Consider the following 126,190-nt stretch of genomic DNA (forward strand, 5'->3'; position numbering starts at 1 on the left):
TATCAACTATACTATTTATAGATTTTAAGGGCTTAAGGGGTAAAATGCATTTCATTGCATTTCACTGTACTGTACTTTAAAATGCACATGACAATTAACTTGAAACTTGAAACTTGGAAACGTTTACTCCATTGTTAGTGAAATATAGGCCAAAAATAACATCCAGTTATAACTGATCAAAAAACGTGTAGTGTCTCCCCTTAAAGTAACAATTTTATTTTTGTATTTTTTCAAATCAAGAAAATTGTGAAATTGAATTTTTGAATTTCTCTATTTTATATGATGGACATCCTGGAGTGTTTGTGGCTGCTGATGTTTAATCAAATGTTACTAAATGTGTTCCTGTGACCTTGGTCAGATTGATGATGTATACAGTAAAAGCCAATCCCACGAAAAAAATGTACAGCACACTCACTCCTGTAATCATAAAGTCCTCATTTAGTCACCTTGGAAAGTGTTTACTCCATTGATAATGAAGGATAGACCAAAAATAACATCCAGTTATAATTGATCAAAAAACTTAGTTTGTGTGCGTCATTTTCCAGTAATAGCAACAGTAATAGCTATAAAAGCAGTGAGTGCAGCCAGCAGCGTGCTGTGCAGTGATTAGAGCAGAGAGGAGTTTGGTTCAGCCTCCTGCAGACGGCTGCACCAATCACCTCCATCGGACTCCCAGAGACTGAGTGTCACTAGGAGCTCCTCTCGCTCTCTCTCTCACACTCCTCTCTCACACATCACAACTTTAAGCAGAGGCGATAAGGACGCAGCACCCAAAAACATGGAGAAATCTAAAAACTTTCGCATTGACGCGCTTTTAGCAGTCGATACACCCAAAGTGCAGACCTCTCCTCTGGCTCTGGTGACTTCCATGTCCTCCTCCATCTCCAACCAGTCGTCGTCTGGAGGCTCGGAGCTGACCGGTGCAGAGTCTTTACGCACGGAGACACCGTCTCCACCGAGGATCTCCAGCTGCGGGTTGATTCCTAAACCTGGTTTCCTGAACAGTCCGCACAGCATGCTTGGATTACATCCGCAGAGCACCGCAGGGATCCCCGCACAGGCTCTCTACGGACACCCCATGTACACCTACTCTGCCCTGGCAGGCCAACACCCAGCCCTGTCCTACTCCTCCTATCCACACAGCTCCCATCACCACCACCACACTGATCCCATCAAACTGACAGCCAGCACCTTCCAGCTGGACCACTGGCTGAGGGTCTCCACAGCTGGGATGATGCTGCCCAAAATGTCAGACTTTAACTGTAAGTAGATGTTTTTATTATGTTTTTTTTACTCCAAATAAATCATATAATAATAAGAAATTCATCTTTGGTTATGTATGGTGACCCAGGCTGATCCAAAAAGTCTGCTTTATGTGTTTTATTTTGCTAATAAATATTATTAATAAATATCTCTAATAAATATCTCTAAATAATAAATAAACCTGATATACGCACTGTCACTGACCTAGTACTTTTTAAATCTAAACTCAAGACTTTTTCATTTAGATTGGCTTTTAATACCTAGTAGCCTGGTGACATTTTTCCTGTGCTTTTTATGCACCTTTTTATGATATGTTATGTTTTTATTCCTGTTATTTCTTGATGTAAATGTAAAGCACTTTGGGTACCTTTTGGTTATTGTAAAGGGCTATACAAATACATTTTGATTGATTGATTGACTGTAAGTAGCTGTTTTTATTCGGGCATTTTTCTGCTCTTTTTTTTTTTTTTACTCCAAATAAATCATATAATAATAAGAAATTCATCTTTGTATGGTGACCCAGGCTGATCTAGAAATGTGTGATCCAAAAAGTCTGCTTTATGTGTTTTATTTTGCCAATAAATATTATTATTTATTTAAATTTTTTTCTTTTAACTTATACTTTTATATTCTGTTCTTCGTTTTTATCTTATGCACTTTGTGCTCTTTTATCTTGCTTTTATATACACTGTTGAGAATTTCCCAGTAAAATAACAGTAAAGAACTGGCAGCAGGGTTGCCTTTATGTTACTGTAAAATTAACATTATTATACTGTCGCTGAAATTTACAGCTTTGTACTGTTAATGAAAAATACAGTTTGAACTGTTTTTTTTTATTAATTTCACAGTATTTTACAGTTGATTTACTGTTTAAAGATACATTATATACCTGTTTTTCACCTTTCTTTTAATTTGTTTTAGTGCACTATTTAGGTTTTTACATACATTTTAATAAACATTATTTTTTTGCCTACATGAATAGACATAGGAAGGTTACAGACATAGGAATAGTCACACTAAATACAATTAAAGGCACTTGTTAGGAAAAAGGCTATAATAGACTTGTTGACACTTTTCCCAAAATGTCTGTCTATAGCTGGCTACAAGCACAGAATGCAAACCAGAACAACATGTGAGTGAAGAACAGAGCTGATTTTACAATCATGTACAATGTACAAGCCTCACATGTGCAGATCAGGTCCCAGAATTAAAAAAAATACTGCATGAAACTGTTACTGATGATACTTTAGACAGTTGATCAGCAGTAAAGTGATGTTTTTTAAGAATGCATTATAGTTCAGTTAAAAAACGGCCTATGAGCGTAATTTAACAGGTATTTATTTTGTATTAACAGTAAAGCACTGTTTTTAGCAATAACAGGTTAATACTGTTGAAATCCTGCTGTAAATTAACAGCAATTGTTTACAGTGTAGCTGTTTTTATTCAGGCATTTTTCTGCTCTTTTATTTACTCCAAATAAATCATATAATAATAAGAAATTAATCTTTGGTTATGTATGGTGACCCAGGCGGATCTAGAAATGTGTGATCCAAAAAGTCTGCTTTTTGTGTTTTATTTTGCCAATAAATATTATTAATAAATATCTCTAATGTTGGCCTACATGATGCTGCTTCCTGTTACTGTGCTAAAGACTCAGAGAGGCGTGGAATTCTTATTTTCTCTTTTTTTTTTTTTTTATGGCACACATATTTCATATTATATTACATATTCTCATCGTCTGAATGAAGAGGCTGTCATGGAGTGATGGTTTTTCTAAGAGGAACTAAAATGGACAGATAATGGACAGTGGGAAAGTAGCAGAGGAGTGTGAAACCCACAGTCGACATGCTATTTGCTCACCAGATACTGCCTTTTTTGTTTCTGCTCATTTTAACAGATTTGTTCAAAATGGAGAGGCAAATAGCTTCTCTATGGACATATTCATAAGTGGATGACCTTGTTGCTTTAAGCAGGGAGCACAGAGATGTAGAAAATGTATATTTTATTACACCATAACAACAGTGGGCTGTCAAGTTCCCTTTACAACATTAAAGTCTTTGATTGCTTTATTATCAGTCATAAGCAGGCTGTTTGTTTTGAACATAAAATCTATAAATTTAGATATATTTTATGTCAGGAGTTAATGAAAAAAAGAAAAGTGCATTTTTTAATGTTTTTATTTTAAATTCTTGCAGCTCAGGCTCAGTCTAACTTGCTTGGCAAGTGCAGAAGACCAAGAACTGCATTCACAAGTCAGCAGCTGCTGGAGCTGGAGCATCAATTCAAGCTGAATAAGTACCTGTCACGACCGAAGCGCTTTGAAGTGGCAACGTCCCTCATGCTGACAGAAACTCAGGTAATATTTCTCATACCGATGACTGGGTTTTACTACTTAATTACCCTGTTTGAAGCTTTGAAAAATTTGAAAAAAATGACAGTTTGCTTGTTTACATTTTCTGTAAATAACTGAGAAACTATGATGAAATCTCTTTCATCTTGATCCCGATTCTCACTGTTTTAGAATTTGTCCAGAAGTAGTTTTCAAAATTCTCCAGTTGTTTAAACTTTTAAAAAAAATCTTGCATGGGCAAAAATGACAATTAAGTCATCCCATTTATATTTTATTTTCATTTGATTCATGGGATTTAAAACAAACAATACTAGATTAAATTACATTTGAGGAATGTTTTCAGTGTAGGATAATTGCAACACTGCAGAGGTCAATGTCAGGTGCACTGGTGACCTTTACGCAAAAAAAAAAAACATGAGTACAAAAATAAATATATATAAATAAATAGATAAATAAAATAAATAAAATAAATAAAATAAATAAAATAAATAAAATAATTTTTTAGGGGTCTAGGACAGTACAACCTATCATCTAGGGCACTTACATGCATAAAACAAGCACAGGATGAAATATTCCTGGTCAAATGGACATTTACGCAATCTTTACGCATATATCATGCACAGGTAGAGCCTCCTTCTTTTTTTCTGTTTAAACCACTTAACAACGTTTACTTTACTATACTTTTTCACAATTATTTTGCTTGAAAAACTTGCATGGGCAAATGGCAATTAAGTCATCCCATTTATATATTTTATTTTCATTTGATTCAAGGGATTTTAAAACAAATAATACAAGATTAAATCACTTTTTAAAACAGGAATGTTTTCAGTGTAGGATAATTCCAACACCACAGAGTGCTCTGGTGACCTTTACGCAATCTTTACGCAATCTTATATTACGCACAGGTATAGCCTCCTTTTTTCTGTTTAAATCACTTAACAACTTTTACTTTACTTTTTGTTTTGCTCAAAGTCTTTTTATTGGTATTCTGTACAAAATCCAATAAATAATTGTATAAACAAATTTCCCCATCCCTATAACAATATTACTGCACCATTAAATAAGCAGAGTTAATTTCATAAACAATTACATTTATACATATAAATGAATTAAATCCGATAGCAACATAAATTAAACATATACCAAACAAAAACAAAAAATAAAAAATAAAAAAATAAAAGAATTAAAAAAAAGGAAAGGACAAAAAACCCCAGAAAAATAAGTAAATTAAAAATAATAATATAAAAAAAGGGATAAGGAATTTTTTCAGTGTAGGATAATGGCAACACCTTAGAGGTCAATATCAGGTGCACTGGTGACCTTTACGCAATCTTTACGCATATATTACGCACAGGTATAGCCTCCTTCTTTGTTCTGTTTAAAACCAATTAAAAACTTTTACTTTACTTTTTAACAATTATTTAAAAAAATAAAATATATTTATAAATGATATTTATTATTTCTCCTCTCAGGTTAAAATCTGGTTCCAGAACAGACGCATGAAGTGGAAGAGGAGTAAGAAGGCCAAAGAGCAGGCCGCCCAGGAGGCCGAGAAGCAGAAAGGCAACAAGGGCAACCAGGAGAAATCTGACGAGCAGTCGGACTATAAGAGCAAGACAGACTCTAAAAACGGCAGAATAAGAGACTTTAGAGACAGTGACGACGACGAGGGAGAAAATTTCCTGTACAACTCGTCAGACTGCTCCTCGGACGACGAGAGGAATCAAACCAGTGACATCAGTCCGCAGCCCTGAAGCTGCAAGGAGGGTGAAGGTGGAGATCTCCATTTGTAATGACTATTTGGGGGGATTTTCTCCATAAAAAAATGTGGTTGCATGTAACCCAATCACCTCCATGGAATTAATGAGCATTTGTTTGTCATGAAAAGAATAAAATTTAGGTCAAGAATTGATGATCTTGGTTGGTAAACAAGCAATAAAGCAGGAAATGTTATTATAGGAGCAGCATTCAGCACTCTGTAAACTGTGACATGTTGCATGGTTTATATGTGAAAAGCTGTAAACTGGCTCAGGACTTTGCAATATTTCTCCTGCTATGATGGTTAGTTTGTCAACATTTCAATCATAATTCAAACTACAGTAAATAATCCGCTGTGTTATTTTGACCATATTTTGTTCTTCGTGGTATTCCCTATACTGTGTCATATCACGCTGAATAAAAAACCTTATGTTTATTTTTCTATACTGTATTTATAAAACATCCCAGTGCATGGTAAATTATTGTTTAGCGTCTATCTTGCTGCAAACAATGTGAAATAAAAATGTTTTAATATAAAAACCTAAAAAAAAAAAAAAGTTGGCATTTGTAATTTTTTTTTTTTTAAATTCATTTTTATTTGGAGACAAGAGTATTTTCTTTTTTTAATGTAATTTTCTAATAATTAAAAATATAGTCCTTTTTTTCCCTCGCAGTGTCTCAGCGCGGATGGATCAGATGCGAACAGAGACGCTCGTGTTTTGCTCCTCGCTCTGACAGCTCGGGTCATGGGAATTACTGTTAATAGAGCTGTCGGATGTGTGCAAACGTGCAGTGAGAGCAAACAGTCAGACGGAGGAAACATTTCACACCACACTAGCAATGGGCTCGCATTAATAAACCCTTTTAAACAGCTTGTTGAGCGACAACCTGGCTGCTCAGGGACTATTTTCAGGGCTGAAATCATTTGAAGCTTATTTAGCCTACAGAAAAATATATTTTTTGTTGTTTTTAATTTATAAATTAAATAATATTCTCCTAATTTTTTATTAGCTCCATAGCCTACATGTTCTGTCAACACTTATTTTGTTAAGTTTTTGCATTCTTGTTGATTTTAAACCAGAAATAATGCAACAATGATGGATTATAAACACATACTGTATGTAAATTGTGTTATGTGCTCAAGAAAAATAAGAGTGCACTTCCTCAAATGCAGACAAAACATCACATCAGTCTACTTTTCCTACCTACACAAAACAACAAAACAAAATGTATTTAGGGTGTGTTATTAACTAATATGTTGAATATGATATTCTTTCAGTCTAGACTTTAATTTTAATATCTTTTGATTACAAATGTGACTGAACCGGTTTAATAACTCATCTGTGCATGGTTTACACCATGCATCATTGGTACAGAAGTCCACAATATGTTATTGTTCCCTTTATTCCCGCCGTCATTAGCGTTAAACTATATAGCAGGTTGACTGATTATGTGCCATTTGTAACAGGATTACTGAGCGATCCGTTGGTTATCTTCAGCTGTTTGCTTTAGCTTTAGCAGACTAAAATCAAAGTTCAGCTGAGGGTCAAACCCAAACAGAGTACACCAGGTAAAGCTGGTGGCAACTGGCTGGCTCACGGCTGCAGACAATGGCCAGTGTATGGACTGCACAGTGGGTCTATTGATCCCACTATCTCCACCTTTAACTGACACATTCTTAAGTTTTTCTCTCAGCGGTCTCCATCATTTCTAAATAAAAACACCGCTGCTACTCAAAGGTGTTTTTGTCATCATCTTAAATGTTACATGTATTAAAACAACTTTCCAAACATGAGGCTACAGTGTGCTGTTTTAGTGAAGGACATTTCCTTTGGTTGACCTTGGTGGCCCATTTCTGACCTCCCGCCGCGCTCCAGCCTCAGATTGATTACGGCCGCGCCGATGGAGCTAATTAATAGGAGCAAGTATCAAATGTAACAGAACGACTCTGCTATGCTAACCACGCTGGTGTCAGCGAGCGAACGGAAGAGGATAGACTGGAGGCTCCCCGGGTCATTTCATCAGGGTGTGCAAACACAAGAATGAACGACACCGCCGTCTATTCTCACTGCTCTTGTTTGTGTCACACTCACTGCAAGCCAAGTGGAAATATCAACAGAAATACAAATATCCACTAATCAGCTGTGTTTAAGGCTGAGAAAGACTTTATTATGATGTGCTTTATTTTGTGTAAGAGTGTAAATAGACTCAGTAAAGCCCAGAAGAATGGTTCCATGGTTCCAGGTGTACGAACCTCGACAATATTAACTCTTGCTGTACACTGCCTCCATGAGGGCGGTCGCAGAAAAAGAACAGAAGCAGAAGAAGTAATGAGAGCGGTTGTAAGAGAAAACTGTGCCTTTCTCTCTATAAAGGAATCAAAGCTTTCGGCAAAATGTCTGTGATTTATTGAGGCTTTTATGACTGATGTTTAACAAACTGTTACACTCCAAATATACAAGCAAGTGAAATATATAAAATCTCCAAGGTATTGCTACCAAATTGTCATGAAGCAAAATATGCACTGTGTTAAAATAATAGAGCTAATACTGGTGTGTCTGTGGCATCAGTATCTTCCAGATTTAAAAATCTCCATGGTAACAATTATGTACAAGGACTCCCCAAAGCAAAGGCATTAATTTAATATCACAATCATATTTATTCTTCTTTGAAGAAAACTGCAGGTTTGGGTTCTTTGTGTTAATTCCTACTTACAGGCGTTCTCCTGTTCCACAGTTCTGTTATGTACGTCTGTTTCTGGTGTGTGTGTTCGTGTTTTACAGTTTGATTTTGGCCTCTTTGGCCTCCATGGCTCTAGTGGCGACCTGGGCGCGCTCCGACAGCAGCGCTGCTTGCTCAGCTGGTCCCTGTGACTGGGCATTCTTCAGCAGGAAGTGACTGATGAAGAGCTTCAAGCCCTCCCGCAGCATTCCTAGTTTGGGAATGCCTGAAATCCTGGTGGATGGGAGACAATGACGGACATTGATGTCAGACGTTCACAGAGGAGTTTGCTTTACAAGATGTGGACTAGTAGAGGTTAACACTGCTGAACAGGTGAAATAGGCTTTCTAGCCACGCTAGTGAATGGCAATTTTGGCCATGAGGTCAGATACTGTCAGATACTTTGGTTTATAACCAAATACCTGCAAAACTAATGACATTCCCACTAGGGGTGTAGTGATCCATCAAGCTGGATCGATGTATCGATTCAATGATCAAAGATCCAACATCATTGATGCAAAGTGAAGACATCGATAGATATCATCATCTTTAAGATATGCCTTTATTTTGAAATCCCAATGGCACGTCTGTGTCACCATTTCCGTCCGAGTGCACCTCCTTCCAACAGAGCCCAGTAATAAAATGGAAAAATCATATTTTAGTTGCTTTTGTGAGGTGATATAAATGTAAATTATTGCGTTAAATGGGCATATGATATTGTCTCATATCGATCGCAAGTCCCTGCATTGAATCAAAACCGTATCGTGGTAGATTTTGTGATATCAGAAAATATTGTATCGTTGTATAAAGAACTGTCATAATATCGTATCGTAACCAGTCTCAGCTGAACTTGTTTAACTGTGTTTATTACTAATTACCAAATGTTAGCATGCTAAAAAAGCAAAACTAAGGTTAACATAATACTTGCGAAACATCATCATGTTAGCATGAAGCTCAAATCACTGCTGTGCCTCGGTATGGCATGGCTGTGGACTTATAGTTTTCTTTTTCAGTGCGTCTTATTTTGCATTAATTTAAATTAGGACTGCGATTTTGAAAAAATATTTAATTGCGATTATTTTGACTGACATTTCAATTGCGATATGATTTGCAATATTAGACTGAATGATAATTTTGTATTATTTAATTGTATTAAAATGATTATGGTGTGATTTTTGCAGGCAGGGATCTGTACCAAACAAACATGTTTTCTTAAGTCTGTAGAATATGACATGTAGACCAGGACATCTCTGCAGCACGACAATATTTAATTTAAAATGGTATTTTAACACACATTTCACCTTTAACAAATATTGGGATTTCCTCCTCATCCTGCGATTTGAAGATGTACATGTTTAAAATCTGCAAACCTCTAAGAAGTAAGTGTATGTATGCACAGTGAATCTCACCTTCCAAATATGCTGGCTAGCTCCTCAGGCTCAACGTCTTTTAGCAGCTTGGTGAGCACCTGACGCAAGAAGCGCACCGTGGGCTTATCTAGTTCCCCAAACTCTATTACCTGAACAGAAAAAACACAGAGGTGACCGTGATGAATATGTTAATTTGCAACCTTAAATATATAAAAACCTGCACACGACATGTCGCTTACTTTGAGTATGGAGAGCGAGAGGCATTTCCCCTGAAGGAAGCGGGTAACCAGCTGAACCAGGTTGTTAAAGGTGCTGCTGGGAAGGTTGGACAGCTCCCTGAACTTGTCCCATAGGCTGAACTGGAAAGTCATCTTGGAGAATACAGGACATCAAATTGAAAGATTGTATAACTGCGCTGAATGATACACTGATGATTCCCAGAAACAGTGGTGGAAACTATAAACAACAGCACAGGTAATCCTCTCATCCAGATGCAGTTTACATGTGAAAAGCAAACATTCCCACCAGCGCTGGTCAGAGCTCTTTGATGAGGACAATGGTCATCAGTCTCTGATACGGGACCGCGGACTACCTGGCAGCAAAGTAGGAAGTGTGGTCTCGCCCCCATTGTTTGTAGTCACAGTTTGAGTCAAATAATATCAGGAGGTGAGAGGTGTGAGAGGCTCCCACACAGCAGAGGTGAACTACAGGCCACATGACGCAGGTCACACACAGTTTAAGAGACTGGGTGGTCGCTCACATCCAGCAGCTAATGCAACCGTTAATGCAACTCTTTATATTTTCATTTATCATGATGAAACGTACAGCAAACTGGCCTCTCCAACTTTAAAACCACAATCCTTGATTGCAGTACAGTATCATTTCCACCCAATGATCTATTTTATAATAAGGACCACGCACAGAGCGTACTATGACTTTGGTACCTTCATCATTCACTGAATGTTCAACATTCATATAAGCAATGAGAGATTTACTTCCTTTAATCTGATTATTATAATTACTTGATCTGAGCATTGACATAATGTGAAGAGGGGGGGAAAGGCATTATTAATATTATCAATTAGTCAATTTTAAGTAATTTTTCAAGCAAAAAGGCCAAACATTCCCCTGGTTCAAGCTGCTAAAAGTGGGAGGACTGGCTGCTTTTTTTGTCTTATGTGATAGTAAACAAAAATATCTCAATTTAATATCACCACATTGTGCTTTAGGAAATTGTATTTTTCATAATTTTCTGACTTTTATAGACTAAACGATTAATTAACCAAGAAAATAAACAGCATATTAATATATAATTTTAAAAGATATTTGCAATGGTGCAGCTTTTATATAGATAAAATAATTTGGTACTAATCCTGCAAATTAGTTAGGAAGAAGTAATGAGATACTCTTTTAATATACCCCTTTTTTTCTATTTACTGCTCTCGAGATAATTTCATGTGTTTACGTATCAAACAATTGTCTGGGAGAAAGACTGTTAATTGTAATTACTAATCTGATTGTAGTTGTGGTGGTAGCACATTAAGCTTTTGTGGAACTATTGATGATGTTGTGGTTGATAAGAGATGGAGATTTAAAGTATGGTCTGTTTATTTGAAAGGTTCTGTGTATGCGAGAGTAGTTTTATTTTTTATTCTCAGTCGTGGTGGTGTGGGTTTTATCAGCTACAGTACCTGGAAGCGGCGATCGTGGGAGCAGAATTTCTCTCCCAGTACGGCGTAATAGGCATTGAAGGTTTTCTCCTGCAGACAGCAATCCATCAGAACGTGAACAATCTCCCTCTCCTGCTTGTCCTTCAGGCCCATCCTTCACACACAGCAAATAAAAGGCTTTAAAATACAGCTACTTTAACATGTCATATATTTCCTTTCTTAACATAGAGACACACTGTAGAGGTGAGTGATAACAAACCTGAGCAGTTTCTCAAATGCATCCAGGAAATCTTCGCTGGTCATTATCACACAGAAGATGTTTCTTCTGACCTCTGTGTTCATCCTCTGTTTCCTCGCCAGCTCTAACACTTTGGCACTAAACTGAAACAAATAAAAATGACAACAGTAAAGTGAAAAACAAATCACATCAAAGTGCTGACATTACTGAATAATACAGACTAGACCTGGGTATTGTTTTCAATGCAAGTGTTGATATGACGTTTACACCGTTTACATCAAAAGATGTCTGGCACCCATGCTGATCTGTACTGGGATGATTACTGTACACACAGTGCTCTACCTGTCCTTCAGCAGTACTCTGTTTTGAGGTCGTGTTCCCTTGTTCGCCGATCATGGGCGCTCCGCTCCACGAGGAGCCGACGATCCACCAGCGGCCCACTTGCTCTGCTGCCAGGAGGTTGTCCAGAGAGACCCTCAGCTTCATGTCACTGCCTGCTGCACGCCGCTGGATCTGAGCGCCACATTTAACCAGAGTTAGCCATAAGTGCACTCAGGAGGCAAACACCAGTTGTACCATATTAAAGATGGACAAATTAGCAATCCTGAAGTTGGCAATTGTTAAAACAGCTATACTGATGGTCATGATGAAAGCATCAGCAACACTCTGGACTTTGGGTCTGTAAAGGTGGTACTCTGGGGCCACCTGATGGTACAAGTGGAAACTACATCTTGAAAGAATACAATAACATGTTCAGAATAATACTAGTGCCTATAAGCTACATAATAACAATCTAAATTTGTGTCACTAATTAGGGAAATAAGGATATTTCAAACTCAATATGGTCATGTTGTGAAAATCACCCACCAGAGTCCTCTGCAGCTTCTTCAGTTTCTCCACAGGCTCAGGATCATAGCCTGGGATCTTCCTCATGTCATTGTTCTTCAAAGCCAGCATGATTTCCAGCATGAAACGCACCTGAGAACACGTGTGCACATAAACTAATGTTAGATAAGCTTCCAAAATTGGAAACATAATTGGGAAATCTATTACAATTACCAGACATTTCCATGCCTAGTAAATGAGTAGTTCTGTTTGCCCTACCCTGGTCTGATCCTGAAACTTCGACCCTGCGTCGCTGGCCTTGCGTTGGCCTTCAGAGATGAGCTCCTTGAGAGCCAGAGCATCGTCCTTCCTCAGTGCGAAGCCGACATTCCTCAGCACTAACAAAACCAGTTCAATGTCCTTCTCTGTGAAGGCTCCAACAAAACGTTTTAGGATGTCGAAGATGAGACCAGAATGCACCACTTGGAAGTTGTAGAGGTGCCCGACGATGGAGACCAGGTTGTCGCACTCCTTGCTTTCAGTCGGGTTCTTGTACGCCTCGTCAAACTTGCGCACGACCGTCTCCAGAAAATGGGCTCCCACCTGAAAAATGATCAAAAGGCAATATTACAAACTTGTGATTCATGTTATAAATGGATTTACGCATGTTAATATCTGTGGACGATGACATAATAACACCTCAAAATATAAATAATGGTAGCTTATTGCATTGTAAAACACACAATACACAAAAGTCAATGGTGAACCTAATGGATGTTCCAGGATCTTGATGTTCTTTGATCCCTCAAACTGTGTCGAAAGCCAACTCTTGGCTGCGGCAAATTTTACTGATGATCCTGTTTTAGGGTCATTTACAGGATGGAAAGTCGATACAACTGAGAGATAACAATCCTTTTACACTTTAAGCAAAGGAAGCCAAGGTGTTAGATATCACTTTCCAATTCATTAAAAGAGCATTAGCTTACAGTGGAGATGTGCTAAAGCAACTAATCCCTTTGAAAAAAGAAGCCTCTAATGAATAATCCACGAGTTGATGTCAGTTCTCAGGTCAGTGGTCACTGTTTCTCACACACAGGCTGGTAAAAACCAAAAACTACCCGACTCATGGTGTCACTCTTATCAGTGGATGAGACAGTGAACTGAAGGAAATGTTTCCAGAAAGTAAAACCTGTTTGATTAAGATCCATCCAAGAAAGAATTACAGGGGGTTTAATGTTTACCTCCAACCCGACGGCGTGATGGAGGACGCTGACAAGCAGGACGTGCTCCATCAGTAGTCTGTCAGCCATCAGGGACGGGGTGACGCAGGCTGCTAGGAGCAACTCGGTTAGGGTGTCATTCATGTCCTTCCTGCTGCAGCTCATGTACAACTCCTCCAGCTGACCGCTGATGGACGCCATGTTGGGCTCACTCAGCCTGAAGAAGTTAGAAAAAGGATAAATTTTCACCTTTAAAAGAATTCCACTAGCAGTTTGGAGCAAACTCATGACCCAGCTCAGATCCAGCTTTCTTTTAGAAGAAATATTTGAAGGGTACATTCTGCTCTTCTCAAATGTGAGGAACTGTTTCTTTTATCTGTCTTAACTCACTGTAAAATGAATATCTTTGGGTTTTTGGACTGTTCCTCAGACAAAACTTGCAATTTTAAAACGTCACCAGAGGTTAATAAAACCAGATGACGAAAATGATCGACATCCCCATATTCTGCTTGTGTAGGTCCTGATTCTACTAACATGCCTCATTTCTCACTGCAAATCAATTAGGGCTGCAACTATCGGTTATTTTCATTGTCGATTAATCTGTTGATTATTTTCTTGATTAATTGATTAGTTGTTTGGTCTATAAAATGTCAGAAAATGGTGAAAAATGTTGATCAGTGTTTCCCAAAGCCCAAGATGACGTCCTCAAATGTCTTGTTTTGTCAACAACTCAAAGATACTCAGTTTACTGTCATAGAGGAGTAAAGAAACCAGAAAATATTCACATTTAAGAAGCTGGAATCAGAGAATTTAGACTTTTTTTCTCTTTAAAAATTACTCAAACTGATGAATCGATTATCAAAAATGTTGATGATTAATTTAATAGTTGACAACTAATCGATTAATCGTTGAAAATCAACTGTGGATATAACAAAACAGGACCCAGCTGAGCGTCCGGTGGCAATGGCAACTGTTTCACACTCTTGGCTACTAGTGCTAGGTATCTTTAAGAGGAAGGGAGAATTGCAGAATTTATATGATCAGAAGGGCCTGACAGGGCACTCTAAAACCTAGAAAAAACAAACTATTTTTGGTTCATACAGTATATGTCCCAAAGTGCATGATGCATCATGCATCATGCATCTTTTATAGAAAGAAAGGGGGAAAGATTTTGATATTGACTCTGACAAACTGCATTTTCTTTGGCATCTACTACAGTGAATATACTCATGAAATCAAGGTAATGACACAGAAAATGCTTTTTAAAAATTGCATAGGATTGTTGAAGCAAAGCTACGTAACTTCAGCTGAAAAAAGTGACAAATGTGTAATTGTGAATGCTAAAATGTAATGTAAACGTAGCACAAGTAGTGACATTTATAAGCTGGCAACCTGACTAAGTAACATAATTTACACATCAATATCTAATGTTGGCTAACATTAGTTAACATCAGGGTGAAGCAACAAAACCCCTGAGTGTATTAAATTGAGCAATGGTGTGTTTTATTTCTCAAGAATACAACTTTTGATTTATAAAAAGGAGAATGTGTTATTTCTGTGCTGTGGTAAGACGGTTACCTGTTCACCAGGCCTTTCACATTCCTCTTCAGCTTTTCGAGCTCAGCTTTGCGTTTATCATCTCCGGCACCTCGCAAGTGAGGTGGCACGTACTTGCCTGCTGCAGGGGTGACCTGGACATTGGAAGATGCAACATACAATTAGATAAATTATGCAGCATAGAAGATGTCAATGACGATATTAAACAAATATTTCTGAACTCACAGTTTCTGATGTCTTTGTGTCAGGAGGAGTGTCTGCTTCTTCCTCTTTTTCCTCTTCATTTTCATCGTCTATGTCGGCTGCATCACTCTCATCCGGCTCTTCCTCCATTTCCTCCTCCTCAACCATTTCACCATCATCATCATCATCCTCATCATCACCATCATCATCCTCACCCTCATCGTCAAGTGAACCCATATCTTCATCACTGCCCTCACTCACCATCTCATCTCCAGGTTCTTCTTTCTCATCTCCAGGTTCTTCTTTCTCATCAAGCTTTTCAAAGTTATCCTTGGCCATGTCCATATCATCATCATCATCATACATCCCCACAGCCGATGAGCCAGAGTCCAGCATACCAAGGATGTAGTCAAGTCCATCAGCCACAAAAGACTGAGGGAGAGTTTTCTTGTTTTTCCTCCTGTTTAACCCCAAGCACTTCTCTAGTTTCTTTATTTCTCTGTCCTCTTCTTCATTTGCCTCCAGAAGAGCCTTTTTCCTGGATTCTTGGAGCTTGTTGGTTTTCTTGCCTGTCTTGGAGGATGCTGGTGTTTTAGAGCTGTCTGATTTCTCTGCAGGATCACTACTGGACTTTGCTTTTGACACTTCTTTCTTTGCTTTCTTCTTCTTTATCTTCTTGGGCTGTTCATCAGCTGGTATTGCAGAGTTTTCACCATCATCAAGAGGTAAACTGAGGGGCTTTTTACCCTCATAATAACTTTTCATATTGGCTTTTTTAGTTTTTCTCTTCTCTTTGCGAAGCTCTTTTCTGCTTTTCTTTTTCACAAATCTCAAGCCATGGTCATTCTCCCCTTCTTCAGGGCCACTTTTGCTTTTAATAAACTCATCTACTGCCACCAGGTACTTCTGTAACACAACATTTCCCTTCTTCTTTTTGCTGTTCTGCTTCCCTTTCTCCTTCATCTCGACAAATGAAACCTTAACTACAACCGGATAACGTTACACTGCTTTCACAATGTAGCTATCAGCTTAGCTAACAAGAGGGTTTAAAACAACCAAGCACAGGGTGAAAACTACTGTCTGTTTTAGAAACATATAAATACCTCAAACAGCACATGTGTCTCTTCCTTCTTCTTATTCCTCTTTGGTGTTTACTGGCGGTTGGCAAACCATCTTAGAGGTGCATTACCGCCACCTACTGGACTGGAGGGTAGAACAGGAGATTGTGCAGGAACAAAATAAAAATTAAAAAATAAAAAGTTTGACTGGAGTGAGGAACAGGAGATTGTGCAAAAAAAAAAAAAAAAAGATAAAATTGAAAAAAACAAATATGACTGGAGTGAGGAACAGGAGATTGTGCAGAAACAACATAAAAAAAATAAAATAAAAAATAAAAATTTGACTAAAGTGAGGAACAGGAGATTGTGCAAAAACAAAAATAAAAAGATAAAATTAAAAAAAAAAAAAAAAAGATAAAATTTAAAAAAAAAATTTGACTGGAGTGTGAAACAGAAGATAGTGCAGAAACAAAATAAAAAAAAAAATTAAAAAAAAAAAAAAATTAAATTAAATAAAAAAAAAAAATATGACTGGAGTGAGGAACAGGAGATTGTGCAAAAAAAAAAAAGATAAAATAAAAAAAAAAAAAAAAAAAACATAAAATTGAAAAAAAAAAAAAAAAAATATGACTGGAGTGAGGAACAGGAGATTGTGCAGAAACAAAATAAAAAAAAAAGAAATTAAAATAAAAAAAAAATTTAAATTAAATAAAAATTAAAAATTAAACCGGAGTGAGGAACAGAAGATAGTGCAGAAACAAAAAAAAAAAAAAAAAAGATAAAATTATAAAAAAAAAATCAAAATTTGACTGGAGTGAGGAACAGGAGATTGTGCAAAAAAAAAAATAAAAAAATAAAATTAAAAATAAAAATTTGACTAAAGTGAGGAACAGGAGATTGTGCAAAAACAAAAATAAAAAGATAAAATTAAAAAAAAAAAAAAAAAAAAGATAAAATTATAAAAAAAAAATCAAAATTTGACTGGAGTGAGGAACAGGAGATTGTGCAAAAAAAAAATAAAAAAATAAAATAAAAAATAAAAATTTGACTAAAGTGAGGAACAGGAGATTGTGCAGAAACAAAATAAAAAAAAAAATTAAAATAAAAAAAAAAATTAAATTAAATAAAAAAAAAAAAATATGACTGGAGTGAGGAACAGGAGATTGTGCAGAAACAAAATAAAAAAAAAAAGAAATTAAAATAAAAAAAAAATTTAAATTAAATAAAAATTAAAAATTAAACCGGAGTGAGGAACAGAAGATAGTGCAGAAACAAAAAAAAAAAAAAAAAAGATAAAATTATAAAAAAAAAAATCAAAATTTGACTGGAGTGAGGAACAGGAGATTGTGCAAAAAAAAAAAAAAAAAAAAAAAAAATAAAAAATAAAAATTTGACTAAAGTGAGGAACAGGAGATTGTGCAAAAACAAAAATAAAAAGATAAAATTAAAAAAAAAAAAAAAAAGATAAAATTTAAAAAAAAATATGACTGGAGTGAGGAACAGAAGATTGTGCAAAAAAAAAAAAGATAAAATTAAAAAAAAAAAAAGATAAAATTGAAAAAAAAAAAAAAAAAAATATGACTGGAGTGAGGAACAGGAGATTGTGCAGAAACAAAATAAAAAAAATAAAATAAAAAATAAAAAATAAAAATTTGACTAAAGTGAGGAACAGGAGATTGTGCAGAAACAAAATAAAAAAAATAAAATAAAAATTTGACCAGAGTGAGGAACAGGAGATTGTGCAAAAAAAGAGATAAAATTAAAAAAAAAAAAAAAAAAAAATCAAAATTTGACTAAAGTGAGGAACAGGAGATTGTGCAAAAAATAAATAAAAAATAATAATAATAATAAAATAATAAAAAAAAAAAATTCCTGTCGACCATGCCAAAAAATAAAGTCACAATATTAGTCAATTCTCTCATATAAATCAGTCATATTTCATTTTATGTTTTTATTGTTTTAACTTTTAAAAAAATCTTCTTGAAACTAAATGTTTTTAATGTTTTTTGCTGTTACTCTGTATACTGTCATTTTGAAATAAAAAAATAAAAAAATAAAATAAATGTGGATACATTGTTTATAATGCCTGTGTTGAACACGTGACCATTGACTTCCGGCTACGCACTGTCTCCTGTTGATGACGTGCTTTATTTTGGGGCGTGTTTTCGTTCAGCACGGAGCGCTTTTTGCTTCCATGTAAACTGTCTTGTTAACCAGTCAGGGACAATATATCTGCAGAGGAGAAGAAGCAGAAGACGCTGGAGTTGTTGCTTATTGGTGCTGCAGTTGTAACCATCTAGCATGTAGTGAAATCTGTATCTTTTTCTGTATTTGCAATATGAAGAATGGAAGAAGACGATGTGACTATCAGAGAGCAGAATTTCCACAGTCAAGTCCGAGAGTACATCGTGAGTAACCTAGTTGATGCTAGCAGGCTAACAACGTCCTCTACTGCACAGAGGATACTGGTAGCTTCACCTGTCAGTGTATATATGATATACTGAGCCTGATCACAACACTTCATTCTGTGATGCACCCTACATGTCTTATTTTATGCCCACTTAAATCTGATCTTGTTGAAAAACAATGTGTGAATTCGCCAATTAAAGTGAGCTTATGTTAGCTGCTGTTAGTTGATTACAGTGTTATAACTTTGTTTTGATTGATATTGACATTAAATATGGCTGTGGTTCATTATAGGAAGATCTTTGATTTGGGACATGGACACAATGTCCCTGTCCTTTACTAATTCAATAGGACTGGGACACTTTGCTAATTAAATGTACCTGAATTAGAGAGATTTATCTTTTGTATTCCTTATTATTATTAACAGCAGTGTAATATTAATGGTTTTCACATGTGTGAAGGAAAGATGATCTGTTTATGTTCTGTGCAGATCTAATTTAAGATCAAACAACAGTTTTGTGTGAAGAATTGAACAAAATGTCCCTGTCCTTTACTAATTCAATTAGGACTGGGACACCTCATTAATTAAATGTACCTGAATTAGAGAGATCTTTATGTTTTTTGTATTTCTTATTTATATTATAATATTACAGTGTGATATTAATGATCAAGTCAAGTCAAATTTATTTCTATAGCACATTTAAAACAACATGACCAGAGTAATATGAATGGTTATCTTTTCACATGTGTAAGGAAAGATGATCTGTTTATGATCTGTGCAGATCTAATTTAAGATCACATTAATAACAACAGTTTTGTGTGAAGAATTGAACCAAAAATCAAAGATGATGTGATCACAGTTATGGTTCAGGTACTATACCATTAGCCATAGATAGCAGGTTTAAGCATCTCTTGTTGTATCTCTTGTTATGATGATTTAAGGTTTATGCTGTTTGGTAAAATATCCTTAATTTCTGATGCTGGTTGGATGATTGTAAACAACTCAAGTTTGTGTTTCAGGAAGGGTTTTTGTGGCAGATATTATTTTACAGAGCTTGGGACAGGAGACAGTTTGCAGTGTAATATTATATGTAAGAAATAGGGCTGACCCGAATGCTTCGAAGCTTTGACCGTTGCCATGGTAATCGACCTCCAAAGTAGTATTCAAATGCTTAATTTATTGCTTTTTTTTAATATATATATGTATACATATATATATACATATATAAAAGTATGTAATAATAAAGTATAAATCTCAAAATAGCCCATGAAATAAGGAATAATTCCACAACATTATTCATTAATCATATTCAACATGAATTATTATTAGTTATTCTCAGACGGATATCGCTGTTTTTTATGTGTAGAGGGTGCATGTGCTGTCCCGAAGCTTCGAATATTTCTCACCGGAGCCCAAAACAATGGTATTCAGGACAGCCCTAGCAAGAAGTTATGTCCTTGTCTGACATGCTGCAACTTTAAGGCGGGCCACCTGCAAGTGCATGTGACAAATAGATAACACAGCTAATAATAAACTATTGTCGTGCCTTGAAAATAGCTGATAATCTTCCTTTACAATGAACCACATTGTTTTTTTTTAGAGTGTCTCGAGGTCTAGCCATAACTTCAGAAAAAAACAAAAACAACTTAAGCAAGAAAGTTCAAGAGGGGACAGTTTATCTGGAGTAGGTCTTCTAGATTATTCCTGACAGACACTTTTGAAATATAGAAACTATCAAATGTCTCACCAGCAGACAAGCTCAACATCTCAGCTTTACCTGGCACATTTTGTCCTCAGCATCTCTTTACATCTGACTCTCAGTATCCCATAACAACATTCTTAACGTAGGATGCCTTTTGCATGATGCACTGTATCATTTAACCTTAATGTCTGTGGTGAGTCAGCTTATGGATTGATTTCTGCAGGCGCAAAATGATATTTATTATTGTGCGTGCTTGTTTTGCAGTCAGGGTTACTCTGGGTAAAGTTATAGTTGGTCAACATGACTCAGTGACAAGACGGTATGCTCTTACTAGACCTCAAGTGTGGGAAAATGTTTCTTCCGTAATGGGATCGTACTGTAAAGAATTATTGAAGAATGCATGGAAAACCGTGTTACTGTGAGAAATCAGGTTAACAAAGGATAATGTGTGACTAGTTTGAGGTTGGATCAGTAATTACATTTTCCACTACCTCCACCAAACAAGGATGTAACATCATTATCAGGCTTTCACATGAGATGCACTGTGTTTTTACTGTCCTTGACATCCCTGAATAAATACTTTTCTGGTAGAAAGTATTATTACCATTAGGATACAATATAACGGTACTTCCAACAGACTCATGTTACACTTCTTTTCCACGTCCTCTTCCATTACTAAGGCACACACCTTTCATAAACCCAGGCAGCTAATGACATACACGGCCTGGTATTTGGGTTTCTTCAGCAGAAATCTGTTAATCAGATTACCTATAATGCCTTAAACTGCCTTAATGTTTCATGTTGACACATCTGAAATTAGATTACTGCTGAAAGAGTCCAATAATGACATTTAGTGCAGTGCGAAACGTACTGATCGGTTCATCTACTTGCAGGAATTGCAGGATCCTCCCACAGAACAAAATGTAATTTCTGTCCCTCACCTCCAGCTTGAGTTCATATACCATAAAGGTGTGAAATACTGTTCCTAAATTGGTCGGGGATGCTTGCAAACTGCTTTCAAGAAGCCGGATTTGTTATGACCTGCTTCCTTTCCATTGCTTAAAGTGTATTTGTTTAGGGAAAACAGAGTGATAACTTTGCCAGTGGCAGTGGCGTTGACCGGTCTGCTTGCTACTTGTCGTTATCTGTTTCCAAACTGTTGTATCGAGTCTAAGCCAGTTTATCAGCTCCGTGCACCTGATTCTGTGTTAATCTGGGGTTTCCCCTTGTAGTGGACATGGTTTTACTTGAGCCACTGTCACCACAGAGTGGCTCAAGCTTGTATATATCAGTTGAAGGGAACTGCAGGTGATGAGAAAACAGTTTTTGCTACAGCAGCTGTCATATAACACCATATACCTCCCAGGTTGACTGAGGATGTTTGGCATCTCTTTTCATGTCGGTTTGTCTGTCTGAAATGTGCACGGTCTGGCTGAGTCATCTCATAATCCCAGCTCGGCCGTGATGAGTCGTCCAATGTTGACAGGGGTGCAAAGTGCTGAAGGCGGAGCTTCTAACATTAGTTGCGTCCCGGTCACTGTCACAGTAGAAGGGGGGAATGTGGAACGGGATCCCTCTGTAAGACCATCCAGCTTGTTTTGAGGCCGCGGTTACCTAATAAATTCCATGCATTGGTAATTTCTGGACCACTTAGCATGTAGTGTTGGCCGAAAACAATGATGCATTGCTCGCTGTTCTTTGTAATCAAATAATTGGGTCACGTTGAGCTATACTGCTTAGTAGGGAATGATTTGTGTAATAATGGGGCATGCATTTCCTTATTTTCCATATTTTGCACACTTCAACAGGCCTTAACCAAATGTGAACTTATTTTTGCACAGCAAACATGCATATTTACATACTGCACAAATATGTAGTGATCAAGTATTATTAGAACATGGAAGGAAATAGACAGATTCAGGTGAGCAAGTCTGTATGCAAAGTATTCTGAGCTGTGCGCTACTGCCTGGACTACACATTCAGGATATCCTCATATGAGACTAGATATCGTCTTAGATTTATGCTTATGCCATATCGTGATATGGTAAAAGTGTTTTTTCGTGGTTTTAAAGGCTGCATTACAGTGAAGTGAACTTCGTCATTATATCTACATTACTAATGATTATTTATCAAAAATCTTATTGTGTAAATATTTTGTGGAAGCACCAATAGTCAACCCTACAATATCGTCACAATATCGACATCGAAGGTATTTGGTAAAAAATATTATATTTGATTTTCTCTATATCGCCCTAACTCCATAAACAATCCACTATTACAATTAAAACTATTATGCTGTTGTTATACTATTGATGCCTCTAGTTGTTGCACTGCCCCCCTTGCTGCTGTAACACTGCAAATGTCCAAAGTGGGACTAATAAATGATTCTTATTAGAGCTGAAACGATTCGTCAATCGAATTGAATTTTTTTTTTTTTAAATCACCAGTTTCTCCTTCTCAAATATGAATATTTTCTGTTTATTTTAAGTCCCCCTTTGATAGTAAACTGTATATTTTTACAAAAACTTTTACAAAATAAAATACCATGGGTTCTGGAAACTTGTGTTGGGGAGTTTTAGCTAACTGTTGACCAGATGATTTATAGTTTAATCTACAAAATAATCAGTAGATCAATTGATAATAAAAAAATAAGCGTTAGTTGCTGCCCTAGAAACTACACATTGTTTAAAAGCAACTTGTTAGGATGTTAGTAATATAGTAGAAAATGCATTACATGGAATGGGTCATGGGTAAAAACTGGTGCGTTGATATTCTCACATGATCAACTGTCTCATCCGGTTATTATCACGTCATGTCTGCTCTGTACATGTAGAGCAGTATTTTATAACTCCACTGAAGTCTTGCAGCCTTTAATATACAATTTTATATATTATCGGGATTATAAAATGTTCAGCGAAGCCTAACAATACCATAGTGTAGTAAGGGACACACAGTAACAGGAGGAGCTGGAACAGGAGGAGCTGGGTGTACTGTCGATAACTACTTGCTAATGATTGTGAGTGCTGATTCATCTACTGTAAATCCTTGACTAAGATTCTTATGTTGTCGTTTCAGATTTGCTTCCTCCTGTTTGCAGTCCTCTACATCGTGTCCTACTGCATCATAACCAGATACAAGAGGAAGAGTGGTGAGTGTTTCTGTAAAATATGAACTCTCGCTCCGTGAGAAGAGAAATCAGCACGATTTCATCGGCATCCTTAACACTTGCACGGCAGAAATGCATCCATGGTGGACCCATTTTCACAGCAAACACACTATAAAGGAGTGGGCATGTCAGTCTGGTTATGCTGTGTTTGCCTTCAGACAGAGCCCTTCATTGTATTTTGACTGAAAGGAAGTCATGGCCAAGGAGGCTTTAGGTGTATGCGTCAGACACCACACCCATGCCCTTAGAGTAATCTGTCACAGTCAGCTCTGTATCAGACTGAACCGTATCCGCCCCACATTACTTTTAGGGCTGTGGCAAAATGAATACAATTTGTCACATTATCACCTTTGTGACAGGACAGCTTAGTGACATAACCTGTTTCATATTCAAACAATGAAGACTCAAGGGATCGTTAACAGAAGGACATGTTGTCCGACACATTTGAGCTTCAGCAGACAGAAATAAAAATCTGGCCTAGTTCTAAAGGAGAAAACAGCGATGAAAACAAGCAGGCCCGGGCAGACATTATGAACCCATTTTCCCAGGACAAATTTAGTATGTCCAGGTCACCGAGGCTTCCCTTGTCTCATTTTGAAAGTAGACCACTTTGCACCAGAAATCCCTTCTGGAGTTTTGTACAGTAGAAATCTAGGCTGCTCGTCTCCTCACACCTTCTGGTTTGGAAGTCTAATCTTTTCACTGACGGTAAAAAAGAATTGTGAAATATAACAAGACATTACATGCACTACTTTACTATCTACTGTCTTACATATTTTGATGATTATGAGGTCAGCACCTCATATAACTGTGAAATTAACAGTGAACTGAACATTACATTCATTTACATTGTTTTTTAAAACTTAAACTTCATTTCAGTCGTCGCATACATACATACAGGTACATGCATGACATTCGACTTCTGAATTTAACCCATGCACCCCTGCATTAGGAGCAGTGGGCTGCTGTAAAGCGCCCTGGGAGCAACTTGGGGTTCAGTTTCTTGCAGACAGCAGGAACCGGGGATCGAACCGCCAACCCTGTGGTTAAAGGAAAACCCGCTCTTACCCACTAAGCTACAGCCGGACACTTTCTGAAACAATTACAGATGCATTGAGAGAAATAGTCCGTGTTAAAATTCCCTTAAAGCGAGGGTCGTTAATGTTGAGAAACTAGCAAGAGTACACTAGATTTAAAAATTATTCAACTGAAAAACCCAGCACAGCGTTGACAACTCTTCTCTGATGAAGGTAGCTTGCAGCACTAGCTCCAAAAGTCGCTAAATCTAGTGAGAAAGTCGCCAAATCGGCAACACTGACAGCCCGACCCTTCAGGCCTCTCTCCAAAGCCACTCACTCAAAATGATCATAATGAAACGTAAATAATCAACAATTCAGTTGTTAGTACTCACAGATGTCAAGCTAGCAGCTTGTGGAAGACTCTGGTGATGTGAAATTAGTGAGCGGGTAGAGTGCACGCAGGTAGGCAGGTAGGCAGGTAGGCAGGTAGACGGGCAGATAGCCTGAAATGTCTGATATTTAACTCCGCTTCAGCAGATACATCAGTACGTCCTAAATAAAAAATGTAGCCAATGCTGTATACTTCTAAGTACTTTTTGAAGTAAGATGTGATGTATGAAATGTGCAGCTTGAACAGTTCAAAAGGTCACACTGTTACCACCCTGTGACTGAAGTGGTTTGGTTTCCTTTACAGATGACCATGAGGACGAAGATGCGGTCGTCAATAGAATATCGTGAGTAAAGCTTCTTCTTTTTAGAACAATCGTGTATTTTAGAAATTGTGGCAACTAGCTTAAGAGTAACTAGTTATTTATTTAGCAAATTGGGAATTAGTAATTAAGCTTCTTTTTTTTTTTTTTTATTAAAAACGGACACAAGTAAGCAATTATAAGGAAGGAGTTGGTCAAATGTGATCATATACACTGAAAATATTTTGAATGCAATGTTACTAATTAGAGCTGAAATGATTAATCGATTACTAGATCGACAGAAAATTAATCTGCAGCTGTTTTTCTAATGGATTCATCTTTTGAATCATGTTTTTGTGAGGTGAATATCTTTGGGGTTTTGAGTGTTTGTTGGACAAAAAAAAAACACATTTGAAGACGTCATCATGGGCTTTAGGAAGTTTTGACAGGCATTTTTCACTATTTTCTCACATTTCTTAAACCAAAACAATTAATTGATTAATCTAGAAAATAATCTGCATATTAATCAATAATGGAAATAATCATTAGGTGCAGCTCTATCACTAATAACTAATAAGCAATACATTAATTTACTGACTACCACTAACACTGTGAATGTCTTGCAGTCATTAGCTAGAACTGTGGTGGCAAGTATCGCATATCACTCAGTTTAGAGTTGCAGCACACGTCACACTCGAGGATGCCTGTCGCACCCACACACATCCTGCATGTTTAGTTCCAGCTAAGCAAAATGGTACCTACGGGTCCAGCTAAATAATGGAAAACATTATATAGTGGTATGCTGAAGGGGGGGGGACTGAGGACCACTGAACAGATGGTCACTCCCCTGGGCCCAATCTGGAGACCTACAGTTTCTCAATCTCTAGAAATTACAGGCTGCAGAAACATAGCCAGTCCATGTCTTTTGTCTGAGGACTGGTGCAGGGGTGGATTAAACTGAGGAGTAGAAAGATAATTGAAAGTATAGATTGACAATGAGCATGCTGGCAGTTCTATCCAGTGCTGTTTCAGTGGCCGCTGTCACTAAAGAAGTTATTTCTCACTTGCTTTTCCTCATTAATTCTTGTCGCACTGTAAACCAATCCTCCAAACTACTAAAGTCATTTCTTGTAACATATAATCTGATATGAAAAAGAAAAAAAATGTTATAATCTTGTTGTGATTCTGCATGTGTTAGTTTTGATCTCCACTAGTCCTAACACTTGTGTGTGTCTGTCTGTGCGTTTGATTTCATTTGCAGATTATACTTGTGCACCTTCACCCTGGCAGTGTCAGGTGGTGCCGTCTTCCTACTGCCTTTCTCAATCATTAGTAACGAGATCCTCCTCTCCTTCCCCAAAAACTATTACATTCAGTGGCTCAATGGCTCCCTCATTCACGGTCAGTACGTCTCACATCACGTCTTTTTATTCAATTAAATTAACCAGTTTTCTCTCCCTTTCTCGCTCCTTTGTCTATTGATTAAAAAATGTTTCTGCTCGTCAACAAAAATAAATATCTTCTAACATATTTGGAATAACATTGATCAGAATCAGAATTTACATTAACGTCAGAATCAATAGATGTGTTGATTAACATGCTGTGCAAATTGCAATGGACTAGTACCCACATACAGTACATCATACAACATCTGAATTAGACAGCTATATAATGTGATTACATTAAACTTACATGGTACGGTGGTGTCCAAAACTCTTCAATTCACTATCAATAACTATTAGATTTAATCTTCTAATTAAATGTTACATTTAATTCAAAACACTTTTTCAAACAGTTTAAAAAGTTGTAAATCCTCGGTAAAGGCTTGATTGAAATTGAAATATATAGGAATTATATGACAAAGTCTTTTTAAGTAGTAGTATAAGTAACATATGTGCTCCAAATACAATATGATTTTTTTTTGTCTTTAACAACGACAGCAACACTCAAATCAGTAATAGCTTCTTGTAATCCATTTTCAGTTTGTGCCATAACACAACTTTAAACATATTAGATGGGAGTAACTCCAAAAAATAATAAAGGCATTGTTGCAGTTTCAAGCTTTCAGTTTACTTGAAAACGAATTAATTAAAAGAATATATTAATATATATTAATATATAGTTTATGTCCCTATAAATGCTGACAGACTTTTCTAACTTGTTGGAAGTTTTGTAATCATGTTAAAGGAATATTATTTGACTATATGCTTGTTAATCTTAATGTGTATAAATATGTAACCACCAGCAGCAACTGCTAATAGTTGGAGAAAGCCAGTTTATTTTCCTTGATTTAAAACCAAACCATGTGAGACTTAAAAGTGTTTTCTGTTTGATTCTGCCATATCCCCGCACATAAGATCAATTTACATCTTTATGTCACAGTAAGTCATGCAGAGTCAGTGTTGGGTGCTGCTACAGCCACCAGGGGGCATTAGAGTCCACGACTTAGACAGGACACAAAGACACTTGCCAGATAAAACCTGTGTTGGCACCTCGCCTCACAACTACTACATAATAATATTCAAGGGGAAAGCTCTCAAAACTCTGGGGGAACTTGTTTGTGGAACATTAACAATTAAACATTAAAAATAGGACTGACTATTGATGTATAATATATCATTTTTGCATCTGTGTTCACTTTGATTAGGTCTGTGGAACCTGGTGTCACTGTTCTCCAACCTTTGCCTCTTTGTCCTGATGCCCTTTGCCTATTTCTTCTTGGAGTCTGAGGGATTTGCGGGATCTAAAAAGGTATATATGGCCTTAAATGTTTGTCATATAATTTCTATGCATCATTTTAGTTTTAGTTTATTTTATTTATGTGTCACACAAGGTTACCAACCATCGTCAAAAAAACATTAAAAAGTGGAAATGAGTGACACTTTGCTGGGGTTTTCAAAGTATGGAAAAAGCTTTAAAAATCCTGAGAGTAATTCTCAAATGTTTTTGTGATACTGAAGTAATTTATCTGCATTTCTTTTTAAACTAAGGCTGAGAAAAATCAGAAACTTTGAATTGGAAAATGTCTTTTATGTTTATGTATTTGTATGCTTTGCTATCAATGCGAGAGTCTCTCTCTTAACAGCCAAAGCGGCAGCAGCAGCAGCAGGTGCCTTGTCCTTGCCCTCTCCCTGACTCACGCCACTGACTGTAACTGCCACCGCAGAAAGTTCATTAACCATGAAAGTCTGAATCTGGACTTCGCCCAGCGCCACATCCTGACAAACCCTTCCAATAAGGCCATAGGCTGCAAACGCTTCAACACTGCTGCATCGGCCCCACTGATTTAAAGCCTGATTCCTTGTCACCCCCTCCCCAGCCCCCTAAAATAAAACTTCAAAAGGACAGGCTAATAATCGAGTTGTAAGGCTCAGCGAACTTCCTCGTTTAATTGATTACCCCCAAAAAAAGAGGCTGGGGGCTCGTGTTCCAAAAGTCCATAAAGTCGCAGCAACATGACAGCACAATAGAGCCTCGCAAAATGGAGGGGGAAAGATTTACTTTTAATACACCTCTATCCTGTGTCACAGTTTGAGACCTCTCTGGTTTATGTCCCTCCTGGCAAAAGCACATAAAAATTAGTCTGTACTGTAGTGTATAGCCAGTTCTTTTCTTCCTCGGCCCACTAATTTGTTTCGGTTGGATTTCTTCAGTAGAGAGGGCAGGCCCTGATGTGTAGGAAGCAGGACGCGGGCCTCTTTCTCCTTTTTGTTCTTTTTCATTTCTGTTTCTTGCTACTGATGTTCCATAAATATGCTTAGAGGAAGCACTGTTCAATGTTGAGCTGCACTTCCAGGTATATATTGTGTGTGTGTGTGCGCTGTGGAAGGGGTGGAGGTGGAGGCGACACTCCTGTTTCACCTAAAAAAAAAAAAAAACTGCCTGCAGAGTCAATCACGCGGCCGACAGCAAGAGGAATGTAAAACACAGATCCGAGTTTTTATAATGTGATATTATCCCTTTCCCCAATAACAGCATTAGACCACATTGTCATAAGGTTTTATGTGGCGTTTTAACCTCCCGGGCTATAACGTTATGGCACTGCGAGGTCCTTTTGACTGCGGAAATGAAGTGAATGATGAATTTCACTACTAACGTTGTAAGTCAGCCTTTTCATGTGGCTGTGTTTACTTTTGACGATGTACTAAAAGACGCCACCAGAATAAAGATGGAAATGTGGATGTTTTTTCTTAATGTTAACTGTTCAGCTCTTTAGAGGCTCTGTCACCTGAGTGATTAATAGTTTAACAAATTGTCCAAATTGTGGATGAATCGGAGCGACTTAGGGTCTTGATGTCAGATGTTGATGATCTGGCTTTATTTGCTGCTGTAAAATGTCTCCCGCTTTACTGCTGGGTTCTCAAATCTTTGCAGAAGAGCTGCGTCGCTGAGGCCACTAAAGGTCGTTGTGTAGTTCAGGTTTTTTTTGCTTCTATAGCCTCTATAGCGTGGTGTATTTCTGTATGTTGCATATAAAGTACTTTTGTTTGGCTGTTTTGAGTGCACTGGGAAAGATCAAAATGTCCTCTTTTGAGGCTTTATAAAGCATTTCTGTCACTTCTAGTTGTCGCCGCACCACCAGTAGATGGCATTATAATGATGAGAGCCGTCCCTGTCATCCTTATTGAGATGATCAGCGTGTTCTGACAAAGACTGTGAAGACATCAGCGCCCGCCTTTGTTCAGACTTCTATTTATATCAAGCGACTTAAGTTGGCTTAATAAATCTACATGGCGTGTATGATATCTTGAAGCTATATTTACTCAAAAACTATTAGATCAAGGTGTATGTATATATATATATATATATATATATATATAAAAAAGTTTTGACAATGACAACTTCCTGCTCTATTTCTAGTGTAGTCTAATCTTATTTTCTTATGCTCAGATGTTTATTATCTCCAGCTAAAGAGTATGCATTCAATGCCACAGCCTGAGTTACAAACAATTATTTAGTATGATGAAAAGTATGCACAATTACCAGTAGATTTTAATATTTTTTTCTAGTGTTGTGGAAAGTATGCTTTGCAGTGAATAGTCTTTTGGTCTTACCCACAGTATTGAAATGTGTTTGATCCTGAAACGAGTTGGAACGAGTCTGACCCCCTGACTGACCCAGCAAAGGGCCAACAGGTTTCATCTGGTAGTTAAAGAAACTCCTCATCAATCTCATCCTAAGCCCTAACCCGCCAATGATGAGAAGTGTGTTTATTGTGGAGGGAGAGGAGGGGAAGGAGGTGGTGGGGGGGGGGGAGAGAAAACGTCTCGCCGAGCAAGCCCGCGTGGTGTTACTAAGATACTCGTCTTTGTTGGAGCTCCACAATGGGGGCCTGGATATTTATTTCAAATCTCCTGCACATGCAGACATTTTTCCCAGGCCTTCTTTCGGGCAGGGCCAGCCGGAGAATATAAAGTGGTGTTTACATACCTTCCTTTAAGGTCACAATGTCTCCCTAAAGCTGCCTGTTACAATGTTCGTTACCATGGCAACATATTAGTTCGAGCTGGGAATTTAAAAAAAGAACAAGCCGTTTGCTCAGGATTTCTTCCCCCCTTTCCTCTCGTGACTCAGTTTTTCTAACCTAAGTGACAAGTTCTGAAGCTCTTTTAGCAGTTTTTTTCCTGATTTTAAAGCGGGATATCCTCTATCATACACGCAGACTGAATTACTACAACTCATTTACATAACTTTAAGTAGTATTATGTTGATAGGCTACTTGGTTTTAACCTTTTGCTTGCGGGAAAAGCCAGGATACAGTCATTTATTCTTTGAAGACTTATCAGTCTGACACCTTTTGTGTAATCAGAACAAGCTGTCGTCACTGTAGGATGTCAAATAAAACTCAGCAAACATCAGAAAGCTGCTTCCTTCATTTAATTTCTGACTCATCTGGTGAATCCGTCATGAAACCAGCAGGGAAACGGGAGTTTTAATTCACATCCCAAAAACCACTACTGAACTTTCACACTGAACAACAACGTTTTCTCTTTTTTTTTTTCGAAATGCGCCTCCCCCCCTCCTCGGTTTGAACGATACGATGTGATGCCGATCATTTTCCATGCTCTCGTGTCATTGGTGCTTTATTAAGAAGTCTTATTAAGAGTCTTTAGAAGTTGATTGTGCAGCTTTACAGGGGAGTGTCCCTCTCCTCTGCTTTCTGTCTCTGACACGGTCACTGCGCTGTGGCCGACCGGTTGAAGGATACACTAATAAGGTCCCTGGGCATCTGGCATGTCTTTAGCAAAGAGGGCAGTCCTTTTTGCTGGGGAGCAAAACAAGGACCCTGCCCCCTCCCTCACTTATTACACTCTTGGCCCTTGTTCCACACGCCCCTGACAGTGAGCAGAAGGATGGTCTGCGGGATGATCTCTGCCACCGCCTGCTGACCTGCTAAGGATTGATGGCGGCGACTCGGAAGCTCCTGCACCACCTAACTCTCTTTGTCTGATTTCTTTCTGTCTCTTCCCCCCCCCTCTAACATCCAACACAGCCCTGCACCTTCCCAAGTATCATCTCTCTCTTCCACTTGTCCACCATTGCACAGTGGCGTTCAACTTCCAGAGGTGAACCCTCTGTTGGATTCATCGGTCGAAGCACTACATCAAAGACAGTGGCAGATTATGCTTTCTGCAGCACAAGCTAGGCGAGAAAGCTTGTGAACTGTTTCCAGGCCCCTCTGCGGCTTTGTGTAATTGGGTGGATTTGGAGGTTGATTTACTTTGCTGGGTCGTCTGCGTGTGCGTATGTGGATTCATGCATGTTTTGTTTGGTTGTTGCATATGAAGCGGTTACTTTTTCTCTCTGGCCACTACACGCGTTTCTTGGAAGTCTCTCCAGTCTTGTTGGAGCATAGCTGCAGTTAAGCAGCCCCTCACTCGATGTCGGTGTGAGGATCAGGGGATGCTGAATATTTCAGAGCTGCTATATTTAGAGGTAGTTACACATTTAGAATGGCAAGAATAGAAACTTTCAGCGGGCGCTCTGGATGCCAAGGCACAGGTCCTTTTCTTTTTTCCCTCCCTTCCCTCACCAGTTGACAGTTTTATCTTTGATCAGTGATGATAGCTTAGTTGCATTTTCCTATTTTTATCCCACACGTTTGCCCTTCCTTATCTATGTGGTGAGGAACAAAGGACTTATTTTCCCTTGCAAGAATAGGTAAGGATAGACATAACATCCAGTGTGCAATGTCATGCATGTGCATGGATCAATGAAACCAATCTGGGCTCACAGTTCAGCGTCCCCTTCCTTCCTGCACAGTCCAATCACGTCTGACACAGTGGATTGTTCTTCCAGCAAGGCAGCAGCCAGGGATGATAGTAAGGGAGGTGACAAGCATTGCCTTTGCCCTAAATGATCTGAATGGGTAATGATTTGAGTCTTATAAATGATTGAGAGGCCTATCTAAAGGGAATACACCTTCAGCATGGCATGGGCAGCTTGTTAAGGTGGACTGGTGCGCTTGAGAGGACGCGCGTCCTGCCTGCGGCTTCTGCTCGTCCTGATGCATCCTTAAGAGAGCGCGTGTGGGACGTGGCTGAAGTCCCTGAAAGCATTCCTCTCTCACCTCTCTTACCTCCGGGGAATGAGATGTGCTCAGACGTTGACTCCTCTCCTCCACCAGTCTCCCTCTGTTGTCCTCCCTCTTTATTTCTCTCTATCGCTCTCCATCTCTTCCTTTCTCCCTCCTCCTTTTTTTTTTTTTTTTTTTATTCGGCAGCGTTGAGTGTTTTCCTCACTGCCCAGTTGATCTGTGAGATGCTCGATTGAAGCATCCATCTAGTGAACACAGAGTGGGCAAAAGAGCATGAGGCAGTCAGCAGGATTTAATGTCCAAGTCAGATTTGTGGCTATATTTTAATGCATTGATCTGTATGGAGTATGATTATTGGTGTATAGCATTAAACAAAATATACATATATAGTTCCCTTAAGATATGTTATCACTGTGACATATCTATTAATGATGTATATTTGTTCACAACACATTGCTAAGATTTTTTAGGTTTGTTTCGTGCTGACTTAAGACTCTATAAGGCCCCACTAACGTTACCTGTCGAGTGGCTGCAGTGTCCACCTTGGCCACACTGGGGCACTCCAGACCCTGCCCACTTTCCTCCCTGTTGTGCTAGAAAATTCTACTCTAACTCACTGAGGCTTTTCCACAATATCACGTAAAAGGAGGCGAGTGATTGCTCAGTAATAGCTAAAGGATGCTACGGGGGGATTTTCACCACTGACAATGAATGGAGTCTGAGAATAAGCTTAAATCCCTATATCACTATTCAAAATATGGACTGAATGAGTCAGTGATAATGTGTAGACATTAAAGGGGACCTCTTATGCTTTTGTGCTTTTTCCCCTTTCCTTTAGTGTGTTAAATAGTTATTTTGTGCATGTAAAAGGTTTGCAAAGTTTAAAAAGCCCAAAGTACACGCCAAAGGGAGAAACACTGCTCCTGAACTGCCTGAAACACCTCGCTTGAAGTCCCGCCTTTTCTTCCGTAGCGTGGTGATGTCATCAAGTAACACATTTGCATAACTGCTAGTTTGGCACGCCCGCAAGCAAAGTTAGTTAGAGCAGAGCCGGAGTGGAGTCCAAAAGAGTTTGGTTTGGTTGACCAATCACAACAGAGTGGGCCAGCTGACCAATCAGAGCAGACTGGGCTTTTCGGTAGGGGCAGGAGCTCAAACAGAGCGTTTCAGACAAAGGGTGAAAAGAGGTGCTGCAGCACAGCCGGTTTGAGAAAATAGAGCGTTTTTTTAACACATTTGAATATTAACTATTAAACTCTTCATCCAACGGCCGCTATTCTGTCTTTCAGAGATTGTAGCGGGCTCAGTCTTAAAGCTAGAGTGAAGATACTGATATCATATGAAACAAAAACAAACAAAGAAACAAGGAACCAATCATCTGTCATGTTAGCTTGTCGGGAAGAACGCTAAATTTTGGCGAGGAAAAACTGTCTAGGCCATTTGCAAAGGGGTCAAGATATCTGAATGAAAACTGAGACGAACAGAGTGAAAACTGTATCTTATTAGATAAAACAAATGATAACAAACTGGATACTTTGCAGTTGAAAAGAGAGAATAAATAGCAATATATCTTATCGCAATACTCAGCATATCGCAAAATGTTTAAAATCGCAGTAAGATCATATCGTGACTGAAGTATTGTGATAATATTATATTGTGGGGCTTCTGGTGATTCCCAACCCGAGTAAACATTTTCTGGAAAAAGAGCATAAAATATTCCCTTTAAATTTACTATATATGTCTGTGACCCTTGAATGCTCATATGCTGTCTGTGAGAAAGGTGCTTGTTAAAGAGATAAGAGCTCAAGAGTGGATTAGAAGGGACTATATTTTAGGTTGCATTAGAGACAAGACGGCTATTAAACAGTGACCCAAATTGTAATGAAAATGCTGAAGGACAGGTGGTTCTGATGGCAATCATGAACTGTGTTGGGAAACTAAAAAAAAACTAAGCCTTGTCTGATTTAATCTGCAGAATTGAAACCATTTCCATTCCATAAAGCGACTTGATTAACGGGGGAACTTTCAAAGAGAGACCCCCTTCATCTACCTGTTGGCAAATACTGAACAGCAACCGCACGGCCATTATGTTAGCTGGTAACAAATTGCTCATGTGTGCCCAATTTAAGCAGCGCTCCAGAAGCAGGGAGCCCTTGTTATCCCGCGCCTGGTAGCCTACCTGACATATGTATGGGAACGCCTATCTATCTTACAGTGCTAGACAGCTCGGCTCTCCAGCAGGGGGGGAAATGGAAACTGTGTGAACAGGTAGAGGAGGACTTTATTAACCACTCAGCAGTTTGTGACCCGGAAAACCCAAATTACCCCAAAACCCTCTCGTCTGCGCGGCCCGGGACACGACCGCGGTGCTAAGAGAGCTCCTAATCGGCCCCAGATGGGAGGCCTGCTCTTGATCGCAGACAGTAGCTGACCCAGCCAGGCTTCATGCTCCTTACAGCACCCCCCCACCCCTCCTCCAACCCCACCCCCTGTCCCCTTACTCTTTTTAATTTCACCTCCACCACCACCAGCCCCTGTTAGACCCACTTTATAGACCCCAATATGTGTATAACAGAGCTGTTTTACACAGGAATCCGTGGGAGCGTTTATGTCATGTTTGTGTGCTGTGAATGGAGATGATGGTGTTTAATATGAACGAGGCAGGATGGAGGGAGGAGGGAGACGTCTCGTAAAATTAAACTTGTTTTGTGTTTAAAAAATTGATATGAAATGCAGGTAATACCACCTCCCAGCTGATTAATGTGTTTTTTTTATGTTTATTATGATACTGATTCTAATCGTAGCCATATCTAATTCTATTAAAAAAAAATTCTCTGTGCACTTTTTCTGTCAGGGCATTAGGGCGCGTATTCTAGAGACCTTTGTGATGCTCTTCCTGCTGGCTTTGCTCATCCTGGGCATCGTGTGGGTAGCGTCAGCGCTCATTGACAATGATGCAGCCAGTATGGAGTCACTCTACGGTACGTTTTTAAAGGTTTCTGTGTCCTTTGTGCTTGTAAATCTCTTGTATTTGTAAGGTATAGTTCAACAATTTGGGAAATTATCCCTTCTGGCAGAACGTATTTCCCCAAAATGTTCTATATTGTTTTATTAAATGAATGTATTTTCTTCTGTAGATCTTTGGGAATTTTACCTACCATACCTCTACTCCTGTATATCTCTGATGGGAGGACTGCTTTTACTCAGTAAGCCATTTCATTTCTTCTTATACACACTGCTACGTATCATTGTTGATGTGTTGTTGAGCTACCATTAATGTAATATTGCTGAATGATTTCACCTTACTGTGGTTAAACACTAACGCTGTTTTCTGTCTCACGTGTAGTGTGCACTCCTGTGGGATTGTCCAGGATGTTCACCATCATGGGCCAGTTACTAGTGAAGCCAACAGTAAGTAATCAATATTTGTGGTTTGAACAGTAGAAATTTAAAACTAGCCATTTTCTCTGAAAGACTACAGAGTTGAACTTGAAGCCACCGTTTGTCACAGTCGGCCATTTACATGCGCGACAGAGGACTACAAATACATCACCAACTCATCCTCCCATCTGCCATCTCTCCAGTCCCACTTTGGGCCTAATTATAACCCATTTCATCTCTTCCTCCTCTGCTCCCTCCCTTCAGATCCTGGAGGACCTGGATGAGCAGATTTACTGCATCCATTTGCAGGAGGAAGCCCTTCAGAGGAGATTAAACGGTATGTCTGTGGGAGACGTGTTGGCACATTATAGGGGAGGGGAGGGGTTGACTGCCCTATTGGGTGTGATGGAGCGCGCCACACTGGAATCAATTAGCATTGAAAATTCAGCCACACACACTCACAACACACAGACACTGGCGAAAAATCAACACACACACTCGACAGCGGCCTTTCCCCACCGCTGTCTTACTCTCATAACTTTCTGCTAAAGGGCAGAGCAGCCACATGGCACGGACCATATTTTATGTTTAGGAAGTTTTTAAGGATCCATTTAAGACACACGTGAAATGATTGCCTCATTTAATGTCAGGCCTAGAATGGTTGCCCGGGTAATAGGATGGAAATTAAATGTTTTACAAGAACTTTTTGGCTAGGTCTTGTGGACATTAAAGAGACTTTTCAGTTCCTTCTGAAAAGAGACTAGGAGCCGTGTGCTTTTCACTGGACTCCGACACAAAGGGAAAGTTTAAGGATGGTGTAGATTATTTTTTTAGCCTGCATTTCCTTTTCACGTCAAGTCCTCTGTGTTCCCAAATTCCTTGTTTGACGTTGAATAATCTCAAAAAGCAGGAAGTATTTGGGCCAAATTCCAGAACCTACTTTAATATTAACTCAAGCACGCAACCAAGTGTACAGATGCGAGTAAATGAAGAGGATGAGCGTCCTTTCAAACCAGGGAGGTAAGGGAGATCGCTCCCTGATAGCGCCTTGTTTTCGAATGCCACACCGGCCACCTCCTTAGACTGCCACCAATGCGTAGGGTTCCTTTGGGTTCGTTCCGCGCTGCCCTGCTTTGAACTAACTGATAGAATAATTGTAATCTGTTCCTTATCATCTCCGACACTGTTTGATCTTTACAAGTCTCTGTGAGGCAAAAAAATAACTGTGGTCAACATCTTTATGTGCGCACCGAGGCCAAGCTGCAGTACAGTTTTGTCTTTAAAAAAAGCGTGAATTAGAGGCAATGGAGGATGTTGACGTGAATTTTTTTTTATGCACATACCGTGTGTACATGCTCAACGTTCCTGCTCACCCATTGGTGAAACTGAAGGCTAGAGTGGTGTCCCTTTGATCTGCCGAGTAGACGGCAGTTCAGGAACAGTGCACAGGACACACTCCAGAGGCGAGCAATGTTGTCTTCTTGCTTCACCTGTCTGCTCTGCATCCAGCTCCTCGAACAGATTATCCTCTCTGACCCAGTTGGTGTTTGCAGATGTGGACTGTTGAGCCACATCAGTTGATTCATCTATGTTTATTTACACGTCTGGGCCTTTTGTTGTCTTCTCTCTACATGCAATTGTCCATTTTTAATGACACTGTTGATATTTAAAGTCTTACAGATCAGAAGGTTGTGGCTTAAATTGTCTGATTGGACATGTGTGTCTGTTTTTCTTGTCATGGTTAGGATGAATCTAATATGTATAATGTTTAGAGACATGCCACTAGAACTATCAGATAAACTGCTAACAGTTACGAGAAACCAATTTTAAAATTTTATTACACAATGTTGCACCCATTCTTTGCTGCTTTGAAATATATTGAGGCTTAAAGGAACAGCGTGTAGCCTTTAGGGCGATCTATAGATCATATTAATAAGTATGTAACTTAATTTAATAAGTATAAGTATGTTTTCTTTAGTGTATAATAACCTGATAATAAGAATTGTTGTGTTTTCGTTACCTTAGAATAAGCCGTTTATATCTATGGAGCGGGTCCTCTTCACAGAGATGGCTGCCATGTTTCTACAGTAGCCCAGAAAGGGCAAACCAAAGTTAGAGTTAACCCCCGTCACTCCTCTCAGTCGCCGGGAGAACAAGACGCGGGTTGCGTCCGAAATTCCATACTAACATGCTATTCAGTACGCTAAAACAGTATATATGACTGACTCTACGGTGGCATAAATATTCCACAATGCAATGAGGTAGTGACGACAACGTCCATAACAAACGCTGAAGGACAGCTCTGTAAAGTCAATAACGCTTCAATTTAAATGTCAGTATAAGATTTCACTTTGCTAGACTCAATATAGGTTTTAAATTAGTTCAGACTTCTCACAAATCATCGTTTGGTCACATGAGGTTGGCATGGGTTACCATGGTTATAGATCTTCAACGGGCAAGGAGGCTCTCAGGAAGTGACGATGTAAATTACTGCTCAGTGCATCCGAAAAGATGCATACTACTGTTTATTCACACACAAAAGTATGTTGAACGATAGTACAGATATTGAGTATGTAGGGCAGAGTGTGAGATTTCGGACGCAGCCACGGTTTTGAGGAGCTGCAGCATTTATTTCCGCACATTCACTTGATATTCTCAAAGCTAAACTAACTCTGTCTTCTGCTCCATTAGCTCACTTTTTTGCTCACACACATTCGCCGCCGCTCTCTCTCTCTTGCTTCACCACTACATGTAACTTACCGCGTACACATAAACTCAATATACACTGGCTCTGCTATTCTCTAAACTACCTATGCTACTCTTACTACTGGCTCCAGATGGGGCCATTCGCGTAGTTCTCCTACACTCTTTGCACACGGGAGAGGTTTTAGTGGGTTGCAATCTGCAACCTCACCACTAGATGTCGCCAGATCCTACACACTGCAACTGCCAAGTTTACAAAAGTTATAGATATCCCAGACAAAAGAGGTAATTTTTGAAGTTGCGATACAAGCAAAAATGCTTTACTTAAAGGGAAACACAAAGTGGTGCTTATGTTTGACGGAATAGTGCGCACAACTGGTCTTGTCTTCTTAATATGAATCTAAAAGCATCTTCAAGATGAGTCTTCCCTGCTGAAAGAACTTTGCCTCAAAGAATTCAGGTTGTAGATCCAACCTAATGTCTGCAAATTGTATCCAATTAGATAACCACTGTGTTTCTGATTTAAATGGGTTATTAGCTTAGAAGATACTGTAAAAGTGCAATCTAATAACCAGAGTACACAGACATACTGCAGTACACTCACTGTGGCATACACACACTTGTCCACGCTGCCCTCTCAAGACCCTGATCTGCTGATAGCAGAGCAACAGAGCGCCTGTCCAGATGCTATGCGGCACAATGACCTTGCCGGTGCCTCTGTTGTCTCAGCATGGTGTTTAGCATATGTGTGGATGACGTAATTTTTCGACTGTGGTGAAGGTTGGAGAGGATACGTTGAATTACTCCGGGCCTTCCTGGCTGCCAGAAGCCTCACTCAGCATCTCTGCCTCGCTGTAACTCAGTCTCTGACTTGATGTTGCCAGCAGCAGGAGAAGAAGGATATATTTAACTCCAGTTTAGGGTGATGTCATTGAAGATACTGCAGTTGAAATTCTCACCATTTTCCTCTACGGCCCTAACCAAGTAATGATATTGTTCTTTGTCTTTAGTGCTGTTTTTCATGGCTATTAAGATCTTACTGTTCATTTGATCAATGATTTATCAGTCCCGGGTGACGGGGAAGGCCATGTTTGGATATGTTATGCACAAAGGTGATATATTAGTTCACTTACGGCTGAGCAGATTTGGCTACCCCGAGGCAGAGTGTTCAGTTCGTCTCTGGAGAAAAAGAGCTGTTGAACTGTCCGTGACATTTCCTGTTGTGTTGTGACTGCATTTGCTCGGAGGGTTCAAACTTTCCCCGCTTAGATCCTGGGACAGGTATCTGCGAGGGCACAGACAACACTGTTAACTCTCTCTCTCCCCGTCTATCTCACGTCTTTTGCCTACTTAAAACCCATCCAGACAGGGCGTGTCATAATAACAGAGGGAAGAAAAAGGGTTTGATCAAAGTGATTGGTCCTTCACTCCTGTAACAAAGATGAAAGATGGTATTTTTATTGCACGCTAGTAACGGTGTAACACTGAACTAATTGGTCTTGATCTGCCAATCACCCCAGGGGGATGCAAATGGATACTCTTCCAGTTTGGCTCCTAGGGGCCTCTACGTTAGTGCGTCGAGCTGGAAGGAAAACAGAGTCAAATAGATAAATTAGCCTTAAATGAGCCGGCCTTGTGGTTTTCCTGGAGAATCCCTTGCTGTCTTCTCCAGCCCACTCAACCAGTTGTGGCATGTGCTAGACAGCTCCTGACACAAGAGATTATTTTTACTTGTTTGAGATCACATTGTTGTGTTCCGAGCATGATTACTTGTTTTGATGGGATTTCTTAATAAAGATAAGTTAAATACCGTATGCCGAAGCATGACAAATACATTTAGACGTTGACATCCATAATTAGGACATCATTTTCTTTTTTTTTTTTTATTTGATGTTTTTGGTGCATGAGAAATGCCTAACAATACTGTTTAACACCTGAATCAAGAGTTTCTTGAGTTGTCTGGCAGATACTGTATCACGCAAAAAAGTGGTGCTTTAGTATGTTACCTGTTGAAACAACATTAGAGCTCAAACATTAGTCGATTGACAAAAGATAATCAACTATTTTTTAATTGTTTTAATTTGTTTAATCAAGCAAAAAGACAAAGTTTCCAGGGATGGGCATTTCAAGCAAAAATACTAATCGATAATCCCTGGGAACTATTCGATCATTCTTCGAAGATCGCCCCCACACACACCTGCGCCAACGGAAAAGAGACGAACTGAACATGCCACACGTTTAACTGGCGCCTGGCACTAATGTAACTGCCAGGCAAGCAAGACTTTCAGAACTTGTGATGGGCATTTTCAACATTTTTTGGACATTTCTTAGACTTAATGATTAATCCATTAATTGAAAACATTAGCTGCAGATTTATGGATAATGAAAATTATTGTTAGCTGTAGGCTTAGACAGCATCTGATTATGCAACACATTTAATTAATTTCATTGGTTTCTGTTTCCGCAGGATCATCCTCACACACTTATACTCGAGGAAGCTTTACTCACCAGCTCAACAAAGAACTGGACAACATTAGAAATCAGAGGAATAAATTGGGTAAGTATTTGTATTATGTGACAGCGAGGTTGATATATTTTGTCTTTAGACCTTGAATTGCCATGGAAATATATGCCAAGAAGTTAGCTTTTTACATATTGCTGACAGGCAGCCGCTTTCTCCCCGTCTGCCTTAATTTCTTAATTTGGATTTGGACCAGAACTGCCTGATAATTTTCCATCCATTTTAGGATATTATAAATGAGGCCTGAGGCTTTTGGGGAGCAGGGTGGGGGGGAGGAGAGCACAAAGGCACTTAGGATATTGGACAAGATGCAAACTTTATATTGTAGCAAGCCTTTTAGTGATGTCATTAATTTAGAAGGATGGTGCATATAAAGTGCACTTGGCAAACTTCTCGGGCAGGCAGGGTGGGTGCACTTTGAGAATAAGGAGGACTAACAAGGTTGGAAATAGAGAAAGAAAGTCAATATGGCAAGGACTAGAGGGCAGTCGAATACACATTGTTGGGTACTGTGGATGTCCATAATAGAAGATATAGTGCATGTGGTCTACAAGCTGTCAGCGGTGTCTACAAACATGACTGATGAGCTGTTGAAATAAGAGGAAGATGGAAGATATAAACTTGAAATGTTTCATCTGGCTCGGGAAGAATGAGGCACAGTAGTTGCCCACCGCACACACACAAAATATAAATCACAGAATTCATTTTGTTGCATTTCTTTTTATCCAGGATTTATTATTCTTTCCACTAATTAAGGCAATGATGAGTGGGACTAATTAAAGAGGAAGAGCATCATTTTTGAAGATTATGAAATATATATTACCTAGAGGGGGGTGGTTGCGATGAGAGGTGAGATTGTGTTTAACCAGATCAAGCTGTACAAACCCTGTAAATAAAGCCAGAGGGCTTGTGGTTTCACTATTTGTCTTTGATGAATATATTAATTAACCAGCGGTGGAAAGTGGTTTGTATCTCTGAATCTTGTAATTAAGAGTTGGTTGTACATCTATTTCTTAAGACTAATAACTTCACATTTTGGCTCCCTCTCATTTCCCCTCAGAGAGAAGAAAGAAAGCATCAGGTTGGGAGAAGAACTTGTTGTATCCCATAGTGATGCTGATCCTGCTCGCAGGAACGGTGAGTGCCGGGACTGACCTATCATTAAGCCCAAACTGTTTGCTCATGGCGTATACAGCCTGGCTGGTGGCCACTGGGACTAACACCCTGTACCTCAAACCCCATCCTCTTAACAGCTCTGAGTCTGGGTGTGGAAACTACTTTTGTTTAATAGCTGTTTAAGACAATGCTGAATAGCCACCTGCAACAGCTGTGATTTGCATTAGATTATAGTGTGGGAATACTGTTTATGCCGGCTGATATTGTTAGATGAGGCCATGTGAGAGACATGGCACGTGCATCAAACAAACCCTCACATTGTTCAGGTTTTGAGAAGCTTAATGTTGGAGCAGTTTACAATCACAAGATGGTTATTATGCATGGATCAGCAAGTCCGCTACAATTCAATTAGATCATGATGCTGGATACTTTGAGGGATTTGATTTTTATAATTATACCATGTGTAAACAAATCTTTATCTTCCTCTCTGTCCGCAGACAATCTCAGTTCTTATGGTGGCATTTAATATCCTCTACCTTCTAGTGGATGAGACTGCCATGCCCAAGGGATCCACGGTAAGCCTTCTGTCTAACCTAAGTACGTTTCTACTCCTCACACACACACACACACACACGCCCAGAATGTAAACTGCAGAAGAGCTCGCCTATCAGACCTGCCATGTTCCTGGCGGAGACATAAATCAAATTCCGGATATGCTCAGATGCTTGTTGGAAGAAAAGACCCGACCAGATGTTAATCAGGCTTGAACCTTGTGCCTCTGGTTTTGTTTTGGAAGCTCATTGAAAGTCATTTCACAGCGGTGTGCAGATTTCAATGAGCTCGCTACGTGTCTCAAGTCCGCAGTGGGTGAATAAGCTGCTTTTCCTCCCTCCTGCAAAGGCAGACAGGGCCAGGTGAAGGGCTCTTACTGTGAGGCAGACTAAGTGTGGAATGGCTCTTAGAGATTCTCATCTCCGCCTAACATGCAATGTGTTTTAAGCTCTCCTTATCTCATCTCATCTGCAGTGACAGAGCGGCGTGCGTGCGTGTGCTTGTTACGTGTGTGCGTTTGTGGTTGCATTCTTGTCTGAGAGGGGGCAACATAATGTATCCTATTTCCCCCTCATTTCATTTCGCGTCTCGCGGGCAACTGACAGAGCTGCCCTCGACATTCCAATTATTTTATTGAGCAGGGATGTTTTCTTTGGCATGACGCGTCGCAGAAAATCCCCCAAATTACACTTGTCATGCAGCTTGAAGCTGTCCTCCCTGACAGTGTGGCCCCACTAAATGGTTTATGCGTTTGTGGAGCTGGATGGTTGCCACACCTCTGATGATCTCACAGCACTACGAGGAGTGATGGGTGGGGGGGAGTCTCGTCCTCCAAAACAATCGATACTGATATGATATCCATCTATCCAACCCGTTAACCCTACCCTCCCAGCTCTCGAACTCTCTGCCCCTCTAGCACAGAAATTCCCTCGCAGTTACCCGCACGCTGTCTGGAGGGAGATAAGGACAGGGGAGAGAAAGTGATATAAAGAATGGAGAGAGCGGCTGGTTTGAGGTCTGGAGGAGCAAAGAGACTGTGGGAAAGTCAAATGAGGCCCCGATGCGCTGATTGTTGTGGGGGGAGAGCACAATGGAAGTGCCCTGTCAATGTTTGTCTTCCCTTCCTACTAAGCATCCCGCCATAGTCCTTAGCATACTGAGCAGTGCCCCAATTGCCTTTACAGAGCAGAGGATGGAGGTGGAGAAGTATGATGAGGAGCTAGGAGAGAAGAAGAGAAGGAGCAGGTGGATGGAGTTGAGGAGCAGAGATGCTGTAGAAGCAACAAGGGAGAGGAGGAAGAGAACTGGAGCTGCCTCTGTCAAAGGACACTGTGTTTTACAGCTTGATGAACAAGCACTAAGAGGGACCAATAAAATAGTTATTGCAGGCCCTCCTCTTTGGTAGCCACAACACTTGACACTGTATTTTGTAAAATGGACAATTAGCTGCAACTGGACTGCAATTTTCACCTCACTAAAGTTGCCCCTCTCTAAACACACACAAACACACATAATAGGACCTTCAGACTTCCTCTGACGAGCTTACCTTAGCTATGGCCTTTCAACTTTTGTGAATGAAAGTGAGAAATATCCATTCTCGCCACCATAAACAACATCAATTAATTTAAAAATCTATAGCCACGATGCTGTTAGGTTAGCACCCAGCAGAGCTAGAGGGAAGGGTTCAATACCATCTTGGCTGATATAGCTCATCATCATCACTTAATATTCAAAATGACAGGAAACTGATGTAAGGAACAATTTGACAAGATGGTCTTACCGTGAGAGTACCTCTGGGACTACTGTTGTATCACTCTGGAAATAAATGTCCATAGCTCCACAGTTAAAACATTCAAGAAACGATTTTGAAATTTTTATGCCTAGATGAAGTGGAATTAAATATGCGAAACTACTATGGCCAGAATAATAGATAGCACAATATAGCGTTAATTACTTCAATGATTAAAGATAGAGCCACCGTGTGGGTGGTATCGGAGCAAAACTTCTGATTCAGACATCCAGAAGGAAATGTATAAATGAATAGATCAATGTGTCTATAACAATATTACCAACCTCTACTATTAGAGCAACAGAAAATATAACATGCATTAATAAAACTAAACAGTTCTTTCTTCTGTATTTTCTATAATCAGCTTTTTCTCCAGGGCGTAAAGGCAACCCAGTACAGCGCAGGCGCGTGCTTCAGTGAACTCAAGTCTTACAATCCTTACAGTATCTTGCTTATTTAACGTAATGTCTGCAGCCTGTAGATAATGATAAATCAAATCCATTACACAAGCTCATGGGGCAGGTACCACACAACAACTTTTGTGGTCACCAACAAAGTATTCTTGAGCAAAACTGTCAGCAAGTCAGACACAACATAATTTCCATTCAAACACAGACCCAGACAATGCTGTACCAGAACCAATGACACTATCAACATGCCAAAGAGGTGGGCAGATGTGTTACTACCACAATATACCACAGTATCTAGGCCTATGCATAGACTACCCAATAATCTAAATCTGTCAGGGTGTTTTCTTACTTTGAAAAAAGTCTAATAGAAAATAAGTCTACATTCCACATTGTAGAATTTGTTGTTGTTGCCACAATCTAATTCAGAAAATCTGAAGGTAAGAAAGTAAAGTGTATTAAACTAACTCAATAGCTAGCTACTTACATTAATCTATAGCGTCTCCATTGCAATGATGGGAGTGAGGCACGCAGACAAGACGTTCAAGGTTAAGAAATGGTATGGTCCACTTTAGGGGTGTCTGAAATCGTATTACAAGATTGTTTCAGGCATGAATACGGGAAATATATTGTAATATTTAATAACAGGTAAGAAGGATATATACTGTTGTTTTTACCTCTTTCAGGGGGGTCCAAGTCTTAATTAGGGGAGTCAGACCCCCATAATATTATAGTTCAACAAATAGTTCATAACAGACATTGACGGACAGCTCTGTGGCGTCGATAACGCTTCAATTTAAGTGTAAGTATAAGATTTGCCTTTGTTCGGCGTAATATATATATTAAATTAGTTCAGACCTTTATGATTCTCACAAAGCGTCGTTTGGTCACATGAGGTTGGCACGGGTTGGCACGGGTTACCATGGTTACGCGTTTCCAGCCGGTAAGGAGGAGGAAGTGACGTGGTAATTACAGTTCAGTGCGTCCGAAAAGATGCATACTACTGTTTAATCAAACAAAAGTATGCTGATTGATAGTATACATACTGAGTATGTAGTGATTTCAGACACAGTCAAAGCTTTCAATATACTATAGGTGTAAATACTCACAAGTGGTGGGATCAAATAATGGCAGTCTCTTGGTTAAAGCCGTAGCACCAAACTGAAAAAACAAAACAATAGAAAGTAAGGGTTAAAGGTGTTGATCACAAGGAGACTTCAGTTTAGAACAGATGCATTTGCTGTAGATACATCCGAGCCCTTTCAGAACCTGTACCTGAAGTTAATGGCACCTCTATATATTATATCTACTGTGTTTTATGACTGCTTCTTTCTCCTACTCATTAGATGTGTGATAGCCGGGGGAATTATCTGGTGAGCAAGTGGATAAGGGTCAGGAGGGGTAGGGAGTGAGAGAGAGTTATGATTATGTGAAAGGTAGAAGAGAAGTATTAGGATTTCTCTTGGCTACCTTTCTCTATTTGAATATATTGAAAAAAATGGTACCATTACTTCGAGGACCCACCTAAGGTCAAACGGTCAGGACGTGAGGCATAGTTGTGTGTGTTAATATAACACTGACAACCTCGCCAGTGTGCAGGTATTGCGAGGTGTTAATCTTACAAGCAACTAATGCAATGTGTCTGCTGAAAGAGCCACGGCAGGCAACGCAGACAAATCTACCAGTCCCCCCCACACACACACACACCCTCCGCCGTCGAGCCCTCCCTCTCTTTGACACACACAAACACACACTCCATCACCCTTCCTGCTACTGGAATGAAAAGAGTTGAAAGGAGGCGCACTGTGAAAGCTAGCTGTCCTAAAGCGCGCGCATATTACACGCATATTGTGAGTGCACACACACACACACACACACACACACACACACACACACACACACACACACACACACACACACACACACACACACACACACACACACACACAATCTTAATGCATGCCCACCCTCCCTCCATTAATAAATTACATCAGATGCTGTCTGCTAATTCCCCACGTAAGAGAGAAAGAGCACTGCACCATGGCTCTGCAGTAAGCTCGGGGATGACAGTTGCATAAAAAGGCATGAAACGACCTGCCAGGCTTTCCTTTTTTCTTCAGGCTCTTTTACAAAACAAATCAAGATAAGGACACTCAAGGTGGGTAAAGAAGAAATGAAGTGCAATAAAAAAAAACATAAATAAGAAACTAAAAACAAAATCTAGGACTGTGCAACTGTAGTATGTATTAGTATTGCAAGAACAGTAAATACTGTACATTGATGTCATGCATTGGTATGGCAAGGGGCTGTATTTGAATGCATTACTATACAAATAAACTGTACATTGAATATATCCAGCTATGCACACATGACACAAAGACAGGATAAAGCATAGAATAGGAGTATTGTCGACTATATAGGTATTGTTAATACTGTACAGTTGTTATCATATATACTTCATATGATTATCTACAAGATCTGAATATGCAACATACAGTTTTAGGCAGTTTTTAAACAACTTAAATCTGCAAATAAGTGTTTTCTTTAAATGTCTTACTTGTGGACTTAATGTATAGTACTGTAGGTGCCCCATAAAACACACTGACCCCGGTGCCAAGTTCGACAAAAGCAAATATTTATCATTTGACAACACAGATGCTTGGTATGTGCAGCGTATGTAGATGTATGTCTTGCTCCTGCTCCAGTTTCAAAAGGCCTTAGGGCTTTAGAGGTTGGAGGGGGATGGCGTGGGTGGGGGGGCACGTCTAGTGTTTGCCGAAGTATTTGTTTTGTTGTTTTTATGTTTTTGGCGTGCTTTCAGCCTGTACACTCTTCTTACCGTAAGCAATGTGCCGTTTTTGTTTGAACACCTGTTCACATATTGTATGATCGACAGTGATTTGAAGAGAGCCTCTTTCATCTTGTTCCATTCATTACTTAGCCAATTTGATTCTGTCTTTCTCAAGTGGGGAAATTCTTCATGCACCGCGTACTTACTTTGCAGGATTTCTGTAATTGCGTGTGTGTGCAACTGCCTGCAGTGCTGTCGTTTCCCATTTTCTTTTTCTTTTTTGATTCATGATATATTTATTTAAGGTCATTGAATAACCCAGTTTTTCTGTCTTCATCTTCCAGGACCGAGGCATTGGGAACACCTCTCTGTCCACATTTGGCGTGGCTCAGGCGGTGCTGGAGATCATCCTCATGTTGTATCCTTTCAGTGACCCCCCCTCTTTGTCTGTGGCCAAAGTAGCATGCTCCACGGCCAAGAGCAACATTGTCAAGCCAGCTTTGTTTACCCAGGACATAGTTCAGCCGGACACCTTCCGGAAGACACGTTGTGCTGTTTTGTCACCTTTTATCGTAGCTGAAAAGGTGCAGACTTGGGATACTTAAAAAGACGACTCAATGAAGCTGCTTTGCTACCAGCAGATGAGTGTTTTTGGTCCTTGATTGATTCGCTCAACAGCTACTTGATGGTGTCCTCTGTCGTTGGCTTCTACAGCCTGCGAGTCTTTGAGGGACTCACTCCCAGGAACGATGACACAACCATGACAACGGTAAAGATGGGATGGGAGGATGGGGGGTGGGGTGAAGTGGGGGCAAGGGTGCTGAGATAGCTCCTGATGTGTTTGGGACCCCCTGTGTTTCATCTATTTCCTCTTTTCTCTCCCGCCTTCCTCTCACTCTGAACTCCTACTGCTCACTAATGTTTTCCTCAGGGCCCCCTCAATGGCTTTAGTTGATCTGTCCAATATTTGTTTGTGGGTTGCGCAAACACTGGCAAAGTGCAAGCCCCTTTCTTGTACATCAGAGGGAGAGTGGGGTTTTTGGGGTTGGGAAGGGGGGGGTGGAGGATGCGTGCTCTGTTCGGCCCATAGTGGCACCTATTCACTTGGTAATGAGTTTGGGAGTGGTGAGGCTTGTTAACTAGCCATGACGCTCCAGTGAAAGGGCTTGAATGGACAACAGAGAGAACCTGGTAATGAGCATCTTCAGAGGTACTAATTGTACAATATGTGGAACCAATTTAACATCAAGTGGTGTGTGCATATGTGTGGGCACGTCATAGCTGAAACTGTTGGTGCAATGGGTGCTTTTTCCTCACACGGCTCATAGGGGTGCAAGAAAATATCGAAGATATCAAGTATCGCAATAATATGTTTTGTGATACTGTATCGTTTCTCAAAAACACTATGTATTTTTAATTAATAGTTGACGTGCAAAAATTAACTCGGTCAATACTTTATTTCTTTTGAATCGTAACCCCTGTATCATGATACGTATCATATCGTCAGATTCTTGACAACACTCAGCCCTAGTCTCATAACTGTACGTTATATGCTCGAGAGATCTGAAGTTTGATTATCTGTTGATTTGTAGATCATTGGTTGCTGTGTGTCCATCTTGGTTCTGAGTTCAGCCCTGCCAGTGATGTCCAGAACTCTAGGTGAGTACAGCTGTGTGTGTGTGTGTGTGTGTGTGTGTTTGCCTGCCTGTCTTAGAGTGTGTGTGGGCATGCTAATTTCACAATTCACACAAAGCTTGTGTGTACAGATTAAATGTTTAAAGCAACATTTTGCTACCTTTGGACCGAGTCAGGCTAGCTGTTTCCCTCTGTTTCAAGTCATTATGCTAAACTAAGTTAACCGACACCTAGCTGTAGCTTCATATTTAACGGAAAGGCACGAAAGTATATCTATAGAAGTCTATAGATAACTATTGAAGTAGAACAGGAGTAGAATGGACATTCCCATTCAAATCAACGTAGCAGAATGGTCAGAGCGGCAGACATTTTTATGCATACCGTTGCCATAGTGACTGTTGTAGCAAGCTGACTTCCTTATAAACTAAACGGAATTGTGGCAAGTCGCGGACTCACTGGGGTGAGGGTTTTGCAGTAACGACTAAAACGAGCAGTGGTGTGGTAACGTTACGAAGCATAGAGAACCAGATGAGTCTATCGGTCTAACGGTCCCTCCTCCTCACTCCCTGGAGAGGGACAAGCTACCTCACTATCCAGCCATCAGTCTCTGGGAGCTTCGTCTGCTCTCTTACTGGTGAGCTGCGACAACACTTTACGGCCTCACTGACGTGTATTCTGTTGTCACCATAACAACAACAATCGGCATTTTCTTTCGCCCTCGGCAAACAGTTCAATGACCCATCTACTCCTATTCTATTTCTATGGTGATATCAATCTTCTCATCAAGCTCTTGGCAAGAAAGAGAATAAGCAAACCGGTATTTCCCAAAATATCAAACTATTTCTTTAAGAAAAATGTAGGTTGAACTGAATCGTCAGAGATGTCACAACAACCTCGCCACTAACAACCAGAGTAAAAGCCCCTCTCCCACCATAGTTTTCAAATGCTGCCACCATTAAGGTTAGCAAGTTGAATTCTCCTATAGTTTCCCATAGTGACAAGAAAGGAGTGCAGGGTGAAGGGGTAAAAATGACAGGAGTAGCACCATCACAATGGCACTAATAAACATGCAGAGTGCAGAGCACAGCTGTTCAAATAGCACTACTCTGTGTGTGTGTTTGTGTGTATTGGAGTGTGTGTGAGAGAGACCAACAGAGTGGGAAAATGGGACGGAGCGAGCATACAGTGACTCATTGGGAGCTTTACAAAATATCAACAGGTTCTGCTTTGTGACGCTGAATAGATTAAAAGGAATAAATGCATGAGACGGAGTTGAAGAGAAAAGGCCTCCCAGCTAAAGAAAGACGGGGAGAGTTGAGTGTGACGAAGTGAGATGTTAAGAGACAAGAAAGGGTTTTGTGTCTTGATGTGAGGTGTTTTTTTGTGTGTGTGTGTCAGTGTGGGAAATATGCACTGTATAAGAGAAAGGGGAACTGTACCGCAACACAAAAAGTATGCTAAAGTCTGTTTTAATAATGTAGTGACAAAGTGTGTTAACTCCCAATGCATCACCGATTTCCACACGGATAATGGTTGTTTGGAAAACTCCAAATGGAAAAGCTGTCTATTTGTTTTTAAGTTGAATGGTTGAACTTTAACACATAGTTTAGGTCCGTGTGTGATTTAAATTCGTGGAACTAATTAATGATGACTTAATCTCATCTGTAGTGTAGGTTTGAAGTGCAGAAAAGGGGGAACATTTTCATTTAAAGCAGATGTAATAGATTTTTTTGTAATAACAATGTATTAAATGTCACTGAAAAACAATGACTACGTTTACAAAAAGCACACTACCTGTGCAGTAAAACAGAAGAGAATCAGCAGGCTGTGTTGATATTTTAACAATCGTCTGACCGATGTTTATTGATGGTCACCACAGACGGAATCAAATGTGTGTCTTTTCCAAGAACAAATCTTTGTTTTTAGGCAGCCATTATATAAAAAATATATAATATTTTTTCCTTTTATTACATTAGATACAGTAAAGTGCTGACAGGAAATGATTGTAGAGAAAAAGGAACCGCATGTTGCTCCTTTTTGGGAGCAATTGGTCATAGATATGAGCCTTTTATGTTGTGATTTCTAGATATGTTAATAGCAAGAAACAGGCGTGACACAAATGCTAGTAGCCCCACATATAAATGTTACTCACATACAAAGAAAATAATCCCACCATGCCTTTCAATCCTTATTAATCTGTCACAGGCTTCTTGGATGCATGACCAGCTGCATGCTAATGTCTCCGCTACTGTACCCCTGACATTTCAAATGTCAAGCATCTTTTTACCCCCAATTAGATTTTCTCAAATTACCAAACCAAGATCAAAACCTTTGGCATTAGAGCGGGATGTAGCCAGACCACAGTGGCAAGCTGTATCGACTGGGGTCTCTCGCCCCGTCTCTTCACAGGCAATTTTGTTAAAGGTCCTTGATGCTTGCAAACTGCTTACTGCGGCTGTAAATACATCTCTCCAGACACTGAATCGATTGCCCAATCTAATTGACGACGGAGGCTGTGAAGATGTTACAGGAGAAGTAGAATGTATAAAGACTCGTGCCTCTCCAGTGTGCCACGTCTGAATCTAATTTCTGCATAGAGATGATTGAAATAGGATATCGTTGTGGTGCATGAGTTTAACATATCGATGCAGTAATTTCCTTGGTAAGTGTTGCATGTAAAATTAACATCTCAAAAAAGACCTAGATACCATTAGTAACATTAAATAAAACAGGTCACATCAGGTTATTGAAAGGTTAAAGTCAGGGTAAAGTAAAATCAGAGATTTGTTTCTGAACAAATTATACATGTTAGTGTTGGCTTTCCCACTCAATCGCGAGTTACAACTCTTACTACAGCCAGTGGTGTAGTGGCCATCTGGCATACCGGGACAATTTTTTTTCCAATTGTCACTCGCAATATTGCAACAAAAAAGCCCCCTGCATCCCAAAAAGCATTTTCCCCATACACCACCATTGTAAAAGAGACGTCTGTAAAACTGTTGACAGGACACCTTGAACAGCAAACAAGGTTGATTATAACTCTTTGTATTATGAATTTTTGATCCATGGAGGTTTTATGTGTGTAAAACTTTCCTTGAGATGAGAAAAGTGATAGCGGGAGAAACACTACTGTGCATATTCAGTGGGCTGCATACCCCGGAAGTAAACCTGACAGCTAGAAAACTGCGCATGCGTCAGGTGAGCAATTTCACTATCAAGTGAGCATGCACGTTGATATTCTGCAAAAGTAGCGTGCAGCAGTGGGATGGCCAACATGTTGTATATACTATAACTGTGCTTGTAATCAACCCTCTCCTGGTTTCAACGCCTTCAGCGGACACGGTCCCTGCGTTTCAGTTTCAAAAATACTGCTTATTTTTTCATGATTTTGAAGCCTAATTTTGTATACATGGCGATTTTTTTCTAATCATTCAAATTTGGCTGTGTGGATATTTAATATTAAAATTTATTTTTGCTTTACCCGGACTTTAAACAAATCCCCACATTACTTTATTACTGGATGGCACAGCCCTCGTGGTAGAGTGCAGGATCACCTAGATTGGCAGGCCAAAATGGATAAGCAGGAGAACAATAAGGTGCTGATGGCTTTCCACACAGCTGTGACAGATGGTTTGAAATTGGTCTAGCAGTGTGGAGCTACAGTAAGAAAAGCCTGCAGGAGAAACTACTCCTTTATCTCTGTCTGAAGGTCCTAGGAGAGAAAGGAAGTCCACCTGCGTACCACCTTTGCTGCTATACTTAGTCACCCATCTTTCATATTCCACAGGGAACAGTCCTTACAATACTGCTAACCAAGACACAGTCAGGTGGTGAAAATAATAAGCATAAAGTTTGCAGTGCTTGTTCGTGTAAGCCGGAGTGGATTTGTTTCTGTCTCTATCAAATTAGATACATAAACTTTGTCATGTTTTGATGACAGCATTGTCAGGCATATCTATCTATTAAGGTTAAAAAGTAAGAACGTTTCGTTTTAGTGTAATCTCTTTTCTTGGCTTGAAATCTGTCAGAAATTGTGCAACCCTTCAGCTCCGTGGAAACTAGATTGTGCTTGTTTATTGTTTGTATTAGTTACTGTATTTCATTAGCTCAGCGGGTGACTCAGGTAGGTGTGTGTACAGATGACTGTGATTCTGTGAAAGACTTGGGAGTGGCTCTCAATTTTTCTACCACCATATTTTGGCCAAAGGAGACCACGAACACAACCACAATATGGAAAAAACAATAAGTCACATCAATGGTCATGCAGTTTAATATTTGTTTTCATCCTTTTTCACACTGAGATTATACCTGTAACACATATGAAACTGTTTTCTGTATGTAAGCCCTTCTTTCAGATTCGGTCTTTTTACTTGTTGAAAGAGCTGGACCGTTGAAGAGAGACTTTTCAAAGTGTCTTAACTGCAGACAGAACAGACATTCCTAAATTGTCCCATTTGCTGCAGCCCTGTGCTTTTTGCTGGGAAGAATTTTGCTTATGAACACAATCTTATCCAGGGGGAACTCGGCTAAATTAACTTCCTTTGTTTTCCCAGTTTGGGGCAAACAATTTGGACTTCAGGGGATATAATTTAGCTTCTTGGTTATCACACCTTTATATTAGGACTCAACATAGAAAGTCAAACCAAAATAGTAATTGGGTTGTTTGTAATAGCCCCAACCAAGACGTTACATTTTTCCCGATGAGTGTCGACTTGCTTTCTAACCCAGTTATTTGACTTTTTGTCTCTGTCCTCCGCAGGTATCACCAGGTTTGATCTCTTGGGAGATTTTGGAAGATTTAATTGGCTGGGAAACTTTTACATTGTCCTCTCATACAACCTGCTTTTTGCGGTCGTGACAACTCTCTGTCTTGTGAGAAAATTCACCTCAGCAGTACGGGAAGAGCTTCTAAAGGCCTTAGGTAAATTTATTTATTTTTCTATTTAATTTAATTTATAATTAATTATGTTTATTATGTTTACTGATTTTTATTTGATTATATTTATTTTATTTATATTTATTTTTCATGTGTCCTAATGATTTCTAACCAACCCCATTTTAATAAACTACAACAAACAATCCTGCCTTTGGTATGCTGGATGTTCTGTAGAATATAAAGCAATCTAATTCGTAATAACACTTTGACTACTCAATTTCATCCCAATTTTGTATCCACAAAGGTTTGGTCTGAAACACTGACAGCACCAACCTGCTCTGTGGCTTTGGAGGGAGATAGTGTTTATTTTTCTCAGACAGCACAACCTTGAGTGACAAAATGGAAGAAATTGCAGCGAGATCCAATGTGCTGCGGGACTGACATGTGACAGAGGATGGGGCTAGTCTCAAAGGCTTGTGGTGACAGGCCCTGGATGTTTGATACACAGGGTGGGATAGGGTTAGAAAATGTCAGACAGAGGCACTGAGGGGAAAAAAAGCACATCAATACCTCTGTCTAAGTGAAAGTCTGAGGCTTTTTAATGAGATTTCTCTCCCTTATCTCCCCCTGCCCAGGTCTGGATAAATTGCAACTGTCAAACAGCCCCACGGACCCTGAATCTGGGAAGCTCTCGGCCAACGGGCATCAGAAAACTCTGTGAAAGGGACGATAGATCAACACACACACACACACACACACACGTACACACACACACACACACACACACCTTAGCACAGCCAAAGGGAGATTTCGACAGTACTGCCTGACTGCTGAAAGGTGAAAGGGATTGGAAGGAACTTAATAAACCCAGGCAGTGTCTGACGGATGCTGCAAATGGAGGCTGAGAGCAATTTAGCTTCGTGACATTCCATCCTCTGCGTCTCGGATGGAAGCTGGGACAGAGCCAGGGATGAGACAGAGGAGTGAAATAGACTGGCATCACTGCAGTGACCTTGATGTTGACCTCAACCGTGACTGTGACTTTAAACCACCCATCTCTTGCTTCAGGGGCACTCTTCCTACCCAGCTACCTGTTTTTCTTCTACAACCTCCTCACCATTGCACTAGACAAAAGCAAAGCAGGTGAAACAATGACTACGTTTACATGCACAAAATATTCAGTTTTTTGCCCTTATTCAGAAAAAGACAACATTCCTACTAAGCTGTTTACATGGCTAATAAAAATGAATATTCCACTAATATTCCTGTTTACATGCAGCCGTGTATACTACGAATAACCGGTGGCGGACTTGTTTGACCGTGTGAACACAGCCTCCCTCTTTCATCCCTTCAACCACCTTTTGAAAAGGTCGGCGTTGTGATATTTGCGCATATCAAAAGAAACCTATTAACTTTGGTATTCTTCAACCTGGACCCTATTTTCCAATGTTTTTGTGTCTAAGTGACAAATGGGGACAGCACTTTTTGAAATTGGCCCAGTATGGAGGGAGAACGCTGCAACCGCCAGTCGCTAAATGAGCTGCAATGTAATCGCTTGGAGCAACCTGGTACCGTCAGTTTACGTCCACTAAAAGTGCTTGTTTTTGCCACTTACAGGCTCAGACTTTTTTTTATTATAAGTGTCTGACAACATTGTAGAAAGGACCCTACAGAGAAATAAAATGTTTTTCTTACCTTTTGCTTGATCCGTTCTGTCTGTTTTTGTGTTTCTCGCTCTGAAATCTTGAATCACATCCACACTGTTGAAATCATCTAAATATTCAGTCATGACATTGAAAATATTTTAGATAACACTAAGCTACGCTTTCTGTATTCCAACACAACAAACTGACAACACCATTGTCCTGTGGCACTCTCCACTCTCACTCACGTTTCCAACGTTGTCCCTTCCGGCAACAAGTCACATGACACAATGACAAACAGAAAGCGAAAGGTAAGAAAAACCCGTGGGGTCCTTTCCATAATGTTGTCAGACACTTATAATAACAACACAAAGCCGGTCAGTGGCAAAAAAAAAGCACTTTTTGTGGATGTAAACTGACGGTACCAGGTTGCCCCAAATAAATATATTACAGTTCGTTTAGTGGCTGGCGGCTGCAGCGTTCTCCCTCAATATTGGGCCAATTTAAAAAACTGTTGTCCCCATTAGTCACTTAGACACAAAAACATGAAAAATATGGTCCAAGTTGAGAAATACCAAAGTTATCCTTTAAATATCCAAGTTTTCCATAATGTTTAAAAGTAGGTGTGTTTCTCCTTCCAACCAGAAATGTGGGCTTTTCTTTGGTGCATGCAGCTCCGTAAACTGTCGGCTAGTTGGTTTGTGTACAACGCACAGAGCTGACTGTAAACAGGCAAGAGGCCGTGTGTCACAAACTGCCATTAACAACCAATATTAAGACGCATATTCCAATGCACTGTACACATTTCCAAAGAATGCTCCTAAAAGCAGAATGATATCAGCGTATCATGTCTTAATCGGGAAATGTTCCCTTAGGAATAAGTAATAATTCAGGATATCCAAACGGAGCTGTTTTCCATGACTCGAATCAAAGTCGAAGTATTGTCATATTCTGAATAACAGTGGGATATTAGCGCGCATGTCAACGTAGTCAATGTCTTTTTTCTAAGTCTTACAACTATCTAAAAGGGATCTTTTCCATCACCCTGCTCCTCCTCTGTACTCGGTAGAGGAAATAGACCCCCACATTTCAATTAGACTAATTTTTTAATGTCAGTATGTCCACGGTAATCGGTGTTGGTGAAACAGGGGGCATTTGCAGTTTATGGTCTCTGATTGTTATGTGAACTGATGCAGGCATGATAAGGTGTCAATTTGTCATTTTTTTATTTGTTTAAGATCAAAATGTGAAAATAACAAAATGTGCTTTGTTAAGCATGAAAGAAGTCAAAGTTATTCACTCCTCACATCCACATCCAGTACATAACACTGCACCACATGAATGCAATTCACATTATATGCATTGGCACTGTCGTTACTGATAGGCCTCATTTGTCTTTTTATTTGGCTTTACTCAAGTGCGCTTTAACTTTATTGATGATGTCATTAGTTAGAATGAAGTAGGGTATGAACTTTTTTTTAAGTGCTCTAGATTAGACTTGAGCTACTCTACAAATGGGAAACTATATGGGAGTCGTATCCACTTCAGTTCCAAAGAGCAGAATGCTTTTGAAGCTGTGGTTGTATTTCCTAAAATTTTATTATGCACATGGTATGAAAATGTCATCTCATTTTTGCTCATCCCAAAAAAAATCTATTTTAAATTCACAGGGCACAGAAAAATTTGTCAAATTTTGTCATTTTTGTAAATGTTGTATTTACATGTACATATTCTATTGTGTTTCATACCTCTTTTTGCATTATTTGGATGTAAATACTGGGCTCTCGTTGAGCCCACTGAGGGTCTGACTCACTAAGCAATCTGTATTTTGTTGTACATATTTTTTTATGAACACCTAAATCTAATGCAAACCTGTAACCGTCTTCACATACGGAATGCATGAGTGAGAAAAATGTGCAACTTTGCAGCTGGTAGAAAGACTTGGTGACTCAGGCCCCATTTACATGTAGTTGTATTGCTGCATAATCTTCTGAACTGTGATGTTCTTCGTCTCCAGAACCACCTTAAATGCCTTATACGACAAGCGTCTCGCAGGCTTAATGTTAAGGTTGTTTCTTGTTCCGTGTTGTTTGTTTATGCACATGTACATTATGTGTACATGTGCATTGTTTGTCTCTAGACAGTTCCACTGTGATCCCCTGTACACCACCGAGTTTCTAGGCTCAAGCCAGCTGGATATAATGCACACATTGCTTTTTGCCATGAATGTTGTCACAGTAGCTCTTATCTAGTGAGAGGCTCATTTTTGAGACTCATTCATTACCCATAAGACTTGAGCACTTGCTAGGATAGGGTTGAGTGATCTAATTATATTATCGTTATAGATGTCATGTGTTTTCATGATGACTAAAGTGACATCATGACAAAAGAAAAAAGGAAGTAAGGACATTTCAATTTCTATATGCATTCAAAACTTATGTTTTTTAGGACAGGGAATGTTTTACATCAAATCTGTCTGCCATTGGTTGTCGCTATATTACAAAGACTGGATTTAAAGAAAATGTTGTAACTCTCAATCATGAAACTCATGCTGAAGCCATCTTCTCAAATAAGCAAATCGGACCTGAGAATGTTTTGTAAAGGGTGATCTATACAGCTCTCACCATCCCAAACCCAAAGCAAGACCACGTTTTTGATGAAAAATGTCATTTCAAGAGAGCAGTTTTACTCAAACTCTTAACCGGCAGAAACATTTGGTAGATTTTCTGGTACGTTGTGTGCCATTTCATTTGTTTAGAGTGTGTCTACAGCTATTTTATTAACATTAGGACCATGCTGATCATTGGATACCGTGAAAATTCAAGTGATGTGGCAAAGCAAATCATGATACTGTAAATTGGCAAAAGATAATTGTAACTGTTGGATGAATTAGTGAAAGTAAAATTAAATGTATGACTTGATCTGGATGAACTACATTAACTAAAATGGCTTGAGGTGGATTTATTTCCAGTTCCATCACGGCTGTGCATACATCCACTCAGCTGCAGACTGTAGTAACACTGGGCTTTGCGTTACTCTGCAGGGAAGTGTCACTCCCCTAATAAAACATCACACTCCTCGCAGTAGCTTCTGAGGTAACAACTGAGAGGGACATTTTCTATTCAAGCAAGCTTCTCTGGTTGCCTTTACAGTACATATCTCTGTGTTTGTGTGGGGGTTTCAAAAGTTGAGAGTTGGCCTGTAAGTGAAGCAGCTTTTTTTTTCTGTACTGTCTGTATGTCAGTTGGTCGCTGCATGTCATTTTTGGTACATGTTTTGTGAATGTATTTTTTACGATTTCTCAGTTTGCTAAATGTATGTTTAGTTATTTTTGATGTTTGTGTGTTTGCAAATAAACGTAGAAAAAATGCTTTGTGAACGTCTTTTCAGTCATCATTGTGACACCCTGGATCTGTCAATAATACATTTATTATTATTTTTCGCCAAGAGTAAGATGAGTGGATTGATATCACTCCTATATCTGTGCACCAAGTATGGAGCTAGAGCCAGGGCCCAATTAGCTTAGCTTAGCATAAAGACTGGAGGCAGGGGGAAACAGCTAGCCTGGCTCTGTCCAGCGTTAAAAAAATCCATATACGTGTATCTCACTCGTTTATCCAGCACACAAACAATAATGTAGAGAGCACAATCTGTGAGTTACATGCTGTAAGTATTCTCGGCGACCTTTCTGGAGTCTCAGAAGGTTGCCTGGCAACCTCACAGTGACAATACTGCAGAAGTTCCTGCTATTGGCCGCTGTTTGCCAGGAAATTGTTACAGTACGCAACTCCCGATAAAACCAAAAATTGCAATGTCCACATTTCTTTTTATGTACTGATTAAACAAAATACAATGTGTTAATCCATCAGTGAGCTTCAGAGTAGGGCTGGGCGATAATTCAATATGATAATTTATCGTCTTTCAATGAAATCATACATCGAGATATCTAAATCTATATCTAAATTGATAACAAGCATATACTAACTCAAATTTCACAGAAAATCTGACCCCAGTGTAGTTAAATAAAACTATTGCCTTAATCTTATCTCTCTCTTAATCTATTCTCTTAATCTGTATTGGTGTGCATGCATGTAAACATTGTCAGTGTATAGCTGGAAATATTTATTAATTCTTTCTCTATAATTTCATTTGAAACTTGTGTTCTTTTTGCACTACAGTTCTTAATTAAATAAGAAAATAATCATTAGCTTTGTCAAGTATTTAATTCACACAAGAGTATACAACAATAGGCTTTACCATGGGGTTATTTCTTATAGACTATCTATTTACTGAATTACCAGAAAATGTGCTATATCGTGATACATATCGTTATCAAGATATGAAATGACCTATATCGGCAGAGGAGATTTTGGCCATATCGCCCAGCTCTACTTCAGAGGGTCTGTTGGTGCTAAGCTAGCCGTTTCCCCTGCTTCCGAGCTAAGGTTATGCCTCCCGGCTCCAGCTTCATATTATAGAAAGAAAGTGAATAAGTGTATTTCCCAAAATGTTGGAACTATATCTTTAATCTTGTCATTCACTGTAAGATGTCATAATATTTTTTCTTACAATAAAGACATAATAAAACTACATGAAATGATCTACAATGCCATGTTGCATAAATTTGTACCTTGTCAGATGAGCTTTTTGTGGTAGACAGATCTGCACAGGGGACAGGAAGGTCTGCTCTCTATAGAAAAGGCCTCAAAGGCCTCTAAACAGCGCTGATGGAAGAGGTGGGAGCAGGACAGAAGCACAGTGCGTCTGCATTGTTGATGGCTGGATGTAGCGGTTTCTGTTGGGAGGCTCGGGCTGCACAGTGCAGTCAGGCAGATGGGGCAGTCCCTGACATCTCTCTGGATCACCTGTCGCAGTTGGAAACAAACAATTTAAGTTTGACTACCTTAAGAATATTCACACCTCCTGTTACAGAGGTCTATTTCAGAAGATGCACAGACAACTGCATAGTCAGAGGTAATATTTGCATGTCATGTTGATTTGAGGGTAATAACTTTATCCCTGAAACTGCCATGTCATTATAAAGAACTCTGATCCAGATCTGTTGGCAACCACCTGACGGGTTTGATCAGACGAGAGGTGATAACATGTTTATCAGTGATCCTTATAAAAACAAAGCAACACACGCACAGCTCCGCCAATGATTAACCAGAGACAGCTTCCTGTATTTAGGGGCCGACATGCCCGGCCATTAAATGTTTCATAACGAGCTGCACGCCGCTTTATAGAGTTTGCACCCGTGAAAAAGGTGCAAGGTATGTGTTGAAAGCACATTCACTGTTTGATACTCCATGTCAAGGCTGAGCCACTCCTGTCTTGTGCTCAACCTTTTCACACCAGATAAAGAAAAAAAAAGACATCTTCTTTGCACACACCCCGCCCCCCTCTATGGAAAATGGTACTGGCTGCAATGAAAGCCAACAATGGAGCCTTATGGAACAGCAAATCTTAATGTCTTTTCAGTTCCTCCACAGCAGTCAAGGCGATGAAAAGCCTGCCGTGCATCAGACTGGCTCATGTTTTTTGTAAACACGGTGGATTATTAGCCTACCCACTGCCATTCATTTGATAAAATGAATGATCACCTCTGGAGAGGTGTACTTTCTATACAGCAGCTGTGATGCCGTCGTCCCCATGCAAGCATTAACATGTCAAGGCTGGGAGAAGAAGAAGAGGATTAGATATTTTTACGGGGCCTTGTTTAATGACAGAAGTGGCTTCTGGTTCAGCAGAGTGTGTCTTGTTCCTGACCTGGCTCTGTATTCGGTCCCAGTCGCTCTCCGGAGGCTCGGAGACGTGCTTTCTCTCCAGCTGCTGGAACACTCGTCTGCTTGATGACAGGGAGCGGTTGATATCACTCAGAAAAGCCTCCGTGTCGGTGTGACAGTATCGGACAAAGCTGTCATTCAACTCCTGCAACTAATTAGAAAAACCATTTTAGTGGCACAAAGGAGGCACGTTTCATTCAGATACACAATAGAGTCGTGTTTTCGGCGAAGGCTAATTGTTTGTGTGTATTGTAATGGCTGAGGCATGCTGACAGGGTGCAGTTGTTAAACAGCCAGATCAATACAGTCACATCTCCCACTAACAGGGAGAATTAATGGAAACCAGTAAAAAAAAAAAAAAAAAGGAAGACAGTGCTGGGAAACACACAAATCTCTGACACCTTTTCTGTCTTCTACACATTCACATAAACATGTTCTCTCCTCTGTCTTGTACACAGTGTTTGGGCACATTACTAAAACTAATGAATTACTAAACGACTGTGATGTAATTACTAATCTTTCTTCTAAAATAACTTCTTTAATAATTCTAATTAATTCTAATAACTTTACATACAATTACTGCTACATTTCTGGACCAGTTTAGCCAGAAGACAGGGTCCTACACTTGGGCAGTGGACAGGTGTTTCTCACCTGGACGTAACTCTTATCTTTCCAGGCAGGGCCGTAGCTAACATTAAGGTCAATTTTTCCTGGGAATTTGGGCATTTTGGCAACCTTCTGGGAGTGTATGTTACACATGGTGGGTATTTTATAGATTGTTTCCATCATTTTAAGACACATTTAAATGTGACTACTTTTAGAGCAATAAACAAAAGATCAGGTTTTTCCCCACCATAATCTTAACCGGGGCAGAATGAAGAAGGCTTGAAACCACATTTAGACATTCATGTTGGGAATAAAAGTTAACCGAATGAAGAAAATATAATCAATCCAAACACCTTATACATTTTAAAAACAATATAGTTTTGGTGTGTGTTCAAAATCTCCTCAGGGGGAATCGTAATGGGGACTTGGACTTTGTGTTTTAAATAAAGTATCTCCGTTTATTAAAGCACCCGGTCACCTCTTCCATTCTCCAATTGACCGATTATAAAGACTTCTTTCTATTGTCTGTCCTCCCAGAACTCATCTGTCTTCTCCCATTTACAGCAGCTGTTGCTAGGCAACAATTAATGTCTGCATATGCATGTTTATAGCCAAAACATATTCAGTAGTCAATGAATATAGGCTATTTATATGTAAGTTCCAACAGCACTATGCAATTAGCAGAATGTCTGCATATAATGTAAGCAACAACATCTTCACAATTAAATGACCAAACCATCTCCATGACAACTGAGCAAACTGCATCCATTGATGGAAGACCATGAGATGTGGGTGAAAGCTCTGGAGAAACCAACCAAGTGAGTGATCCTTGTGATAAGAATTGTTTTTATTCAAAAATGTCCACTAGTTCAATGACTGTATGTGATAAAGCTATACATTAATGTAGGGCTGCAACTGATTTTCAATTAATCAATTGATTGTTTGGTCTATAAAATGTCAATAAATAGTGACAAACACCCATCACAATTTCCTGAAGCCCAAGGTGATGTCTTCAAATTGCTTGTTTTGTCTGAATAACAGACCAAAACCTGAAGACATTCAATTTATTATCACATGCAACAAAGAAAAGCAACAACTGAGAAGCTGAGACTAGGCAATGTTTGAAATTTTTGCGTGAAAAATGACTCAAATTAATTGATTATCGAAATAGCTGCCAATCATGTTCTGTCAATCAACTAATAGATGCAGCTCTACATTAATGTGTTGCACCACATCTAGGAAAAGTAATGTAATTACTGCACTATGTTATTATTAGCCTCAGCACCTGCTTACACACATGCACTTGTTTTCTGTCTGGGACACCTACACACACACATACAAACACAAACCCCATCCCTGAGCCTATCATAGTGACATCAGAATTGCTTTACAGCTCGGCTTTTATCACTAATTAAACCACAGTTGACCATTCGGATGGAGGGTTTTATGAGCCTGGCTGACTTTTCGACAGTCAAGGCAAACAGTGCAGCCTCTGGTGAACTTTGCCTTGCTCTACAGGAGATGTGGACGGGAGAGAGGACACAGAAGGGGAAGAGGAGGTGGAGCGCAGAGGCGTTATCTCACGGCAATCCATCTAGATGTCGGCAGTGTCCCCCTTAATGTGTTGACTCAGGGTCGGACCTCCGAAGTGAGTAAAAATTGAAAGCTGGGCATCAGGATCAGCTGATAAGATTTCTGAAACTGACCTGATATGTGGGAGTTTTTTTTTTTTTTTTTCCAGGAACACCTGTGGATTCGTGATACAAAGATGCTTTATGGCCTTCTGCTATCGCAAGGAAAACTGAAAGAATAGGTTTCCCCGTCTCACACAGGTTCCAGCCCAGCACTAACACGCCTGTTTGCATTACAGTCAGCTAAGCAAATAAGTCTTCCCCTTGAAAATCAAGTCAATCAGACCTGTCAGCGCCGCGTGTTGCACAGCTCACGGCTCTTGAAGATCATCCTCGGTGTGACAAAAGATATGAGACAATCTCATGACCACCCACAACCACTGAATCACACAGCTTGAATGTAAAGAGGCTGACAGCGTCGATGACTCCATCCTGAGCATGTGGACCCGGACATGGCCTAATGTGTTAGAACAGAGGTAATTGGCTCAGTAAATGCTGTCTTTGTTTACGTGACATGTTAAGGCATGGTTTATAGGCGAGATGATAGAGACTGACAGGGGGATGGGTAGGACACTCCGACCCTTGCAACACATTATGAGTGTGGCCCTCACACATTTGTCACTTGTGCTTAATCAGCCTCTTTGAAGCGCAGCAGCACTCTGCATGATTACAACACATAGAAATAAATAGGGCCTGTTCTTAAAGACATTGGACATACAGTGTGTTGGACATATGACTATTTCAAAGCAGGATTATTAGATGAATTTGTATGAGAAATCACTCTGCCTCCCTGAAGAACTGATGTTTGGTTTAAAAATATGGTGACCAGTCTGGCTTTTGGTCATCCAAGGCCTCAGCTGGGGGAGGTTCACTAGGTGGCAATGTTCCCTTTTCCTGAGAGCCCCGTGAAGGCAACACAGCCTCAGAGTCAAACGACCCCATCCACTGGCTGCTCACTTTTAAATAATGCCCTCCATCAAGTCCAGTCGTTGCATGATTTATAGCTTCGAAATGGGACTAGAGAACAAAGCCTGAAATGACAACCTGCATCAGGTGTCCAAACATCCTGGTCAACCTCACCTCTTCACCCTTTCCCATCCAACCCAGTAACAGAACTACACACACACACACACACACCAGACATATATGAAGGAATGCCAGAACCCAAACATGCACAGGAGACATCAGGCTTTTGTGTTGACCCTGGAATGTCCAGATTGTTTGACTAAAACACAAAACTCTCTCCACATTAGTGGACAAACAGTGTATGATTCACAAAGCATCAAAGGAGCTTGAGAGGGTGAGAGCAGGTGAAGGTGTGTGTGCGTGTGTGTGTGTGTGTGTGTGTAGGTTAGCAGTGGGGTCAGTGAGTCCCTGAAACCCATGTCTCAACCCTCAAGATGTGATGTTCCATCACAGGCTTTGTTTGACCAACTTAGATGCTAGGCAATGTGACCTTATGTATGTTCAGTGTGATCCAAAGAAGCATGATTAATCTATAAGACCCTGTTGTGATCGCTGCAGATTGGAAGTCCAAACTCACCTTTGCTTCGAAGAATTTCCGTCGTAGCCGTTTGTCTTTTGGGCAAATGGATTTCCTCAATTTTCTGTACCTTTTCCGAGCAACGTAGCCTCGCCAGCAAGCTTGAATTCTACACATATACACACAAAATACATTAAAAAAGACACTCAACACTGTTAGAAATGTAAGAGTCAAATATTAAATGTTGCAAAAGTCAAGCTTTGCAGAAATTTGAGGAATACTGTATTTATTGATTGCTATGTTTATGTGAAACCATTAGCTTCTTGGTAGGGCCAATCAATTTATTGAAAATAAAAAGACATTATTTCTCATATGTAAAAGCTTGTGGCCCCATGTGACCCAACTCAGATAGCAATATACAGTACATATAGACAACTTGTGTACAAACATCATGAATTTTATAAATAAAAGACTTTATGTGCCACTATGATATGGATTTGATCATGCCTCCAGGGGCGGACTTTGTGATTTAGTGCTTTACTTTTCACCCTTTCTCTAACTGGGAATGTTGGTATTGGCAGAGGTAGAGGAAGTAGACTACTCAAAACTTTTTTTCTGAAGTAAAACTATTAACTATTAATAGTAAAACTATTAATAGTAAACCTATTAATACCACAGTCCACATAGTCCTGCATTCAAATGTTTACTTCAAGTGAAGAGTGAAAGAGAGGTATTATCAGCACAATGTACTAAAATTGAATAACGTCTCTTCAAGATGGATCTTTCAACTCAAATATGATCCTGGATATTTGAATGAATAATAATGCATCATATTTTAATTGTTAGATTTTATTTTGTGAGACAAATCTGAATCTGCAACATAAGTATGAAGCACACAGTAAGTAGTGTACAGTTGAGTTGCAGATTTTTGTAAGTGATTTTGGGGCCTTTTGTAAGTTATTTTAGGGTACAATGAGTTAGAATAGTAACATGATTCAATACTTTTCATACCTATAACTCATATTAAATCTAGGCCTATAGCTGTTTGGGGCCCTTTTAGTTTGGGGCCCTAGGCATTTGCCTAACTTGCCTAATGGTAAAGTCTGTCCCTGTATGCCTCCATGTTTTAAGGTAAAGCAGATTAACTTTACTCACGATAAAATGTGCTATATAGACAAAATTATTTTACAGCAGCTGCACTATTTTCAGTATTTCATGTATAAACACATTTTAGTATTTGAGGATGTTTATTTCCATCAGCACTAGATGAAAGATGTTGTTTTGCCTCAGTCACGTGAGGTGAGATTGTGTGATGAATTCTTATTGTGCATTACTGTGAATGCCTGTTCTATACAATTATTGAAACACAAAGTATTTTAAGCATTTTTTTGTAAATTTAGTGCACGTACCTGGTGGCACATTGGTGTCTGAAGAGGCGAGCTGCATCGTGGATCACCCGTGTCTCATACTGCTCCTTTCTGCACATTGGGCAGCACTTCCTCCCAGAAAACCTCTCAAAGGCCTTTAAACATGCTCTATGGAAAACATGAGAGCAAGACAGCAGCACCTAAAAAAGAAACAGTGACATACTGTATAAGCTACTCAGTATATGGGAAATAAAAATTGTTTCATGCAATGAAACAAGAAGAAACTAACCAAGTTTAGATTTCATAGGTTGACTGACTATATGGGTTGAAATGTCTCCAGAGGATGCTGCTGAACGTGTATTGGTTTTCTTAAAGTGCTTAGAAAAAGCTCTCACACAGTATACAGTCTGTGCACATGCTGTGTGTGCATGTGAGCCTTAAGCCATGCTAAATGTGTGTATTCATGCACGTATGTGAATGTGTGTATCTGCCTTTAAGTGTTATTTGCCGAGAGGATAGAGGGAGTCAGCAGGACCCCCAGTGGGCCGGCTGGGACCTGGACTATAGTCTCCTCTACCTGTGAGAGGGACTCTTTTTATCGTCTGAAAGGAGACAGCCACAGCTATGGGGCTTGGCACACAAACCAGTTTACTCAGATCTCTAGAGGGCAGGGGGGGAGGCGTATTGATTTCCCATTGTTTTTGGCCTGACCAACACACTCCATCACCAGTGAAAGGGCCCCCTGCAGTGTACAATTTCCAGGAGCTCGACAAGCCATTAGACCACAGAGAAATTTCACTTCTCACAATGCTTTAAGGCTACAAGCTGTTTATGGGCAGACACACAGTATAGAAAGGGAATAAAAATGTAACAGAAAGCAGAGTAACATTTACTTTTTTTTAAGTTTGTCCTATTAATGGTATTAAAATAATATGAGCTGGATAGAGAAGCGAATATTTCAGTCCACACGACTCAGAACAACTGCTGCTGTAAGCATTTTTAATTGTCATATTAATGCTTGAATGCGACACAAGACTGTGGCACACAAACGCATTGTTACAATATGAAGGCTTGCAGGAAAATGCCAAATCAACAAAGATCCCCTCCTGTCACTTTCCCTTGTTAGCAGGCTCTAATTAACTTTTTTTTTCCTGAGTCAAACTAATATTTACACGTGCATCTATGGCAACTGTGCTTTTGTGAGGCCGCCTATTCTAGTCCCGCATTCTTGAGGAGATTGGCATCTTAAAAGGGGGATCGGAAAGGTGTAAAAGACTGAATGACCCTCACAGTAACACACTGATTGCTACATCATCACGTCACAGTTGAGTTCCAAGGCAGTATGGGTAAATTTGTACAGTTGTCTACACAGATTAGAACATACAGGAACTGCAGGGGGGTGAGGTGGTGGTGGTTGAGGGTGGCTTTGTGTGTGTGTGCGGAAACACAGGTTTCCCTGAGGACAGACAGAACATTGGAAACATGTAAAAGAAAGAAAGAAAGAGCTCTCACAGAGTATTAACAGTAGCTACTGTGTTGGGGGAATACCTGAGGCTGAAGGCAAAACTCCTCCCTGCATATTGCACAGGGCTGAGCCGAGTCCCTCTGCTTAACAGACCTCGCCTTGACCTGAGTCCATTCGTCCTCTGTCAGTCTCCCTGCAGGGGAGGCCACCAAACCCAACTTCTGAGCTAGAAGAAATAAGAAAAATAGTGGTTATATATATATTCACGAGAAATAATATCTCTCCAAATTTGTGTTGGTTTGTCAAGATTCAAGATTCAAGATGTTTATTGTCACGCCAGTTATACAAGTACAATCGTGTGAAATGTTTTTTGCTGGGAAGCTCCATTCAAAATAATAAGTTATATTACAATTATAAAAGGAAATACTTTGTACAAGGCTTATTAAGAATATATACAGGCATATTAAGAACATATACATTAAGAACATATACAGTATATACTGTATAAGATAAATTATTGAGGTACTTTTTGTGTGTTTACCTAATGTTAAAGGAGGTGGTGCAGAATCCAGCACATATTCTCTCTCTTCTTGCCCATCTTGTGTCTGCAGACCCCTCTCCTCCACTCTTTTTCTGGGTGTTTTTCTTTTGCATATCAGCAAAAAAGGGTCAGAAAGGGAGAAATTTGGATGCAGCCGGCTGCGTGTGATGTGGTCTTGAAAGGCAACAGAGTTGATCACCAACTGGTTGCTAGTTTTAGGTGTCAAACCCTGTAAAATAAATAAAAATGTAAACTTTTGAAGACACATTTTTTTTAGGATAGCATTCCTATAAGTAGAAGGGTATAAATATATGTATGAATACATTCGTTTCTGGACGCATGTGTAAATTTATACACATTTATGTATATATACTGTATATTTGTTTTATCAACTTGTCCTACCATTTTACCACTTCTATTATTATTGATATGTTCTGTGATGTTCTGTTTTAGCAGTCACCATATATTTTACTTTATTTATCTGCTTTTAATGTCTTGTGAAGCACTTTGTAACATCTGTTTTGAGAAGTGCTACATAAATAAATGTATTATAATTATTATTATCACTGCATTTACATAAAGTGCTTGCAAATGTAGACTTATTTCAGACCAGGATAAGCAATAAATACAACTAAATGCATTCTGAACCACACTGTCTAGACACAATAATGGCAAAATGCATGAATAAATCACTGCATGGCCAAATGGAAAATACTGTAGGCTAATTGCAACCTCATTTTTCTCATACATTAGAATGTGCATTGGTTGTTTACAGTGTAAAAGGACCCGTATGTAGCTCAGTTCACACAGGTGTTGCCTAATTAGCTAAACTAGCAGGTGCAAAACAGGCAAAATGACAACTTAACTTCGTCTTTTTAACGACACGAGCTTCAAGCTTAAAGCAGGACAATGTCTAAACACTTAATGTACGTTTAAGTAAGAAACATTGACGATATATCTGCTATAGTTTTTCATTTTTACGAAATATAAAATCCAAACCTTCCTCATTGCCATCCTATCAACACCAGTGTTGGAGTGGTTACCCAGGTAACCAGTCAAGACCCGCCTCCTCTCCACTGCGAAGCCTCTGATTGGCTGAGTTGAGACCCTTGGTGTTCGCTGATTGGTTAATTCAAGATTCAAGATTCCTTTATTTGTCATTTTTATGCTCTACATAAAAAATGAAATTGTGTTTCTTACATCCACCACTCAGAAATTCAGTGCAAAAAAAATTGGTGAAAACTATAAAGTAATTAACTAATAATTAAGAGCACTAATAAATAAGCTAAAAGTAAGCTAACAAATAGAATAGAATAAATAGTTAATTTAAAAATTAAAAATATTATTAAAGGAACAGTCTCTTTAGTGCAGTTCACATACTCTGATTGAGCAGTCTGATTGCTGTGGGAAAGAAGCTGTTTAGCAGCCGAGTAGTCCTTGATTTGATACTTCTGTATCTTCCTCATTTTTATTTCGGAGACGTTGACACTTTACATGATCAAGGAATGTACATATTTGTAGCATGATGTAATGAGCAGCATGTACTTGAAAGTGTGTTTCCATTTTTTTATTTTTTTAAGTGTGTAAAAGCCCACCATAAATTTAATTGTTTGATGTGTTTTATGTATTTATGTAATAATTATATAACAGTGTAATGTTTAATCTCTCAAGTGCCTATTAAAGCCTCTCAGTTTTTTAAATTATGCTATTTAGGGATTATAAATTATGTAATATTATTACAGTGTTCAAATGGTAGTGGAATGTGTGGAAGTATTACTCAATTTTTCTATAATATTTTCTATAATATTATTAATCAAATACTCTACTTTAGTTTTTTTTGTGATTTAAAAAAAAATTAAAAAGATTTAAACAAATTTTTATTGTAATGGGTTACAAGTTTGTTAAGCCACAGATAAAACAAACGAGTGATATCCTATACAACCTACTCATATTAACCAAAGTAAAATCCAAAACAAAGACAAAAAAAAAATACCTTCCCCTCTTTACCCTCCCTCCATCATTTAAATGAAACATAAAAGTACAATTTTGAGGTATTTTTTATTTGTACTTCCATCTTATGTTACTTTATATTGTTACTCCACTATAATTCAGAGGCATTTTGTATTTTTTACTCCACTATATTTACCTCAAAGCTATAGTAGAAAGTTACATTGTAGATTAATAAATTAGATTGTATATTTGTTTATAAAATATTATGAATGGTTATAGATTAAACTACTTAAAACAGTAAAAATATATTTTTTATTTACTCTCTTGTGACCAGCTAGAACATTAAAATGTGGCTTCATTCATTAGTAATAATAATCAAATTGTACATTTTGCTGAAAATACGTAATTTTACTTAAGTAAGATACAGACTTTTAATAGTAATAGAGTATTTCTACACTGTTTTACTGCTATTTTTATTGAAGTAAAGGATCTGAATACTTCTTCCGCCATCGCTGATAGTTTTACATTTACATAGTTTTCTATGTCTATCCCCTTCTATCACCATGCAAAGACAATTTTGCTCTTTGACTACTATGTGCTACGTCTCAATCTCACTAATGATTATTTTATTGTCAGGGAGTTGTCAGTGAATAGTTGGAACCTGACCAAAAGGAGGTTAGTCTATGTGTCTATAGGTGACTCACCAAGCTGTCGTCAGAGTACAACTGAACAAAGCTAAGCTGCTCATACCTGTGCTGTGAGCTAAGGGATCCCTCCCAGGTCACCCTTACATGGAAAACCATACACACACAAACAGTCCAAACCGTCTCTTTTTGTGAGCCCGATGAAAAGTTTGCTTTATTTCTCACACACGGTGCGGGGGTGTGCGTATGACTTTTAAAATGCTTTGCAGCCCTGATTGACTTTGATGTGTTCAGTCAGAATCGGTGAAAACAGATGGCCGAGGAGAGGGCTAACGGTGAGGCCTGTCAATCCAGGGAGTCCTCTAAGAAAACAAAGTGAAGACCTGGCTCTGGGAGAGGAGGAAACCCCTGAGCTTCTCAAGAGGCTGCTGCATTCTTGAGATTAGGGCAAGAAAAACGCAGACCACTGCTGTTAATGCCCCAGACAAAGGCGTGGAACAATTTATTAGTTAAGAATTCAAGCTCAGGGCTCAATCAAAGGCCTGTCGTCCACAATGCCAGACTTTGGGCTTTGGTTTGTTGTTTTAAGTAAATAATCATGCTTAAAAGATATGGCAAAGATGGGGCTCAAGTCCCCCATAAAGCCTGCATTCTTCCAACTGTCATCAGAATGGATTTCTGTGTGCGCTTTTATTTTCAACAAGTACATTGTTTGTCTTTTTCTTTATGAATACCATTTTAAAGAGCTTTTTATTTAACTTTCTTCCCCCCCTGGACCTCTTTACCTGATCTGTGGTATTTTTTGAAAAGACAACTCACCTTGACGTGCAAAGAGCTGATGACTTAAGCGAAAGGTTAAAAAAAAAGAAGAAGAAGAAGAAAAAAAAAGCTGGTGCTTTGCAAGTTTGCACCGACAACAGGTTGAAAAGGAACAGTCAGTTCTTCAGAGCTCATGCATAATGCTGTGCTGCTAACTGACATAGGCACCTGTAGAAAATATCATCAATACTTGAGTAAATAAAGCATCTAGACGTGAGTGAATGTGCAACACTTTCATGATACTGAGTCAGTTCATGCTCATAAAACGGGTCTGTGTCCATACACTGTGATATATCGCATTGTTGTCAAATGAGTAATTGCTGTGAGATATAGATGAGAGAGGGCAGCCCATAATGGTTAATTAACAATTATGTCAGCCAGTGAGATGACCAGGAGACCAATCACTTTGATAGGAGACAGTGGAGGGGGACAGAAATCAAATTATTTTATGACTTGACCCATAATGCTTCCTTAACATGACTTTAATCACTCCACGGTGGATAGGAGTCCCCCACGGCTATCTGGGAGTGAACCAGTCAGGAGAGGAGGACGGCGAAGCTTTACTATTTGCTGTTATCTCCTGCGTCATTGCTGAGTAAGTAAGCTATAAAAGAACACAGCCATCATTACAGCCGTTTGGTTGCTTTTTAGAGAGATGGAGCTCCTAATGATTAGACATGTCCTTTGTAAATGAAATACAAATCACCCCAGGCTTTTGGTTTTACTTCATTTACTAAGTGCTACATTACCTCATACTTTGGACCTAACAATGGATTTCCTATAAATCTCCGGGTAGTTGAAATGATGAAGGGGCTCACATATCACAAAATGTGCCAGTGCTTATTAGCACTTGAGAAGTTATTGATCGGGCATTTTGATTAATATCCGCTGGGGGGCTACGGTGGCATTCAGAGGCCCGTGGAGGCCTGCTGTGAAACTGGCTGGGACTTCTCGCTCTCACTTACCCCCAGTTTGTGCTGACTGCCAGCCTGAGCTCTGGCGAGACGACAGCCACTGCAGCGTCCTGATGCCAGGAATAATAGGAACTCACCCTCCATTTCCCAATTCTTCACCATTATTCAGACATAATGGAAGCAGGACAATGGCTATGGATGGTTTACTTATTGGATATATAGTGTAGGCCTGATGTATGGGTCAGCACTAAAATTGTTAAATAATTAGCAATGTTGTGCACAAAACGTATGGTCCAAAATCACATTCAGAGATCCTGAGAGATGCATTTTCAGACAATTTTTCATATAAAAATAAAAAAAAGCAATTGACTGTTTGCTAAGCCAATTGTTCCCAAAGTGGGGTCCCGAGACCCTCAGGGATCCTTGAGGAGGTTCCAGGGGTTCCCCAGCAAAGAGGGGAATCATTTATTTTCACTATAATTTCATCCATAATTATAGTAACACAATGACAGAATGTAAGACTATTTTTGTCCTGGGTTTCATACACTTTCTAAAACATCTAAACGCAAAAAAATCCTATCAGACAGGGGCCTCTGGGACAGAATCTCATCAAATGGGGGTCCGTAGTTTAGTTTGTGTCAAAAACGAAAACATGGACAACTTCCAGACCGGACAACGCCGTTGTAGCGACCTGTCAATGACAAGGTAGCCATGTCCTAAAGCATACCCTGCTTTATCGTCTATTTGATTCTAAATGGGACCATAAATGTACTAAATGAACATCAAGCTGTATTGAAAAAGACTTGAAACTAGTGATTGAGACCATAAACTCATGTTTACGATGTTTACTGAGGTAATAAATCAACTGAGAAGTCAGGTCGTTTTCTCATAGACTTCTATACAATCAGACTTCTTTTTGCAACCAGAGGAGTCGCCCCCTGCTGGCTATCAGAAAGAATGCAAGTTTAAGGCACTTCAACATTGGCTTCACTTTTCAGACCCGGAGGTTGCTGCCTGGTTATTACTAGGGAAGTAAATAATAACCTGAAAAATATTTATTTATATATTTTGGATCTTTCTTTAACCTTTGCTTTTTGTCTTGTGTAATGCTAAGTCCTCTAGGCCTCTATAATTATACAAATCCAAACTGCTCACATGCGCACAACTAGTAGAGATACAACCTGTTATAAGGGTCCATAAGTAAGTATTAAGGGATTACGGGCAAAAAAGGTTTTTAACTACTGCATGAATCTGTCACATAACAACAGAATTTCAGTTTGGGTTACTTTCGGCAGAGCTGAACATGCAGCGATGATTTCAATGTAATGTCACTGCAGCGGGAACCGATAACTTCTGGCATGGTTGCGCGGCCATCTTTCTCCATAATGGACAATAATTGAGCAGAATCCATCACTATGGCTAGAAATAGACCACCATAATGGCCATAAATTGTGCCCTGTGAAGGCATGAGCACTGAAAATCCAGCCGCCCCCGCTGCGTCTGAGAGGCACTGCAACTTCTACACATTTTCCTTTCATCCTTACATTTTGACTCCATGCTGATTACATACAATGCACACCCAGTCGAGTCAAATCATACCTTTTAAGCACAGAGTGCAGTCGATTGACCTTTGAGGGGTGTTACAGGCACAATGTATGGCAGTAATTCTGCTAAATAAAAGGTGCTTGATTGACAACTTGACATCAAATTTGTCTGACGTAATTTCCGCATCCATCAGAGTGTGATCACTTTGATTATATTTCTAAGATCACCACATTAATAAGTATATTCCTTGGACTGGAAACACAGAGTTTGTCAGGGCTGTGGAGAATTACACACTCATTCATCAACCCCCTCAAAGAGGTTCTACTGTAAATGTAATTAACTTATATCATTTTTTTTTTTTAAAGGAGCACCTGAATTAAATAAGCAGGGCTGCCGGAGACTTCCTTCCAAACTTCATAAATCAGCAGCAGCATTTCATCTGATTGAACGAGAGCAAAGAGCATAAAGTTTGCCTGTGCTGTGGGGAATGTGTTTGTGGTGAGTCTCATAAATGCCAAGTTCTTTGGGCAATAAGAATAAATATCACAACCACTCTCTAGAATTACCACATAATTGGGGACTTTCCGCGTCTGCACAGGACCCCGCTGTCTCCTCCTCCTACCCTACATGTACTACAACGGATGAGTCCATATTTAGGGGATGAGGGGTGGGAACATGGTGGGAAGAGACATATTTAGCCCATCAATGCACACAATTTAAGACTGCTTCAAGACAACGGGAAACAGAAAAAAGTGCCAAAAACAGAACAAACTGTGAGCAAATTTAAAGGGTCCATACTGTTTCAAAGTGGGGTGCATGATGGGGTTCCAGGGGGTCCCCAGCAAAAAGGGGAATCATTTTTTTTCTCTTCCTTTCCATCCATAAGTTACACAATGACAGACGTATGACTATTTTGGACATGGGTTTAATACAATTTCTGCTTACAAAACAAAACACTGGTCTCGAACACCAACAATGTAACATAAGTATGGAAAACACATCACAAAAAAACATGTGACAAAACATCACTAACGAACAAAACAAAACATCTCCCGTTTGGAAGTCCTGTGTTTGTTGGACCCATCCACCTCCCATCCCTCTCATTTTTATTCCACGTCACTAACTCTGAGCGTATATTTACGTGGATGCTTTAACATTGCAGTCAGTACAGACTACATGGTGTACAAATGACACGCCAAAAGCAAGAAGAGTGTTGTTATTGCATTGATTCATTGTATGCTACCTCCAAAAACAGTATTTTATGAATATATTTATCATCTTTATTTATCGGCAAATTTGTTTTCACAATCTGCACGTGTACATGTCTCACGTGAAAAACATACAAACACACACTAAGGGGTGGGTGATAGAGATAAATATCGGCTCCTTTTATATAGTAAATACTGTAAAGTGGTGGTGTACTGTGTAGTATAAACTTTGGAGAGGCAGATCCATCACAATACTGGACCCTGATTGGTTAAAGCGAGGCAGAGGGTGGGTGGTATGAATGGTGTCATTTGGGACAAAAGCCAGAAAATGATGAAATTGATGAGAATGCAATATTGTTTTCAAAGTTATTGCCACATTTTAACACTTTAACATCTTAACTTCGACTTTATGTCACTAAAGGGAAATTAAAGATCAGTAAGGAACAATGGGGCATCCTGATGAGTTCAGGGTTTAGGGTGCTAACCATGTAATCACAACATAAATGGTTTAAGTCTAGCCATGGATCTTTATCTCCCCTTATTTCCTGCCAACTTTCCATTGGCTAACAAAGGCGTAACACCTTTAAAGAAGATGAGAAAAGAATGCATTTCCTTATCACATATGCAATGCATTGCAAACACGCAACATCTCATGTCTCACGTCAGCATTCAGTATTAAGCTGTCAAACATCTCCTCTTGTAAAACAACCCCAAACAATTTGATCGTCAAAAGCCGATCATTAAAAAAAAACACATCAAATCTCTGCCGTCTAAATGACACATGTTGCTTCACCATTCAGAGGGCAAGTCATTCACCATCGCTTGCATACTTCAAAGCGTGTTGAGATTCTGCCGAACAAGCGCAGTCTCATGGTTTCTTGTTGTAATTTTAGTGCGTGATGAAAGGTAAAGTACCAACACTTATTTACTTGTTACTCAATGTGCCAAAGGTGCAGCCGCAGATGTTTTTGTTTCCATTATCTGTCTCGTCGAATCTGTTCCTCCACTCATCTGATGAATGTTTATTTATGGATCTCAGCTTTAATGGAGAGCATCAGATAACTTTATACTAATGACATAAAGCCAACAACCTAAAATAACTAAACATATTCTAATCAAAATCAATATTTTCCCTCCAATAAGTAGTAAAAAGGTACAGTAAATGTTTCTTTCCTGTGGCACAGAATGAATTTGTAAGTTGTAAACTTGAAGTTGCTGATGTGACGTTTGACTGTCACCGCTTAATTGCATTTCCCATGGTGCATTCAGGGAGACTTTGAGTGACAGCTTGTAAACTGCTGGGGGATGGGAAAGTTGGATATTGGAAAAACTATGATTTGAGTCATAGACAGAAGCACTAGCGCCAATATAGACAAGGAAAACAATAACAAAATCCTACTGATGTATCTAGAAATAGTCTCGTTCTGCATATATAATGTATATTAATCTGTTCTATAAGCCAAAGTAAGTTTTTCCACATGATTTATGTCACAGAAATACTGCCTTTAATTTACGTAAGCAGCTCTGATCCTGAAACGTTCCCCCTGACCCGTGCTCGTCATGTTAAGTGCAATGCCAAGTAACATTTCTGCATGAGTTGCATCGATTTCACTCACATGTGAGGGGACACAACGGGAGGATCCAGCGGGAGAAGTGACAGGCTACTGGCTGTTTGCCTGCTCGGTCTCCACTGCCAAAGTAAACAGGTGAGCTTCTCATCTTTTCACACCTCTGCCTGCTGCTGACAGAGAATCACATGGAACAGAATCAAGAAGGAGCACATCAGAAGGTATGGACGATCGTTTGCCCTACTTACAGCAAGCAAAGGTGTTTTGATAGCCTTATCAAACTGGATATTTCAGGTACAACTTCTATGTGGTTTTGCTTGGAATATGGGGAAAAGAGCTCTTTTTCTTTAGGATCTTTCTTGCAAGAAGAAATGGAAGATCAAGGCTAGCAAAGCGCAGCCTTGTTTACATTCCTCCATATAGTCCCTCTCAACAGGTCTCATTTGACACCACAAATCAATTTCAGGAGAGATGAAGTGGGGAAGAACTCAAGAAATTCAAACATTTCTCTGATGTATATTCCAATTCGCTTGACCTTTTTGACAGGGTCAATAGCGCCACGTCAGTCACGGCGAGACGGCTTTGTGTTTATTTTTTTCCCCCCCAAAACATTTGTCACATACTTGTGCTGAAAAACAGGCCGCCGCAGCTGCCTGCTGGGAACCCAAGATGTCATACAAGCAGCACACAATACCTGGCCATCAGAAACTGACAACCTTTGAACTGTCACTCCGCGAAACGTCTGAGGCTAAACAAGATGTGTCAGGCTAAACAAGCTGGCGTGTAAGCAGACATTTTGGAGGTCATGCAACGTGGGAACCACAGACAAATTCTTTATTAAGAAGCTTTTTGACCATGCATACACTTACACCTACTGTAGGTGCACATACACACACACAGCGTACACTCACACCTTACCCACGCAGCAGTGACTTCAAAAGGAACAAGGAGATAAAACAAAATGAATTGCAGACACATCAAGCCTCCCGTGCCCTTTAAAGCTTAATTATACCTGTTGGGGTGATGAGAGACACATCACAGAACCTAGTGATTAATAAACAAACGCCGCATCCCATAAAGCGTCTGACAAGTCCCTGCTCATCGCCCCTCGCACTCACAGTCTGGGCTCAGGTGGAGTGCACATATCAAAGTGTATCAAACAGGAGTGAAGTTAACCCAGCCTTGGCCAAGGCTTAACCCCCCGTCCTCCCTGTCCTCATCACTTGGCCGTCTTTCTCCTCCACCTGTCCGTCTGAATGAGAGCATCATCCAGACACGTGCTACACAGCACCAGTTCTCAGTCTTTCATCTTTCACTGCCAGGCCCGGATCACTCGACTGGGGCTTTGTACCCGCCGACGTGGTAAGTGTCGCGTTTGCCGGGGTTTTGTAAACAGACACACCTTTTGTGAAAGATGATGTGAATGAGATGAAGTTACTAACTGCTGGAGCTGTGCGGCTGTTGCTGAAGGAAGGGGCTGACCCGAGGCTAAGGGCATATTAGATTGCCCCGTCTTGAAAGGGGTACGTGTCGAGTGAGAGCCGGCACAGTGAGCACTTACAAGAAGTTGTCAAAACTCAGGAAGCGCCAGCAGTAAGACTTCCATCAGTGGTAGGAGAGCTGTAAAGGTGCGGTATGATTTTTCCTGCCAAACATTTAAGCAAAACGGAGTGCTAATTACCTCCATGATTTACTCAGTTATCATCTGGGCCCTCCGGCTTCATTACAGTGGTGGGAAATGTCATGCTTAAAGCAATTATGGAATATCTCATTCAAACTAAATTAAAATCCCATTGCGATTAAGGAAGTACACTGATTCACAGGTGTACACTAATACTACAAATGTGCCACTTTAACCTGGAAACAGTGAGTAACTATAATGAACCCTAAACACAGACAGAATGAGGCCATTAGACCCAACTGTTTGTTGTTTTGTCAGACTTTTGGTATTTCTTAAGCTCCTCACCAGTCAGTGTTATTACGCTGTTGGCGATGCATGCTTCTCGTTTTAAGCTGCTTTAGCCAAACAAATGTGATTTAGCCTAATCATTTCACTCAGACACAAGTTGGTATTGTTTGGGGTGTTTTTCCACTTCATTTCCACGTTGTTGCTGCACTTCAGGTACATGTGCTGAAGTTTAAGACAGGAAAGAGCAAGAGGAATAGCTCAAGATGTCATATAAAGACAGAACAAATACACTAACAATGAGATTCATTAATGGCAGAATTGTATTTGATGGGAAACACTTAAAAGCAATAGTTTTAAAGTTGCACTGATCAATATTTTTATATTAACAATAGATCAAATGTCTTACAGTAACGTGACGAACCGACAGAGAATTATCACCAGACTCTGCAGTTTGTTTTAGCATCTTTCAGCCCATTGTTTTGGTTTTACAGCCCACAACTTATTGTTACGATCCAGTCTGCCCTCAACCCTACTTACAGCTGCAACAGACAGCTGTTTTCTGCTGTTACTTCCTGAGTATGCGGCCCACTGAATATACATCACAGATTCTTAAACTGCTTTTCTCGACTCGAGGAATGTTTTAAAAATATAAAACCTCCATGGATAAAAAAATTCATGATAGACCTTGTTTGCAGTTCAAAGTGTCCTGTCAACAGTTTTACAGACGTCTCTTTTACAATGGTGGTCTATGGGGAAAATGCTTTTTGTGTCACAGGGATTTTTCATTGCAACACCGCAGGTGGCCACTGGAAAAAATTGGAAGTCGTATCCAGGTCTTAATATACATCCATGGGCTAAGCTAGCTGTTGACGAAAGTAATGAAAGTAATGTAATGAGTAACGTAACTAATTACATTTGCTGATGAGTACTTATTTTTTTCAACAAGCAATATGTAAAGAGTAATTAATTACATTTTAAATTAACTCAATTTAAAATGCATTTCATGGACCTAAATACCAAATCGAATTTCAAACTTATACCACACATTTGGAAAAGTAAAGTCCAACTGCTGTACTGCTGTATAGGCTACCAAGATGCATTGTAGTCGCAAACTAAGAAAATCTGTTGCATTTACTGTTACACTGTATGTTTTAGGGTGTTTCTAAAACTCTTTCACTGCACGTTTAACACGGTTTAACACTAGTAAGCTGACCCATGATTGTGTGATGCTCTACAATATGTACAGAGTGCTCTGAAATCCAAGCAAATAAGCCATTTTCATATGCATCAGTAAACAACTAACGTTTCTGATAAATTCACTCTCAGTGTTGGTTCTCAGTTTAGCTTGTTTGGGCTTCAGCTAATAAGTCATACAGCCCATTTATTTATCTAAAGTGAAACTTTTGCAGTTTAAAAATACCCTGAATAAGCCCTTTACGAAGTTCATTTCAACTTTAGCTGAGATATGAAGGACATACTAAAGGCTATTAGGTGTCACATGACAGCTGCTGTCATAACTACTGGCTATTAGGAGAGCCTGTGTGTGACTGGTGATAGACTGGGACCAAATGAAAGGGCTGACAGAGACACTAGGAGTGCAGTACAGTATAAATGATCATGCCTTACCATTGATTTAACTAATGATGAGTGCTCCGAGTGCAACAATAGTAATTTTGTCATAAAGCTGTCAGCAGTTAATCAATCTGTTAAGGGTTTTCCTCCTTCAATGTAAGATTTATTAAATGTTCATGCGGGCCTGTCCGGGCACGCTCAGGTCTGCCGACACAAAGCAAGTCTAGAAGAACTTTGATGCTCCTATTTGTCAAATTATTATTTAGCTATTTAGGCTACTGAATGGTGTAAAATTAAGGTGACATAATTGAGCATTTTTTTCACAAGTTGACAAGACAATTTATGTTTCTCCTCTCACCTGTGTGATGACTTTTTCTTTTTTTGTATCTGGGTTTGTCTGAGCTCCTCAGGCTGTGTCTCGTACAGCCAAGACTTGCACGGTTAGATGCCTAAAGGTCTTTCTGCGCCTGCTAGTACATCTGCCAACAATAGGAATTCCCCCAGTTTACACAAATCTAACACAAAGTGAGGTTATCTCTAAAGATTAAGCTTCATTGTTTCCTTTTTGGAGGGTTCATGCCACTGAAATGACTGATGTTACCTCAGAATCTATTAACTAAAGCAGCTTAATCTCCTGTGATTCATGTAATGAACGTTGCTCAAAAGGCTGTTTTGTAATGTTCCCTTCTTTAAATTATTTCACTTACATTGCGGTCTCCCTATAACTCAATCACAGCACAAATCAAATCTTTCAACCCAGTCTTTACAAAAATTTGCCTTGTCTGTGAAATAGCATTTAAAAATCATTATTGGTTGCATTTCTGTGGAAAACGCCCTACAATCAACAACAACTTGGCCGGGAGCAGTGACTTCCTGAAGTCTAGGCGTCGTCACGCTGCCTGGCAACCTCACAAAACTTCCCGTAAAAACCGCAACTTTGGTTTTTGTACGGATTAAACAAACAAATTATATAACGTTTTAATTACAGAGCTTTAGAGGTGCTGCTAGGCAGATTTTTAAACCTTTTGACAGAGAAAGGCTAGCTGTTTCCAATCTTTATGTTAAGCAGAGCTAAGCTAAGCTAAATAATGCTTCAAACTTGCAAAATTTTGGTGAGGAAAAACTAGCATGCCCATTTTCAAAGGGGTCCCTTGACCTCTGACCTCCAGATATGTGAATAAAAACAGGTTCTATGGGTACCCACGAGTCTCCCCTTTACAGACATGCCCACTTTATGATAATCACATGCAGTTTGGGCAAGTCATAGTCAAGTCAGCACACTGACACACTGACAGCTGTTGTTGCCTGTTGAGCTTCAGTTTGCCAATTTATGATTTGAGCATATTTTTGTATGCTAAATGCAGTACCTGTGAGGGTTTCTGGACAATATTTGTCATTGTTTTGTGTTGTTAATTGATTTCTAATAATAAATATATAAATACATTTACATAAAGCAGCATTTTTCTCCACTCCCATGTTGATAAGAGTATTAAATACTTGACAAATCTCCCTTTAAGATACATTTTGAACAGATAAAAAACAAGTGATTAATTTGCGATTAATCATGGACAATATTTAAATATTGTAATCGATTGACGGCCCTAATAATCACCTGAAAATCTGACTCGTGTTTTCGTTACCTTAGAATGAATCTCTTCACGGAGCCAGCCGCCATGTTACTAGAGTAGCCCAGAACGGACAAACTAAACACTGGCTCTAGATAGGATTCACATTTCCACGTTTTCGCCACCGTAGTTCTCCTTCACGCCTGGCACACGGGAGAAGCTTCAGTTGGTTGCAATCTGCAACCTCACCGCTAGATGCCGCGAAATCCTAACACTGTACCTGTAAATGAATACTTCATTGCCTGGCAGATGCAAAAAACACTTGAGCTGTATCCTACATATAAGAGATATGACCCATTTTTATGTGAACTCTTTTCAGAAATAGCATGGCATTTGCTCACAGAGTCATCATCCAAACCTCTCATTACACAAGGTAAACATCATAAAATCCCACCGAAAAGTAGATTTGAATTTTAACTAATATTTATAATGATGTACGAAATTATTGTTTTTGCAGTCGGTGCTTGCTCCTGGTGCTCTAACTCTGCCACTTTGAAGTCAAATATTAAAGTGCTGTTTAATGTGGTCATGGGGTTGTTCATATATTGCCTTCCGACTGTAGTCAGCTCCTCTTAAATACATAGCCAGGGCTGTAATTTTTACAAGTCAAGGCAAAATGCACTCTAAATACAGTATCGTAGTTTCAAATGGCATGGGATAACCATCTCATTTCGCATATATCACCATTTGATATTCAGTCAGCCATCCTTTCTCTCATCGAGTGGCACGGTGTTATTAAAGCGTATAATCATAGATTTTGTGAATGAAACGACTGAGTCAAAATGGTAGGTATGAAGCACTTACTGAAAGTATTTTAGACACGGCAAGCCTCCAGGTGTGAATGTGTCATTTTAAAAGCATTTGAATATGAACACAGGTTTACTTTGATATGTGGCAAAAAACAGAAACAAACAAACAAGCTGATATGAAGCTAATGGGAAGCCTGCTCTCTAATTGCAACAACCACTTTACAATCCCGTTTTGATGGTGATATTTGTAATTATACTGCATGCTTCTGGAAAGGGTACACAGCCTGTTTCTTGGCGTTTACTGTGTGTTGTGTTATCTTTATTTTTATCTCTGTCATGTGTTTCTATAGATGTGTCAAATCGTGGTCTATAAATATCCCTGTTTTGACATGATTTGGCTCAAAATAACCGTATACAGAGAGTAAGGCTTTTATGTATTTCTAGTGTCTTGAAATCTGCAGCATCAAAGCCGAAAGCGCCGAATCTCTAAAGTGAAGGCCCTCTTGAGTCGAAGCGCTTATTAGGTTTTGTCTGCGGGACTCGTCGGACGAGCAGATGATGAATAGTAGAGGGAATAGCTGGGCGCAGACCACCACAAACTCCCCTCTACGTCTCCTCCACCCAATATGAAGCGCCGTGGTGTTATGAGAACAGGATAGCTCTTGAGACGCTCGCCTTTCACTCCTGAGATGGTGCGTAAATAGAGCAGGAGCCGACAGATGGGCCTCAGCAAACTGGTCCCGTTGACCTTTCAACCCCACTGTCCATCACTCCCCTCGTCTCTATAAGAAAATGCAGTGGAATTCCAAGGAGATTATCATCCTTTATGTCGCTTGGTTTGCTACCCATTGCGGGCGGTGAATATACAGAATACACCAGGAAACGCGGAGCACATTCCCAGGATCCTTGGAGCAGCAAGAACACTGTGTTCTGCTAATGTACTCGGTTACATAAAAGTTAAAAAATCATGCAGCGTAGTGTATGATTTAGTGCTTGATTTAGTGCTTGATTCTAATCTCAAAATGTACATTTTGGTTCAGTGACACACATCCCCACCCTATCTGACAATAGCCTGTCTGCCCGCTGCACCTCTTTTGTAATATTATTACGTAGTGCAGCTTAGTTCTGACACACATCCAGCTCACTTCTCTTCTGCTACTGCTCACCTGTTCACATCATATGTGTGGAGAGAGCGGTAATGAGAGAGTCGTCTGTCTGAGTGAGGGATTTGAACTTGTACGGTGAGACAGAAGAAAGAGGAGACTAGCAATTTGGAAAATTATCACTTGAGATTGCCTAAAGCTATACTTTTGTATATTCTTGTTCTTATTTTCAACCTGTTTCCTGGTACAGTGTAAGCAGGACCTGCCCAAGGTTTTAGGGAGTTAGTAGCTCCTGTAGGGAGGCTGTTCATTCATAATTTCCTCTGCATAATATATGTTTGACTTAATTTTATAGTATCACCACATACTATAGTTTTCACCTACCATTCAAGGTAACTTTTAATGCACATCATATTAAACAGATGTCAGAAACAGAAATACAATGCATCTCTTTGCCATTTACAAAGTTATACTTGGGATTTGTTATGCAATGACACAGCCTTATGTAGCAAATACTGTATATTATTGTTGTTTTCCTAAACTTAAAACCTTAAACTTTGTTAAAATCATCCTATACATAAACAAAATTTGACCTCTGCATTTAACCCATCCTAAGCATTTAGGAGCAGTGGGCTGCTGTGAAGCGCCCGGGAAGCAACTTGGGGTTCAGTGTCTCGCTCAAAGACACTTCGACATGCAGACAGTAGGGGCCAGGGATCAAACCGCCAACCTAGCCGCCCTGAATGCATATCCAAATTCTAATTTCCAAGGGGTGAAGATGCCAAAACCTTCCATAAAAGTTCACTGATGTTAATATTAACTGCCATGAAAGGCATTCAATGCCATCCCGATCCATAAGACAACAGATGAATTTGTTTGGCAGCAAGTTTGAAGGGGAATTATCATCTTGGACAAGAGGAACATCATAAACACTTGGCACTCTTTCGGTGTCCTGAGGCCGAGGGGTTTAAGATGCTGACCATGTGATTGCAATGAGTCTGGCCGTGGAGCTTTTGTTGCAATATCTCTTATATCATTCCATGTCTGCTCTCTACTGTTACTACCATGGACAGTCAGTGACTATCACTGTTGTAGTCAAGACCACCTAAACCGAGACCAAGTCATGACCAAGACCATAGTTTACCAAGACTGAGACAAAACCAAGACTCTGACGGGTTGAAACCAAGTCAAGACCAGACCAGAGAGAGTCCCACACTGCATCACACACTTATGATAAAATGTGGAACATGCAAACCATAGGCACACCTCAAATTGATCTGAAAGATCTGTATTCCCATAAAAACACCCTCAAAAACAAATGTAGATTCATCTTCAAGGTCTTGAGATAAAATCCAGAGTCCTCATTGTCTGAGACCGAGACAAGGCCGAGTAAAAACGTGATCGTTTCCGAGATGAGACCTTCAAAAAGTGATATTGAGACCAAGACCGATTTAGAGTACTACAACACTGGTGACCATGCATGACAACCATCTGAGCAAAAAAACTCGTATTGATTCTCAATCCTGCTAACGCTTGCGATGATTGGCTGCAAGCAAAACCATACAAATAGTCTTTTTTTTCCAGATCTGTGCACAAAAAGGATCAACAGAAGGTATTGTTTGAATGGAAAAGTTTCGATACTACTTGGCACTGGGTTTACCGACACCCAGCCGTACACAAGGTTATGTATTTTTGTGTTTTTGGCTTTGGATACAATATGTTTCAAAGTTTATGTGACTTGTACACTTGTGATGTGGCCTCTTTGGAAATCAGGAAATTGCCTTACTTTGGAAATACACATAAAAGTCTGCTAAAATGAACACTGCTACTAATACCGCAACTTTGCAGCCAACTAAGTATGACCTACTTGTGTAGCTGCTTTGTAAATTAACAGTCCTTTTTCTGAGGTGCATCTATTAGTTAGTCGCCCCTCTCTGTCTGTATGTCAGTGAAGTAAACATCCGTGTAGCATAGTTTAGACTGTCGCTGATCCTTTGCATTCCTTGTTGAATTTTAATCTGCGAAACAATTCAGTATAAGCTGGTCAGGTCAGCATTGTGGGTTGTTTTCCATGCCAACTGCAAGGAATTAAACTGCTGTGAGAAATGACCGATGGATGCAGTCACACTACACACTCATAACTTTCTGTTGACTCTTTTTCTAAACAAAAACGAATGCATGAACCGGACAGATGTTACAACTGTGAGTCTACTCAAGTTTACTTTCCCAACATTATGCTCACATAATATTTGCAGTGCTCATGCTCATCCCTCACTATCAATATTTTTCATGCACCCCTCAGGGGGGGCATTCAATCACATAGTTTTGAAGGAAAGCACACTTACTTATATAACAATGCTGATTAACAGAACATTTCCCTTTTGTAGACGACCACAAAGAGCGACTCTTAGCGTCTCTGTGGCTGAGTCACCACACAGCTTGGGCCCCATTCATGTTTTTCCCATGTTGCAATTTACTCACTGAATTAGGCTTGGACCAAAAAAAGTGTTTCAGTCCCAATTATCATCTGGCAAGGAGGAGAGGCGGTCTGGGATGGGGGGGTGAGATACTTAAGCCTTTTCACCAGTGCTGCCTTGTTTCCCCTGTTCCTCTCCTTGAGAGAGTAATGTGTTTCCTCACACAAAAGGAGGATCTTCAGAGATATGCCAAGAGTCTGGAGAGTGTGTTTGCTGGACCTGTGAAGAGACCTCTTTAGGAGGCTTTGAGGACAATGGAGCATGGGCACCGGCCGTGGTTTACTTTGTCCACGCCAAGCATTTCACACGCACCCGGGGCAACAGCCGGTCTGAGCAAAGGCACAACATTAGTCTGAGTTATTGAAAAGGCCTTTTTCATCTTTGTCACCCAATCAGTGCAATGATCGCTCTGAGGGAGTTATGTTTGACCAACCTTTTTTTCTTTTACTTCTTGAGACTCTCCACATTCTTTACCTACAAGCTACTTCTTGGTTTCCTTCACTCTTTTTAAAGTTAAATCTAATATATTTTTAATGTCACGCAAGTTTTGCGCAAGCTTAACCAAACTACTAACAGCAGGACGTCTATAGTCTAATTTTATTATGCAGCTAATACTGCTTCCTGTGTGTTTTGTTACTCATAAATATTGAACAGTAATCAAGCAGAGGATGTAATGCTACTGTGTGTTAATATGAGCCAAAGAGATGTAAAGGATAGATGTAAATAATCTGGTTTTCTTAAATATTTGGAATGGTCAGTACATATACACTGTAATCTATACTGCAGGTTAACAGCATTAATGTTTGAAGCTGCACAATACAATTCATTTAAGTATCTAATCTGACCTGTTTGCATATTATTAGGGACAGGAAGTTGCTATATTATTAAATTTTTCATCCATCTATCCATCTATTAGATTCCCTCTGAATTTGGAGAACATAGTAACTTCGAAGAGGACCAAAATGGCCTTCTGAGTGATCTACAGCAGAACTGGAGGAGACAACCGATACATCTTCATTATGTAGCTGAAGTTTCCCATCTCTCCTGCGCCTCCAGTCTCAGCCGGCTCCATTTGCCCCGTCACATTGTTCATATCTCAATGGCCAGGCTGTTGTTGCTATAGTAATAGGTGGAGCTGACAAGGGCGCAGGTTGCTCCTGATTTAAGTAAATGGTACCTTGCGGTGTCTTAAACAGTCTCTGCAACATCTATATTAGGGAGATGGAAGATAGAATGGATAATTGGTGTATGCACGAGTACAAACTATTGATTTCAGAGAGACAAACACATCCACATCATATAGAACAGGGGTCTCCAACAAGTGCCTGAGTGGCTGGCTCAAGGTTCAAAGAATATGTACATACATGTAAATTTGATAACACAAAGTCACTTTGTAAATCTGTTTAAATTTCTATCCAACCAAATTCACAGACCTCCCGCCCCCTTCTCACACAAAATCAGCCAATCAGCTGTCAATTAAACGAGTTACGCTGCTTTCAAGTCTGGTCACATCATTGACGGCATAAATTTAGGCAGAGACGTGATGTTAGCAGACTAGCAATTTCACACCAGATTTGACAATGACTGCAGAAAATAGCCAGGGCAATAATAAAAGGTAATAAAATACTATTTTAATGAGGAATGAGTAACAGCGTTTTTTTATGTGTGTCTCATTTGCGGTGCGAGCGTGTCGGTAAAAGATGTAACGTCGACCGCCACTTCACCAAAACCCACAGCATCTTTTCATGGGACTTTCCGGCTGGTAGCAGTCTACGAATGAAGAAGGTAAAGGAGCTGAAAACAACACTTAAAAGATGACAGTCTTCGTTTATCAAACTGACGAAGAAAAACAATGCAGCAACAGAGGCATCTGACGAAACACAAAAAGCCCATCGCCTATGGCGGGATTGTAATAGAGGTGATGACTGCGGTGGTTGAAATGTTATCAAAGGACCATAAAAGTAAGAAAGAAATTATGTCTTTTATTGGGTACAACTTGGTGCTATGAGTAGCTCTCGGCCACTTTCATTTTGTCAAATTAGCTCTCAGAGGAAAAAAGATTTGAGTCCCCTGATATAGAAGGACTTTGAAATGTACACATTCCACGTATTAATTTGTGCTTCACAAAAGCAACACGTTCATTCAACTTTCCTCAGATAAACTACAAAGATATGATTTAAATTTTGTCGTATAGGTTGCATTTCCTCAGTGGGCAAGTTTCCAAATGTGCATGCATACAATCGACTGCATATAACGGCTCTATTATCAACTCACCAGCTTTAAAATAATCTAAAGACATTTAGTTCTGCCTAGAATTGTTATATTGTTGAAATTAAAGTAGTTAAATTATTAGGAACATTTGGCCTTGTCATGTTATCGTCATTGATTATCTTGCATCTTGATAGAGCTGAGTATAACTGATGAACTGCATGTTAAATATGATGTATCATTAGTTGAATATAAGTAGTAGTTTATGTTTTATTTTAGGTTGATTGCACAATTGTGGAGTTATGAGGATATTATTAATAATAAATATAATCTTCTTTTGTGCTTTTTGTTAAATAATTTATTACTGAAAATGGTTACTTTGCCATGTCCATTTTGATTGAATCATACTTACTTTATATTATACTTACATATAAATATACAGTGATTATACAGTGTAAAATATTGCCTGTGCGCTTAAAAGACAGCATATATTGTGGGACAACAACAACACACCCACCTGTGCATCAATCACCTGAGACAGCCCATAAATACTTTGTTATGAACAAGAACCTGATAACGGTGGCAGCAGAGCTCTTAAGAAAACACAGCAATGCAAACCACAGAGTCTGTTCAGCATTTCAACCGATGTTGTGTTAAATATTAATCTCACACACTTTGGGAGCAGCATTCCTGTGAGATCACAGTCGAGGCAACTTGTGGAATGCAACGTTAAGTCCTGAAACTGTACTTCCTGGCTGTGAGCATGAGGCATGCTGGGAAGGCCTGTAGATACCTTTTACCCTCTGTCTCTCAACAGGTGGCTCTCCCTTCTTGATCCCTAAATTACTGCTCTTCTGTGAGACCCTCCATAAGGGATGGGTTTGACAAATAAGATTGCCGCCGTTGTATTCTCTCTTTGATTTAAGTCAACAAAAGCATCGTGACAGCTTGCGCTGACATTTGGACTTTGGCTTTTGAAGACCATTAAGTTCATGAGGTGAAGGTGTGACTGTATCACATACCCAAACAAATACTAGCCTAACTGATCACATGGTACATGTCTTGAGCAAGCATGTGCAGGCATATCTGTGGTAGTCCTTGTGAAATATCTTGATATAAGCCCCACTTGCCAGACCACATAATTAGCTTTTGACCTACATTTCTCCCCAAGCTTTTTGTGCATAAGCTACAGGTCAGCTTCACTGGGACTGTGACTGTCGACGCTTCAAGGAAATCGTTACTCTCTGACCAGAACTAAAGAAGCCCAAGTCATTGACAAATGTCTCACCGTGTTTGCCAAACAAAAATGTAACCTTCTTTTCACAAGTAACAGCTGTTTATGGTTGTGTTGCCTCAAAGCAAATTGAAAGGGCGTTTGTGCATGACTCACTCCAATTGTAAATGCTAAAGGATAACTTGGTAACACTGAAAATCCTCCTTTGATGATGTGATGGTGTGGGTGGACAGGTCCGTGAATGGTGTTCCACTGTATGATGTTTGACTGCTAATGGATTGTCTGACTAAATACGTTCCTTCTAATACCGTGCAACAAATCACAGAATGAAAGTAAAATAACACAACATAACATAACAGGACACAACATAACATTATCCAAAAACAACATACCGAGACATAATAAAATGTACGTGGCATAATGTACCATAGCATGAAGTAATGTGACATTTTCATCAAAATGATGACGTGATGAAAATGTCATCATGTGATGTGATGAAAATGTCACATGGCATGACATAATGTGACACTCAATGACATCACATGATAGTCCATGACATAATGTGACACAACATCACATGACACTCCATGACATAACAAGACATGAAATAACATGACCTGACATAATGCACCATGAAGTGGTACGACACAGAATATAACATAACATAAATGCTCGAGACATGACAAAATGTGACAAGACACACCATAGAATGACATATCATGACATAACTTATTGTAGTATGACATGACATTACACAACATAACGTGGTAGAACGTCATCCCAGCTCGTCACGTACTGATGCTTTGACAGACCCCTCTGCATCACTTTACGGTCGCAGTAAACATGTGCTTAACGTTGTGAATTCAAACAAAAACACTTGCCTAGGTTTAGGCAACAAAATCACTTAGTTAGGTTTAGGAAAATATACAACATTGTTGGGCTTAAAAGTACTACGTTTGTAAAGTGAAAGTGAAACTTAACGCACGGAACATGAACAGCTGTCTCCTGGAGGAAAGTCCTGTGTTTCAGTTCAAATAATAAAGGCTACCCTCCTTGTTGTTCAAATCAGTGCAAGTGGTAGCAAAGGTCAAGGTCATGGACAGCAGGTGGCCAAATGGAAACACAACATTTTCCGACAATATGACTATATGATTTATATACGATAACAATTACCTATATGCAAAGAGTATAGATTCTCTAATGCCAAAAGAAGGACTTTCATGACTGTTTTTCAAGTGTTTCCGCAACAGCATCATTGACTGACATCAAATTGTTAATTTATCATACTGTCAGTACGGAAGATGATACAATAAAGACATAATTTTTCTTGGATAAAAAATGTGTTTTTGCTTTTTCTGAAATGTCATTCCAAAAAATACCACACGAACATAAAGCATATGATCACATGCAATTCATAAAACTACAGAGCTGTAAAGAACTAAGCAGGAAATGTAGACTGGATTATTACGTTTCTATGATAATTAAGAAATTCATGATGACACTTGACTATTCACCATAGCACAGCCTACTTTTTGTACCTAGTTTGTGCAATAATCTATTTATGCGAGAGAACGCTGATCGCCTGTGTAATCCCGGTCGAAATTCTTGCGGTGAAAGAGGATGCGGGCCTTACAGCAGATTAATGCCATGACGATGTGTTCCGCTGCTGATGAGAGCAGGCTAAGCAGTTTCTTTATGGACGGTGGAAATGTTTGGGGTTCCCTGCACAGAAGGACGGGGGGCCACAGGGTGACATGCGTTGCAGAATTCATACTGTTCTTAATGTTCTCACCGTAGCGAATAAAGGATTTGAAAAAAGAAAAGACAAAGTAATTCAGGCCTCTTTTGTATAAAATCCTCCCAAGAGCTACTCAGCCCATGATTTCATTATCAGTCCGACTTACACTAATCCTCTCAGAGTGGAGTTGGCCCTTGTTAGACGTCTATACTTGGGTATCAAAAAACCCTGGGTGTCAATGGGTAAGAGGGATGGGAGTGTCCAATATGCTTAAAGTTTAGTGTCTGTGCGACTGTGTAATTGTGCATGTTTGCAAATGAGCGCAGATATGTGTGTGTGTGCGGTGTGTGTGTGTGGGGGAATGCTGGATGTTTGAGATCATCCCCAGACGCTCAAGACTGTTTTGATTTCCCACTTCATGGAGAACGTGAGAGTAATCCCCTCAGGATTCCCCCTCTAGAGGTCTTTAGCTGCCATAAGCCACCATTCAACAGGCAAAACCCAACATGGGCTTTATACAGCCTGCTGGTATTACTGGATGATTGGGGAGGGGAGAAGGCTTAATCTGCCCTGGTGGCTAACCTGTCGCTGAAAAGAAACCTGCGGGGAAGCCAGCCATGAGACTGGTGGGCTGACAAAGTATACTGTTCACCCTCTGGCTACACTGAAGGGAACCTGGGAAGGATTTATTATAAAATACTCAATTAGTTTCTCATCAATCACGTTAATAGTTTTTGAGCTTTTTATCAATGCATCTTACAAATGAAATTTAACAGCAAGACGGCAGTTATATTGTAATTAACATTAGTTCATGCTACTAATAATCATTTAAATGGTCCTTCTTTTAACTGTGGATGCTGAATGTCTATTAGGCTGAACATTTTTTTTTTTATGTATTTCTTTTACATGGTGGGCATTTTGCAGATCTTACTTTTCTAAAAACAATGCATTGTTGTTTGTGTTAAAACGTATGTTGGAAAACAGTTTTTATTATTTCAAAGCAGTGAGGCTGAAGCAATTTATTCAGCTGAAGTTATATGGACATTTTGAAAACATTGCATTAATCAAGTGAATTTTGGGAGTTGATGATAATAATAGTGCAGATCCCACTGAGAATCAACACTTTGCAGCCTTTATCTAACTAAGTGTGCCAAGATAGAGCTCTTCTTAAATCATTTTGTGTTTAGGGATTTTAGTATTCAGATATTTCCTGTCTACTAAACCAACCCGGTCTCACAGGAAGGTGTATAAATACCATTTAGCCTTTTTGTGTGTCATTTGTACGCAATGCAAATGTCCACAGTTAGGTTCAGGCAAGAAAAACACTTAGTTGGGGTTAGGGAAATAGTCATGGTTGGGTTTAAAATAAATACGTAAACTAAGTAAAATACGTACGGAAACAACGTAACCCAACTACGGAAAACACGTTACAAATGTCACTAACTCTTGCTGTAGCATTTATACATGGTTTCGTTTACATTGCAGTCAGTACAGGATACATGGAGTACAAATGACATGCGAAAATCAAGAAAGGCGTACTTATTGCACGCCGAACGGCTGACTACACGGAGTCACCAGTTTCAGACTTCATGCTTGGCTGTAGATCAGAATCTGCTCTATGTGCATCCAGGTACAAACAAGGGGGTACATCACAATAAAGCACCCTGATTCCTCCACAAAGATTAAGTGGCCATGGATCACTGGCTGACATTTCCGACTTAACATTTAAGCCTTAAGTTCGGTAGCAGCAGCACATGATGCAATGAACGGCAAAATTAAAAGAAATATGTCATGGTGAAAATATTTTCTTAGTTGTATCTGGCATCTCATGTTGATGTGTTTGCCAAATTCTCCTGCCATTCAAGTAAATCCAGATGATACACTAACTCCCTTTTAAGTGCTTGATCTGAAAGCAAGTATTGTTAAGAATAATAACATGGATGTGGGATGGATAATACTGACAAGGAATTAGGTGACCTGAATGCGATGCAGTAGCATGCCCTCCTTTCCAGCCAAAAGATTCATGTCACATTGCACATATTGGTGGATTACTGGCTAGTTTAAAGAGCTTAAGATGAGTTCCTCTGGTGTGTGATCAAGTCTGAGCAGTGTGCCTTATAATGCACCGCTAAGAAGAAAAGGCCCTGTCACACTGGCTTCTCCTTCCGTCTTACTCTCAAGGTCTCTCGTCATTTGACTGTCTGAATGGCTTTGTGTGACAACCGTAGCTACGCTGCAGTGATTGCAGCCAAGCCACATGGTGTTACCATGGAAATGGCACTCAGGTTACTCCTTTTGTGCTACGCTTTGTGGCAATCTATAGCAGCCATACCTGCAATAAATGTATTCATAGCTGCAGTTAATGTGCAGTTAAATACTTAAAGCGTGAAAATAGTGAATGCGGTACATGCTAATTGATGCAATCAGTGTGATAGTGTTTATGCATTTAAAGGGTCAGTTTGCCTAAATTACAAAAAATCCACGTAGCCGTGCAGTATTTTTCTTTATTTGCTGATGTTTTAAGATATCCACCCCTGAGATTTCTGCCTGGAGTTTGTGGTGATCAGTATAGACAAATGAGATTTAAAGAAATTCATCAACAGCATCTCTTTACAACAAAAGTCTCTGGATAATCCCCCAAAATACACTCACAACAACAGGAGTTATTTCTTCAGCACCGTTCCTTTTCACAGAAAGTATTTTACTCTAGTTTGCCAGAAAATATTTTTTGACATCAAATAGTTGCTGTAAATGTCTCACAGTATTACTATCATTATTTGTTTTGGTCCTATGACCTTATCCAAAAATACTAAAGGGCAATACCGTCTGTTGCGATGAAAATTGTTCCAACTATATATCCTAGAAATTATGTTTGATCTAATATGTTTTGATTATGTTTATTATTTTTTTGCGGTTTTGTGCTATACGGTATTACACTGTTATTTTTATTATTATTATTATTATTAGTAGTAGTAGTAGTATCAGTTACAAAGACCCTTAAAGAAATGAGAACAGAATTATAATAAACAGAATTATAAACCTCAGAAAAAACAGCATGTAACTATAATGTTATATAACTAAAGCATGTTAGTTTACATCAGCTGTAAGCTTTTAAAATAATGTCCCATGATTATTAACAATTAACATATACTGTAGGTGCATGACAGCACAGCCAGACTGCTCCTGTCTGTACCTTTAACTCACACACTCACCTACTGTATGTCAGATTTTTTCAGTACCGTAGATCAGCAAATGTACATGCCGTGATAACCGTCAAATTTCATACCACGGTATACCGTTACAACACTAGTCGCGATATGCCTATATTGATGATAACCGTGATATTTTAAAAATGAAATATTGATATCATGTTAAAATACACACATGATAATATTGTGTAAATAATCCAGCACCTCTTAAATAATTTCTGTTTCTTTCCTTTCTTGCTTTTTCTCCCCCAATGCCACACACTATCTATTAGTGTTATTGTTATTTTTGCACACTTTTGTAGTTGTTACAGACTCTCTCTCCATCTCCCTACACTCGTATTTTGAGTGTAAATCATTTGCCAAAAAAAGAGAAAACGCACAATAAACAAAGTTAAAGATGAATTTGAATGATAGCATTATTTATTTATTTTTAAAAATTTCTATAGATATCGTGATGATATCTTAGACTTTTATTGTAATTTCCACATATGCATGAGTCTTACATACAGGGGAACGAAATTGCGTTTCACAGTGCCACATAGAACAATAAAACAATAAAAACAACAATAAATAATATATATTGAGGACCTAACAAGAGGCACTGAGTAATAAGTATTGGACAACAGTACTAGGTAAGACCTGTGCAATATACTAAGCAAAGATCGTCAATGTGAATTCTTTTGGCCACGATAATCGTGAAGTGAAAATCGGATATCGTGACAGCCCTAGCTATGACACATGCCCACGTCCAAAAGCCAAATACGTAATTAATCATTTGCATTCCAGACGGTGTGAATATTTACTTCACGTCTGAGCGATGCGTCACCGTGACGGCCACCGCAAACCTCAACATGTCATCATTGAGTGCCTTTAGAAGTCATCACTGCAATACTCAACATAATCTCGAATTGGCAAAGCTCTGTTTGAAGTTGTCTGTGGGCGAGAGAAGGCTGAGGGACAATTATCTTGTATGTCCTCAAGAGGTCTGGCATTGTGGAGGAAAGGCTGAGTAAAAGAGATCAGAGGAGGAGGGTACACACAGAAGTACATCTGAGGGCTTCGTAGATCCCAGGTATTACCAACTGTCTGAATTAACAGGATACACATACTTCACTAAACAGTCAACATGTCACGTCTTAGCAGTGTTTGGCTTCACCTATGAGCCAAAATTCTTACATGAAGCCCCATGAGCCCCTTGCTGTTTCGCAAGCTTAGATGAGGTCTTAAGCCTCAACAGAAGATGAATGCCGAGTGCTAAATTAATTTGAGGCATTTTCTTTTGTGCGCTGACAAAAGCGACCAGGTTGGTGCTGGTTTCCATAGCTGATGACAGATCATTGGGCTGCAGTGTTTGCCCAGGTGTCAGGCCTCCCGCTGCAGACAGCAGAGGGTTTGTCCAGGTCTCCGAACTTCACGTTGCTGAAGCTCCTTAATTGTACAGATCGCTTCATTCAGTATCGCCATGAAAGAAAAAAATAATCGTGACAAAAAAGCAGTAGCCTTTTGTTGAAATGTTGAAACATGCCCTGTATTCAAGACATCTCAGGCTGCAAGAAATAGGAAGAGACGCTTTGAAAATACAAAGTAGTGTTTTTAAATGTGGTCTTAAGAAAACATCCGACCATTAAACTGTCACGAATTTGTCTGATATTCAGTTTTGTATTGTGTGTTTCCAAACAACATTAATCAAGAACACATTATAATTTCCCTGCATTGTATACTGTTTTAATTGCTCTGCCGTGTATTAAAAAAGCCATGCCCTGAGGTGTTTGGCAGATCACACCAGTGTTTGGTGTGGTCAGGAATTTTCATGATGTATAAATATATCAGTATTTATATGGTTTGATCTGTATGTCATTGAAGTTCGCGGTGTTTGGTTAAGGTTAAGCTTTTGGAGGCCAGTCCAAAAGTTTGTATCCCATCACTCAGGAAGCTTGTTATGTCTGCATTTGGAGGATTGGGCGGAGTGATTGCTGCACAGCTGGCAGGTACAATGCGTCTGGATCTATAAATTCCCTTTGGCTGCTATGCATGACATCCCTCACCTTTACCCAACCCCTCCAATAGAGCTGTTACAAACCGAACAAGATGCTTTCTAATCGCAGGAAAATGCTCCGGCTAATCCGTCGCTTGTCACGATTTAAATACCAACATATGCTGCATATGTGTAACAGCGTTTTTTTTTAATCAGCCCATTGCAGCGAAATGAGTGATCATTGACAGGCTGTGAAAGCACATTGTGCTCTCGTGTAGTGAAATCACAGGTGCTCTAAATCACTCTCTTTGCCTGGTTTGAGGGAGTGTCATTTGCACGTCTCCCACAGTCGGTTTCTTCTATGATGTGTTCAGCCTTTTGAAAAACACTCACCCTGGACCCGATCATGTGCTCACACGCTGCTCCTGCAAGTTTATATTTGTCCCTCTTTTCACTTTTAGGAGTTGATATAAGAGGATAAAAAAAACAGCAGAATTTCATGACAAACTTGAGCACAAGTTTCTCTACATTGCTGCAGATTATTGGACAAAAGAGTGAGGGGATTGGTTTTTCCACAGGGTGAGAGGGGGGAAGAATTAGAAGCCTCTGCCACTTAATTTGGCGGCTGAGAATCACCCTGCGAAGTTTTGTTTTTTTAAGCCTCCAACATAACAGAGTGTGCCTTGCCGTCAGCACCTTAAGCAAGTAAAAGCGCTTCCTTTATGAACTAAACCCGCCAGATATTTGCTTTGCGAAGCCCAGCGAGAAGAAAAGAGGAGGGTTTTTTTGCAGTGAATAACTTTTAAAACACCGTGTGTGTACGAGAAAAGCGGCAGAAGACATGAAAGAGCAGGAGAAATGAATTGAATGTTGTTTTTTTCCCCAAGTCTATGAAAAAGAGGGCGATGGGATCTGAAGGCTTCTTTTCCAAAAGCCTTAGCCAGGTGATTCATCACAGCGCTCTGTCAAAAGAGCTTTCCACAACATGAGACGAACAATGACACTGTGATTGCAAGGACAGGAGAGCTCTTGATTGAAAGATATCAGCTATATGTTCAGCTTCCCAGAGAGAGGAGGGGGCGGAGGAGGAGGGAGGGGGCACCACTCACTGATGAAAATCAAAATCTTAACCCTTCGACATGGGTGTCAAGAGAGGGAGCTCTGCGTAACGAGAGCCTCCAGATATAAATTAACCAAAATAATTTAACAGCTGCTTAACCGCGAACAGAAGAGCTGCCAGGCAGATTGATTGGAGATGTAGCAAAGGAGAGCAACTTTCAGATTGTGTTCTGCTTCTCTGTGACGAGGAGTCCTCAGCCGTGGAGCGATGCTGAACAGATCGTGGACCACTGCCAGATCTTAAAATCACAGTCAGAGGAGATGCACTATACTACAGCTTAGGAACTGCACTTTGTAGCTTGTTTGTTGTCTTATTGTCACGTGAATATATTGGATTTTTAAAATTTTATTTAAATTTGCAGTCCCAATACACTTTAATAAACAGTAATCAACAGTAATTAAAATGTAAATTTTCATCTGTGGCCGCTTGCATTATCAGCCCGGTCGCACATAAAGGCGTATGAATGACACGATAATGTGCATGTTTGCATGTCATTTGCACGCCATGTAGTTTGCACTGACTGCACTGTCAGCGCATCCACGTGAACATGCTATGGTCAGAGCTAGTGACGTAGACTAAAAAGTGAGAAAAAACGCTTCTGGAGGCCGGGAAGGGAGGTGGATGGGTCAAACAAATACAGGACTTTCAACCAGGAGATCGATGTTCGAGACTGTTTTTTTTGCATATTTTACGCACTTATTTTAAGTCCAACCATGATATTTTTCTTAAACCTAACCGAGTGGTTTTGTTGCCTAAACCTAACTGTGGAAGTTACCGTATCTTTATTTTTATATATTTTATTTTAACACGCAAAAAGGTTAAAATGCGTCCTCATGAAACGCAGAATGTCGTTATGCTTCGTGCTAATTATACACCTTCCCATGAGATCGGTTTAGCATTACACACACACTCAATAGTGATTATTTCAATCATTCAATTAAAATGTAAATGTCTCAAAATGAGCCAAGATTATTTTCATCTGCAGCCCCTCACCAGACTGTGACGAGTCCAACAAAATGAGTTAGTTTTTATCATAGGCCTTTTTATAATAAGATTAACAATTTGGGTAAATTTGTCTACATATGTGTATTTATCTGTGTATGCTGGTTGGGTTATTTGTAACATGTATATTGTATGTTTGTTTTTTTCTAGTAAAGCGCTTTGTAATCTCTGGTTTTGATAAGTGCTATATAAACAAAAACGTAATTATTCTAAACTTATAATTAGACTACTATTACAAAATAATAAAACATTTAAAAACACTTCAGATAGAGCACAGATACCAACATAAAAAAACACAGTATAATAAAATACTGTAGTAGCAAACATTGCAACACTAAGACATGAATCATTAGAGATAATAACAACATGAAAAATAAAATGACCTAAGATATGAACAGTAGAAGAAGAAGTATTCAAACCCTTGAAGTAAGTAAAAGTAGCAAAACCACAATATAAAAAATATTCCATTACAAGTAGAAATCGTGCGATCAAAATCAAGTAAAAGTGAAGGAGTATTATCGGCAATATGTACTTAAAGTACTCATGCAGGAAAATGCCCTCATGGGTGTTGTATTAATATACATTAAGTTATTGGATTAGTATTACTGATGCATTAATATGTAGGCAGCATATTACTGTTGAGTGGAGTTGTGTTGAGCTACTTTATAAGCTGCTGGATACCTTAATCTATAATAATACATTATATTTCATAAGCCTGTCAAATGTTTTGTACATAAAATCTTAATTATCAAAGTAACTATAGCTGTCAGAAGTATAAAGTGGCAGAACGAGGTATCTCAAAATTGTGTCTGTATTACCTACTTCATGCATTTAAAAAAAAAAATTGAGATTATTTTTTGACAGGACAGATAGACTGGAAAGGCTAGAGAGAGGGGACGACATGCAGCAAAGGGCCCCGGGTTGGATTCAAACCTGGACCGCTGCCGTAGGACTCAGCCTTGGTACAGGTGAGCTACCTGGGCGCCCAGCGTTTGTATTCTCAGTCTGCGGCCCTCCATCACATTTTATCTTTTAAGTGCTTCTCCACCTTTTCCCCCCACGTGATAAAAGAGTAATCACCTTAGATACTATTTACACTCTGGGCCGGGGACTACCATTACCCTCCCATCAATATCAGCACTTAAAGTTCATAAAACTGCGAGGCCTGTAATTTTCACAGTCCCTAATTCACGGTGAGAAGAAATAATATTACAGGGTATTCTGCTAAAGAGTGATGACACTCGCGCGTAATTGTGAGAGGCAACAAGAACTCTCACTAGCTGCAATACATTGACGCCTGTGTTACATGAGGAAGTTTTATGCGTCATAACAATACAGTTATGAAGTTAATTCTTTGGGAAAATACTAGGTGGGTTATAAAAGGCAGGTTTTTCCTTTCTGTAAACAGTGGTCACTTCATTAGGTACATCTTCCTGTTCATACACACAGCTTGATCCTGCAGACAGTGAGTCAGCAGGTACTTTCTATTCTACTAAATGTGAGAACGGGCAAGACGTGTGATTTAGGCAACTTTGAACATGATATGATTGCTGATGCCAGATGCGTCAGCTCCAGCAGTCGTGGGATTTTGAATTTGCCAATTTTGGTTCAATAAACATCCAATTAGTGGCAGACCTTCGGATTAAAGTCACTGATGAGAACTCTGAAGACAATAGCAGCTCAGTGACGTACAGAAGGCCGCTTCAGGACACACGACTCAGCACATTTTGACGCGAAAGGCTGCAGCAGCAGACAATCGTGTTGGCACGAGTTACACTAAACACCTAAACATTGCTGTTGTCTGGTCGCATACCTTCACGGTCCCTTTTTTACGTAGATTTTGCCACTAGCTTCAAGTGGACACATGAAGCAAACATCACCTCAAGATGAATCCAACAAGAAACAAAACAATGACTTTCACTTTACTGGTCTGAACAATCCCTACATCTCAACAGTATGTTATGAAGTAAGCACTTTTTTTGAATCCATGATGGAATAAGGCTATTCTGGAGGCCAAAATTGGTCTAATCCAATGATACAACGGTGTATTTTTAAAAACTTGAACCGCACACTAAATCGCAGCAAAATTCTTATTTCTGCAACTGTAAAATTCTTATTTTACTTGACTTCACATTGAGGATGCTGCAAGCCAGCTACAGTACTATAACAGTAAAGAATGCATGTAAACAATATTGTATTGGCTGCATATTTATGTTTTAGTTATGGTGCTGCAAAGAAAAGTAAAAGTAAATTTAAGATGTTTACTATAACAATATAATCGGGAGGGACTTGTTTTTATTAGCCATTGCTTTAAAACCGCTTAACCCACTGTATGAGAATATTACACATACAGTATATTGTGTATCAGCTCGTTCCAACACTTTACTGATGCTAAATGACGGCAATGATGAGTACAAAATGTATATTTCTTGTTTTACAGCAAAAATTATACATATCACGTGCATCATTTTACACACAGTTTTACAAAGTTCAGACTGACTGCTGAGTAACTTTGGAAACTCTGGGATCTCCACTAGAATTTAAAATTCAATTCAGTGGATTTGAACAGTGCTTTATGTGAGTTTGGTAAAGATTTACCTCCCAGCACCTTGCTATTGATCAAGTGGTTGACCCAAAGGATTCTAAAGGGACTATTGTAATGTTAGTCCGACTAGTTTTCTACAAAACAAATAATGGATAAAGTTGCTTTATGAGAAAGAACCATTTTTCTCTGGCATATTACTACACATAACATGTTTCTATACTGTAGAGAAGAACCTCAAATGGTGAAAAGACTCCTAAAAAGACAGATGTGTAGCCCGTCTTCTTTCTAGCATCTGATGGACAGATTCTGGGATGAAAATCTTGTATGTTGCAGGCTCTGACAAATCTCACAGGAATGTCTTATTGATCCCAAACCTGATGTGCTAATTAATCACATCTCACATTACACACTGTAGGCTTTTCATGCAATACATTGTGATTTATGTAGGCCTACGGGATTTTAACTGCGATACACGGTTGAGCAGAGCGGAAGCTATACTTGGCCAGAGAGTGTGTGACCTGAGGTGATTCGAACAGCGAGAGGAAATGCTGTCTGCTTATACTCGCTGATCTGAATGATGATATGGTAACTTCATTTACAGCTTGTGTCTACTGTTGAAATATTGTCAAAAAATTTAAATGGACTCGGGATCTAATTTCAATGACCAAAAAATGACCTTTTATACAAAATTTTAAGTGCTAATAAAAATACTACATTAGCACAAATTAGTTTGGTCAAGTATATTGACCTAAGAGAAATACTGATGGAATAAAAATTCTAGATAATATATGCAGATATATTATGGATGCAGGCAATTATTGTTTTTAAAAATGAAGTAAGAAGATTGGTATTGATTTTAATCACATCTTCTTGGGAGCATATTTTAAATTTAATGACACTATATACTGTTAGAAGCAATTTCTGGGAAGTTATATAGTGTAATTGTACTTTGGCAGGCTCGTTAGCAGCGAGAGGCAAATATTTGCTGACCCGGACTCCAATATCTGGAAACCCATCCTTATCTCTTGTGTAATTAAACAACATATGGCCACGCTGAGGTGCTTCATTTCCTTCTCAGGCTCTGCATCAGAACAGATAAGCATGGAGAAATATGGGGCGAACATATGAGGAGGAAAAACATGTGCTAAACAAACATGATTTGCGAAATTCATTTTTTAATTGACAAAAAAATTAGAGCAAAAAAGATGCTGTGTTTTGACTGTTGTTAAAGATATGATACATTCAATTTCTAAATTGCGGTTGCAGCCCTGAGAAGCCTTCAGTGAATTAAATAACCTTTTTTTTATATCTGAAAAATCTCATTAAATCATATCCTCCAGTTATTGATCTTGTTCTGTTTGTTGTTAAAATAACAGCCTTTAACAAATCTAATTATAAAAACTACTTTGACATTTGAGCGCTGAAAGCTTTTAAAATGATTTACACGTGTCATAAGTAGCATTTATCTTTGTCAGCGCCTCATTTTAAACACGTAAGAACATGTCAAGAACATTTAATACCCTAAAGCGTGTTATGAAAATAGAGGCTGATACGTGCTTCAGACCAGCGTGAAAACAATGGCCCAACTACAACATTTCTATCCACCATATTCAGTGATTTTCCAAAGCATAACATTAATTATTGAGACGTGTTTTAGGGGAACTAATGGCACTCTTTTCCCCAGACAGATGTCGATATGGAGGATAGAGAAAATAGATGTTGCGCTATAAAACTGTCAAACAACTCTTCAGGGGATATAATTGCTTCTTCCTGCACCCTGGTCTTGTCATTCCCACCCCGAGTGTAGACACATTGAAAGCTTCCTCATTTCCCCCCCCAAAATCCACCAACTTACCAAACTCCTCTAGACTATCCTGAGATACTCATTTCCCCCCACAGCATCCCACATGATTGAAAAGCATCTGCTAAATGATAAAAAGGCACCGTCGTTGCCAAATTAGCACCACATTCAAAAGTTCTGAAAGGCTGCTGAATGTCAACAATGGAGGCTGAGCAGCAAAAGCTTAATTATCCTAAATGTGTGTGTGGGTGTGCGGTTGTGTACAGTATGCACGTGTGTGTGTGTGCTCTCTACCCAGGTTTAGTCTCGATGATGTAATATCATATATCTGTGTTTGTCTCTGGATGAGCATTACATCATTGATACCCCTGGCTGCCAGCGAGGGAGAGATGCTCGGGCTCCACCGACGCTGGAGGCATCGCTGGAGCTGAAACAGAATCTGTTCACTCTACCAGTCTGCAAATTACACAGCAACCCTGTCTCCTACAAATTATGTTTATACATAATTAGGAAACGTCATTAATTAACATATTTTGCCAAGTCGCAAACGGTTGATATTGAATGTATCAGTAAAAAGTTCACTGACAACGTATTTCTATGTTTGCGTACAATATCCGCTTGCAGCAACTGCAGTTTTATTTAACTTTGTCATAGTTATGTTTAGGCACTAGGTTAAGGTTAGGGAAAGAATGGTTTAATCATAGAAATAGAATAAGAGTAGAACGGACATTGAACTGTTTGCTGTGGTCATTTGACTAGTAGTAAGAAAATGGCCATTGTTGTTAGTTGTTATGGTGACAACACATGTCATAAAGTGCCAAATCGATCCAAATCAACATCTGTTAAGGCCAATCCAGTCTTTCTTTCTTACTTACTTGTAAAAAGGACAGCCCGCATGGCGGGACTGTACACACTAGACGCCGACACTGTTGTTTTACATGTCACACCGGCATGAGTGAGACCATGACTTGCCGCAAGTTGGTTGGTACACGGAAAGGCCGCTGCTCTGAACATCCTGCAACCCAAAGTGCCTTTTGTTGCTTAAATACTGACCATGCGTGAGTCTCAGGATGCAAACATGTAGGCTAGCACTTCTTTCACTCAACAAAACATTGCATGTGAACATAATCCTGGCAGCGATTACGTTTCTTATCACGATGTAATTCAGAAAACAAATTATTTCTGGGAGACAGGGGTGTACACGGTGAACCAGTGGTTCCCAAAGGGAGGTTCAGGGTTCATCAGGGACCGATTGTTCTCTAGTCTGTTTATTTGCCCCAAACAGCCACCTCTACAGAAGTTAGCTGTAAGCCAGCTAGCAACGGACACACAACAATAGTGTCTTTCCTTTTACCTCATCTCTGAACATTTATTAAAATCATTAGAGCCATTGGATGAGTTTTCAACTCATGCAAACACGTCGTTGCCTCAGTTTGTGTTAACTGGGTTTGCTTGTGTTTTTGAATTGACTTTGTCATCATGAAAGCATCTAGGGGGGATTCATCTTTCAAATACAGAGATGACTGCTCTGATCACTGTTTTTATAACCTTTATTTTCCAATGTATCTCCTCACTTGCAGTGCACCTTAAATAGATAACACAGAAAACAAAAGGGGAGGAGAATGCAACGCTAGATACGTGGCCGATGGCAGTCTACATCCGGTGAGTCAGACTAGCAATCTAGTAAAACAACCAGCCTGCTTCTTCAGTCTGTCAGTGTCACTGACTGACAACCACATTTACTACTGAGAGTGAATCATGTTGCACATATTACCGCAGCAGGTTAACTGTAGCTGATGCAAAGGTTTTAGATCACCTGACAGCTCCCACAACTCCCTCTGTCACGCTCTAATAAACTGACACCGACTGAGATGTCGTCTGCTTTTTCCTCCTGACAAATTTATTACTTTTAAGTGAAGCGCTTTGTGTAGTAGAGCGCAGCCTTTGATCATCACTGGTGGAGAGACTAATATATCTCCATTTCTCTGAGTTAAGGCGCAGTAAAAACACTGAATCATATCAGTGGCTGAAGTCCTCTCTGATCAGATCAATTGGCTAATAAAGCAATGGCTAATCTTGTTGGGAGATAGTTATTGCCTGTTCCGTGGCAGCTCAGTTTTCTGACCAACTTGTTTCCTATACTTAGTGTGCGTGCAGCTATGGGTAAGTCTACTTCTGCTGTCAAGTATTGTTTTTATTGTTTAAAGGAGGTTTTAGCAAATAGTGTATATAAGGAGCAGAGATATTCAGACACTTTTACACTATTGTGGAGCATTTGTGGAGTTCATTTAATAATAGCAATGCATCTTTTTGAGTGTTTTTTATTTATTAGTAGTGAAATGCTGTTATGTTTTAGTCATTTCTTATCAGTCTAGGAATTCAGATGCTATTATTTGACAGTAATCTGTCTTTAGGTAAAATATCCTCTACTTTTGATGCAGTGTGACTATTTCTATGTTGCATTATTTCCCTTTTAGATCCACACTTCTACACAGAGAATAAATGTACAAAAATAAAGAATCAGCAGTGGAGTTAAAGGTCATGTTCAAGTGCATTTTACCAATGCCTTAAAGCTACAGTGATTGCAATCTAACTAACCAGCTACTATCACAGACAGAACATTTCAACTTCATATAATACTGATGGTTTTATGTTGGTTTTCCAGCAGTCACATCTTTCATAATCAAACTGAATTTGAAATTACCAGGCTTTAAAGAGGACCTATTATGCTTTTGTGCTTTTCCCCTTTCCTTTAGTGTGTTATACAGATTTGTATGCATGTAAAAGGTTTGCAAAGCCCAAAGTCCACGCCAAAGGGAGGTATTCTCCCCCACAGAAACACTGCTCCTGAACTGCCTGAAACGCCTTGATTGAAATCCCGCCTTTTCTTCCGTAACATGGTGATGTCACCAAGTAACACATTTGCATAATTCCTGCCTAGCAGCTAGTGTGACATGCCCTCAAATAAAGCTGGTTAGAGCAGAGCTGAAGCGGAATCCGAAGAGTTTGGTTTGGTTGACCAATCACAACAGAGTGGGCCAGCTGACCAATCAGAGCAGACTGGGCTTCTTTTTTTTTTTTTTTTTACATTAAAGCATGTAAACATGTACTAGTAGAAACCCCAAATAGTAGAATGCACCTGAGAATGAGCACACTAGGTCCTCTTTCATACTAAACTGAGGAGTGACAAATGTGTTTGGTTCTTTTTGGTGTCATTAAATGCCAAGCAAGATAGAAATACAGAAACTTTTAGGGGGCATGTGACAGAGGACGGTGTTTGTTTATGGGCTCTAAACTTTCTCTTCAGCTCCTGTATTGAGAAACATTTTTAACAAAATGTCGAGAAGGCACAACTTGTCCATCAGAGATATATGAGAGGATAAAAGCACCTTATGGCTCTACTTCCTGCCCATCACCTGCTTTGATCTACAAGGTGCTCAAATCTCACTTTTATTGCCTCGAGGCAGACAAGACATAAAAAAAATGACAACAATAAGTGGATTCTCAGGACAAAATCTGACACATAAACAGACACACAAGCAGTCGCACACTCAGACTTACTCCATTGCAAAAAGTGCTCTGTCATTTATTTTTCCCGCAATTTATAATCCTCAATATACTTTCCTCTTTGGCAAAGGCAGAGCAACGGGTTCAACCGAGGCATTTCTGAATTATGAGCCGAGAGGGGGAAAAAAAAAAAAAAACGGTTTTAGAACTTGGCTCGAATTAAGTTTGCTTCGATGACCTCATTACACAATTTAAGTAATCACTGCAACTGAGTCACAGACATTTAGAATAATGCACCTGGGAAATGTATTATATTGCAACGTATTGATCTTTCATTTTCATTATTTGGTAACTTTCCGTCTGTGGATGAAAATGGCTGCGCCCTGAGTTAATTACTCGACTTGGAAACACATCCTGTGTTCAAAGGTTGGAGAACATAAAAAAATCAGGCATGATCATCTATGTAAAACTTCAGAGTGGCCCTTCATCTTCGACAGCAGCCAGCTCTACTTAGTAAGCCACAAGAAAGTGTGGCTGACGGTGTGCAGGAGCCCTCCTGTAATTCCTACTGATACCTGTGCATTAAGCTACCTCTCCCCTCGTGGAAGAACACATCAAAAGGAGATTAAAATTAAAACTTAAAAACAAGGTGATCCAATGTATGGTTAAGTCTGCAGATGATACGCTCTAGCCGGAAATTCAAGACTTGAAAATTACCTTAATGGAAATGTACAAAACTGTGGTGAGGTTATTTTTTCCAGCAGGTGCCATAAATGATGCAATGTGGACAACCACGACATATCAAGTGACCTTTTTTATCACAAATCAGAGGATACAAGGAGGATACAGAGATGTCTGGCGCAGTAAATTGATCAGCGTGTGGATGCCACATAACTTGTGTTATCCCCTTCTGGAGTCACAGAGAGGGTCATTGTTGTACTGCGAATACATGAATACAGATGTATGGTTTTCTTCCAGGGTCTTGAGAAAACCCTGAATGCATCAGTGCAGACTGTAAACATGCCCGGTCCTGCGTCTGAGCTCAAACATACAGGAATTATGAAGGGCAAAGCTCAAAATGTGCTGCCACGCTGATACCCCCAGACACCATTCAACCACACAGCCATAATTAATACTGTATTCCCCAGCAGTTGCCTTCATGAGGAGGAGATGCGTGGAAGATGACCTGAGATTGGGAAACCACATGTGAAGAAGGCAGCATGGGAGAGAGGTATCAAGTTTACTTTCATAAATATGGCAATCCCCCCCAATCATCCCCCGTCCCCACACCCCGTCCTCCACCTAGCAATTAAATCCAGTTAGAGATTACTCTCAGCTGCATCCAGGTCTTCACAGGAGTCTCAGCCTCCAGCCTGGACTGATAATAACTATGGTCTGCACTGTTTCAGCCATTCATTTGATAAAGTGCCTTTTCACCTTGCAGCTTTCATTATCCACACACTATGAAAAGTGCGTGCATGCCCACGTGGAAGTTTATTTGCTTGGCTCGGAGTGAGTTGATTAAACAAGTGTCATGTCATTATCCTGTAATCAATTTTTCAATTATGATCCAGGCCCTATAATGCTGTAATGGAAGGTGAACTCGGATCTATACCGGAGCAGCGGGGTGATTAGACGTCGCTGGAAGCTTTCCAGAGAAGGAAAAAAAAAAGAGGGAGACTTTTTTTTTTCCGAGTTAGATCGATCCTGTTGACTGAAATGGCCTTGGTTCATAACACACCATGTCTGCTAGCAACAGCTTAGCTGGTCCACTGAGGCGTCTGTCCGCACATCTTTTGGGGGGTTCTTTAAAGACGGTGAGTAAAGCAGTCTCTCTGAGAAAGAAGGAGGTAAAGATGTTTATTGTGATGACCCCGCTTGACACTTGGAGGCTGCTTCCTTGGTGCAAAAACATGCTACTCCAGGGCTAGACTTTCAGACAATCTGCAAGCAAAGAAACTATATTGACACGGCGTGAAGCAGATCACTCGATTTTTCCATTTGTGACATCTTTATGTGAAGTCATAAAGGAGGGTCTTTACATGGATTTCCTTTTCAAGTTAGATTTGCCATCTCGCTTCAAGTTTTCCTTAAGCATGGGTTACTTGTTTCATCATATAACAGATCATTGTAGGACTGAGAAATGTACGATACTGCAACACGTTCCTTTACCAACTCGTCACATACCGCCGCTTTGTCACGCCTCTTGGCGTAACTTTAGGTTTAGGCAACAAAACCACTATAGGTTTAGGAAAAAGCTACATGGTTGAGCTTAAAACTACTACATTTGTAAAGTGAAAATGAAACTGAACGTTGTGAACACCAGACACGAACGAACAGCTGGTTGTAATGGGAAAATTTAATTTAGCGAACGGGACACAATCAGCGGTCTCCTGGATGAAAGTCTTGTGTTCGCCTCCCGCCTGCCCGGAGGGTGTCTTTTCGCTCTTTAAAAAAACATCACCACGATCACTCCCGGCGCACTTTCTCTGAGCGTTTACTGTTGCCAAAGAAACACCCAGGTTGGCCAAATTTATTTGGACGAGAAAACAAAGGCAAATGATAAACTGTAATAAACCTGAATTAGGCTTTAAAGGCCCTGAAAACGTTTTGTCTTAATCAGCTTTTTACTATAAGGGATGGGCTCCTGCATGAATAAAACAATTTTTTGTCAAACTTTGAACAGTTTTGGTTGTTTCACATGAGAGATTTTTATATTTGGGTTTTTGTCCAAGCTTTTCTCATTGGGTTGAAGTGGGCGGAGCTTTGTTGGAAACAGTGATGTCATATATTTCTGTGCACCAATCAGAGTTTAGCAACATTGAAATCAAAATGTGATGAAAGTTGCAGGCTTGTTTTGGCCGATTAACTGTTAATAAATAATAAACATGGATGTGCAGAACTTTAACTTTAATTTTTGCTTAATTAGTAATTAATATTTGAAAAGAAAATATATGTAAATATTATTTATAAATAAAAAAATACTTAAAAAATTGAAAGTTTTCAGTAGTTTGAATACTAAATTTCAAATCAAGATATTTTAATTTTTTTTTAAACTCATAACATACAATGTAAATATTAGCATTCAGGTACTGTTGCCTTGCAGAGAGGGAGCAGTGCCAACCTCACATATTAAAACAAATGGATGATTTGCCCTTTAAGAGGAAATGTTAATCTGTGGCTCGGTTAGGACAAACCACAAAAAGACAAATTGAAAAACAAGAGAATGGCTCAATAATTCCTCTCATCTATACTGTAATTTTATGAACAGGAGAGATCAGGAAGTACAACGATGTGACCAGATGTCAGCAAAGTCAAATCACTATCAGCACTATCATTAATAAGACTATTAACCCCCCCCCCACAGACACACATTCACCTCACACGTAACGTGTTCCTCCTGAGAAATATTGCTCGCTATACTGGCATGAGTTAGCAAATAATTGCTAGTCAGGGGAGGAGGTAGCTTATAATATGCATTGGGAATTTTAATCTTGACTTTTAATAAGCTTTTGACCTTCTTGCGTCTGCAGCCTATAATTAGAAATTCTGGCTGGGCCAGATTGACAGAATGCTGTGTCTTAGGGGAGGTAAAACCTTGTGCGACTGCGGTCAGCAGACCTTCTAAATCATGCGGCTGCATGAGAAATGTTTAATCTAACAAATTGGTTTCTGTTTCCTCTCCTTCTTTTCATTCTTTCATGCCATAGGTATTCTGAATATGGAGGTGATGTCATCGTCTCATCCTTTTAAGAGTGACTGCGGACCATATATTCTGAGGGAGAGGCAGAGAATCAGGACCTAATGGTCTTTCCTCCTTCAGCCAAATCTAATTGTGCCCTTATCTTCTCCAAGTTTAACGGCCCCATTGAACACGATTGAGCTGTCTGGACTTTAACTGTCGACTTGCCTGTCGTGTGTGTTTTTGCACATGTGAAGTTATGTGTCAAATTGAGCTGCAGTGCTTCTTGATATTTGTGCTATTGACAGGTAGCCTGGTTTGAACCTCCTCACACAGCAGCAGTTGCAGTCTTATTGTATCCGAGTTAAAGCTGCAGTCGGTAGAAATGAAGCAAATATGATAAAAAATATATATTTTTGTAAAAACGGTCACTATATCCTGACAGAAGTGCATGAGACAGGTAATCTGAGAAAATCATGTGTCCTCCGGTGCTCCTAATGGCATCTACAAGATTTCACAGACCGGAGGAAAACAACCACTCAGAGACGAGCTGGAACCTTGTCGTCTCTGAGCAGCTGTCAATCACTCGTGAACTCCGATCAAACCAGGCAGCGCTGATCAAATATGAATCAATATTCTGTTACTGTAATGCCTATTTCTCACCTCAAATGTTTTCAGAAACATCTTGTAGTGTACCGTTTAGCTGTAAAATGAGAAAGTTTGTGACCCGCCAGCCATGTTGAGATCAGTTGAAGAAATACCAAGCCCCGCCCACCAGCTGGAGCACAGCCAATAGGAACGCTCAATAGGAACGCTCTCTCTGAAATGACCTGTGATTGGTCAAAGTCTCTTTTTAAAGCTTGAAAACAGAGCCATGAGGAGGTGCAGAAGTGTAGTTTTCTCTCAGAACACTTGAATTACAATATGCAGAGAGGTTATTATGGAATTTTTACCCAATAATACCAAAACGTTCTGCCTACTGAAGCTTTAAAACCAACTCTCTCTTCTTCTTCTTCTGCTGTTTGTGTGTGTCAGGCAGCACTAAATTTAGCGTCTGGTGTTTATTTACTTTATGTCCTTGCTGGTGTGTCCTTGCTAAATGAAGGCGAACAGGACTGTCACCATCCAGAGGACAGCACTGCCCAGCCCCTCGGGAGTTGATGGATAACGCGGGGATGTATATACGCCTGCGTGTGCAGAACAAGAATATACATGTGTGCAAATAATCTACACACACACAGAAAAAAAGACCTCCTTTTGCACAGTTACACTGTTTGCAAGTAATCCACTCAGATCATACAGTACAGGAAGCCGGGTGCACGGCCAGCCATCACAACAGGCCCTGTGTGCCTCCAGTTATACAGGTATTTGCCGCCTGTGAAGGTATTCAGGCTTCCATGTGGCATAGTGGTATTTGCACCTTTTGCTGTTTCAGTGTGTCAGTGTTGAGCGCTACACAGTCCTATGGATCAGTGCCTCTGTATGGATCCCCTGGAGCAGCCTCTTGTTCCTTTAACATTCCAGGTACATCCACGCCAGCTCCTTCCTGTCGCTCCCCTTGTGTGGCGCTGATTGACAAGCGTCCGCTTCTCTCAGGCGCGTAATCAATCTGCTAATTGGTGTCGGAGGGTCGGTTGCTGTTGAAGCGTCCCCCCGCTCTTTCTTTGGCTAATTTATCTTTGTCACCGACAGATTCGCAAGGTACATTAGTTGGGAAAGTTCAGTCTCTGCAGAGCCTTGCCTCCCTCTCTCTCTCTCTTCCTCTCTCTCTCACACACACACACAAACACAGTATGCTACTGTGCTTTGTTCATCTTTTTTCTTACTGCAATACATCACACAAAGGATTGAGGGTAAATGTTAGCCTTGCACTGTTTCCATTGGTAACCACAGCTCATGAGGTAGAGGAGGAGAGCAGGTCAGTCTCTCTGTGCAGGATAATTGGCGACAACAATGTGCTTTATCATAATTCAGCACAGCTAATGCACCACAGAAGAAGAGGAGAGTTATAATTAGTGGGAAGTAGTTGAATACAGTCTGATAATGAGCAGATTTTCTTTACAAAAATGTTGCATGCATGTAGAAAAATGAACAGTATTACATGCATGTGATTCCTGATAGACGCAAAACAGTACAGAGAGCCGACTGAGCCCTTGAAACAGCACTTCACATCTGATTGATTTGCAGGCCGTTTCTACCCAGGGTGCCAATCAGGCCCTGATTAGACATCACTGACTCGTTGATGACGGTTCAGACGGCAGCAGCCGTGTCCACGGTCTCGCACAAGATTGATTGCACGAAGGCCGCCTTGCCCCAGATTAATCTCTGCAAATGACACAAGAGTCATGAAGTTTTCATCTTTCTCCCAGTTCAAATGTAGGTTCAGTGTGTTCGTAATAGTGGGGAAGTGAAAGGAAAGGCATGTGTGGTGCTACTTGAACCAACTGCTTGCTCCCAGACTTGTGGATTAGGCCCCCAGTGCCCCCTATTGGCCCCCAAATCATCTGTTGATCCTCTCACACATACACTGATCCTCCACATTCATGCAGAAACAACAAGGCTTCACTCTGAGAAACTGGATGAATGTGCCTCATAACACTGTTATATAAGACAAACTAAGAAAATATATTCTTATTGTCCTCTCCCTCTTTTCATCTTCTCTTTTTTAGTGTCTCTCCTGCTTCCACTCAGTGATATATAGGTGCAGCAGTGAGGTAAGGTGCTCTTATGGGAGGAAATTATGGCGAGCAGCAGGGGAGCAGTCTATATTCCAGCCCTGCCAGCTTCCTCGCTCGCTACACGACAAGAACGACGGCTGCACACTGATCATACCCTCATTAAAGTTGTTCACTTTCTCCTTTTTCACTCCTTATTTCTTTTTTTTTTCTCTTTGATGCACTCGCTGCTCTTTAAGTGCTTTAAGCGCCGCGGCAGTCGCCTCTCTAAAAGTCTGTCTCCGAGCTGTTAACAACCACCTTTCCAACAATGACAGGACTATCAGAAGATGATTTTATGCAAACTTCTCCCGCAGATCGATCCACCTCCATTACCTCTACTTTTATTCACTCGCTACTTTTATATTAGTGCCTTAAATATCTTTTCAATGCAAAATAAGGCTCTTAACATAGCTTAGGGATCAGAACAGCGCTGACCTTCACATTATTATTATTCACTGCTGTCGTGTGAAAGCTGTACAACTCCAGTTTTGTTGATTTTCAACTTTTATTTTTGACTTTCATTACTTTTAGGGCTTTGTGTACTTTTCAACCTTTAAAAAAAAAAATAGATAAAGATGAATTTTAATCATTCACACACAAAAATGGTTTGAGATTATTTTCATTAAATATAATGCCCTCACTGTAAATTCTATCTGCTCATTTGTTGTGATTATTCCTGTTGAATTATTGGCATACAGAATAATCTGATGGATCATCTGATTCATGGTTTTTACAGCCAAAGGTGCAAAGTACAATCAGATAAGACTGAAACTAGCCGTGTTTATAAGAATCTACCATCCGATTTTAGAGTAAAACCTCTGTTATTTTAATGAGAATAGATCTCAGGAGGACCTCAAGGTGCTTCTTGAGCCACATCACAGGACATAAACGACCACAGACCTCCAACAGGTCATGACCAACGCTTTGAGGCCAGATATCTGCAGCGTTGCTTCCTATATCGGCCTGCTATGCGTCACACAGCACGTTGTTTCAACCCTGACCCAGACACCCAGCCAGACAAACACACTGACAGGGACAAGCCCGGTGGACAAGCTGAATACAAATCAGTTCTTCCTCCTTTCATCCGCGTCGTGTAATTGCTCTCATGATTTCTGGATATTCTTTGCCTTCTGCTGATTTACATAAACTAGATTATGACATAAAAACAAGCTTTCACAGCCATTTAAACATAATTAAAACCTCCCTCAAGTCTAAGTCTTCTTGCCTGTTTGGACAATAACCCTTCTCTCTGTGTCTCTGACGTTCTGCATTTGAAGAAAAACCATTCAGGGCAGTAAATTCAACACATTTTTGAGCGCCAAGCTCCAGTCTTTTCGGCAGCTTACTCGACAATGTAGCGAGTGGGTGAGTTTTTACACACCGCCCTGTCAGTTTTCAGGGAGCTACGCAAGCGGAGGATGTGGCGAAGTCTCACACCGGCCCCGACCTTCCCAAAAACTCTGCGGTGGAAGCCGGCCTCTGATAGTTTGGTGAGATTATAGAGGGTCTAAACTGAACAAAAAACACTTGAAAAGAGGCGAAAACAGCAACGAATCCACGTAGCTACTGAAAAATATCCTATAAATGTTGAATTTGACTTATGAGAAATGGCGTGAGGTGAGCTTACTCGAGAAACAAAAGAGGATCTAAGGTGGGAAAGCACCTTTTCTGCAAGAACAAAGCATAAACATCAATTTGAGCAGCACTAAACAATAATCAATCTGTGCCACTATTAATAATAAGAGCCTTGAGCGAGATAATCTCTGTGAGATTGGCTGCACTGCAAGGTGTAACCATCATCCCCACTCTGAGCGAGTCCGTTTCCTGTGCTTTTGATCTGCAGATACAACACGTCTTCACAAAGCTGAAAGATAATGTACGATGTGATATGATGTTCATATGGACACGGTGCTAAAACAGCCGTCAGTGCACTCCTCAAACACCTGCACAGTCTCCTCTGTGATCCCCTCACCTGTGATCTAAGCCTTTTATAAAGCTCTCCACCCTGTCGAGAAAACTTTCAACCCGTAAACTCCTCCCCTCTGCTCCTGACGGCAGTAAAGATAAAGGATGAGGAGTTTCCCACCTGCAGACAGGAAGTGGGGAGAAGTTCACTGACTAATAGGGCTGCCAGACATTTGATTGTACTTTCACCCCTTAGACCTTATCCTAATTTAGAATATAAACCAACACCCAGCAGTTGGGCCAACCATAAAGCCTGACCTTGTCTGATAACTCAAAGTAATATGATGTTTGGACTTGTTCCGACATGCCCATGCAGCCCCTTCTTCTCCATGTACTGTATCCCACCTAAAGCAATGCTCCACTTTCTTGTTTGTAGTGTTGAAATGTACTTAGTTCTTGGGGTTTTATTTGCAGTGGCAGGACGGGATTATTCCCGGCTTACCAAGCTGTACACAGACGCATCGAGAAAGAGAAGCAGTCGGCTCTTTGGACCGCGTGAACCCTGGTGGAGCGTGAAAGAATGTGACCGGCTTCAACTTGTGAAGGGACAAATAGGGAGAAAGGTGACAATTATGTAATGTCATATATACCATGATATTACCCACTGTAACTTAAAGCTTCTCTCATCAATATGTTTTATATTAACAATGAATCAAATGATGACATGTAATGTAAGCTTTTTAGCGTCTTTCAGCCTATTGTTTTGGTATTAAGGCACACAAATTTACCGTTTTGGTTCACCCTCACCACTCTCATCAGCCTCGTTTCCAACCATAACAGCGTTGTATGCTACCTGTTCATCACCAAATGGCAGACAGACACAGTTAGCGACTAGCTGGTGAACATAATGGAGCATTTAGCAGCTAAAGAGCCAGGTATTTCCTTCAGGAGTTGGTGGAGACCAAAAACAGAGCTAAAAGAAGAGTGAATATCGAACTTATTCATTAAGTGGCCAGAAACATGACTCCAAATGGATGCTAATGGTGCTCAGCTGGATGTGTAAATAGGCTACTGTTTGCCAACTCAACCTCAACTTTATAAGGCAATAATATAGCAATGTTGTGTTTACAGCTTGTTGCGCTGCCCCAGTGGACATAAGAAAACATCATCAAATGGACAAAACACTAGTTAAAAAATATGACAAAATTATGTCACTGGAAAAAAGTAAAATGCAAGCAAAATAAGAAACTCATTCACCAATGTAACCTGGCATACAGAAACGCAATGCAAATACAGAAAACACAAACCAATATAGAAAAGTGGGGAGTTGTACACAACACAACAAAAGATGGACAACGAGGAAACTATCAGACGGAATGGCAGGACGGCAAAACGAAACACACATGACGATATGTTGCTATGTGATGTATTGTTTACAAATAATGGGAAAAAAAATATATTAAATTATATTATTTTGTGTCTATTATTTTATGAAGTTATTCTAGTAATGCATGTAGCTATAAAATGCAGCTTTCTCTTAATATTCTATTGCAAACCGTCCTGTTCTCATACACAAAAAAGATATACGGTTTGCCTCTACCGGCTGCCTGACTCCATGTGAATCAACACAAATGACGCCGGAGCTCCCCTAACCTTAACAAAGCGTTAATTTTAACCCAAAACACAACGTTCCCCCTATCTGAAAAAAATACTTACTTCAACCCACAAATGGGTGCATAAAATACACAGACAAATGACGTCATCCTGCTGATAGGGCGTCAGATCAGAAAACTCTTCTATGTGTTGTTCTAGAGGGTATGAACAAACCACGTATTTTGACGTTTAATTTAGAGAACTAAGAACATGATGTTCCTGTTTGTCCCTTGTGATTGTGTTCTGTTTCCCTGGTTTGATTTATCCGACGCAACATCCTCTCGCTGGCTATTGATGAGAGTAACTGTCTGGACCACAAATAACAAATCAAACACGTCCATTATTCAGCTTGGTATAACTCAACATCTCCTGGCGTCTCCCAGGTTTGTCACATCAATGGCTAAAAAATACAAGTCAGACCCATCCTTCTTTCTGACCCTCCAAAGTCTTCACACACACACAGCCTAATCTGCCACACTAAAAGACGTATCATAACAATATATTGACACATTGCCCAACCCCGAGATAGACAGATTTCTCCTTTTATGAGGTTTTTATAAGCCGCGTGGTAAGAAGTGTGAGTCTGTTTTGCAATGACACTCCCAAGAGTGATGCCACAAGTCTGTTATGATGTCTGCATTTATCTATCTATCTATCTATCTTTTTTATATTGTCTGTCTGTCAGTTCAATCTGTTACTGATCACACATCAAAGGAGTTTTAATGCAGGTCAATACCCCACGTTTTCCTCTCAGAGGTACACAAACAGAAGCGTCTGCCATGTAAGACAATTAACCCACACAACCACGCTGGCTAAACAAATCATAAAAATAGATATGAGAGCCTAGCGGCTGATTGTTTGGCAGCTTTTTATGAAGCTGCCATAAAGGGATTTGAAGTATTTGAAGTTTCTCAGGGAGTTTCTGCTTGTTAAAAAAAATGAATGAAGATGTCTCGAGGTGGATTTTGTTATTCAGGGTGTCAGTGGAGGAAGGGGTGTGAGAGGCAGGGGTCATCGCTAAGGTGCAGTGCAGTCTGGGTGCTAATCAGACTCGTCCTCCGGAGCAGCATTTGACATTTCCCATCAACACCGGCTCCCGGCTCGCTCACTCTCCTCACCTGGGCTCTCTCAGACGCTTAGCTCCCAACCAGACAGTCTTCCATACTCTGTTGACACAGGCAGGCTGCTCCGTCAGTCACTCGCCTCATTAACTCCTGTTGGGCTGTTATTCCCAATGCTATAGTCGTACACACACGTGCCTTCTCATATGCACAATCGCGTACATCCACCGAGTCAAAGTTTCACACTCGGAGGCAGTCGAGTGTTTGTCAGTTTGCACATTTTGACATGTTTTGACGTTTCACTGCTTATGTGAATTACTACAGCTGCAGGATTCCGTTTCTGTCTGTTACCCTCTCTGATCAGATGAATTGATTTTGGAGTGTGCTGACAGGATAAGTGTGTAGTTTTTCCCTTGTCTGTTTGTATTAAAGCTCGATAGATACATCACTTTCACTTTCACTTAGATAAGGAACAGTACAAAAATGATTAGCGGGAAGGGCAGTTCAAACAAGGGGAGGGTCGTCTATATTTTTTGGGCCACCCATTTACACAAAAAGGTAAATGAAAGCCCCAATAATGTGCAAGACATTTAGCGTGCAATAAGAACACCTTTTTTGCTTTTGGCGTGTCATTTGTACACCATATAGTCTGTACTGACTGCAATGTAAACGCATCTGCGTATATATGCTACGCTCAGAGCTAGTGACGTTGAATAAAGAGTGAGAAAGACCACTTATGGCGGGCGGGGAGGTGGATGGGTCCAACAAACACATGACTTTTAACCAGGAGACCAGTGTTAGAGATTGGTGTTTAGTTTCGTAAGTTACGGTAGTGACGTTTGTCACATCTTTTTCAGTGACGTTTGTGATGTGTTTTCCGTACTTGTTACCTTGTTTCCGTACGTATTTTATTTGTGTTTTTTAGTTACATTTGTGACGTGTTTTCCATACTTATGTTACATTGTTTCCGCATGTATTTTACTTAGTTTACGTACTTATTTTCAGCCCAACCATGACGTTTTTCCTAAACCTGACTAAGTGGTTTTGTTGCCTAAACCTAAGTGATTGGTTTTGTTGCCTCAACTGAACTGTAGACGTTACCGTAGTTTTGTTGTGTGGTGTAAAAATGACACGGGAAAAGCCTAAAATGCGTCCTCATGACATGCAAAATGTCTGTGTAATGTCGTGCCATTTACACGTCTTCCCATGAGACCTGGTACTTTTGGGAGGGAGAGGAAAAGTCTTTAGTGATCGAACTTCTATCTCTCCAGAGAGCAATCATTTGTCCTACAGCAGCTCCCACCTTCACTTTATTCTGCATCTTAACAGAAAGCAAAACTACAATAACTCCACTGCTTTTACACTCACCTCACCCTGATAATTTTTGTACAGTCCCTAACTGAACAGGGGGAAGTAGTTCATTCAGACTAAGTTGTTTTTGTACTTGATATTAATCAGTCAAACCAAGTGCATTTACAGTAAACCATTTGATTTGAGTAGCTGGATCTGAATAACCCACACATTTCAATAAATCAACAGATACAATATGTATGCCTCTTCTCATCTCTATAATTTATTACCCGCGGGGAGCATTGATCATTACACAGACCATATATTCGACATAAAATTAATTGCCGCTTTCACTCTGAAACGCCATCAAATATACAGCTGACAATGATCTGTGTCCATCCAAAGCCACAACTCATAATCAGATATGAGGCAGTGTCACTCTTGTTTAGCTTCCCTGTTCCTTCCAGGCAATAACTTTGATCAGTGGCAGCAATTTCCTGGATTAGGAAAGTTTGAATGAATCGCTATCAACTTTGATTTAACACAAACTGTGACATCACGGAGCGTGCCAGCACTTCCTCTTTGTGATAAATGGGGATATCTTGCAACAAATCAACTTGAAATTGGTTTAAATTAAAGGGGAAAATGTAATGCCAGAGGACAGTAAATGATGCAAAATAGAGTTATCCTTTCCGGGGAAATGTGAAATATGCAAGTAATCTGTATTTAACAAGCCTACCCAACAGACAGACAACTGTGTGTCAGTTTGATGACAGACACAATGTTTTGCAGATTTCATGAAGGCAGATGAGAAAGAGCTGATTGAGAAGAGGAATGTCTGAGCAGCATGTTAGCATATCATAATTGACTACCAGACACTCAGGTGGTTAGTGTGGTTTGCATGGGTAGTGTGGTAGCCTGCTAACGGGGTGTGATTAAGCTTTCCTGCTGTTTGTTGTGTTCCTACACCTCCTACACCATTTTAGTCAGAAGGGAATTATAACCTCCATTTTCGTAGCCAGGGGTGAAATGGCACAAACTCAAAGCACTCAGGGCTCATTAGAGAGATACAATCAGTGTCTTTACTTTAATGAAAGCGAATGCTGAAGAGATCATGTTGAAGCAGATTGCTCGTCAATGATAAGTATATTTGCGTGGCTGATGCTCTGATTACGTTGGTGCATCAGTCAGTAGTAGACTGTTTCACAACTTTATGTCTGGTGGTGTTATGATTTAAACTGTTTCCTGTAACCTCGCTGATCAACACATTTTTCCGAGTGGTGCTTAAATTCTGCCAGTAGGGTGAGATTGTTTAGTTCCTGTCACAGATTTTCTAGAAATGAGTGTCAACATCAACGATACGTTGGAGTAAAGATTGCTGTTCTGTATAGTGTCAATAAAATGAAACAAAAATAATGACATAATGAAATAATCTTGGTTTGTAGGCACATTTTTCACTTGTTTTAAAGGGGCACTCAGTTCAGTTTACGTGTCATGCGGCAGGCTGTTCTCATGCACCGTTTGTAGCTATATCTACGAAAATGAATGCACTGTAATTCGTATATATCCCACAAAATCAATTTGTATGTATTCAATGCAATTGTGAACCAGGAAGTATAAAGAGCAACAAACGCTGTGTAGGGAGGAGGTCGGGGTGGATGTTTGGATAAAAAAACACCAGACTTTTTCCCAGGAGACCGGTGTTCATACCCCGTGTGAAACCAAAAGTCATCGTTGATTTACTTGTCATGTAACTTCCATACTTAAGTTACACCATTTTCCGGAGTTATTTTAACTCAAAGCACAATTTTTTCCTAAACCTAATTAAGTAGTTTTTTTGCCAAAACCTAACCAAGTTGATCTTTTCCTAAACCTAATTAAGTAGTTTTTGTCAGGTAACTTCTGTACTTAAGTTACGCCACTTCCGATGTTATTCCTAAACCCAAGTATTTTGTTGCTTAAACCTAACCAAGTTGTTACCTATGAAGACAGAAATTTATTTTGAAAAGACTGGAGCGGAAATTGATACGTGTTGCTGGATATTTGTAGGAAAACACTCAATAACTGATAAAACACCTTGTTTATGTGTAAGTTCTCTACAGTGTATCCTAAGAAACTTTCAGTACAGCCACAGGTACATGTCAATGAGTCTCAGCCCTTCCCTTCTCCGTCACCGCTGCCTGTTGTGATGGTGTTGCACGGCGGCCGGCGCTGACTCACCTGGCGGAGTATCGCACACACACACCAGCCCCCCGCTCTCCACTCACTCACCTCCTTCCCCTCCCTCTGAGTTCACCCTGCACTGCAGTTCAAAGTGGTTTTGCCTGTCTAGCCTTGGCGTTTAATGTTTAAGTATTGGGAGCGGCTGGAGAGTGCAAATAAAATGCCTTTACAGACTCCGGGGCACGCTGAGGGCTGTGATTCCAGATACTGTATTGTGAAATTTCCATTGTGCTTGACAAGAGTAGCCTCAGAGTTCCTGAATCTGTTCAGCTGAAATTTGCCTCTTTACTTCTTCATAATACTCAATGCGTGCGGCTTAGATAAACCATTTAGAGGAAGATTATTCAAACTTTATTATGCTGACAAAAGAGTACACATGTTCAAGGGATAGACGGAAACGTGTCCGTGCTATAAAGTGTTTGTCAAAAGTTCAGAACAGGATAAAGGTTTGAATGCGAACCCCACCTGCAAGAGAAAACCACAAGGAGTTGCGGTATGGCCGGCTTTCTGTTGGGCTGGAAGAAAGGAAACCCTACTTGCAGCAAAGGAAAACAACACAGAGAGCCTGACACTACTTATATGTTTGTGCGTGATTATTCTGTAGTTCTAATCCGTCTAACTATGTTACAAAACATTCAGACAGGAGGAGGCTTTAAAGCAGTAATTGGGGGGACTTATACTGGTAAAACTCCGCTCAACCACTTCTAGTTGCATCTCGCTCGTGCTTGATCGAGACTGTGGCACAAGAAATCAAACATGGGCGTGGATTTAGTCTGATTCGAAGCATATCTCTTAATTCCCTTGCTGAAGAGGGAGCTTTTTAAAGAAAGAGTGTAACAGAGCATATGTCTCAGACTGGATAAAAGGTTATGTCACGGGATGTGAGGTCTTGTTGGGGGGGGGGTACAGGTTTCGATGTGACACAGAAGGAGCCAAAAACTGATGACTCATTGGCCGTTTTTTACACCTCACGCTGGATTAGCCATCACATGCGATAGGCTGCTTAATAAGAATTGTGTAATGGCCTCAATCCCTGCAGAATTATTTCATAAAATCAGCCTCTGTTTTGCTGTGTCACCTTCATACGTAAAAATCAAGGTCAATAAAAGAGTAACTTAATGTCACAGATATGGGATTTTGGAAGCTGTTTATGTATATTCTGTTTGTGATGTTCAGCATTTACAACGGAGAGCTTTCCAAAAATCTTGGATAATGTGGTTGTCAGGTGAAAATTTTCAGTTTGCTTGCTCTAACTTTGAATTGCAGGATTATGTGCTCCTTTGTGGTTTAGCTGTTGAGCTCATAAAATCCTTTCAAACCTTATTTGGCATATTTTGAAGTTGAAGTGTGCGGATATATTATTCTTGTCTGTGTGTTAACCCTGTGATAGTCTGGTGGCCTGTCCAGGGTGTTTACATCCCAGCATGCATTCACCCTGAACAGGAGTGACCCAGTTTCAGTACAGAACAGGAATAAGCAGGTATTGCGAGTAGTTTAAGGGTTTGTTTTAAGATGTTTGAGTTTTTTTACACAGTATCTTTATCTCAATCAAAAGTTCAAATTGACCTTAGATACTGACCTTAGATACGTTGATTAATTGTCTAAACTGTACGCTGTGATTTCCCTTGAAAACTCCACCCATCTGGCACTGGAGGAGGCCAAAGCCAAACAATGAAGTGTAATGTTTGCAAATACTATTTGCCCCAGGTCGGGCTGATAGATGCTTGGTTTCCTCTGCGGGAGAAACTCAAGTTCAAATCCAGTCTGTCACATCAGCACACCTTGCTCTTTAGGCTGCATTATTCATCGCAATCTCTGCATTATTCATTTCACTTAGCATCACATTTTGTCACTTGGTTCATTTACAAAGAACCCCTTAAAGTCTCTATAATCACTATTATTATCTCATGCTTTTTCGCATGTGAGGGCTGAGGTCTCGCTGCCTCACCTCTTCCCGTCTCTGTGGTTTTGAGGCGTTTGTGTGGCATGCCAGGTTTTTATCTCAGGGCTGTGACACCTGAACCAAGAATCTGACCTGGGGCCAAACAGCGCCTCCGGTGTCCCTCAGGGCACCACAACCGCTGTCAGCTCCGTGTTTGAACAGTACCTCTGCAGAAACAACTGCTGAAATATGTCTAGTAAAGACATCTTCAGCAAAAACAGAGGCTATTCAGTGATATGTGTACTGAAAGCCATCACTGGTAGTAGAATATCTTGGTTGGGGATACAAGGCAGCGTGCCAAGAGCACAAGCCATCTTTTGGCCAAGACTTGATGTTCATGGTCTCAGTGAGCGGCAGGCAGTCTCACCTGCCCCTGTTGCGGTGCAGCAAGCCTGGCACAGACTGAACAACACCAGACTGGAGGTCAGCCAGTGTGAGGTTTAATGAGACTGAAGCCACACCAAAGGCTGGCGTATCCGTCCTCACTTCAGAGCACCTGTGCCACACTGTCAGCGTGATGAGAGCTAAAGTTGCTCCAAAACAGCCCCTCTTCCTGTAATTACTCTTTTAAACAGTCGGTTTGTTATCACACAAATAATTTGCCTTCCTGAAACATGTCAGATATCCGCTTTTGTCTGAACTTATATGCCTTGAATGTGGATACAGTGGTGTTGTACGTGTGACCATGCTGTTTTTAACCAACAGCATTTAACTATTTCCTAATTGGCTCTAATCACAGGAATATATGTGTGTGTGCGTTGGGCTGAAAACAACTCAGGAAGGTTGGTGATTGAAATAAAATCCATCTAATACAGGTGGAGAATTAATGACAGAAGTGGGTGTTACTGCCTGAGTGCAGGAAGCCCCCTCTGCTCCCATTCTCCTTTTAAGGAGAGAGTACAAGAGGAAGTTACAGATACACATATGTCTGCCACAACTATGGCCAGTAAATACAGTGGTTACCAAGGCTTAATCTGTCAATGAAGTGGACTTTGGAAGGAAGACAGTGTGGGAGAGAGGATATGGGACATTTTAGGTGCTAAATAGCTTGGTTTCAATGAAAATTGGCCTTAGATGAGTCAAACAGGACTGGAATACACTCTCTAAAGCCTCATCTGTTGTACTGTAAGTCTAACCCACTCATTCTTACAAAGTCTACTTTATGAGTCAGCGATGTGCCAATATGTACTGTCGTCATATGAATAAAGGTCAAGATAAAAAAAATTAATATGATGAAATAATCAATTAAAGGTCCCATATATTGCTCATTTTCAGGTTCATACTTGTATTTTGTGTTTCTACTAGAACATGTTTACATGCTGTAATGTTCAACAAACCCTTTATTTTCCTCATACTGTCGACCTGAATATACCTGTATTTACCCCTCTGTCTGAAACGCTCCGTTTTAGCGCATTTTGACGGAATTGCAACAGAATTGCATTAACATTGCTAGTCAACAGCTCAGGTCCATGTGTACTTCTTGTCAGCTGATGACATTCACATACACTACAACCAGGAATAAACTGGGACACATTTAGAATGTTTTACGTTTAAAATTGTGTCAAGGATCTAAATATTGTATATGTGTGACATCACAAATGGGTAGAAATCCTAACGGCTTGTTTCAAATGCAGAGTTTCTGAATACGGGCTGTGTGAATTTCCCTGTGTATTGAGTGTTTCGATACTTTCACAGTATTTATATAGAATTTAAGCCTGCTTTATAATATAAAAACATGAAAATCTCACTTTTTTATAATATGGGACCTTTAAAGAATAAAAATGATTTGACGCGTAAAAGGGTGCGCAACTATGACGCACAGTGCGCGCACTGCGCAGATATCATAGTGCTGGTTTATTTTCAAATTCTACTAAAGTTTGATAGAATTGAGTAGAGTTAAACCAAAAGGTAAACTCAGTTATGTTTGCTTGGGGTTTTTTTTTAGATTTGATTAACCTAAATGGTACGAAACGTCTCCAAAGTCATTTCCGTGCGTAAAGTCGTGTTATTTTAAAGGGAAACTGTAAGTTAGAAGCTATTTCGACTTTAAATCCACCAATCTAATAAGTTGTACAGTAAATAAGATAAGATAAGATGAACATTTATTAATCCCCGGAGGGAAATTCAGCTGTCAAAGCAGCAACATCAGCAAACAGAGTGAAACACAGGAGAGGTAAAGGTATACAAAACAATATAAAAACAATAATAGAGATATAAAAGATACAGAGTGAATAGATGAACACAGTGTATGCAGTCCGTCAATAAATAA

General features: G+C 39.7%; 4 protein-coding genes and 2 long non-coding RNA genes across 10 annotated transcripts; 3 read left to right on the top strand and 3 right to left on the bottom strand.

Annotated features, from left to right (window-relative positions):
* Positions 1-746: 746 nt before the first annotated feature.
* mnx1 (motor neuron and pancreas homeobox 1) lies at positions 747-6,086 on the top strand. The gene is made up of 3 exons (XM_037757416.1): positions 747-1,262; positions 3,459-3,619; positions 5,086-6,086. The coding sequence occupies exons 1-3, from the start codon at positions 779-781 to the stop codon at positions 5,365-5,367; spliced, it is 927 nt and encodes a 308-aa protein (XP_037613344.1). The 5' UTR covers positions 747-778; the 3' UTR covers positions 5,368-6,086.
* A 1,670-nt stretch (positions 6,087-7,756) lies between these two features.
* nom1 (nucleolar protein with MIF4G domain 1) lies at positions 7,757-16,118 on the bottom strand. The gene is made up of 11 exons (XM_037757400.1): positions 15,198-16,118; positions 14,994-15,106; positions 13,437-13,632; positions 12,475-12,798; positions 12,238-12,348; positions 11,713-11,883; positions 11,392-11,513; positions 11,154-11,286; positions 9,702-9,833; positions 9,502-9,611; positions 7,757-8,326 (listed from the first exon to the last, which is right to left on the bottom strand). The coding sequence occupies exons 1-11, from the start codon at positions 16,116-16,118 to the stop codon at positions 8,149-8,151; spliced, it is 2,511 nt and encodes an 836-aa protein (XP_037613328.1). The 3' UTR covers positions 7,757-8,148.
* A 2,225-nt stretch (positions 16,119-18,343) lies between these two features.
* On the top strand, positions 18,344-56,118 carry lmbr1 (limb development membrane protein 1). The gene is made up of 17 exons (XM_037757403.1): positions 18,344-18,621; positions 23,398-23,470; positions 25,202-25,241; positions 26,458-26,597; positions 27,844-27,947; positions 35,588-35,714; positions 35,871-35,939; positions 36,080-36,144; positions 36,379-36,451; positions 41,285-41,374; positions 42,399-42,475; positions 42,952-43,029; positions 48,338-48,411; positions 48,672-48,762; positions 49,586-49,652; positions 54,388-54,549; positions 55,140-56,118. The coding sequence occupies exons 1-17, from the start codon at positions 18,559-18,561 to the stop codon at positions 55,223-55,225; spliced, it is 1,479 nt and encodes a 492-aa protein (XP_037613331.1). The 5' UTR covers positions 18,344-18,558; the 3' UTR covers positions 55,226-56,118.
* rnf32 (ring finger protein 32) lies at positions 32,694-70,112 on the bottom strand. Of its 5 annotated transcripts, none has more exons than XR_005205004.1 (10): positions 70,026-70,112; positions 69,027-69,255; positions 68,569-68,711; positions 67,063-67,220; positions 65,714-65,822; positions 61,917-62,084; positions 60,778-61,012; positions 46,312-46,363; positions 39,951-40,102; positions 32,694-32,978 (listed from the first exon to the last, which is right to left on the bottom strand). XR_005205004.1 is itself a non-coding variant. In XM_037757410.1 (8 exons), exons 1-7 carry the CDS (start codon positions 70,038-70,040, stop codon positions 60,782-60,784), a joined length of 1,053 nt encoding a protein of 350 aa, XP_037613338.1. In that variant the 5' UTR covers positions 70,041-70,112; the 3' UTR covers positions 60,352-60,612; positions 60,778-60,781. The 5 variants fall into 5 exon arrangements, 1 of the variants encoding a protein (XP_037613338.1); XR_005205005.1 differs by lacking the exon at positions 32,694-32,978 and adding an exon at positions 38,724-39,793; XR_005205003.1 differs by lacking the exon at positions 39,951-40,102 and having other exon boundaries at positions 32,901-32,978.
* LOC119480814 lies at positions 63,151-65,266 on the top strand. The gene is made up of 3 exons (XR_005205008.1): positions 63,151-63,357; positions 64,058-64,187; positions 64,281-65,266. It is a non-coding gene; the product is annotated as an uncharacterized LOC119480814 (long non-coding RNA).
* An 18,608-nt stretch (positions 70,113-88,720) lies between the features above and the next one.
* On the bottom strand, positions 88,721-91,009 carry LOC119480815. Its single transcript, XR_005205009.1, has 2 exons — positions 90,708-91,009; positions 88,721-88,879 (listed from the first exon to the last, which is right to left on the bottom strand). It is a non-coding gene; the product is annotated as an uncharacterized LOC119480815 (long non-coding RNA).
* Positions 91,010-126,190: the final 35,181 nt, after the last annotated feature.

This window comes from Sebastes umbrosus, chromosome 21 (genome assembly GCF_015220745.1).
Source record: "Sebastes umbrosus isolate fSebUmb1 chromosome 21, fSebUmb1.pri, whole genome shotgun sequence".
Classification (NCBI taxonomy): Eukaryota; Metazoa; Chordata; class Actinopteri; order Perciformes; family Sebastidae; genus Sebastes; species Sebastes umbrosus.

What these genes read in the sequence shown, in the direction of transcription:
- nom1 (XM_037757400.1), bottom strand. Translation starts at nt 16,118, where the DNA reads ATGAAGGAGAAAGGGAAGCAGAACAGCAAAAAGAAGAAGGGAAATGTT. An exon ending in AGAGTACTGCTGAAGGACAG is followed by an intron (nt 11,514 to 11,712) that starts GTAGAGCACTGT and finishes TATTTGTTTCAG; the next exon opens with TTTAGTGCCAAAGTGTTAGA. An exon ending in CTAGCCAGCATATTTGGAAG is followed by an intron (nt 8,327 to 9,501) that starts GTGAGATTCACT and finishes CCCATCCACCAG; the next exon opens with GATTTCAGGCATTCCCAAAC.
- mnx1 (XM_037757416.1), top strand. Translation starts at nt 779, where the DNA reads ATGGAGAAATCTAAAAACTTTCGCATTGACGCGCTTTTAGCAGTCGAT. An exon ending in CAAAATGTCAGACTTTAACT is followed by an intron (nt 1,263 to 3,458) that starts GTAAGTAGATGT and finishes AAATTCTTGCAG; the next exon opens with CTCAGGCTCAGTCTAACTTG. An exon ending in TCATGCTGACAGAAACTCAG is followed by an intron (nt 3,620 to 5,085) that starts GTAATATTTCTC and finishes TTCTCCTCTCAG; the next exon opens with GTTAAAATCTGGTTCCAGAA.
- rnf32 (XM_037757410.1), bottom strand. An exon ending in ACCACCTCCTTTAACATTAG is followed by an intron (nt 68,712 to 69,026) that starts GTAAACACACAA and finishes TATTTCTTCTAG; the next exon opens with CTCAGAAGTTGGGTTTGGTG. An exon ending in GGGACCGAATACAGAGCCAG is followed by an intron (nt 61,013 to 61,916) that starts GTCAGGAACAAG and finishes CAACTGCGACAG; the next exon opens with GTGATCCAGAGAGATGTCAG.
- lmbr1 (XM_037757403.1), top strand. Translation starts at nt 18,559, where the DNA reads ATGGAAGAAGACGATGTGACTATCAGAGAGCAGAATTTCCACAGTCAA. An exon ending in CAGTATGGAGTCACTCTACG is followed by an intron (nt 35,715 to 35,870) that starts GTACGTTTTTAA and finishes TTTCTTCTGTAG; the next exon opens with ATCTTTGGGAATTTTACCTA. An exon ending in GGGAGGACTGCTTTTACTCA is followed by an intron (nt 35,940 to 36,079) that starts GTAAGCCATTTC and finishes TCTCACGTGTAG; the next exon opens with TGTGCACTCCTGTGGGATTG.